The sequence below is a fragment of the Halichoerus grypus genome, chromosome 7 (assembly GCF_964656455.1).
Source record: "Halichoerus grypus chromosome 7, mHalGry1.hap1.1, whole genome shotgun sequence".
In the NCBI taxonomy this organism is placed as follows: Eukaryota; Metazoa; Chordata; class Mammalia; order Carnivora; family Phocidae; genus Halichoerus; species Halichoerus grypus.
The window spans coordinates 43,696,363-43,838,072 of NC_135718.1; the positions used below are offsets into that span (position 1 = coordinate 43,696,363).

At 46.1% G+C, this 141,710-nt stretch overlaps 5 protein-coding genes, 3 long non-coding RNA genes and 1 pseudogene across 11 annotated transcripts in view; 5 read left to right on the forward strand and 4 right to left on the reverse strand.

Moving 5' to 3' along the window:
* The window catches only part of RGR (retinal G protein coupled receptor), an 11,656-nt gene extending 11,182 nt beyond the window's left edge, over positions 1-474 (reverse strand). For both annotated transcript variants that reach the window (XM_036103960.2, XM_078077496.1), the window contains exon 1: positions 344-474. In XM_036103960.2, coding sequence (XP_035959853.1) covers positions 344-422 — 79 coding nt within the window. In that variant the 5' untranslated portion in view covers positions 423-474. The remainder of the gene's footprint in view (positions 1-343) is intronic.
* Positions 475-5,408: 4,934 nt separating this feature from the next.
* LRIT1 (leucine rich repeat, Ig-like and transmembrane domains 1) lies at positions 5,409-12,589 on the forward strand. Its single transcript, XM_036103973.2, has 3 exons — positions 5,409-5,850; positions 8,514-8,819; positions 9,899-12,589. The coding sequence occupies exons 1-3, from the start codon at positions 5,409-5,411 to the stop codon at positions 10,870-10,872; spliced, it is 1,722 nt and encodes a 573-aa protein (XP_035959866.2). The 3' UTR covers positions 10,873-12,589.
* A 4,517-nt stretch (positions 12,590-17,106) lies between these two features.
* On the forward strand, positions 17,107-21,205 carry LRIT2 (leucine rich repeat, Ig-like and transmembrane domains 2). The gene is made up of 3 exons (XM_036103955.1): positions 17,107-17,216; positions 17,719-18,500; positions 20,445-21,205. Exons 1-3 carry the CDS (start codon positions 17,107-17,109, stop codon positions 21,203-21,205), a joined length of 1,653 nt encoding a protein of 550 aa, XP_035959848.1.
* Positions 21,206-24,046: 2,841 nt separating this feature from the next.
* CDHR1 (cadherin related family member 1) lies at positions 24,047-45,372 on the reverse strand. 2 transcript variants are annotated; one of them, XM_036103958.2, is made up of 17 exons: positions 45,282-45,372; positions 44,568-44,663; positions 43,461-43,606; positions 42,406-42,456; positions 41,550-41,639; positions 40,253-40,339; positions 38,956-39,072; positions 37,772-37,915; positions 35,946-36,024; positions 34,337-34,437; positions 31,590-31,793; positions 30,934-31,086; positions 29,247-29,411; positions 28,685-28,752; positions 27,970-28,198; positions 27,075-27,332; positions 24,047-26,433 (listed from the first exon to the last, which is right to left on the reverse strand). In XM_036103958.2, exons 1-17 carry the CDS (start codon positions 45,334-45,336, stop codon positions 25,897-25,899), a joined length of 2,580 nt encoding a protein of 859 aa, XP_035959851.1. In that variant the 5' UTR covers positions 45,337-45,372; the 3' UTR covers positions 24,047-25,896. The 2 variants fall into 2 exon arrangements, with proteins under 2 accessions (XP_035959851.1, XP_035959852.1); XM_036103959.2 differs by lacking the exon at positions 31,590-31,793.
* Positions 45,373-52,634: 7,262 nt separating this feature from the next.
* On the forward strand, positions 52,635-55,319 carry LOC118543182 (uncharacterized). The gene is made up of 3 exons (XR_004920959.2): positions 52,635-52,821; positions 54,060-54,331; positions 55,204-55,319. It is a non-coding gene; the product is annotated as an uncharacterized LOC118543182 (long non-coding RNA).
* Positions 54,260-61,810, reverse strand: LOC144382460 (uncharacterized). Its single transcript, XR_013449444.1, has 3 exons — positions 61,695-61,810; positions 59,919-60,008; positions 54,260-54,394 (listed from the first exon to the last, which is right to left on the reverse strand). It is a non-coding gene; the product is annotated as an uncharacterized LOC144382460 (long non-coding RNA).
* Positions 61,811-70,557: 8,747 nt separating this feature from the next.
* On the reverse strand, positions 70,558-93,628 carry GHITM (growth hormone inducible transmembrane protein). Of its 2 annotated transcripts, none has more exons than XM_036103957.2 (9): positions 93,532-93,628; positions 91,868-92,032; positions 90,747-90,846; positions 89,389-89,500; positions 88,836-88,977; positions 79,547-79,655; positions 73,887-74,075; positions 73,264-73,435; positions 70,558-71,983 (listed from the first exon to the last, which is right to left on the reverse strand). In XM_036103957.2, the coding sequence occupies exons 2-9, from the start codon at positions 91,994-91,996 to the stop codon at positions 71,899-71,901; spliced, it is 1,038 nt and encodes a 345-aa protein (XP_035959850.1). In that variant the 5' UTR covers positions 91,997-92,032; positions 93,532-93,628; the 3' UTR covers positions 70,558-71,898. The 2 variants fall into 2 exon arrangements, with proteins under 2 accessions (XP_035959850.1, XP_035959849.1); XM_036103956.2 differs by having other exon boundaries at positions 93,439-93,596.
* Positions 93,629-109,402: 15,774 nt separating this feature from the next.
* LOC118543191 (U4 spliceosomal RNA) lies at positions 109,403-109,475 on the forward strand (annotated as a pseudogene).
* A 1,270-nt stretch (positions 109,476-110,745) lies between these two features.
* On the forward strand, positions 110,746-115,576 carry LOC118543181 (uncharacterized). Its single transcript, XR_004920958.2, has 3 exons — positions 110,746-110,848; positions 113,826-113,891; positions 115,357-115,576. It is a non-coding gene; the product is annotated as an uncharacterized LOC118543181 (long non-coding RNA).
* Positions 115,577-141,710: the final 26,134 nt, after the last annotated feature.

A 141,710-nucleotide genomic window follows, 5' to 3' on the forward strand; every position in this document is an offset into this window, starting at 1 on the left:
GTCTCCAGAACCTACCAGAGGCCTGAGCTTATATGAGATTCTTAGCAGGATTTCCAGGGAGTGGGTTAAACTTTCTCCCAGCTGGAGGGACAAGAAAAGGCCTGAACCTTGTTCTTGTTCATGTTCTGGGCAGATGTCCCTCACTCCCTGGGCCTTGCCTGGCTTCTCTCTCTCTCGGCTCCCAGCCTGCAGCCTGCATCCCACAGGTGCACCCATCAGAAGCCCCATGGGTGTAGGCACAGAGGAGTAGGGTTTGGGGGCCTCTTCTTGTCAACTCCATAGCTGTGGCCTGGATCAGGGAGCCCACTGGGTCCCCACTCCACCCAGGCCCTTTCTGGCTCACCTTCTACCAGCAGCACCGTCCCCACAGCCAACACTTCCAGCTCGCTGAAGCCGGTGGGCAGGGACCCCGATTCTGCCATGCTGGGCCCTTCTCCCTGCCAGCCCAGCTCTTCTTTGGCTCTTTAAGCCAGGCCCCACCTTTTAAAGGGCCATTCCACGTGCTGGCACATGCAGGTGATTATGCTAGGCCTTGGGCTCCTTCTTGCTGCCCCCTTCCCTAAACTGTGCTTTTGGCCCAAGTAGAAGGAACGCATTCACCAGTTGGACAGTGCAGCCTTTGTGAAGCTGGAATGGAACGCTTTCTCATTCATTTCAGCCCAGTCGGGCAGGATTAAGGTCCCAGAATCCAAACCGTGTGTGGCTGAGAGCCAAATTAGAAAAGACTTGCATAACCAAGGGAGGGGTGGGGAACAGAAAGAGGGATTTAGGCGGCAGCTGTGCCTGAGAATTGGTTCGGAGCCAGGCCCTTCCATGTGTGTCCTCACAAGCGAAGGGGAAAGGATGATAATCGGCAAGCCAGCCGTTGTCACAGAAAGAATCCCAGCCGGGACCAGAGATGGAGTTTGTGGTTCTGAACCTGCAATTAACCAGCTACGGGCACTGGGGTGGAACCACTGGGGTCTTCTCAGTTTCCTCCTTTGCAAGGTAAACAAACATCTTTTCCCACGGCCTGCGTAAGTCTTGGTTAGAAGAATATGTCATGGATATGGCCTCCAGGGCTGTAGCTCCCAACTCCCACAGGGCATTTACGCTACACAAACATAAAAGTCTCCCAAGGCATGAGCTTGGCACAGAGGGGCTGATGTCTTAGTGGCCCCTCAACCCGCTAAGAGCCTTGCTCCTACAAATGAGAAGTTACGCATTGGCTGACAGTGAAATTTACATCTGGAAACACTGATCTAGAGTGATTTCACTCGTTTTCAGATAAAGAAACCAAAGGCCCGGAGCTCTATCAGCAACATAAGCTAATGTTTAGGCCCCGCTAGGAGCCAGGCACTGTGCTAACTGATCTGAGGATGATTCCTACAGCAACTCCATGAATTAGAGACCATCATTCTTTGCATTTCATGTGAGGAAGCAGGCTCAAAGCAGTTAGGAATTGACCTGAGGTCACAGAGTGATTTGTGAATGAAGCTGAAACAAAAGCCCGACCTCCTGTCCCTGGACTCCAGGTCAAGCAGCTCCTTCTATTCCACAAATGTTTACTTCCCGTGCTTTTCCTGCTGTTTGTCCCCACTTAATCAAGCCTAACCACCCTGCAAGGCTGAGCTGACGGCCCACATCCTCCTGGAAACCTTTCTTGATAACCCAGTTACCCCTTTTTCCTAATTTCTATCTTGCATTACCATGTGTCATTACTATATGTCAGGTTTTTTTCATGCCTACAAGATCGCAGAAGACTTCAAGGGACAAGGGAAAGCAGGACAGGGCCAGGAATCAAGGGTAGAGCTCCGTTAGGCTAGAGAGAGATAGGAAGACATCCCCAACAGAAGGCGGAAAAGGCAGGTGTGGGAATAATAAGGGCTGCCCTTTTTGGTTTGGGGAGGAGGAGGGACAGGTGGGAAACATTGAGAAAATCATATTGGCTGGATTGGAAGAGAGGAAGAGAGGGAAACCAACATTTCCTGGAAGCCAAGATTGTCAAAACAGGCCTGGCACAGAGCTAGGCATTTTATGTGTGCGCTGGGGCCCTAGGTATCTGCTTGGTCACACTTCACTGGTCTAGGCCTGCCTAAGCCTATAGGTTCGAGGGCCTGGGGAACCTTCTGGAAAAGCTGAAGGAACAAGGAAGGGCATGCCTGACCAGAGAGCAGAACCTTGAGGTCAAACGTGAAGAATGAATGAGTGAAGGGCGATGTCTATGATGGTACAGGGTGGGAGGCAGGCAACAATCAGCAAAAACTGAAAGTGCTTTTTCTAAGAACTCGTGAGATCCTGCTCTGGGACTTTTCTCAGAGTATGATAACCAGAGGAGAGGGATGCTCTCTGCCCTCACACAGAGACACCTCACGCCTTTGGCATTGATGATGATGCCCACGAGGGCTTGGCTTGGACAGTGTGTTCTGAGACCGGATGTCCAGGGGACATTCAGGGAGGCAGCTGCTTGCTTGGCAGAGTGGGAAAGTTCATGAGTCCATGGAACACACCTCTGTGGTCTCCCCCAGATCTCTGAATTTGAACCCTGGGATTTGAACCCTGACCCTTGAGCTTGGCTGTTTCTAATGTCTTTATCACCTTCATCTCATTTCTTTCTCCCAATAAAACTGTCACAGGAGAGAATTTCCAATGGCCCTTATCATAGGCCAGGTCTGTCTTCATCTTGTGAGCCCAGGCACCTGGCACGGTCTGTGTAGCCCACAGCCTCTCTGACATGGGGCGACTTTGCAGGTGGACAGCCAAGCTGGCCAGTCCATGAGCCACTTGCCCCTGGGTGGCTGCCCACCTGCCCCACCTTGCCACTCCCTGGCCTCTCTGGGCCGGGGGCCGTTGCCACCAGAGAGGATCCCCCACCCTCCAGGACTGGGTGATTCCAGGAGCAATAAGCCGCTGAGTGCTGTGCCCAGGGCTCCCCTCCCTAATCCCCAGCCTGTCCCTGTTTATCTGATGGCCCCGGGAGGGGTTGTGTGTGGGGGGGCTGATGAGCCAGTGGGCAGCTGTTGGGCTTCCTGGGCTGGGACGACAGAGCAGTCCAGGGACAGGCCCCTGTCCGGGCTACAGAGGAGCCAGGAGCCATGAGGGCGGCAGTGGGCATGCTCTGGCTCCTGGCCCTCTGGGGGCACCCCCAAGCCCAGGGCTCCTGCCCCTCTCAATGCAGCTGCAGCCTCCACATCCTGGGTGACGGCAACAAGGCCAGGTACGGCACCAGGTGTGTGGGATCGGTAGCCCCCCCCCCCACCCGTCTCTGTAGCAGCTAGGCTGGGTTGGGAGGGCTGGATGCTGGGCCCCCAGAACATGGCTGGGTGAGACCTCCATCTTCTGGGCCCTTGAGACCCGGTGCCCGAGGGGGCTGGTCTGCTCTGCATTGTCCTGCAGCCAGCAGGGCGTGGGAAGTACCAAGTCCCTTTACACATGGGGGCGGGGGTGGGGCACAAGAGTGCCCACTCCAAGAAATCCGTCCTGAGTTCTCTTCCACGATCCTGGTGGCGAGGAACCCTCTGAAGGGCAGGGGAGGTCTCCCCCTTCCCTCTTTCTTTTCCTCTCCTTCCTTTCTTCCTCCCATTCCACCATCCTCCCTATGTCTCCCCAGCCCCTTTTCTCCCAGGCCTCTTCCATTCTCTTGCCTCAGCTCCTGGGGGGTACACAATCACGTCCCAGGTATTTCTTACCACCCCACCCATAATGCGACCACCGGCCTCCTCATGCTTTCCCCACTTTGGGGCTCCTCTGGCCCAGCCCCCAGGAGCCTTGGCCTCAACCCATTTCTATGGGCTCTCTGAAAGCCCAGGAGTGCCCATTCCATGCAAGCAAGCACCCCTCCATCCTCAGCCTTTTCTTTCACTTCTCCAAGCCCCACCTGAGCCCCGAGGGCATCTCCATCCTCTCCTCCTCCCCTTCCGTGGGATGTTCCAAAGTCACTGTGATTTGTGGACCCTCGCTCTTCCCCCATGGCTCACTCTCCCTTTTCTCTCTGGCAGTCTTTACACCATCTTTTCCCTGACATCTTCAACTTATCCACTAATGACCATTACATTTCCTGACTTGCTCAGGGATTTTAGCTCCCGGCGCAGGGCCTTTCCTACCATCTTTTCAACATTTTGGCATTGCATTCTCCCTTTCTCCCCTCGTCTTCTGATCAGGGCAGCAAGTTCTCAGTGTGACTCTTACAATGATCCTGGCAATGGGTGTTGTGTTGACTGGGTGTGAGGGGATGGAGAGAATGGAGAGGCACCCCCAAGAAAGGATACCCCATGTGGTCTGAAAAACAAGAAGAACTCCATTCTTGACCTAAGTCTCTGATGCTGTAACTCATATGGATCAGCAGACGTAAGGATCCTCTCCCCAAGGAAAGCCAGGGCTGAGCCCTGAGCGGGCCAGGAGATAGCCCATGGTGAGGGCAGTGTGACCAGGATGATGAAGAGCCTCTCCTGCCCCTACCTCCAACAGAAAGCACAGGGCTTGAAGTCACACAGCATCGGTGACAGACCTGGTCTTAGAACCCAGCGCTTAATAGAACAAGGTTTAGGAAGTTACTGTCTGGGCTGAGGGATCATTGCAAGGAGCTTGCAGTGCTGGAATACCAAAATTTGTGATAATGGTCAGTAAATAGCATTGCACTCCTACCAGTGACAGGCAGAGCGGGTACACAACATGACCTCATTTAACCCCCAAAACCACCCTGTGAGGTGGAGTCTATTACTGGAAACTGAGGAAATAGAAGTTATATAATATACTGAAGGACACATAGCCAGCAAACAGAGAGCCCAGATGTGAATCCAACTGCGGGGCGCGAAGTCCTAGCTCTTAAACGCTTTAATCATCTCTGGTCCCTGAGTCAGGGGAGTCCTGAGGTACCCAGTGTTTGGCTTCCATTTCTGACGCCCGCTGAGATAAATATATATATATTTATATTTATATTTATATATTTTTAATGAAGATAAGCCAAAGCAGTCACCAAAACTGAGGTATAATTTAACAAAGGAACACTTTTAACACCTCTGTGCCGTGCTGCAATGCACAAAATGATCTCAGGCTTTATGAACACTATTCATTCTTAGTGCACAGCAGGCGCTGTGCGCTGTAATGGGAGACAACAGTTTAAGCTTGAGTCCTTCAGGCCAGTGACGAGACCAAAGGGCCCTCTGGGACCCCCGTGCAAGGGTCTGAAAGCAAGAACCGTCCCCCACCGGCCCGCGAAGGGAAATCAGGAGGCTGCTTGTTCCTGGCCCATGTCCAGAGCCCACCGCAGCTCGGAGCCTGGGTTCCGGGGTTCGGTGTTCCGTGCAGACCAGGAGGCCTCGTGAAGGGAAGTCCGGGAGGGAGCGGGGGAGGATCTCGGACCCGACGGGACCGTGGCTCCAATGTCCCCCATTTCTGTGACCAGGACGGTGGTGTGCAGCGACCCGGACATGACCCTGCCCCCCGCGTCCGTCCCTCCGGACACCTCCAGACTGCGCCTGGAGCGGACGGCCATTCGCAGGGTGCCCGGGGAGGCCTTCAGGCCGCTCGGCCGCCTGGAGCAGCTGTGGCTGCCCTACAACGCGCTCAGCGAGCTCAGCGCCCTGATGCTGCGGGGCCTGCGCCGCCTGCGCGAGCTGCGCCTGCCCGGGAACCGCCTGGCCGCCTTCCCCTGGGCGGCGCTCAAGGACGCCCCCCAGCTGCGGCTGCTGGACCTGCAGGCCAACCGGCTCTCTGCCGTGCCGCCCGAGGCCGCGCGCTTCCTGGGGAACCTCACCTTCCTCGACCTCTCCAACAACCAGCTGATGAGGCTCCCGGAGGAGCTGCTGGCCACCTGGGCTCACCTGCAGACCGGGCCCTTCCTTCCCGGCCACCGCACCAGGCTGGTGCTAGGTAAGGGGCGGCATCCTTCACTTGGAGCCACCTTGGGGAGCTTCGGGGCAGGGAGGCGGGTGGGGAGTCTTAGGCAAATTATTAAGCCTCTCTGAGTCTCTGTTCCTTACCTGAAAAATAGAAATCACGCCTGCCTTGGGGGTTCGAGTGAAGATTGGGTGAGAGGCACACACTGGCCGCTTTGGAGCTCAAGCTGCTGCCAGTTCAAATCCCGACGCTGCCTCTTACTAGCTGTGTGTCCCTGGGGAAATTGTTTGGCTTCTCTGTGCCTTGGTTCCCTTCTGTAAAGAGAGAATGATAATGATATCTATCTCAAAAGGTTGGAGTTGTGGGTAAAAAGACAGCCCTTAGCTCACGGTAGGTACATGTGGCAGGCACAGTCTAGGGGTTAGTAAGTAGTGGTTTGGGCCTAAGGCTCATGTCAGATAGACTGGTTCTCTTTCCTCTGTCCTATGAGGGGATGGTGGCAGAGGGTGGGTGGTAGGGAGTGGATGGGTAGTAGCAGAAGAGAGACCTCCTAGCAGGATGTGCCTGGAGCCTTGGCTCATAGGGGGTTCAGTACCAGGGGCTGGAGCAATCTTAGAATGGTTTGGGGCAGCTCCTGCCCTAAGGCCCAGGAGAATCTCAGGAGGAGGGAATATTTAGAGGTCTTACTGCCTGGAAGCAGGGCAGGGAACAGCAAGCCCCATTTCAGCTCCATCCACCCTGCAGACTTTCTCACCTGATAAAGGATAGTGTATAGGATACTATTTACATGGAAAAAATTGGTTATTTGAAAATAAAATTTAACTAAATGCCCTTTAAAATATATATATATATGCTTTACAGAAAAAGCTAAAGACTCTTTTGCTCCTTCTTCTGATTCTAATTCCTACTCCCCCTTCTAACAGGTAGCTACTGTTATGTTTATTTGCATGTTCCCTATCTTTTAGAATGCATTTACATGCATATATATATGCACATAGAAATTCTGTCTGTGTTTTGCATAAAATTTCATATTGTATAGAGCATATTGTGTATATTAACCAGCACTAACTTTTTCACTCAAAAATATGTCTTGGACATCTAAGTTACTGCAAATGGATCAATTTCATTTTTTGTAAACTGCATAATTTTCCATAGTAGAGTTATACTACAGTTAATTTAGCCATTCTCCCTTCAATGGACCTTTAGATTGTTTCCATTATTTTACTAACACTTATGATGACACAGAGAACATTCTTGAAAATGCATCCTTGTGCACGCAGACCAATGTTTCTCTAGGGTAGGAACTGAAAAGGGGAATCCTAGGTAATGGAGTGTGCACATTAGACATTTTGATATCAGTCTGATAGTCTCCAAGTGGCTGGGCCAGTTCTCATCCCCCACCAGTAGTGCATGAGACCACCCATGCAGGTGTTCTCACTCTGAAAGTACATTGCCTATCAATGTGGGGTCTTAGTTCTAGGTGCTGGGGATAGAGCAGAAAAGAAGATAGATGAAAATCTCTTCCCTCATGAGGCTAATAATGAAAAGGGTTGGAACGTTTAACTTTTGCCAGTTTAAGGGGTAAACCTTTCCCTGTCATTTCACTTTGCTGTTTGCATTAATTCTTTGGGGACTCTGTTACAACAGGTGAAAGCCAGCTAGCTCACCGCCACAATGGGGCAGTGATGATTCTTGGGGTGCAGATGTATCATTAAATGCATTTAATCAGTGACACAGGGTAGCAGCTACCAGAGGGATGGGTTGAGGATGGGTGGGGAAAGGAGCTGGCATCCTCCCAGCTAGTGTTCAGAAGGACCTGAGAGTCACGGATGTACAAGCAGATGAATCTAACCCCCCAACCCCAACTCTTGACATTTCCCCTTCCAACTGTATCAAATATATGTATGTAAATAAATCATAAGCCATTGATTCTCAGACATACTATTGAATTTAATAACAGTCTTTGGAGGATAAAAAGACACCACATTAAATGCATTCATTTCATATTTCAGAAATGGAAACATATAAAAAGGAATTGTGTCGTAGAAGTGAAGACACATGATAGCCCTCTATCTGTAGAAGGTTCTTGGGCAGGGTGGGTACAGTGACCTACTTTCATCTCTATAAAGAAGTTCAATTTTAAAGTAAAGAGGGCTGGATATGGCATAGGATTTGATTTCCTGGCCTCCTCACTCCTCCCCTTTTGAGCTTGTGCCAAAGGGACCATGGCCCAGAACAGTCACCCTCATTGCTGGGGTGATGCTGAAAGTGTCACATAAGCTGGGAGGACAGAGGTCAAGGGTCAGGGGTCATGAAACAGTTTGAGAAATGGATTTTGGCATATGGCAGGTATTGCTGAAACTCACTGCCTGACCAGTAGCCTGAAAGGATCAGTCCAAGAATGGCAGCAGGAATTGCCAATTTTGTCAGCATGCTGCATGGCTGACCCAAATGCTTAATGTGATTTATCTTTACTGATGCTTATAGCAGCTCTGAAAGGGAAGTACTACTATCATTCAAGATTAAGAACCAGCCTAAAGTTCCACAACTAGCGAGGCAAGGAACTTGAACTGGAGGGCAGTTCTTCTGACTCTGAGCTCAGGACATGCCTTGTCCTCCCTGAGGGGGAAGAGGAGCTGGCCATGGGGAGCTGAATATCGCGTGCTCACCGCTTGCCTCCCTTTTCTCCCCTGCAGGGCTGCAGGACAACCCCTGGGCCTGCGACTGCCGCCTCTATGACCTGGCCCTTTTCCTGGAAGGCTGGGCCCCACATCTGGCCTTCATAGAGGCCAGGCTGAAGTGCGCCAGCCCACGCAGCCTGGCCGGAGTGGCCTTCAGCCAGCTGGAACTGAGGAAGTGCCAGAGTCCCGAGCTCCGCCCGGGGGTGACCAGCGTCAGGTCCCCGCTGGGCAGTGCGGTATTGCTACGTTGTGGGGCCACCGGCATCCCTGGGCCAGAGATGAGCTGGAGGAGAGCCAACGGGCACCCACTCAACGGCACAGGTGTGTGAGCTACAGGGACTGTGCAGGCTGAGTCGGGGGAGGTCGGGGCACAGTGGCTCTCAACCTGTCCTACATGTTCCAGGAGCCACTCTATCCGGGCCCACCCTGGGAGGAACAAGATGCTGCCATTTTGGTGGAAGATACTCTTAGTATATTTAGTATTTAGAGTAAGTGTCCAAGTTGTAATTGTTAAGCCAGTATCACGAGGAGTAATTAACCATATGAGTTACCATCTCTTGAGTTCCTGTGTTAAGTATATTAGGCACACAGTTAAGTATATTAGGCACACAGTGTCATTGAACTTTAAAGAACAACCTGATTATCCTTCTTGTTTTGTAAGTAAACAGACTTTGAGAGGCTAAATGCTTGGCTTACGGTGCAGAGCCTGTGGTCTTTTTGCTGTGTAGACAGAGATGGTTCATCTCTGGCCCGGGTTGGTGGGATTTGCAGGAGTCACGGCCCACCTATGGGCAGAAAGGGGGTCGAGGAGCAAACATTTCTTAGCGCCTGACCAGAAAACCTCATGTCTCTCGCTACTTTCTTCGGCGTCTCCTTCAATTAGGTTGGCAAGTGTTGCTCTAAGACTGAGTTTGAAATCAATTCACAAACAAAACTGGATCAGGATCTCCATTATGTAAAACAGAGTTGAAAATGCTGGGATTGAGGTGGCAGTGGGTCTGGACAGGGTGGTCATGAACTTCCTTCTGGGCCTCTGCCTCATGTTCACCTGATGCACCTAACCCCATACCCCACCCCCCAAGCGCTGTCTGCTGCCCCGAGGAGTCCATTCTGTAGGACTCCAGGGTCCTGAAGAATATTGCTTGACCACCTCAGATTTAGAAGGCAGATCATCTTTAGACTTGGCCTGAACCTAGGTCTCCCCACTTTGAGCCCCGGTGATCTCGATCCCCTTGGCTAGTCTAAGAACAGTTGAATGACTCTCAGTGTTTTCTTGGGATGACAAGGTCTGCTGCGTATACAAGAGTATGCACAGTCCAAGGGCTGTGAACTTGGCCCTGGCAAGAAGCTGGGGGCTGATGAGCCCGTTCATTTTCCCACTTACGCCTCTTTCCCTGCAGTGCACCAGGAAGTCTCCAGTGACGGCACGAGCTGGACGCTGCTGGGCCTGCCTGCTCTGTCCCCCCCTGACTCTGGAGACTACATCTGCCAGGCCAAGAACTTCCTGGGAGTCTCTGAGACTGTCATCTCCCTGGCCATCACTGAACCTCAGGCTTCCACGGAACGGAGTGGGAGCCCAGGGGCACTGTGGACAAGTACCGGCGAGGGGCCAGAAGCTGCTGCGTACAACAAGATGGTGGCCAGGCATGTCCCTGACATCCCCAGACCTGCTGTCCTGGCCACCAGGTCCCCTGTGCCCAACATGAAGGGGGAGCTGACCCTCCAGCACTTACAGATGGGGATCCCAGGAGGGCGCTCAAGTGGGCAGGCAGGACGCCAGGAGGCCCGAATGGTGAGGTCTCTCAAGGTGGTGGGAGACACTTACGAGAGCGTGACCTTGGTGTGGAAGACCCCCCAGGCTGGCAACACGACCACCTTCAGTGTCCTCTACGCGGTCTTTGGGCAGCGCAGCATGCGGCGGGTGGTTGTGCCGCCTGGGAAGACCAGCGTCACCATCCGTGGGCTAGTGCCCAAGACCAAGTACGTGGCATGTGTCTGTGTGCGGGACCTGGTGCCCCAGAAGGAGCAGTGTGTCATTTTCTCCACGGACGAGGTGGTAGACGCCGAGGCCACCCAGCGGCTCATCAACGTGGTGGTGATCAGCGTGGCTGTCGTCATCGCCCTGCCCCTCACCCTGCTCGTGTGCTGCGGGGCTCTGCAGCGGCGCTGCACCAAGTGCCCCACGGGGGGCTCTGCCGAGGCCGCGGGTGCCTACGTCAACCTGGAGAGGCTGGGCCACAGTGAGGACGGCTCCGAGGAGCTGTCCCAGCACAGCCTCAGTGAGGCCGACAGGCTCCTCTCGGCCTGGTCCAGCACGGACTCTCAGGTCCTGGGCGCCAGGGGGGGCCGGCGGATCAATGAGTACTTCTGCTGAGGGGGGCGCTCCCTCCAGATGCCCGCACACCTGCTGCCGTCCCCTCTCCCTCTGCTCCTCCCACCTGCTTACCCGGACACCCGAGTCCACACTCACCCACTCTTGCCGGCTCGGGTACCTGATTCCTCATACATTTACACGCAGCGACGACTGCTAACTTACTAAGCACTTACGGTGTGCCAGGAAGTGTTCCAAGTGCTTTATGTACATTAGCTTAATCCATTCTCATCACAGCCCTTCGCAGCAGGCCCTACGTGTTCTCCCCATTTTCCTGGAGAAGAAACGGGGGGATTAACCAACTTGCCTGTATCTGTCAGTTTTTTCTGTGTAACAAATAACAGCAAGATCTCAGTGGTATACAGCAACTAGCCCTTATTTTCACACAATGACAAGTCTGCGGGTTGACCGGGGTGGCTCTGCTCCATGAGTTCTATTTGGGGCCCAGGATGGAGGGTCAGTGGTTACTTGGGACAGACTTCTTTCTTGGAGGGGTCGGATGATACCAGAGGAATGAGCAAAAATAAGCGACGTCTCTTAAGTTCTCGGCTTTAGAACTGGCACACTGCCATTGCCGCCCCTATCTTATCTGCCAAAGCAAGTCCCATGGCCAAAGCCAACTTGCACAGAGCAGACAAGGACAGCTCTCCCAGGGAGGTGATGGCGGGGCAGGAAATAGTGTGCCGAGCAGTGGTCTGATCCTACTACATTGTCCACAGCAGCTCTGGAATCTGGACCAGGAATTGGTTCCAGAGTTGACAGTCCTTACCCCTCTCTGGCATCTGGGTTACATTTATGCTAGCTTGTAGACACTCACACACGCAACCTCTTTATGTTTTAGCCACATCTCTACAGTCATACACACGCAGAAACACACGCTGTGCTCTCACTGTATACGCTTAGGGATTCTAACGTTTTTTTCTCTGAGTGCCATTCTGCCTACATAATCATCTGATTTTCAATAAATTCTAGAGTTTTGGATGATGCTGAAGAGACTCCTGCTCATTTACTCTCAGAATGTCAGGCTGGAGGAATCTGAGTCTGAGAGATCCTTCATGGTGGGTGGCACAGGACATTCAATGCTGTGGGGCATACAGCTCACCTCTGTCCCCATGTAGCAGCCTTTGTCATTTGACTGAAACTTACCTGGGTTCCTGAGGGTGTCTCAGGGCCTTCCCAGTTATTCGAGAAGCCATTTCAAAGTGGGATTCCTGTTCAGTTTGCTTAAAACTGGGAAAGCGCTGAGATATTGTCTCTGCGCACAAGTGAAGGTGAATGTTCCCAGCAAAAGGGTCAATGTTGTGTCTTGTCTGCAGGACTGAGCTCTAACAAGGGGAGCATCCAGGGTGTTTGGTGCCAAGGCCTTTAGATAAAACTGCAGAAATTTGGGGACAGCAAGTGATCCAAGGCAACTATTTTGCTGGTATCAACTAAGAGGCCCCATATTGTGTTTAACCTTTTCCAGATATGAAACAGTGTGATGGAGTGATTTTTTTTCTTGAAGATTTTATTTATTTATGAGAGAGAGAGAAGAGGGAGAGAGAGAGAGAGAAAGCGAGCAGGGGGAGGAGCAGAGAGAAAGGGACAAGCAGACTCCGTTCTGAGTGCAGAGCCCGACTTGGGGCTCAATCCCAGGACCCTGAGATCATGACCTGAACCGAAACCAAGAGTCAGACACTCAACCGACTGAGCCACCCAGGTGCCCCAATGCAGTGATTTCTAAAGCTACTGTACTCCCTCTCATATTTACAAAAGACCTTGCAACATATGACCTTACAACATATTTTCCTGTTTTCTCTCATTTGATCTTGACAACAACCCATCATGGAGGCTGAGCCACTTGATTTTACAGATGAAAAAACTGAAGCCCGATGAGTTGAATAATTTATAGAAAGTACTGATTGATTTTCCTTGGAGGGTCTAAGTCTATGATAACTTTCTGCCAGGCTGAGGTTCTTTATTCAGTGTTGTCTCTGCAGTGTAATCTACAGCAGGTTCACTATGGAAATGGATTTTTCCAAGTCATTGAAAACCATAAGAACTCTAAGTCCACCAGTACAGATGAGCATGGAATTTCCATATATGGATATTTTCTGCCCTTCACCTGGAGGGTACATCTGACTATAACTTATGGGCCATAGCCATTGGTAAGAGAAATTATTTGGTTGGAAGATGACAAAACCACTGTCTACATCATGGGTCAACAAACATATATTTTGTAGAGAAAATCAGTAAATAGTTTAGGCTCTGTGACTACTACTCAACTCCTCTGATGGAATGTGAAAGCCGCTGTAGACAATATGTAATTTAATGGGCATGGCTGTATTCCAATAAAATGTGATCTACAAAAACAGGTGGCAGGCCAGGTTTGGCTCCCAGGCTGTAGTTTTCCAACCCATGATGCAGATTTATCAAGGTATTTCTGCTGTTGAGACCCAAGACTCAAGTCTGATTGTTTGATATTTGAGACTGATAGGCACTCCCTAAATTAGAACAAATATAAGTGCAATAGGTGAAATCAACCACCTATTGAAATGGTGAGAATGTTTCCTCTAAGTGATTGGCTGAGCCATTCAAGATTGAGAAATTATTGGCCCAAAGACAACTAACATCCAGTTTTATTAAACCTTGTTCGAGGAAAATTCAGGAACTTGAAAGTAAGAATTTGTTAGTATTTATCCAATATCACTTGAATGTGTGTGTGTGAGAGAGAGAGAGGGAGAGAGAGAAAGAGAGAGAGAGGAAGAGAGAGAATTCAAACTTTTCAATGATTCATTAAGACCTACTTTGGTGGTCTGGATAGAATGACCCCCAAGATGGTCAGCCTCCTAATATCCATCTGTCAGTCTTCCTTTGTGTGTTCTGTTTTCCTTGGTTTGCTCTTGTAGAGAAGAACCATCCTGGTTTATGCTCATGAATACTCATGTAACTGGAAAAAATCAATTCCCATTGTAAAAAAATAAAATGATGTCTGGTTTATATATTGGTCTTTTGGTATATGAGTCTGGTTAGTATAAGTTGGTCCCTGAAAACCTGCTTAGAGTCCAGGGAAAATAATTTCTGGTCTCCCAGTGATGAAGTCCAGCCTCTACCATGGTGATCTTACAGCGTGCTGTCCTTGGAAGCCTTGTTTGGAGGTTGATTGGAATTGTGGCATCTCCATCATGTCTTTTTCTTACTGCAACACGGTTATATTCCTTTTGACCTAGGCAGGGGGTATGTCTGATGTCACTTAACTCAAATTACACATGTAGGTTGCAGGGTACAAAAGGCAAGTAACAGAAATTGCATCCTGGAAAGTGGACTTAGGCTACTGAAATTAGGCTATCATTCAAGGGACTCAGTGAACAGTGTGTTTAGAGGTCTTAGAGCTGGAAATTTTTGTTTTAACTATCATGTAATCCAGTAGAGACAAAAATAAACTTAAAAGTACTTGAACATGTTATTTAATTGCAAAGGCATTGTAGTCAGGATAGGTTAGGCTTATGCTATACTAACAATTACCACATTTTGATGGCTTAGCATAGAAAGATTTATCCCTGTTTTTACAGAGTCTCTTGAGTCTGTGGGAAATGTGGATGGAGGGAGGGCTCTGCTCCATTTATTCACTCAGGGACCCAGGTTGGTGAAGACTCCACCACCTGGAATGTCAACAATTGCTGTAACAAGGGGAAAGAGAAACTAGAGAATCATGTAGGGGCTTTTAAAACATTATTTCCTCTAACATTTCATTAGCCAGAATATCAGTCACATAGCCTGCCTATTTCAAGAGAGCTTGGGAATGTAGTCATCTGTGTGTCTATCACAGGCATGTCACAGAGCATGGGTAGCCAGGAAGACATCTCATATGTGGTTGACAGCAGAGGGAGGAGTGAGGGAAGAACACCAGCTTGAGAAAGAGGAAAGATAGCGTGTCTGCTTCCTGATATGTCACCTAGTTCTCTAAGCCATCCCGAAGCTCTATTAATGTTGGGGTAGCATTTTCCAAATGAATAGATAGAAAACCATCTTATTAAGGTTCTATTAAGACTAGCCAGGGAACCACCACCAAAAAGCTATTTATATCCATTTGTTTCATAAACAGAGTGACCCCCTCTCCCACGACTATCTCTACCAATAACTCTAAGAGCCAAGTTCCTGAAAACATCCTGCAGGGAGTTGAGGGTGTCATATTCTCAAACTTCTTCCCCTTGTTGTTAAATCTCTTGAGTTTAGGGACACCACTTAACCACTAGTTATTCAAGGTAAATGACATAACCCAGATTTAATTGTCCCAGTCTCTTGCCTTAATTGGCAACACAGCTACACCCCTGTGCCCATATGCCAAATAAGGAAACCAGAAGATGAGGGGGCCAGGAGAGGAGAAGGAGCAGTGCAGAAGTGGCCTGCATAATTCCATAGATGACATGCCAGTGGATGTTCTTCTCAAGCTTTCAGCAAACTGATGGAAGGTTAGGTTCAGCTGGATTCATTGGAAGAAGATAACACAGGATGAACAGAGAAGAAATTGTGGGAATGGAGATCACTTTAGGTCCTTATATTTTGAGGTGAGAAAAATTTACTAGTGGGTTGTGATGCAATGAATTGAATCACATTTTTTCCCAAAAAGCTAGCTTGACAAAAATCTTGGCCAACCTAGATTTGGCAGGAATCACATTTTTTTTTTCCATAAAGCTAGCTTGAAAAAATCTTGGTGCAAGTCTCTGGAGTAAGATCAGAGTTGCCCCCCATCAGGCCAAACTAGCTAGGCCCTTGGGTCCTCTTCACCCTCAGTTTTTGTATATGGGTTGCTTTGGGAAGGGCATGATCTCATGCAAGCAATCTTTGCAGCTGAGCATCAACCCATTCCTTGAAGGGGGGCTAGGCTGCACATCATGTCTAGCACAAGCTTTGTGCTCATTGCACTCTCTTTGTTTTGATTTTTACCTTGAGAAGAATTCCAGAGATCTAGTCAGATTGTAGAGCTAGACAAGAAACTTGAACAAATATATCTGGCTTGGATGGAAAGCCTGGAGTGTAATCAGCTTAGTTGGTGACCCATTTCCCCATCACTGGCTAACTACTAAGCGGATTTTCTTCCTTGAGGCCTTTTGTAGGATATAATGTATATCATGAGCCTTAGGGGAGCTCATGGAATGTCAATATTCACCAAGAAGTACCCCAAGTAATAGGGAAGTAGACTTTGCTGCTCTTCAAGAGTCTGTTGGTGTAGGAAGGGAATTAACCTAACTACTGTATGTTAGGTACTTTATTTTATATAGCCTCAAAGTTTCCTACAAACACTATAAAGTATTTATTAATTTCCTCACTTTGCAGAGGAGAAACTGAGACTTGTGGAGGTTAAGTGACCTTCCAAAGATCTCAAGACAAGGAAGCATAAGCTAGAAAGAAGACCCCATGGCACAGGATCTATAAAGTTTTGCCCACCCGTGAAGTCCTTGCACCTAGAAAGTGTGTGAAGATGGTCAATAAATATTTGTTGAATGATTAAGAAGTGACAGAGCAAGTATCCAAAATCACATACATCTCACCTTAAAACACAAGTCTCTAATTTTTATCATGTGAAATACACAGCATTCAGGGAAAGTTGTGAGATCCAGGATAAGAAACACACTTTTGCTTAATCAGAAAATGCAATCTTGTGGTTTAACTTCTGCACCATGATGCTTCTCTGACTCTGCTCATCCATGTGGCAGAGGCAGCTGTCTTAATGCAGTATAGGAATGAATCCATCACATGAGGTGTGGGGAGAAAGCCAGTGATGGGAGTGGTCACATCTTTGTCACCCACCAACTATATTCACTTCTAGAGAGTGGTTGAAAATTTGAGCTTTCAGAAGCCAATTGTGATGGATGAAGTATTAGATGAATTCTGGCCAAATAACCTGAACCACAGTGCTCAGGATAGTATTACCTGCTGGTTTTTCAGATCATTTTGTAAGAAAATGAGGGAAGGCAGTATCAATGCTAAATAGGACAACTGGCTTAGAGTTTGCTTTCCAGACTTAAGAACCAGACAAAGGGTGAATTTTGTGATCTTAGTTAAGAGACATAGCTCCCTTTTCATGGGTTCTTATTGAGCTTGTGATTTGGGCCATAACAGACTTCAGAGCATCCAGGGGCTTTGCCACTGTTGTGCTGACCTACATCACTATGGATTACCAATAATAGGATTTGCCACTCGGAAGCTTGGACTATACTTATTCAAAACTTGCAAGGTAGTTTCTAACAGAGGAATATGGCTTCAGTTTCTCATTATTTCCTGCTAGTTCTGTTCTTTCTGGATTCACATGAAGCTCAGCCATCCTGTCTGCCAGGATGTATCTGCTCAGAGGACAGTTTCGGCAGGTGCGCTGTGCTACCAAGATGCCAGGAGGTCGTAGGGGATGGGCTTTCTTTGGGGATGATGTGGAGTGGGAACAGGTCTAGATTTGGCAGGAAATCAGCAAAATCTCTAGTTGGTGCTGAACTTTGGAGAACTGTGCACTTTTACCAAAATGGGTCTCTTTTATTTCAAGTGAATAACATCTATTTTTTCTTTTAATTCATACATCTAATGCCAGAATAAACCTGATCTCATTTCCCTGTTGTTCACCTTTTTAAAAGATATATTTATTTATTTTAGAAAGAGAGAGAGTGAGAGAGAGCGCATGAGTGGGGGGAGGGGCAGAGGGAAACAGAGAGATGAAGCAGACTCCCCGCTGAGTGGGAGCTCAGTTCGGGGCTTGATCTCAGGACCCTGAGATCATGACTTGCATGCAACCAAGAGTCAGTCGCTTAACTGACTGAGCCACCCAGGCACCCCCTCCCCCCCAGTATTCACCTTAAAGCTTTTGTGGTTTTTGTACAGGGCTCTGCAGTGCATATCTATCTCTTTGGGAAAGATCCCCAGGAACCATCCTGAAGAGTTAAAGCTGTTGAGAATTGAAAATTCACCCTTATTTGAACTGCCCCAAGGGTCCTTCATCAACATGAGCACGTTGGAATACCTTTGGCTTAATTTTAACAATGTCACTGTGATACATCTAAGAGCCCTGGAGCACCTGTCTGAACTGAAAGAGCTGAGACTGGAGGGGAACAAACTCCGTTCAGTACCATGGACAGCATTCCAAGCCACTCCTGTCCTGAGGGTCTTGGATCTCAAACACAACAGGATCGATGCGCTCCCTGAGCTAGCTCTTCAGTTCTTGGTCAACCTGACCTACCTTGACCTATCCTCCAATAGGCTTACAGTTGTATCCAAGAGTGTCTTCTTGAACTGGCTGGCCTACCAGAAACACCTGCAGCCTGGCTGTGGAGCCAAGATTCTCTCCAGCATGGTGCTGGCACTACACAACAACCCCTGGCTATGTGACTGTCGCCTGAGGGGACTTGTCCAATTTGTAAAGTCCATCAGCATCCCGGTCATCCTGGTGAATTCCTACCTGATGTGCCAACGCCCTCTCTCCAAGGTGGGGCAGCTCTTTCATGAAACTGAGCTCAGTGCTTGCATGAAGCCACAGATCTCAACCCCTACTGCCAGCGTCACCATCCAGATGGGACAGAATGTGACCCTGAGATGCCTGGCACGAGCCAGTCCTTCACCAACCATTGCATGGACTTATCCCCTGAGCATGTGGAGGGAATTCGATGGTAAGCCACAGGCGCCCTCTCAATGTATCTGGGGGAATAGTAAGGTCTTACAGCAACAGCAACCTTATCCTCAGTAGGAAGGTTCTGAACTGGGCCAATCGTGAAGTCAGGATGCGGGTAAGATTGGGATGGGCCTGAATTATACCAACTGCAACAGGGAAGTTTCCAAGATAGTGTTCCACTATTGGCATGATTTTAAATGGTTGCTTGCAGATCTCTATGGAATATATATGCATATGCAAATGTATATATTGGAGTTGACTTGACATATTGTATAAATATTATAAATTATATATGAACAAATATGTTCTTTGAGAGTCTCCTAGATGCAAAACACTATTCTGTGTGTTTTTAAATCATAGGATTTCTGACTAGGACTGATTCTAGAGATTATCTATCATTTATTTCCTAAAATTGCTGGAGCAGACTCATCTTGTTTGAAATAAGATTTCCAGGCCTCTGCCCTGTAGATTCAGTTTCCCTGTGTCCAAGGGAGGGCCTGAGAATAATGTATATTAACAAGTGTTCCCTCTTCTCCCCTCCTCCTTTCCCAAGTAATTATTACCAGTGGGCAAGATTGGGAATTCCTAGATATTGACTGAATTTTACACTTCCCACCACTGTGTTGTTCAGACCTTATTGGCTTGAAGTTGTAATGCTGGGACCCTGGGTGAGGAAGCGACCTCCATGGGCCCCACCACAGGGATTCAAACCTGCCTCTCATGTCCTGAAACTCTATGCTCTGTTTTCATACCTCAGCTGGAATCACCTTTAATGCTACCCTGTAGGGTTGGGACACATCACAAGGCCAGGGATAGCCTCCCTTGAGATATCTTTAAAGTTGTCTAGAAGTCAACTAGAAATACCTGGATAAAATATAGTAAAATACAGTGAGTTACTCATATATTTGTTTAGCATAGTGACAAGCCGCTGGAAGATGAAAAAATACCTAAGAAACTGAACTGTTGACTTTTTCCTATCATTTTGATCACATCTTATTGGGTTGAGATTAAATACCAGTGAAGGAGAAACGTAGGATTTATTGTTGTAGCATCTTGAAGAACAGTGAGATGCATGCAGATGTCTTTTTTAATGCTCTGTAGTCAGTTTCTTTGGTACCATGTTATATGTGTTCTTTCAGTAATAACAACAGCTCACACTGAGCACTCACTATCAAACTTAGGGAATGAGTACTATTATCATCCCATTTTATTAATGAGGAAATTGAGGCCAAGAGAATCTAAGCAACTGGTCCCAAACCATATACTTAGTAAGGGATAGAATCCAGGCATTTGGCTCCAGGCTCTGAGCCTCTCTATATCTGGGAGGTAAAAAGGCAGTTCTTTTAAATATTTTTTTAAGATTTATTTATTTATTTTAGAAAGAAAGCAGAAGTGGGGGGAGGGACAGAGGGAGAGGGAGAGAAGCAGACTCCCTGCTGAGCATGGAACCCAACACGGGGCTGGACCTCATGACCCTGAGATCATGGCTTGAGTCAAAACCAAGAGTTGGATGCTTAACAAATGGAGCCACCCAGGCACCCCTAAAAGGTAATTCTTGAAGCTCACAATAGCACACAGTTGCAAGAGATCTCCTCAAAACCATGCTGTTAGCACAGCAAGGCTTCCGGTGGTTTGGTGGGAGCAGCTAGTGAATTTGGAAGTAGAGTCTTCATAGGCAGAAGAACGAGGTTCCAGATCAGTCACTGTCTCTGAACATCTCTCTTTATGGGCAAGCTGCTTAATCACTCCAATCTTCAACCTCTTATGTGTAAAACTGGGGTACTTACCTTACAGGGTTGCTGAGAGGCAACTACTGGGCACCAAACATATGCTTAATAAATGGTCACTTCCAGCTTAAAAAAGATAACTGGCATTGCTGAACACTGTCCAGCTTGCTATCAGAGACATGTCTATCAGACCTGTTTTGCTCTCTCTTCCCCAGTGTTGACTTCATCTACTGCAGAAGATACTGCTCTGTCGGAACTCGTCATACCTGCCGCCCACCTGGTAGACAGAGGCAATTACACCTGTGTGGCCTCGAACTCCATCGGCAGGAGCACCCTTGTCATCTCCCTCCATGTCCAGCCCACCCTGGCCCTGACGGCAACCCATACTCCCTCTTTCCCTTCAGATGGCAATGCCTATGTTGACCTGCGGGTCGTCAGGCAGACAGTGCATGGGATTTTGCTGGAGTGGTTTGCAGCGGCGGATGCCCCTGAGGAGAAATGGTTCACCCTCTACCTTGCATCGGATGAAACGCTCAGGAAGGAGGTGGTGCACATCGGCCCCGGAATCAACACATACACTGTGGAGGACCTCCTGCCTGGCACGAAATATGAGGCGTGCCTCAGCCTGGAGGGCCAGCCCGCACGCAGGGGCCGGTGTGTGGTCTTTGTGACGGGCAGAGACCACGGCGAGCTGGAGGGACGGGAGCGCCTGCTGCATGTCGCAGTGGTCCTGTGTGTTGTGTTGCTTGCGGTGCCCGTGGGCACCTATGTCTGCGCAGCCCAGGCCCCTTGCAGCTGCAGGGCATGGGGGCTGCACTGCTGTCCTCAGCGCAGGAAGGCCCCCAGGTGTCCCCGTGCTGCACCGCAGCCCCGGGACCGCTACTACAGAGAGCACATAGCTGTCTGCGAGGATGGCCTGGGCCACAGAGAGGCTGAAGGGGATGAGGAGCAAGACAGAGAGGAAGACTGGGGCTGAACAGCTCAGGCTGGGCATGGCGGGGGCGGGGGGGGGAGTGTGGGCCTTTAGTCCCTAACTCAACTTGGCTTGACCCATTTATTCAACACTCTTTATTGAGCACTTACTCTGTTCTGGGCACTGAACTTGACACAATAATCAGGAAGACACAATTCTTCATGGAAGGGATGCCAGTGGAGCTTTGGCCCGTCTGATTAATTATCTTATTATACATGGTGGCTGGCAATCAACAAATGTTACTCTTTCCCTATATATAGCCCTGTAACAATTACATAGAAAATGCCACATGTGCTATCCTGTTGGAGAAAGGTAGAATTCTACGCTTTCTACAGGTGAGGGAGCTGAAACCCACAAGGTATGGTGACTTGTGCAGCGTCACCCATCTAGCTGCTGGTGGAGGCACCGCTCGAGAGAGGCTCTCATTCCACTGTTTCCTCTAAATGTCTGCTCTGCAGTGTTCTTGTGTCTCCTTCAGAAAGTATTCTTCTTCCTCTTACTGGAAACCCCCAATGAGATCACCTAAGTTTGAGGCTCCAAAGAGCTGCCTGGTGGGGCAATGAGAGCCTGGTGGGTGATGTGACCCTTTATTTGTGGGTGTCTCTGTCCCCATGAGCAGTCCTTGGTGCTCCTCAGAGCCTGGTGCCATCAGCACTGAGGAACAGGAGATTGGCTACATCCCAGGGCTTGTGCTCCAATGATTGTTAGAAAGTAGAGTTGCAAGGGCCATACCCAGAAGGAATAGAATCTATATAAAATCATATGACCCTATAATCATTATTATTATCATCTACAAAGGGAGGCTACAGAATCCTGATTCCCACCTAGTCTCATGTGATTCTGAGCTTCAGGCTTATTTTTCCAGCCCTGTGTCCCTAGCGTCTCAGCACTGAGCACAAGTGTTTATTACATGAATGAGGCTATAATCCCCACTCCCTTCCCCTATTAAATGTTTCAAGCTCTCTTATTAAATCCCTGAGAGGTGATTGTCTCCTTTTATCTGGGTGCAGATGGAGTGGAGGTTTCCCCGTGAACCCCAGAGAACCTCATTGTCCCTCCAGGCAGCTCTGCTGCTGGTGATCCTTCTCAGGATTTGAACTCACATCTGTCTTTTTGCAGCTTCTCCATGGGCCTGTGGCAGCCTCAGTCCTCACATGGCATCCTCCCCATTCTCCCTGTCCTTCCCCCTGTGGCCAGGGCCCTTGAGGACTGTCAGAGAGGCATCACTGCCTGCCAACAGATGCCAACATCCATACTAGGTGGGCTGACCCTGGCTTCTCTCGAAGCTTCCTGTCCTCAGAGTAGCAGCATTGCACAAGGCCTCAGAGAAGTGGGAGGCTCCGGCTGTGCACCAGCTTTTGTCACATTTTGCCAGCTGGACTCTGAGGGACAGCTGCTCTGTCCCGAGTCCCACAGGTTCTCTTAGGGATAGTCTCCTCGGTTCCTGACTCCTTTGGGATGCAGATGCTCCAGCACAGGGTCCCCAGCTGCACAGATCCAGAGCTGTGGCATCTGCCCTGCCGTCCTCCACCTCTCCTCTCTTCGTACAAAGGAGAGGCTCCAGGGCCTATCAGTGGGTGGAAACATCCTGGAGGTCAGCACGAGCAGGAGTCCTCGCCTCCAGGATATGGTGCTCCAGCATGTGGACATCCTCAAATGTCCTCTCATACCTCTAAGAATAGCAACTGTCTCCTGAGCCTGAATCAGCAGATACAAAGCTGCTGCTGGATGCTTTACATAGATTAGCTCTCATCACCTTCACGGCACTGATTTTTTACACCACGTATTGATGTGGGAAGTGAGGCCCAGGGAGGCTTAGTCTCTTGCCCAAAGTCACACACATAAGCAGCAGAACCAGGATTCAGACCCAGGGCTGTCAGACTGGAAAGTACCATGTTATTTCATATAGTTAGAAAGTCTGACCTCAACCACAGGAAAAAACACACACTGTCCTGCAGGTTTCTTGGAGACACGTCTGTTGATTATCCATTCCTTTTTTAGGGCCCAGAAGTGGGAGAGTCCTCCTAACCTGAAACCCCTGCCTCCCAGCTCTTTAGCTGGAGGCTTAAAATTATGCCAGCTTAGAGGCCAGGCCTGTCCCAGCATGGCTGGGCAGCAGTCCCTCGGCCCCCGCCATTCCCTCATGCAGTAGAACTTGGCCAAGCCTTACTCCCACTGGATGGGGGTCACTTCCAGTACCTCCACATTTGCTGGAACCCTAGGTTTGACCATACCTTCCTATTCTTTCTCAGTATGGCTCTTGCCAGCAGCTAGGTACTTTCCCCATACTTCCCAGTGCAGGAGGTTGCCCCAAAGGCCCTGTTTTCCAAGACTGCCTCTACCTTGGTTCAAGTTCTGGATTTGTCCCAGAGCCCATGCTCCACCCAGGGCCTGGATGCTGGCCTGAGCTTCTAGCCCAGAGGCTCTCATGACCACCGTCCCAGAGACTGCACTTCTGCCCAGGCTTTCGTGTCCATGCCAGGTCTCCCAATCCCTGCCTCTGCTGGATTGGGCTGGGGGATAATTGGTTCTAGCTCCAGAGTCCATTCCTTCCCAAGCAACCCGGCTGGGGCTTGTCCTGCTCAGGAGAAAAGCCCAGTCCAGGCCCCTAATGAGTCAGGATCGGATAGACAAGCCCCGCAAATATTACCATTAGAGGTATACGCGTGGCCATTTGCACAAAATTTTGCAGCCTCCCACGGAGTCAGATCTAGGGGTTAGGGGATGAATCCACCCACCGAAGGAGCCAGGAGGCAGGCTGAGCATGGCTGTCAGGGAGATTGGTCCCTATGAGTCAGCTAATGCACATGGAAGCAGGGGGCAGGAGGTCAGCTTGGCCCTTGCTTAACAGATTTTATTGACCATTTACAAAAGAGGTTGATCACATGCAAATTGGAAGGATGCCGTATTCCCCATGCAGGGCAAACATGGTCCAGCACAGTCCTCTCCTGAAATATACGCTGCAAAATGCCTCTTTGATCAGGCTGGGCTCCCAGCTTGTTAGATTTCATCTCTTAATACATTCTGGGGTGGGGATTGCAGAAACCCCAGCAAGGAGCTTACACACTGGCACATCTGAGTAACACCTCAAAACACAGACTCAGAAATCAAGAAAACCGCATGTGCATCTAATCGGTTTAAATAAAATCACTGATGATACTCTAGAGCGATTATTAGTGAGGGGAGCAAGATGCAAAGAACCCTCTCCCTGCACACGTCTAGATTCCTTATAAAGCAGTTTTCCTGAAAGTCGGGCAGAACTTCTTTGCATTAAACATAGAGGCCTGTGTGTCTTTTTCCTGGGGCAGGTTGTCACAAGCTGACGAGGTGTGGTTGGCCAGGGGCAAACGTCGAGAAGCCAGGAGCCCTCAGACCAGGTCTCTGCTACCAACCTGCTGTGTGGCCTCTACCAATCACTCCTCCTTTGGAAACCCATCTGTCACCTTGGCAAAACGGAGGCTTGGGCTGGATGTGCTGCCCGGCTTTGGTCCTCTCTGACGGTGGCTGGCCAGGGCTGCGTGGGGCATGTGGTGGGGGAGAACAGGACGGGAGGAGCCTCAGTCAAGGGCAGTGACATCGTCCAGCTCTGACTGCCACGGATCAGGGGTGGCACTCAGACGCAGCACAGGCCCTCCTGGGGGTGCTTGCAGAATAGCCTGAAAGGCTCCTAATACTTTCTGGAAGAGTTGCACCCCAGAGGATTGACCTGCAGAAAAATACTCTGCATTTGTGCTGCTTTGCACTTGGCTAAAGCCCTTGTTACCACATATTTATTTCAGTCTTCACCTTGGACCTGTGAGTGAGGCAGTGAAGACTGACTTACTTCATTTTACAGATGAGGAAGTGAGTGATCAGGGAATTTAAACAGCTTTCCCAAGGTTATACCATGTGAGCAGGATAAAAACAGATCTCTTCAAAATTCAGCCCTGCACTGTCTCTTCAAGGACTCCTGGAAGGGCAGCACCTTAGGGTGGGGCTTGTGGCTCTTCGGGATGTCTCTAGGACTCCTGCGTGGCTCCAGCTTGGACATTTCTGGGCCCGCCTGGGACAGCCCTGGCTGGGGCCATTTCATACCTCTGTGCCCCTGGTCCCGTACGGATATAGCAGGGACCCATGGTCTCTGCCCAGACACCATCCTCCATCTTTCCAATGGCTTTGAGGAACAGCCCCACAGTTGGCGTGAGTTTTCAGGGCATCACTGCCCAGTCCTGATGCATTTGCTCTCCTACAGCCTGCAAGGGTCACTGACCACAACCTTAGCCAGGGCTGAACTTCCTTTTCCTGTTCCTGCTCTTAGTGGGAGGCTTCAGGATCCAGGTTCTGGTTGGCCTTGCCACATGCAGCCAGGGCCCTGATCCTCCACTGAGGATGCTGAGGCCGCAGGAGGACCTGAGGGACTCGGCGAGGTCTGAGGTTCGTGAGTAGAAGACACCCAGAGCTGGCTCTTTGTTGATTCCCAGCCTCTGGGGAATGGGGAGCATCATAACTGTGCCAATAATCTGGGTGATGAGGAAGTATTTGCAGTTGCAGCCCATAAACAGAGAAATCCCTCATCCAAGGCATGCCCAGAGCCGTGGATATGGGGCTTACATCATGGTACAAAACAGAGGTGACCCTAAGGAGCAGGTGGTGGGGAGCATGGTCCAAGTAGTAGGACAGTTTGGCTGGGGAAATGAGGGTCCACAGGACACATGCTAAAAGTAAGCCTTATTACCTACACCCTTCTTCTCAAACTTCTGCCTGAGCTCAGAGACCAGAGCTGATTGGATGGGGCTTCCCACCTTGGGTTTTGGTGACTGTTGGGGTTGCTTAGGGGTGAGTGAGCCAGAGACTGTAGGCACAGTCCAGGGGGCCATGCCCATCTTGGGCGCCATTGTGGGTGGTGGAGGGGGAGCTGGGGCTTTGGGGGGCAGTGTGCTTCCTAGGCTGTTGTTGTTGCAGTTCTCATTGGAAGGATCCTCTCTGAGCACAAACTTGGCGGCAGCCTTGGTCCTTCTGAACTTGAGCCATTCGATGTGGACGGCATGGGGCGCAGGGTTGGGCCGCTTGCGGAGTACTCTCCGCACAGGCAGGACCTTGTTGGACTTCTTATTACGCCAGAAGGTGGCGGTGGAGATGAGGACGGTTATGGCCACAATGATGGCCATGATGCCAGCCAGGACACCCACAGCCTTCATGGGGTTGTCTTTGGTCTGCATCAGGAAGGCGGCCATGGGGCTTCGGGACAGCATCTGGAAGAGAGAGCCACCCCTTTGCATTCTGTGGCTCCTGCCCAGTCCTTGGAGGAGCTCCCTGAAGCCTGATGGTTTAAAAACCATCTTTCTGGGGTCAGGCATCCCTGGAGAATCCGACTAGCACTATGGGCTTCAGTCCAGAAAAAATGCACACAGAGAAAACGTGATGCATGCAGCTCTCCAGAAAAATGCACACTGAGAGAGGATAATGCAAGCAACCTCTTTCAGATTAAGAACTCCTGCACTAGCTGGACTCTTTTCTTGGGAGATTAGGGTATTGCTTACCTTTGGTTAGGGAAGGCCTCGTCTGCCCAAATGTATCAGAAACCCCTTAAGTCATGATTTTCTGCCAGATACTGAGCTGAGAACTACACATCATGATTTTACTTCTGCCTTTTAACACCATGTGAAGGAACCTTCACTATTCCCAATTTATAGGAAAGGAAGTGTTAAAAGGTATTGAAACAAGGATTTCTGCTTGATTCTAAAGCCTGTGTGTCTGATGGCACAGGCAGGCTTTGCTAGCACTGAGTGTCTTTTGGAGGAAGACTGGAGATGGTCTTTCTTCCTCTGATCACATTGCAGCAAGGCCTCAGCTGGCCCTCCGACCCTCTTCCCAACGCAGACTTGGTACCCACCTCAGTGTCTGTGATGTCAATCTTGAGTAAGGCCGTGGTGCTGAAGGATGGGGAGCCACGGTCCTTGGCCTGCACCTCTAGGGACCACCTGAAGTCCCCACTAGGTGTAATGTTGTACAGGGCATCGAGGGAGCGGATGGAGTTCTTGAGCCGGATCTCCCCCGTGTGCGCATCGATGTCAAACACGTTGGCTGGCTCTGCGTGGGTGATGGAATAGTCCACCAGGTTGTTGGGCTCCTCTGCGTCCTGGTCCATGGCCTGTGTGTGGGGAGGGTCAGACAGAGCTGGGCTTCGAGGATGACACTTGTATACCCTGGCTAAACCAATAAGTCATATGTGGCTTGCTGGGTTGATGGGAAAATGGCCCTAGCCCTACTTGGAGTGAACTGGAGTTGGGAGAAGTATTGAATGAGCCAGGGTCTGTGCCAGGCCCCCTACGCGTGTTACACCATTCCATCCTCAGAACAAGTCTGGGCAGTAGGTATTGTTAAAAAAACAAAAGCTAAGTGACCTGTCTAAGGATGGATACAGAGAAGGAGGGGAGCTGGGATCCAAAGTCCAGTCTGTTGGGTTTCAGGGCTCATGCTTCTTCCACGTGGGGAAGACAGTGTCTCATAGCACCGCTTTGAAAGCCGGCCAACCAGCTGTGTGGACAAAGACAAACCACTTAAACTACCTGAGCCTCGTTTCTTTTGTGAAGTGGCAATAATATCTTCTCTCTTAGAGGTTATTTCTGGGTTGAGGTGAGGATGGGGCTATATAACGTACCTTAAAAACCCCTGCTCATTGTGGGAAGCCAATAAATTTTATTTTGAAATAAATTCTTACGCCACAGTGCCTCTTGCAGCAGCTAGAACAAGGCTTTCAGGGAAGCTTCATTGTTTTCAAAGCTCACCTCAATTTTCACTGGGGTCCCCAGCACCATTGTCTTCTCCTGGATACTCTTTCCAAACTGAGGGTAGTGGTCATTGACATCCAGGAGAGTGACAAACACCTCAGCCAGGCTGTATTTGCCCTCCATGTCCTCTGCCTTCACGTAGAAGTTGTACCTGGCCGTGGCCTCAGCGTCCAGGCTGGCCCAGGGCTGAGTGTAGATGATCCCGGTGGATGGGTGGATCAGGAAGCTGCCAGGCATAGGGAGCTCAGGCTTGGGGGTGCACAAGCACAGGAGTGTGCATGGAGGCACGAGTGTGCGTGCACACACACACACACACCTGCAGGAGTGACCTACCTCCAAAGCGTTATGCAGCTTCTCCAAAGTAGCCCACCTGACCCTCTCTCCGGCCCTGCAGTCTGACTGGGGGAGGCAGGCCCACCCATCTACTCATCCATGTATTAACCCTGAACTTAGCTGGACTCAGACTCACCCTCTCCACCCAGGGCCTGCCCTTCCCTAGCTCCAGGCCATGACGGTGACCCTTCTTCTCTCAGATCCCAGAACCTTTGCCTCGGGCTCTCTGCTTCCCTTTCCCTCCTTGGGCTTGTGCTCATTTTTCCAACCAAGGTTCTATCCTTTCCAGGTCCCTCCTGCCTTCCGCCCAGATCCCCTCTGCCCCCTGCCTCCCAAATCCCTTGTCCGAGGCCCTGTCCAGGATTCTGGATCTACTTACGGGTCTGCCCCGGACCCATAGATGGAGTATTTGACTTCGCCCCACGGACCTGTGTCTGGATCTACAGCCTGGAAGAGAGAAAGGTCCTAGAGGTCCCTGCCCTTTGTCGGGGCATGTTGGCAGCTCATGTGTCTGAGGGCTGCTTTCCATGGCAATACAAGGGGCTTTGGGGTTACCCAACTGGGGAGAAACTTATCTAAAGGACTGCTCTAGAGCCGTAGTTTTCTATCCGGGAGGTCTCAACTGTTGGAGGAACCAAAAGGTTTAGATCTGGAAGGCATGTATCCCTCCTTTGTAAATGAGGAAGGAAAAGATGGGTCCTGTGCCCTGACTTTAGGGTTTATGCCTATGTCCTCCTTAGAGTCCTGAGAGGTATTGTTACCCCATTGTACAGAAGAAGAAACTGAGCCTCAGAGAGGTCAGGTAGCTTGTCTAAGGACACAGTTAATGAGTTTGGGCTTTGCGATTCAAACTGGAACCCAGGTTTGTCTGATTTCATCAGACCCCCTTCAGTGGGGGCTCCTAACCCCAGACCCAGTCCCCATGCTAGTTCCCAACACACTGTGACAGCCACCACGTTGGAGCCCCCTGGCGCATTCTCAGGGATCCTGGCAATGTAGTAGTGGGAGGTAAACTTGGGGACATTGTCGTTGGTGTCCAGGAGCTGGATCACAACATCTGCTGTGGAGCTGAACTTCTCTGGAGTGTTCACTTCAATGGCCAGTAGCTGGGGAAGGAAAGAAAATAAGGACTTGTCTGGGCGGGGGTCACCAAGCAGAAAGCCTTCCCACTTCTGTCTCAGCAGGGTCCAGCACCAGCCTGCCTTGCTCCGCCTTACTCTCAGTCTCCAGCCTGAGATGCCTGCCACCACCTGCAGGGGGCACCTCTAAGGCCCACTGCCTTGAAAGGCCTGCTTTCTTACAGTTCTTAGAGTTGTATTTGGGCCAATTTCTTTTGTCCCATTGATTTGCATATTCCTTTTTAGTTTCAATTTCAAAAATTATTTTGTTATATAATATAATTTAATATTTGTTAGGGAAGTTCCTGCCTCATATTCTTTCTTTCTGTTTTCCTGACTATTCTTACAGGTTTATTTCTCCAGATACAAAAACCAGTGTAATTACGTTAAATTCCCTCCACCTCACCAAAGGAAATTCCAGGTAAGACTTAGTTGAAATGATATTGGATTCTTTATTCACTTGATAAGAATTTGCAATTTTTAAACAAGATGCGCCTTTACATTTCTTGCTTTCTTTATATCTCTTTGTTAAATTCTTGTGCTTTTTGTTATTTAGACGCTGCATATTTCTTATTATCCTCATTCCTAGGAATTTTATCTTTTAGTTATTATAAAAGAGGATCTTTTATTCCATTATTCTCTTTGCTATTTTTCATATGTAGGAACACTCTCAAATTTTGTGTATTAAGTTTGTAATCAATCATGTTAGCAACTTGCTGTGTTTGTTTTTCCAACATTTCTTAGATTTGTCTAAGCAAACAATAACACCACCTACAAATAATGATAATTTTGTCTCTTCCTTTCTAATGTTCGTACCTCTTATTTCCTTTCTTTATCCAAGGAATAACGTTACTCCAGGAATAGTGCTAAATAATGTGATAGCAGGCAACCACAATTTGTTCCTGACTTCATAGGAAGCTTTTAGAATTGCACTTTTAAGCATGATGTTCGCTGTAGTGGTATGTATGTATAATTATAAATAGTTATAACCATTTAAATAATATCAATGAGGTATGTTTTTCCTTTTTATTAATATATAGTATTTATGTTTATATATAATAGTCATTATTTACATATGTTCATAATTTTAAACAATCACAGATACAAAGGAGTATTTTTTTCATCTTCTGCTAAAGTTTTTACCAGAATTGATGACAGATGTCAAATGCATGTGAGAAATACGTTTATCTTGATAATCAAATAGTATTTCTGTCTCAATCTATTAACATGGCACCTTGAATGCTTTGCTTTCCTGGGACAGTCATAATTTAGGAGCGGGGCTCAGTGAGGCTATGTGAGCAGTGACAGCAGGCTCTTGTACCCTCCGCTCTTCCCACCTCCCACTCATGCTCCCCAGTCAGCAGGAGGGGCAGAGGAACTGAGAGGAAAAAAGGAGGGTCAGGAGGGGCAGGGGGTGACAGGGACCCCTCAGTAATGAATCCAGGAGCTGCTATGAGCTCCTAGGACCCCCCTTCTCCCCCCATTCAGGGCGGTGCAGAGCATCACCTACCTTAAAGGTTAGCACTTTGAACTTTTCAAAGTCAATGGCAGCTGAGTTCTCCACAATGATGGTGACTTGGGCTTCATTCATGACTGTCAGTGGGACCACTCGGAAGATGCCCCCAGGTCCCACCAGCCGCAGGTTGAATTTGGCATTGGCTCCCTGGGCGACAGAGTTTGGAGGGAGGCAACGGGGAAGATGAATGAGAATAGAAACTCATTAGATAGTCATGCTAAGCGAGGAGACTTCCTATGCCCTTAACCCTGGCAGGTGAGTATTATTCTTTCTTTCTGTCGGCCAGGCCATCGAGGATCAGAAAGATTTAGCAGGCTATGGAGACTAAGCCAGGTAACAAAAAAACACAGCCTAGCCCTCTGCTGGGCAGAGGAGGTGATGGGAAGTTGTCACAATACCTCTTTGGAAGATTAAATACAGAGGGGCTTTTGTTTGGCTGGCTTTACTTTTTAATTGATTGTGAATGTCATTAGGCTAAGCAGAGAGTCTTTGGTTAGCTACCCCATCTCTCCCCATCTCTCTCTCTTGGTTACACTCTCCTGTTTCATTCATTTTGTGACCCGCCAGGCCCCTGGCACATAAGCAGTGAAGGCTGATAAGCTCTCAGTTCAGGCCCCTTGGAAGACAGGGTGGAGGGCAGGACCACACACCTGGTCTGAGTCGTTGACGGTGATCTTAAGGCCCCGCAGGATCTCTCCCTGAGGTGGGTGCTCATACATGGACAGCTCAAATCTGTTCTGGGGTCCACTCTCTCCATAGAACGTAGGCGGATGGTTGTTGAGGTCCACGACCCTGATGGTGACTGGGACCATGGCCTGGGCAGCTGGGATCCCTGCAGAGCTGACCTCAGTCACCTGGGGTGGGGACAGGTGGCTATTGCTGTGTGGCTGGAGACTCCAAGATGGCCCCACAGATCCCTGCCTCCAGGTATTCATCCTCTTGTATAATTCCCTCTCTTTAAGTGCGGCCTGCCCTAGCAACTTACTTTTGATAGCACATGGCAAAGGTGATGAGATATACTTAGTGATTAGACCACGTAGACTGTAACTTCTGTTTTCTAGCAGACTCTTCCCCTTGCTGGCTCTGATGAGATGAGTAGCTGTGTTGGAGAGGCTCATGTCTCAAGGAGCTAATGGTGACCTCTAGCCAACAGCACACTAGGAACTAAATCCTGCCCATAATCATGTGAGCCTGGAAGCTGATCCTTCCCCAGTCGAGTCTTCAGATGAAACCCAGTCCCAGCCAACAATTTGATAGCAGCTACATGAGAGACCTTGAATCTGAGGACCCAGCTAAGCTGAGGCTGGAATCCTGGCCCACGGCCACTGTGAGATATAAATGTGTGCTGTCTTAAGTCACTAAGTTTATGGGAATGTTACAACAGCCACAGGCAACAATACAGTGCTAGTACTGACCCCATTTCACGGATGAGGCACAGAGGGGTGAAGTAGTCACCTGGGGTCACACAGCTAGTGAGTGGCAGAGCTGGAGCAGGAAGAACTCAGGTGTGTCTGATTCCTTAATCAGTGCTCTCTCCATCTCCCCACACTGGCCCCTCTTTGCAGCCAGACAGATATGGCTTCAAATCCCAGCTCTGCCACATTCTGTCCGGTGTCCATTTAGCCGGGGGAAGGCTGCAGGGAAGGGGGGCTGCAAAGCCGGGGCCGAGAATCCACAGGCTCTGTGTGAACCACTCCCTGTGACAGATACCATCAAGGACCTCCCTCCCCTTGTTCCATAAGCACGCTCTGGCCTTACCTATTCTAAAACTCCCACTCCCCAGACACCACTCCGTCACAGCCTAGCTGCTCTCCTGAAGCCCTTCTCAGAAGCTTACACCTCCATTTTTCCTAATTCCTACTCAGTTCTCAGCGCATCCCCAACTGAGATACTTCACACTAATTTCCATGCTGCATGCAGCACTGTCACCTCCTTTGCCTTCCTGAGTGTCCTCTGCTAATGTGACTTTGCTCTGTGCAGGCTCCTCTCTACCTCTCTGATCTCTCCTGGGTCTCCTTCACCTGCTCCCACCGCCCCCTCCTCATTCAGCCTCAATGTGCCCACAGCTGTGTCCTCAGCCAGTGCTCCTGTGTCCCCACAGCCATCCTCGGGGTGATCCCATTACCCAAACCCACCCTTCCACAGCTGCCTGTATGCTGACACTGTCTCCCCAGGCTCCAAACCTGTATTCCCAAACTCTCCAGGCCTGTCCTACCTAGCCTGCCTCCTCTCCTGTGCTCCTGATGTCATGGTACCGCCCCAGGCGCCCCATCCCTGTCCCTTCCCTCACCCCGCACAGCCACATTGTGTGGAGTCGGCCTCCTTCATATTTTGCAATTTGTCTGTTTCTACTGTTCCACCTCCCCTCGTCCCCAAGGGCCTTCTCGATTTATCACCTTGACTAATGGCTCTGCCTCCCTGCTTCTTGTCCAGTTCTCTCCAAACTCAAGTTGGGACCAGTGTTATCAAACCCTAGGCTGGGACTGGTGCACAGAATCACTTGGGAGCTCAGAAGGTGCAGAGTCCTGGGTTTCTCCCAGACACACTAACTTCCTGTCGCCAGGACCGGGTCCTGGAAATCTTTGTTTGCCAAACTCTTTAAATCTGAGAACCCCTCCCCCTCCCTGGTCTAAAGCAGACAGAATGAGCTTTTTAACAAGACTCTAATCATGCTCAAAACCCTTCAATGGCTCTTTACTGCTCTTGGGCAGGACCAGCTACATAATTTGCAGACCCAGTGAAAAATGAAAATATTTTTTAACAAAAATTTTTGTTAAAAATTGTTTTAAAATCTTGTTAAAAAATTATCAAGAATTTCAAGACAACAAGAGCAGAGCATTACGCCCAGCATGGGACCCTTCTAATGGTGATGCCTGTGTAATTACATAGACCACATGTCCACAAAACTGGCCCTGTTCCAGGAAAAAAATTATATCTCGTATTCAGAGCCCAGCCTGGATCCAACCATTTCTCTGTCTACATGCTGCCTGTGGACCCTTTGTTCTAGCCCCATGACTCCTTGCTGCTTCCCTAGTACATCATGTGCTCTCCCCTCCAGCCTTGGCTCATGGGGCTTTCCTAGCCCACACTGCCTCCAGTCCGTCCTCACCCCCACTAGTGACGCCCTTCACCACCGATCTCCACCTGTTGGGTCCTACCCATGTTCAAGACCTTGCTGCTTCAGTCCTCCCTCCTTGTGAATTCACGTCTCCCCTTGCCAGGGGCTTTGTGTGCGTCTGCTGCAGGATTCGCACAGGCTATGTGATGTAGGTGCTCTTTGGAGCGACATCTAGCTCCCTCCCTGGGTAGAAGGTGGGTGGTGGGAGTGGGCTGGGTCTCATCACCTTTGGAATCTCCCAGGGCCGGAGGGTAGGAGGGAAGGCCAAGCTAGAGGTACCTGTACGTGCAGCTCATACACCTCTCTCCTGAGCTGGGCAGGGCTCTGCATGACAGAGATGACTCCAGACGTCTCATTAATTTCGAAGTCTCCGTTACTCCCTGGCAAGGGGGAAAGATGCGCCCTGCAGTTGCACACACGGCCATGGGAGGCGCAGGGGAGCCAGGCCAGGCAGGCGGCCTCGTGCTCCTCAGCCATTCCCTCACTGAAGTCTCTATAGAATGTAATTCTATCATCCGGATCTTGCCAGTGAGGAAACTGAGTTTCAGAGGGGCTAAGTTATTTGTCGAAGATTACACAGCGCGTGTACAGCCGGGACTTAAACTCACTTCTGCGTCTGGCTTTCAGGTTTCATAGAACTGGCTTCTCTTATGTGCCCTGTGTGTGCATGTGTGTGTGCACACGTGTGTGTGTGATGGCCAAGAGAGAGGGACAAACAGCCACACAGGTAGGGAGATAAGGAGGGGGAGAGAGAGGAGAGAAAGGGAGGGAGGGAAGAGGCAGAGGCTGCAGGAGGAGGAGCAGAAGAGGGAGAGGAGAGAAGAGATGGGGATGGTGGGTGCTGGGTAATTGTGGGAAGGCTGCAGAGGTGGAGGGGTGGGGACGAGGAGCAGCCAAGGGGGGTCTGTGTGCCTGGGGAAAGGAGCCTGCTTGTGATGGTGCCACATTCATGCATGCGTGAGCTGCTGGAGAGAGAGAATGCACAAGGCATATCCTAGGGATAGGGCCGGAGAGGTGATGGGGTCTGAGTGAGAGCACACAGACGTGCGCATGACTGTGATCAGGCACCCACGCTGTGGGGACTGGCTACTGGGGGCCACAGAACCCACCCGGGGCCACCGTGACCTGCTCAGTTGCTGCTCAGTTGTGCAAAGAACAGAGTCTGGGAGCCAGAAGACTTAGGTTCAAATCCAATGGGAATGTGGGATGGCCCTTTAGCTTCTCTGAGTCTCAGTTCTCTCATCTGTATATAGGGCTAATAGTAGGAAATGCCGTATCATCGTTGCATTTAATTCTTTTAATTCAACCATATGCTCTAGGCCAGAAATGTAAAAGGATGAGAGGGGTGTCTACGTGGCTCAGTCAGTTAAGCGTCCGACTCCTGGTTTCTGCTCAGGTCATGATCTCAGGGTCACAGGATCGAGCCCCATGTCGGGCTCTGGGCTGGGTGTGGAGCCTGCTTAGGATTCTCTCTCTCTCTCTCCCTCTGCCCTTACCCACCCCTAAAAAAAAGAATGAGGGGAAAAAAACCCAGTAACTTTAAAAAGTGTAAGACACATTGCCACCCCCTCTTGTTAACTGGTGTGTGCCCAGGGTGAAGGGACATGAGTTGGTGCCACCCACGTTGCTCTCGGTGCCCCCACTCCATGCCTGTCTCCCTGTTGCTAGACATAGTGACAAGCAGGAGCCAGAGCACATGCCCAAGAAGACTTGTCACCTCCTGGAGGGGCCCAACACCACCCGCCCCCCCACAACACGTCTTGTACTTCTGGCTTTACAAATGAGGAAACTGGGACCCAGAGAGGTCTGGGCAGGTCACTCTGGTCACCCAGCAAGGAGGAGCTTTAGCCCAGCGATGGGCCTGTCCCCAGAGTTGCCCCAGACTCACCATTCAAGAGGCTGTAGAGAATCTGGTTGGGTTTGCCTCGATCTCCGTCCATGGCAACCACCATCAGCACCTCCGAGCCCTTGGGGGGACAGAAGCAGCTGCCTGAGGCCAGTGGGTGATGCTGGGGCTCTCCCTTCCCCAGATACTTTCCCCCATCCGGGGGGAGGCGCCACTGCCACCCAAGACAAGGGCCAGGCCTCTGTGTGGCCCCACCCCTGCTCTACAGGGAGACGGGAGCACCCGCTGGCTCCCAGCGCTGGAGGGACAGCCTGAGCCCTGCTTCTCCCCACCACGTCGGGTCACACATGGCCGCCCAGGGCCACTCAGGCCCCCCCAAGTGGGCCTCCCCCTCACACCCCTCCTTTCCCACACACCACACTCAGCTCTGTCCAGCCCTCAAGGCTCACCCTTGCTGCCTCATCCACCTTTTGCCTTCAGAGGTACAAGGAGGGAGTCAGAGACAGGTGAGAGAGGGGCTGGGCACAGAGGGGTCCAGTGCAAAGTCCAGGAACGAGGACGCTCTCCTGGGGCCCCCAGCTGGGGTGCCGTTCGAAGGGTTTGGGCAGGGATTGCACAACTAACAAGCCTGCTCCGCCTCAGCCTGCCACGCCCTCCTAAGCCCCCTACTCCGGCGCTTCTCCTCGGCCGACCCACACTCGTGGCTGCTTCCTGTCTGTCCAAGTGCTGCCTGCTCCCCTTCAGCAACGCTTTCCGCCCTTAGCTCCTGGCAGGACAGCTGGCCTCCCCCGGCCCTGCCTTCGGCCCCCACCAGAAGAGCCCGCCATTTCTCCCTCACTCTGCTCATCTCTACCTCGCAGCTACCAGCTTCTGGAGAAGCAGTATCATAGCTTGGGCCCAGCATGTAAGCGGTCCTCAGTAAGTGCTTTCGTTATCTCATCAAGTCTAGAATCATCAGACCCAGGGAAAGGAAAATTGATAACGCAGTTCAGTCCCACAGAGTCCTTGAGCCGTGGCTGTGTGAAGTCTGGTTCCAGCCTGGTCTCGGCCTCCAGGGAGCTCACGGTCTGCCCGAGGTGAGGGGGCCTGTAAATGCATGGGTGTACCCCGAGGAGGGGTGTGCCTAGCATGGGAGCAGAGAAGAGGAGCTCCCATCTCAACCAAAGATGTCAAGGAAAACAGTGCCTGGGCTGGCCTGACAAGGGCATGGAGCGTCTGGCCCGTGGGCCGGTCTCAGGCAGAGGCTAAGGACACAGTGGGGACATGGGCTGGGTGCTGGGAGGCTGGTGAGGACTCAGGGGTGGAGGGGAGGCCGGGCCTTAGATGCCAGGCCTGGGGATAGGACCTTCCCTGAGAGGCCTGAAGACAAGCATAGTCACCACAACACCAGGGGCAAAGACTGCACTGAGGGGGAGGAAGCTGAGGCCATCCTTGGAACTGGGCCTGCGGGACAACTACTGGTCTGAGCAACCCCAGGCTACGGGCTTGGAGCTGGGGAGGCATAAAGGAATCTCACCCTCCTCGTCCACACAAGGTGTAGAAAGAGCCCCACCCAAACCAAGGCAATGGACCACCTTCCAGCCTCTCTTCCCAGCCCTTTTGAGGGGCTGAACACTGGCAGCTGGATGAGAGTAAGTCTGAATGAGTGAAGAAATGCCTGTCACAGTCTTGGCACCCAGCAGGTGCTCCACACACCAGCACCTGCTTCTTCCCCCTTACACTCCCACTGGCAAAAAGACAAGCTCATGCGCTGAGCCCGAGCCAGTCCAGAGCCAGCCATGTGACGAGGGTGACCCAGGGCCAAGCCACAGGGGATCTTGGGGCCATGGTGTCTGGAGGGGACACTGGGCTAGGGGCCAGCCACCCACCGGAAGGGTGTCCTCATACACATAGCCGTAGTAGGGTATGCCCACGAAGACAGGGGCCATGTCCTGCACATCCTCCACATTGACCGTGACCGTGGTGGTGGCGGAGAACACCACGTCAGCCCCTCGCAGCTTCCCTCCGCCATCCTGGGGAAGAATCAGAGAGTGAAGGGGGGTCGGGCTCTGGGGGGCCCCCCGTGCAATCTGGCTTCTGCCACTTCCTGGCCTCGAGACCAGCTGCCGTCTCTGATTTCTGTTTGGCCCTGTGTCACCTGGAGATCATTTCCACCTCATAGGGGTTATTTAAATGAGAGGATGCGTGGAGGTTTTAGTCAGCTCACTCAAAAGTGTTCCTTGGAAAAGAAGAATGAATTCTCTCTCCAGAGGAGGAGGGGTCAGAATATTCTCCCACCTGCCAGGAGCCAAGCCTCAAACACCTCCTGGGAACCTACTAAGAGCACGACTTGGGCCCGCGCCTGAGCCTGAGTGATGCAGGTGTGTGCCCAGCGAGCCCAGCCCTCGCGGCGTATCGGGGAGGGGCTACGGGCTCCAGGGGGCTGGCCTGTGGCCAATATGTGACCAGCGAGGGCCTTTCTTTTCCTGGAAAAGAAAATGTTGGTCCCCGAGGGACAGCTGGGGTTTCCCGCCCTCGGGCGACAGAGCGGCCACCTTGGCTGAGCACCTGCTGACTTGCAGATCCCACGCCACGCACTTTAGAAGTCTGAGGAACTCAGCTAAGCCTCATGGGTGGGCAGATAAGGAAGCCGAGGATCACAGAGAGGAACAGGTGAGGTGAGCAAGCCCAGGCAGAGACAGGGAGGTGCCTGGAGGCCAGGCTGTGGGGGATGTGAGGGAGCATGGGTCTCCCGGCCATGGCCACCTGGTCCTCTGGAGGGGAACCTGGCCTGTCAGTCCTCATGGGGCGTACACCCTCTTCCAGGAGGGAATATGCCCTCTCCAGCCCACGCACTCCAGGCTCACTGGAGACTATGTCCATGTCCGGGCAGGGTCCACATCAACAGAGGTTCTGATCAGCCGCACCCCCACCCCCACCGCCATCATATCTTCAGCCCTCCAAAGCGCCCCCACTCCCTTATAGAACCTAACTCTGTTCCAACCCCAGGGCAGCTTCCCTTGACAAAGGCTGAAGAAAGACCAGATGCTCCGCCTTCCTCCCTCTCTGTTACCTTGGCAACCACGGTGACAAAATGCACCCGGGCCTTCTCGTAGTCCAGCGTGGCCCCAGCCCGGAGGCGCAGCACGCCACTGTGGCGGTCCAGGGCGAATTTGGTGGTGTGCACATTCTGTAAGAGTGAGGGGCAGGCTGGTCCTCGGAGGGGGACCCAGGCCGGCCCAGGAATGGCCGCTTTGCTTACTGACAGAGGGTCTTCACTGTCCTTTGTCACAGGAACTCTGGCCTTTTGGTCCCCTCCCATCCCTCAGAGTGCTCCCGGCAGGGCCCCGGCCTTCTTGCTGCCCAGCTTCCAGCTCAGCTCTGGCCTGGACTTTCTAGCAGGTAGACTTGGCAGCAGAGAGCTCTAACCTACAGGCAGTGGGGGCTCAGAAGCCACAGTGGTGGAGACAGCCTTCAGGATCTTCCCACCCCAGCAAGTAGGGGACTACGGGCCATTCGCAGGCAGCTTGGGGGATGGTGGAGGGTGGGTGAGGACAGGAGGTGATCCTCAAGCTGGAAACCCTTTTTACTGTGTGTCACGAGTTGTTGTGGAGTTTTACGTGTATTTAATCCCCACAAGAACCCGTGAGGATGGGCTTGTGCCGTTCCCGTTCGGCACGTGAGGAAGGAGAGCTGGGAGAGCTAGATGAGGGGTTGAAGGCCCCCGAGGAGGTGGCGGGATCTTTCCAGTACAGGTGGAGCCCAGGGATTCCTCCAGGACCCCTGTTGTCAGCCACCGGGTGGTACTGCCTTGACAGTTGTGAGAGCCCGGGACTGACCTCTGAGGGCCGAGGAGCAGCCACGGGGGTGCAGCTGTGAGAGGCGTGGCTGGTTCCTGAGGAGCCCAGGGAGGAGGACGAGGTGCGAGAAGGGGGTCTCTGCCTTTGATGGGGTTGGGGGGATGGAGAGGGGTGGGGCGAGGCTGTCACTGCTCTGTTCCTCCTGACAGATCCCCCTCTGCCCTTTTCCTCGCCACAAGTCTAGGCCCAGGCAAGTTTTTCTACCCTGTGTGGGTGCAATGCGCCCGGTCTTCTCCTGGGGAAGGGGTTTCGGTGGGAGAGCTGAGGGTCCTGGAGACCCAGGGAGAAGGTGGCAGGGAACCGAGAGGGAGCCAGGGTGGGCCGGTCAGGGGAAGACGGCTTCCACCCACGCTCCTCTCATGTCCCCACCAGCCCAGCCCAGCCCGGTGGAGCTGAAGTGATGTCTTTGACAATCTTTGGGAATAGTGCAGGCTGACTCAGGGCCTTGGTGATGGAGGTGGTGGCCCTCCAGGTGTCCCCTCTAGCCCAGGCCTCTGGTAAGGACCTTACCTGCAAGAAGTAGGTGACAGCCCCTCCAGAGCCTGTGTCCTTGTCCACCGCATGCACCTTAATGATGCTGCTCCCAGCAGGTATGTCCTGAGAGGTCACAGCGATAGTGGGGGGGGGTCAGTCCTGAGACAGTGACACAATGCTCAGGGGACTGGGGGTAAGGGAGCCATAGAAAGGTGGAGCCAGGGAGTGAAGGGCTAAAAAGAGGTGAAAAGGTGATGATTAACCAGGGAGCACCCCACTGGGGGAGAGGCAGCCGTGGAGGAGACGTGCCAAAGTCACAGTGGGTGCAGGGAAGAAGGAAAGGGGAAAGAAAGGAGCAAACAGACATCCTCCAAAACTAAGACTCCAAATAGACAAACGGTTTAAATATGAAATGGAGAAATGGTTAATAGACACATTCCACATAACCAGGGATCACGTACATACCATTCAGAGCCAAAATGAAGTATCTTTCTCCTACTGAATTAGCAAACATTAAAAAATTCGAGAATCCCCAATGTTGGTGAGGGATGGGGAGACAAAGCCCCTCCCACATCCTAGGGGAGAGAGCCAGCAAGGGCTACTCAGGCAGCTCATGCTCTCAGCCTCGTCATTTCAGTCTTAGACCAGATCTTAAGGAAATCATTCTAATTAGCTATATGGAGGTTTTATGTTAATGTTCAGAATTTTACGTTTCTTATGACAGCAAAAATGTAAAGCATCTTAAATATCCAAATGTAAAGGGCTAGTTCAGTCAATGATGGAATATGCACTAAATGGAAGCTATTAAAATGACAGTTACCTAAACTTTACAATTACTGAGGAAATGCTTATGTTGTAAATTAAGTGAAAAACAGCATACAGAAAGTGTATGTTTAGTATCATCACAGTTACGGAAATAAAACAAAATAAATCCAGTAATCCCAAAATAACTCGAAAGAATAGCACCAAAATTTGACAATGTTGTCTCAAGCTGGAGGGATTGAGGGTGATTTTTGAAACTCATTTTTTTCTACTCTTCTATATATTTCACATTTCCACAATAAACATACATTATGGTTTTAACGGAAAATGGTAAACGAACACTCCTGTGGATAAAAATGGATGTGTGACAAAAAAAAAAAAAAATGGATGTGTGAGGGGATGGCAACAGAGGTGAGGGGAGGCCATGAAGGGGAGGGCTCTCCGGAGGGCAGTGAGGAGGTGCTCTTCACACTGGGGCCGGTCTCCTGGGGCAGGTCACAGGGCAGCCCAGAGGGTCGGGAGAGCATCAGGGTGGGAATGCATGGGCTCCACCTAGGGGCCTCTTGCTTACCTCAGGAACCTGGACAACGTAGGGCTCCTGGATGAAACTGGGGGCCTCATCATTAGCATCCGTCACCAGGATCGTGACTTTTTCTGCCACCTGAGAAGGGGCAAAGGGGACAGGAGTTGAGGCTGTCTCCAGAGGCCCCGAGAAGAGGCATCTAGCCCAGCCAGTGGTTGGGACAGCAGGGAGGCTTCACAGAGGAGTGAGATTTAAGCTCTGCAGGAGTTTGTCAGGAGAGAGGGAAAGAGGTGGAAAGGTATGCCAGGAAGAAGGAACAGCACATGCAAAGGCAAAGAGGAGTGATATGTATGGCGAGTTCAGAGGACATAAGCAGATTTGGGGCTAGATGGTTGGGAGAGTGAATACGGGAGAGAAGGTGGGCGAGGCAGATAGTGCTGAATGGGGAGGCCCTGAGTGCCAGACTAGGGCTTAGACTGCATCCTGAGGGCAGTGGGGCCTGCTGTGAGTGCTTTCACAGCCGGCTCTGGCCAGGTCTAACGTTTCACGGTGATGGCTCTGGCTGAACTTTAGAGATGGATTGGGGTCAGGTAGCCTGGAAGCTGGGGAACCCCTGAGATCACCCTGGCAAGCAATGATGAGGGCCGGGCGGAAGTGGTGTCTGTGGGGAAGGAGGTGAAGGGGCAGCTAGGTCTGGGTGACTGGGAGGAGCTGGTCGGAGGAGGCAGATGGGAAAGCATCCCCACTGGCCTCCCCTGGTGCAGCCCTGTCCTGGGGGCACATTGGAGCAGATCTTGCTGGGCCTCGGCTTGGATTTGCCAGAGAGCCCCTAGGAGGGAGAAGGAACTGTGGGCAAGCCCAGGGAGCGAGTACTGCCAGGGGGCTGGCTCAGGGGTGCACTTACCAGATTCACGCCGTCTGAAATGCTGATGATGGCCTCGATCTCATCCTCCCTCTGTAAAACATAAGGATTGAGTGAGTGCCTGGGAGTCTGATGTACCTGGGGACCCTGAGGCTGGCGGGGGGAGGCTCTCCCTGCCCCCATGGAGCCCACCAGAGCAGACCTGGGCATTTCAAGGGAGCCCTGGTGCAAGGCAGGGTGACCAAAAGCTGCCTCTGGCCGTGCTTGAGACCTTGTCTCAGCCCATCAGAGGGTCTCAGCTCATCAGAGGTTCTCATAAACCCCCAGTAGTATTAAGGCACAGAGAGAGAATGTTCCGCTGCTAGAATGAGGACAGATGCTAACCTAGTGTGCTGGACGTCCCATGGAGCTGGGGTTTCCTTTTTTTCTTCCTTCCCCTCATCTCTCCCACCCCTCTCTGTATTCCACGGTCCAGGTCTGCAGTATCTGAAGCACTCCCTAGCCCATGGTGGGACCTCAGTGAAGAAGGGTATTGAGGTCAGCAGGCCCCCAGGAGTGCTGGGGAGGGGTACACGATGACATTTTCACCTTGGGGTCCCTACAGCAGCCTCTGAGACCCACTTTTCCTTTCTCTACCCTGGCCTGCAGCGGGTGGAGTCAGTCATCGGACCAGAGCTGGAGGTAAGCCCATGGTGGAGGTCCAGTTAAGTGGTCCGCGAGGCCCACCAGCCTGGTGTGGGGTCTCAAAAGAGAAATGTAGCTCAGGCCCTGGCACCCACAGGTTCAGAAAGGTGCAGAGGGATGGAGGAGTGGAGGTTTACCAAACTCAGACCCCCTCTCTAAACCACTCTTTCCTGGGCTGGTTCAGTTAGTAGAACATGCGACTCTTTATCCTGGGGTCATGAGTTCGAGCCCCGTGTTGGATGTAGAGCTTACATTAAAAAAAAAAAAAAAAAAAAAAGACTCTTTCTAGCCCTGATCTGCTGTCAGTTTTCTGTGGCTTACAGGACCTCTCCAGGGATGACCTCTAGGGAAACTTCCAGCCCTCAGAGGTTTGTCTGCACACCTGGAAGAGCACTACTCACACCTCTCCATACCTCTCTGTCCAGCTCTTCAACCAAGGTGATGTTTCCGAAATTGGGGTCAACAGAAAAGACACTTCTAGCGCTGGGGTCAAAGCTGATGTGGTAGGAGACAGGGTCTCCCTCGGGGTCTGTCCCGTTTAGAGTATATACATGAGAACCTGGAAGGAGACACAGAAGGGGACACTAGAATCTGGGACCCAACCTTTCCTAAAAGTGGCATCTGTTCAGGACCAAGGATTCAGCTGTTTATAAGGTGGGTATTCAATCCAGTGCTAAAAGTCCCGCCCTGAAGTGAGCACTGGCTGCAGGCCTCAGCCCGCTGGGCTGCTTCCCACCCTCCATCATTACTCTTCATAACTGTCAGTGAGATGTGAGTGTCAGCCACTGTACGATTGTAATCCGTAATACAGATTACAGAGGAGCTTCAGGTCTGCTGTGCCTAACTCCAGGGCCTCTGTTCCAGGAGCCAAGACTGGGGTTCCTTGGGTATGGGGGATGGGAGAAAAGGGAGGCAGCATTAAGACAGGAGGGGTGACCCATGGTGCAGCATCGTGCCCCCGTGTCTGGATCAGTTCTTCAGGGACTTCTGAGTAGGTGCATCTTTTACACTGCTATCCTTCTGCTCAGGGTTCCCAAACAAGACAGAGAGAGAGAGGGAAGCAGGGAGAATCTCCTCTTTCCCCTTCACCCTTTCTCATGTATATCGCAGCAAGCTGGATGTTCTTAGGCCTGTTTAAAGCCTCCCAGCTCCGAAGCTCCAGGAGGTAAGTATATTTGCTCAAGGTCACAACAGTGAGTAAGGGGCGGTGCTGTGGCCAAGCCTAGGGGTTATCATCACGCTGCCAACTGCTGCCTGCTGTCTGGGTGTGGCCCTGTCTCTGGGCCCGCAGCCGGGTCTCCAGGACTGGCCGGGCTTAGGTCTCCATGATAGCCGTGACCTCCTTTCCTGCAACTGCCCTGGGGAATCCAGAGCGCAAACAGGGCGCCCTGGGAGGGCCCACAGCCTGGCACTGGGTGTCTCCATAGGCTCAGAGGAGTCACGGGTTCAGTCCTTGTGTCCAGGGGAATGTGGGCCACCCTCCGGGAAACCAATAGGGGGCCGGGGCCAGGGCTACTCACCTACAGGGGTGTCCTCTGGGAGGCTGAACAGGGCCATGTTTCCGTTGGTGCTGCCCACCCCGTTGTCGAAGAAGTGCGGGGCAAAATTGGCCTGGGCTAGGAAGAGAACAGGCAGAAGCACAGACACAGGGTGGGACAGCTTCACACATGCATGGTCACACGTCTGGTCCTAGTCTGCCCAGGCTGGCCGTCCCCTCCCCAACCCCAGCACACCGACAGACTGGGCTGGGAGCTGCAGAGAGGGTCTCTCCACCACCACCTCCTCCGGCTCAGGCTTGGCTGGGACTTGTCAGGGGCTCGCACCATCTGGGGCACTTAGAACCCAGGCAGTGGCCAATCTCAACCCACCAATGGACAGACTGGGAACCCCGCGCCCAGAGAGGGGCCGTGCCCTGGCCAAGGTCACACTGGGAGCTGGGACACCCTCCTCTGCCCCAGCGGCCTTCAGAGCAGCCACCAAACTTCCCACCCCGCTTCTGAAGAAGCCGAGGGCAGCGGGGGTCCTGGCGCCAAATCGGGGGTCTCCAGGGTACCTGCCAAACCCGGCAGCTGGAAGGATCACCCCATCCCGCCCGTCCGGTCCCCCCGCCCCTCCCCGCCCGAGTCCCACCGTGGAAGTGAGCGGCCCAGAGCTCTCCCTCGGGCGCCCACCCGGGCAGTGCCGGCACCCGCGCCTCGCCCCGACCCGGCGCTCGGGGGCCCGCGGCCACTCACCCAGGCAGAGGCGCAGCAGCCCCAGGGCCAGGGCGGGCCCCGGGCCGCGCCTCATGTCTCCGCGGGCGGAGAGTGTCGCTCGCCGCAGCCAGGCCGGGCGCAGGAGCGCGGAGCATGCCCCGGGCCGCGCGGAGGGCAGAGACGACCGACGGCGGCGGCGGCGGCGGCGGCGGCGGCGGGAGGGGCAGGGGCGGGGGCGGGGGCGCTGGGTGGCGCGAGGGCGCTAAGCGGATGACACCGCTCGGATCCGCGCCTCTGGAGCGCTCCCGCCGGTCGCCAGATGAGACCAATTAGTGCGCGCGGAGGTGAGGGGACCGGCTCCCAGCCGCGGGCGGTGCCGGGAGGGGTGGCGGCGAACCCCTCTCCCTACCACGCCCCCTCTGCCCAGGTCTGGAGCGCAGGCGCCGAGGGGTCCCCAGCTCCGCAGCCCGGAGGAGCACGGGGGAGGGGGCCAGGTGTCTTCCCCCAGATGGCCCTGAGCAGGGCACTGGAAAATTGGGGCTTCTCGGGGTCTCCAAGTTCTGGTGGGCCTGGGCTCCGCTGGGGGTTTCCCTTTTTATGATCTTCCACTGTGACTTTGAGGGAGTTTGGCAGGGAACAGCCCAGCCTGAGACTAGAAGGGTCCCTCCCTAGAGGAGGAATGTGCAGAAGGGGGTGGATCGACTGGGGGGGGTGGGGTTCCAGGGATAGTGCCTCTGAAGGCTTGGGGTGGGGGTGAGACAAAGAGGAGGGTTGTTGTAGGGTGAGGAGCAGATGGGGAGGGGTTTTCAGGCCCACCTCACTGGGATCCCAACTCTTTCCTGTCCTGACCCTCAGGCCAAGCCAGCTGTCCCAGTGGGTGGGATAGTTAGCTAGTGTGATCACTAGTGGGGGTCCACATATGTGGTAGGCAGCGGGGGTGGAGGGGGGTGGCAGGTAGCAGGTTGGCCTCACTCCCTATGTCGCTCCCAGTGTCCAGTGGGTGCCAATGGAGAAGTAGCAGACCCACTCAAGCCTTGTAAGGAAGGATGAATGGCCTGAAGGCAGAATCAAGCCCCTCCCTGGGACAGACTTGCCAACAGAGCTGGCCAGCACACATATGGACTGCCCCCCCAGAGGGGTGAGCTCCCTATCCCCAAAGGATATTTAGTTAAAGCAAGGCGCTGTTATGGGGGCCCTGGATGCTAAAAAGTAGGAGAAGCAGGTAAGCTCAGAAACCTTCTTGGTTGTTGGTAGATTTCCCTGGACTGGACCCTCATTCTCTTGCTCTGATATTGAAGTTTGGTTGGATGGAGAAGCAGCCTGGTCCCTTCTACTCACAGGGGGCACAAAGAGGTCACTTCAGGCCCAAGCTTGATCACGTCCCAGGATGGTCTTGGAAGGGTGTGTCCACAGACCGAGGAGACCTTTTGTGTGCCTCCTGGAGAGGCCTCCCTGGCTGGGGTCTCGATATTCCTCCCCAGAGGCCTTCATCAGAGCAGAACATCACCCATCCCCCTTGGCCAGCCCTCCTTGATCTACTGTTAGCAAGAGTTAGAGATTCAGGACAAGGAGATGAATCAGTAGTCCCAGAGTGTTGGGCAATTTTCAGGCCCATTTAACCAGAACCCTTCTTCTTGAATCCCCATGGGTTTGGCCCTTTGGCTGGAAAATGCACTTTATTTTTTTAAAAAAAGATTTATTTATTTATTTGAGAGAGAGCATGCATGTGTGAGCAAGCTGGGGAGAGGCGGACTGAGAGGAGCAGACTCCCCGCTGAGCATGGAGCCAACTACTACCTGGGGCTCCATCTCAGGACCCTGAGATCAGGACCCTGAAATCACAGCCTGAGCCAAAACCAAGTCAGATGCTTAACTAACTGAGCCACCCAGGTGACCCTGGAAAATGCACATTAAATTGCACAGACATTTCTGTATCTTTCTGTCACAAAAGGCTGGGACAAGGCCAAAGCAAGCTTCCACAGGTCTCCATAGAGATGAGGAGACTGGGGCTTTCTGTCGATCACCCAGTGTGCTGGAGGCAACCGTGTCCTGGGGCAAGCAGGCTGCCAGTGGGCTGAGCTTTCCCTGTGTCCTGTCTGCCTACTTCCTTATCACTTGACTTCTCTGGCCTCAGTTCACTCAGTCAACAGACTTGCACTGGAGAGGGATGCTGAAGAAGTAACCCCACATGCCGTGTGTGTGTGTGTGTGTGTGTGTGTGTGTGTTGTCACCCCTATTATCTCGTGTAACCAGTATGATCTCTTCTGATGCGATTGTCTCTGCTTTAGAAAGGAAGAAGTAAAGCACAGAGAGGGTAAGTCACTTGTCCAGCTTCACACAGCCAGTGAGGGACAGAGCCTAGAGTCACACCCAGTTTGGGCCGGCTCCATAAAAGGTTGAAATTTTTGGTGGCAGAGGGAGATGACCGTGAAGCTACTGAAGCTTCAGGGCCTGGGCCCCTGGCTCACACATCTCTTCGGTAGCCTTAATTGTGATTTGCAGTTTATATATATTTTTTTTTCCTTAAAGGGGCCACCTGCCTTCAATTGTACAGGCTCAGATCTGCTAGAATGACTAGCTGTCCTGGTTTGCCTGGGACTGAGGGGATTTCCAGGGGTGTGGGACATTCAGTGCTAAAACTAGGAAGGTCTGGGGTAAACTGGGACAAGCGGGTCACTGTAGATCTATCCCTGTCCACAAAGCATTTGAGAACCTGGGAGAACAGCAGTTCTTCATGGAGATTCTCACCATGGTCTTAACCTTTAGTGTGGAGGAATGAGAGGCTCTGTGGAGGGCTCAGTGTATCATAAGCTGGGAAGGGCTCACCTGCTGTGAGACACAGGGCTTGGCCCTCACCTGCAGACCCTGGGCAGCCTCAGACACATGTCACCTTGTCCTCCACATCTATCACCCCTGCAGGGTGACGAGCTCCCTCTTCTAAGGCCTCCTATAGCCATGGCACCTGCAATGAAACACTAAATCAGTTTCACCTCTCGGTCAGGTCTGACAGCGTTTCCTCAGGTAGATTGACAACAGCTGGTCCAGCTGTCAGTACATGGGAATTCAAGTGTCAGCCTCCAGCCTGGCATGCGAGTGTGTTCTTCCTCCAGCTCACCAACCCCACACCAACCCAGCCTCTTAGAACCTCTTTGCCCCTGTCTGATCTACCTGAATGTGCTAACCCACGGTGCCTTGCTTTCTCATTCACACACTTAGACAGCTGCACACACACACACAAGTTCTGGTCCCATTTGCACACTCATGCATGTAGACCATCTATGTGTGAATCCATTCCCATCTCCTCGTGTAAACATGTATGCCCAGCACATGCATACCTGCACCAAGAGAAGTAGGGCGAGGAGCTCTCCAGGCCCCTAGTGCTGAGGATGTGGGGAACAGCAGGTGCCTGCTGTTCAGACTCATCTTCCTAAGGACCCTGACCCGGGAGGAGGAAAGGACAGGTCTCCAGGACTCTGATTCTGCCCTAGCTGTCTGAGATAAGACCATCTTGCAGACTGACCTCTGCCTCAGTACTGGGCATCCTGAACTGTTCTGTCCAGTTGCTGAGTTCCAGAACAACTGTTCGTGAGAGGGCAGCCCTTGTCTAGGGCGGGATTTGGTACGGAGCATGAAGGCATAGGGTCAGGGGATCCCAGTAGGGCTGGATGTACACTCTCTGGACGTGACTGTGAGGCCCATTTATCCCAGCCCAGGTAAGGTCTGGACGACTGTCCTCTGTGGTTGTGGGCCGCAGGGTGTACCCACCTGGCTGGAAGTTGGGAATCCCTTGCCACAGCAGTGGGCTCTGGGGTTAGTAGCTGAGGAGCCTGGGAGCCCGGGACAACATCTACTCTGAAATGTGGCCTTCCCTGTCCCCTTGCTCTGTCCAGGCCAGGTGTAAGGTGGCTGTCTCCGTTTCCTCTGACATGTAGATGGGATTCCTCCCCTATCTGTCTATGGCGCTGCCTGTCCCCCTAACCGAGGTACTAGGCAGGAGTCTGGGGCTGACACCTGTTTTCCAGTACCCATCTAGTTGGTACTAGTACCCACTTGTTCAGACTCCTGGGTTGTGATGCTGGCTCTTGGTCAGTGACACTCACTCACACAGGTGGGCAGAAGCTCCATCCCGATGTTGCCTGTCTTCACCCCATAGTACTCTCCTTTGCCATCCAGCCTGCCTCCTGGCTGAGTCTAGGTAGGGGACACAGCAAAGAATGTCTTCTCCTCCAGAAGAGTTTTTTCCTCTGTCATCTTCTGTCCCCAAGTGAAATTGGTCCCTGATTGGGTCTTTAAATTGGTCCCATTGACTGGGTCTTTAAAAGACTTTAGTGCTGTAATCTGTCTGCTTTGGTATCTGCTGCCGAGTGAACAATTTAGGGCAGAGACCATGTCATGCATAGGTTTCTTCAGTATCTACACAGGGCTTGTCACATAGTAGGTCCTCAGTGGGTAGTTGTTGACCAGCTGAAGGTGTAACGGAATAAATGAATGCATGAAGAGGTCCCTGATGACGTCATGAGTCTTGCTTCCTGGTCCTAGTCAGCAACTAATCCTCTGCATGCCTTTGACATGCTTCCTCCCCACTCCATCCTTCCTTAAGTTGAGAGACTGGAGTAGCCAAGGGCCATCCACTGAAATGCCTGCTGAGCCAGGCAGGAGGCTAGTGTGTGTGAAGAGGCTGAGTGACAGGCAGCAGGGAGTGATGGAGACTGCCCCACATGGATACATGTTCATATCCACAGTGTCTCTAAACACTGAATACAACAAGCAAAATGGCTGCCTTTTGATGTGGAAAAGAACCTATTTTTCTGTTCTGCTCTCTTGTAACTTGACACCTCCCATCTTCTGGTTCACACTTTGCAAATCCTGAGGGGCAGTGCGGTTTGACAGACTAAACAACCGATAAGCCAAAGATCTTTTCTAGAGATGGAGCTGTTGATAACAAGTCTGCCAGATGCCTCTGGACCTGTCCACATGGTACGAGGTTGCTAGTAAACAGGCAAGGTCCAGCCACTGCTTGGGGCAGCAGACTAGAACGCTGGACACATTCCTACCCTAGAAATTTTATGATGTTTCCAAGGCGGGGAAAAGGGCTGTGGAGTCAGTCAGGGGAGTCATGTGGGGGGGTCCTGTGTGACCATTATCCAGCCGGAGCATGGCCTCTGCAGTGTACCAGAAGGTGGTCTATTCTTTTTTTTTTTAATTTTTTATTGTTATGTTAATCACCATGTATTACATCATTAGTTTTTGATGTAGTGTTCCATGATTCATTGTTTGTGCATAACACCCAGTGCTCCATGCAGAACGTGCCCTCTTTAATACCCATCACCAGGCTAACCCATCCTCCCACCCCCCTCCCCTCTAGAACCCTCAGTTTGTTTTTCAGAGTCCATCATCTCTCATGGTTCGTCTCCCCCTCCGATTTCCCCCCCTTCATTCTTCCCTTCCTGCTATCTTCTTCTTCTTTTTTTTCTTAACATATATTGCATTATTTGCTTCAGAGGTACAGATCTGTGATTCAACAGTCCTGCACAATTCACAGTGCTCACCATAGCACATACCCTCCCCAATGTCTATCACCCAGCCACCCCATCCCTCCCACCCCCCCCCCACTCCAGCAACCCTCAGTTTGTTTCCTGAGATTAAGAATGCCTCATATCAGTGAGGTCATATGATACATGTCTTTCTCTGATTGACTTATTTCGCTCAGCATAACACCCTCCAGTTCCATCCACGTCATTGCAAATGGCAAGATCTCATAGAAGGTGGTCTGTTCTGCCCAGTTTGCCCAGAAATCAGCTTGGAGCTGTCAGCAGAACGGGTGAGCACGCAGGGCTGTAGAGTGCATGTGGATAGCCAGGGATGAGATCAGTCCAGGAGGACCCAATCCTGAATGGCGGTGGGGACGGGGGAGAGACCTGGATCCGTCTAGTTTGGTAGAAGCAGATCTGTGACCACCATTCGGCTTCTATTTCAGAGCCAGGCACTTCTCGTTTTATTAGTCTCCCCAGTAGCCCACTGGCCGTCAGGCAGTGAGGCTCATTTTACAGGTGGGGAATCTGGGGCTCCAGGAGGTCACCTGACCTCCCCGATGTCACCCAGTAGGCACCTGACAGGCCCCTCATTTGAACCCACATCTGTGAAGCCTGTGCTCTGTCACCTACGCCACGTGTCCCACGCAGCCAGGGTGTTGCCATGGGGACCGCACACTTTCCCTAGTGACACCAGAGCCAGCTGCCACCTGGTCTAGGTTCTTCAGGGAGTCAATTAAGGGCAAACTAAGAGTTCAAGTTTTATAAATTCAAGTCACTTCTGGATGTATGGAATCCTCATGGGATCCCCAGTAGCCTTGAATAAACTTATTCATCAGACGTTCCCTGTAGACCCAATCTACCCTTCGAGGGTAAAGTTCTTCCACCAAATTTAAAAGCTCATGTTGCAACTTCTGGAGGTGACATTCCACAGGGGAGAGAGTGGGAAGGAAAGGTTTTGGCCTTTGGCCAGCCTCCAGCTCTGCATGGGAATCTCTGCTTGGGAGTGGGTCTCACGCTTTCCCTCACTTCCCAGAGGGAAGAGAGATGGGGCGGGCTGGGAGGGGGGGCAGGCAGGAGTAGGGTCCTCAGCTCCCTTTTGTGCCTCCCACTTTTGGCCTGGGCTGCTCTGAGGGGCTGGTGTCGCTGGAAGGTCCCTTTGGGTCATTGCCCATCCTACCTGAGGCTGGTCCCCCGTAGCCAGGGGCTCAGAGCTGCAGGGGCTGCATTCCTGCCCCACAGACAGCCTCCTCCTTTTCTCAATGGCTGGCTGTGTCCTCCTTTTATTTGTGTATATTAAGTGACTGGTCTTTCCTGCCCACAAAGAAGCTGAGGCTCCTGCTTTCCTGAGCATAAGGCTAGACTTGGTTCAGTGGCTGGACACACAGCCTCTGAATTGTTCTTCCTGGTTGACTCTCAAGCATGCACGTTTAGTTAGGTGTGAAGTTTTCTTTGCCTTTTCTGTCTGTGTGTTGCAGGGTGGGGTGGAAGGGGAAGGACTGGGGACAAGGATGTGGAATAGTCAGCTGTCCCACTGCTGGTCGTGGTGCCCCTTGCCGAGGGAGTTCCTGGTGAGGGTCTGACCCGGCACGGGAATGTTCACCATGGACCCGTCTCCATAGCCCACCCAGCCACCGAGTCTCTAAGGTCACTCCACTGCTGCTCAGAACCCCTCTAATTCCTCTCCTCAGTGCCTTGCCCACGGCCCTGCCTTAGTTCTAGCTCATTTCATCTCCTCCCAGTGGCCCTTCCTATCTGCATTCCCTCCTGCTTGCAAATACGTCTTCTCCAGCTGGAACTCTCCCCTAATTCAGCTCAAGCGTCAGCTCATCTTTTCCCTCCCTCTCTTGTGCCCAGCCCTCTGTTTCTGCCCCGGTGCTCACACCCCGGTGCTTCTCAGCCCTCAAGGACCGCATTTGTTCATGTCTGAGCCTCAGAACCTAGCACTGTCTGACCATTGTCCTCCCCCCGGGAGTGGGTGAGTGAGTGAATGAGCCAGCCCATGAACGCAGCCTCTGAATGGAAGTGAAAGATTTGGCCGACGACAAGGTAAGGGCTCTGGCTGGCTCTGGGACTGCTGTCCCCAGAGCCCCCTGCCAGAGAACCTCTGCCCACCAGCCTTGCTCCTGGTTGGCCTGGCACTCGCAGACACAGTGCTGGGGGCGGCGTGGGGGAGGGGCTTCTCACCTTGCTGGGAGAATCAGCTAAGAAGGTAGCTTTACAGAGAGATAAGCCTCTTAGACCTGGGCCATCTGTTCCCTCTGAGCCACAGCCCCGCAGCCCTGGCTCATCGTGGGCAGAAGTTCAGCCCTGGGGGGAGGGCAGGGAAGGCAGGGACTTCCTGAACCGAGCCCCTCTGTGTGCCCTTTGTGGGCCCTATACATCCATTTGTGTGCGGGAGCCTCATGTCAGCCCTCTGAATGGGTCCTGGGCTCTGCATTTTATAGAAAAGGGAACTGACTTGCCCAGGTCACACAGAAAATCCTGGGCAGGACTGGGACTTGAGTCCTGGTGTGTCGGACCAGGACCTTTGCTATTATTGTTAGTAGTGCCCACATCCCCTTCTCAGAGTTAGATTTTGCTGTGATGAAGGGCAGCCTGCAGCAGAGGCTTCGGGGCACAGGTCTCCTCTAGCAGAAAGTTGTGGCTCAGGCCCCCATTGCTGACTTTCTCAAACTGGGATGTGCCACGCATTTTGTGTATTTATTTATGTATTATTTGTGTGCTTGAGTGTTCTTTCCAGCAGACCCACATCAGGAAGTTAGGAAGGGGTTCCTTCATGGGCCATCAGACATGGGACGGTTAGAGGTTCTGTGTATCTCAGGACGACTGAGCCTCTACAGACTTGGTCGCTGCTCTTGGGGGCCTGTTACCCTGCACCCTAGTAGGCTCGAAAGTGTCTGGACTTGCAGCTGCCACATGTTACAGTGGAATTTTGACCGTCAGCACTGTAGGGGCCAGGTGGGGACTGAGACCAGGTGGGCTGAGCCTGAATAATTCTGAAAGTTGGTGGCACGATTGGGACTGGCATCTGGAATTCCAGAACTTTCTCAGGGCCCTTCCTGCCCAAGGTGAAGCCCTCCAACCTCCCAGTTCACTGCCATGAAGGTTGAAAAGGGTAGTGAAACCCACTGATGCCAGGGTCTTCCCTGGAGGGTTTTTTCTCTCTGAACTTTACATCTCTGAAGCCAGCATGAACCCAGAGAAGCTAATTTACTTGTTCAAGGTCCCACAGCAAGACAGGCATTCCAGAGTTTTGACTTTTGTATTCATGTTGTGGTTTTCAGAAAATTCTGGTTCAGGCTTTTCTAAAAGGCAGAATGAGCACAGTCCAACACGGCAGGCAAGAAATGTGTCTTCAAGAGAAGAGGCTCGTGGTTCATGGGCAGAAGCTTCCATGGGCCAAAGCTCTTCACATCTTTGCCATCACCCCCAGCTTCAAGAGGAGCATCCTAGGAGAACCTGAGACTTCTGGATGCCTCGGGTACTGGGCATGACGGTCTCAGCTGTGTGCATGCAGCCTTGTCTGGAGAGTATTACACTTGCGGGAGAGCCCCAGGTACCACCCAAATGCGGGACTCTGGCTTGAACTTACACAGTCTGCAGATCCTCACAAGGCGCCCTGGGAAGGGGCAGATAAGACAAGAGCCAGAGGGGAAGGCAGAGTGGGGGTTGAGAATGGAGAGAACACAATTAAGGTTCATTTCTAGGCACAAAGAGTTTTTAAAAATCAAGGTGAGAATCAGAGCTTATCTCCTTCCTGGAGACCCAGAAGGACACCTTTCATGGCAAACATGATTGGCTCAGTTTATTTTAGTCCCATCAGGAAGAAATCTGATTTACCGGCAGAAGATGGAGAGAAGGTGGCTTATGGGCTAAACTAGCTCCGTCAAGAGCACAGTCCACTAAAGTTGAGGGGTCTGGGAGGCCTGTTTGATGGCTACGGTAGGAGGGTCCGCCCACATGTCCTCGCAGGCCCTCAGACCCCTCGGGCTGTCTCCTCCCGAGAGCATGTTTCAGACAATGTGTGTCTCAGAGCTATGTTTGCATCTTGACAGACCAGTCCCACTTATGGGAGGAATAATCCACAAGAAAAAACCCTGCATGCATCAAACTGTTCTTTATAGTTTGGTTTTGGATACCAGAAACAAATTTCTGAAAACAAGCTGAATATTCTATGGTGGAGAAATAGTAAGTTAATAATGGTATCTTATGATGGAAAATGGTTAGCAGTGATAAAACCTGTGATTATGAAGACGAGGTAGCAACAGGTAGAAAAATGCTCATGGTGTAATGTTAATTTTAACATAAAAAAATGAGATACCATAAAATTAAACATGGCTGCATACAAAAAAAAGAAACACAAATGAATGGGAAGAGTTACTAAATTGCTGTGATGAGATTATTCTTTTTTTCTCCTTCTGTTTCCAGATTATTACTATGTGCAAGGTGGTGTGAGAGTTGACAACATAGAATCTGGAACCAGAGTGTTTGGATTCAAAGCCCCAGCTCTACCACTTACCAGCTGGGTGACCTTCAACCAGTGAAGGTCTCTGTGCTTTGGCTCTCATCTGTAAAACCTCTCTGTGCTTTGGCTCCTCATCTGTAAAAATGGAGGCAGTAATAGTACCTAACTCTTAAGATTATTGTGAGTTAGCAGATATAAGTGCTATACAATAATTGCTGTATAACAACTGGCTATAAAAAATAAATTTAATTATCATAACTTATTAATGGCCTCATATCTTAATCATAAATCAGTGCTAGTATTGGTGTGGTTTTTTAATTTTTTCTTCCTATTTGAAAGTGCTTTCATCTTCCAAATGTAATTGTCTCAGTTATATACAGTATAAAGTACTCTTTTCTATTAATATCATGTTGCAAGCATTTTTCATCAGCATTTCTGATGAAGGACCACGATTTCCTCAACACTGCTTCCACCTCCTGTCTGTGCCCCTCAGATCCCTAAGACTCTCTTCTCTGGCTCCTACAACAAATACAGCGGTTGACTTATTGCAAATATAGTTGCAATTCTCCACCCTGTTTTTGCAATGCAACTTTGTAGCTGCTTCCACCAAGATATGGGGTCTGTTTCTCTGCTCCTTCAATCTGGGCTGCCCTGGTGACTTGCTTTGGCCAAGTGAATGCAGTGGAGATAAAGGTGGGCCAGTTCTGAGGCCTCGAGAGGCCTTGGGTGCTCTCACTCACATAGGTGGAACCCTGCAGCTTCTGTGAACAAGTTTGGGGTAGCCTGTTGGAGGACGAGAGACCATGTGGAAGAGGGTCCAGGTGCCTGACTGAGACCATCCCAGCCTTGCAGATCACTGACCCCCAAACATGTGGGAGAGCCCAGCCAAGATCAGCAGAATGGTGTATCCGACCCTCAGAAGAATGAATGAGCCCAGCTAATAGTTGAAGAACTGCTCAGCTGACCTGTCGATTCATGGCAAATAAGAAATACATGTTGCTTTGGGTCACTGAAGTTGGGAGTGGTTTTTTTTTTGTTGTTGTTGTTTTGTTTTGTTTTTAAGATTTTATTTATTTGAGGGAGAGAGAGTGAGAGAGAGCATGAGCAAGGGGTGGGGGCATTGGGAGAGGGAGAAGCCGGCTCCCCACTGAGCGGGGAGCCCGACGTGGGGCTTGATACCAAGACTCGGAAATCATGACCCGAGCCGAAGGCAGACGCTTAACCCACTGAGCCACCCAGGCGCCCTGGGAGTGTTTTGTTATGCAGCTTTGGCTAATGAATATAATCTCAAGGAGCGAGGCTACTGATATGAGAGCCTCTGACTGATTGACCCACTGGACAGGATGGACAGGGCACCCTCTTCACCTCCTCCCTTCCAGGGTCCATGATACTGGCTCTGTATCCACCCAGGTGTCACCCAAAGGTGCCAAAACACTCAAGTCATCACACTGGTGATCCTCAATGGGTAATCTTTGTCTCTGTGGTTTGGGCCCCTTCCGGAAGACGAGGACAACCCCATGGTAGGGGAGGAATCTCTCTGGGCCCCTTCCACCCCGTCTCCCACTGTGGGTCAAGTAATTTTGTTTGTCTTCAAAACAGGGAGGGTGGCATGCAGCTCTGGGGTCCCAGGCAGTCTGTGGGAGGGGCAGGTACACGCTCAGGCTCCAGGGGTCTTCTAAAAAGACCTCCCCAGCCTTCCCCAGAGCTTCCTTACCAACAACCTCAGGACACTTGGATGGAAGGTGACCTGACAAAGGCCCCAGGTGGGTCCTAAACAGCTGTCATTCTGGCCCCCACCTCACCTTGATGCCCCTCGGGTGCTAACAGAGTTCACAAATTGAACACTCCATTATAAAAAAAATGCTGCTATAAAAAGAAAACAAAAATGCTGCTATGACATGCTGCTCTACAGATTTATACACACTTTTCAGATACTTTGGAAAAGCTTTTTTTTTTTTTTATTTAGCAAATTGGTAAATGTGGTAAATTCAGCAAATTGGCCATTCATTCAGCCCATTGATTTTGGATGTTGGTTTTGTGGAACTGACCCAGAGCCCTGTGCCTGCCACTTTCCGTCATGCCCACGGGCCTAGCACTGCACTTGCATATGAAGCTAGGCTCCGGAAAGACATGTGAGATTGAAGAGTCATCATGCTGGTGTATGTGTGTCGTAGCTGAGGCTGTCAGCTCGGGGACATCCTCTAGGCACACTCGGTTATTTTCTCTTTGGACAGACAGGTGCACAGACACTCTTATATGTCAGGGAACCCGAGTACAGAGGCCAAATTCCCCGAGCTTGGCACCTCCAGCCCCTCTGCTGTTGATTACGTGGCATTGAGTAAGCCCCAAGGTCAGGCCGGGGAAAATGGCGGGTGGAACCACCAAGCTTGGGCTTAGGCTTTGGTTTTCAGTGTGGAAATCGCTGGCCTCCTGCTTCAGGTGCCCTGGCAGGGCTCTGACTTCCTCCATAGCAAGAGCAGGATGTGTTTATGGGGTACTTGGTGCCAGGCTAACACCTGGCTTTATAGTCACGACCTCGCTGACTCCTTACCAGAGCCTGGCATGGTAGATTCTAGTATCATACCCTTTCACAGGTGAGGAGACTGAGGCTTAGCAGAGCTGGGTGACCTGCTCAAGAGCACGCAGCTAGCAGGTGGTGGAGTTGGGATTCCAACTCAGAAGTTGCTCTGCTTTGGGGAAATCTGAGGTCTTGGGCATGCACGCCTCTTCCTAAGCTCGCCAAACCTGCTCTCTATGCAGGAGGCAGTGTGTTGCAGTGGAAAGAGGTGGACAGATCTGAGCTCCTGGCTCTGCCTCAGAGTCTTTCTGAGCCTCAGTTTCCCAATCTGTAAAATGGGGACAATGTTTCCCTGGAGGTGGTTCCAAGGATTTAAATGAGATTATATACTAAGGACCCAATAAAAAGGTTTGTTTTGCTCTTTTTATTCAGAGTTGTTTGCAAATTTCTGTAATAGAATTAAAATAGATATATATATAATAAAATTTAAAAAATATATATGTGTGTATATATATATATATATATACACACACACACACTAAAGGAAATCCAGGGTCAACATGGAAGTCATGCACCTAGATTATTTTAAAGTGTTGAGTGACTAACAAAACAGCTGCCCTTGTACTGTGCACAAGGAGTTAACCTGGCTGTGTTTCCTAGGAACTGTGTGTGTATGTGTGTGCGTGCACATGTATGCATGTGTGTGTGTGTGTATGTGTGCACATCCTTAACTTCTTTTTACTGCCTGTGAGTGAGTCCATCCTGGGGAGGGGTTTGGGGATAAACTCACTCAGCAGGGAGGGACTCTACCTCTCTCTGCCTATGGTTTTGCCTTATTTATTTCATGGAAACACTGCCCCTCCTGCACGGGGCTGGGGCCTCAGTGGGGAGCAGAGCTCCAGTCAGACAGTCAGTGACTTACGCTCACCTGTCCTGGGCAGGTGCTTCGCACCTGCGTCCAATGTGTGAGAACTGGTTATTTTTATCCCGCCCCAGCTGGATGTGATGCCAGTTTGGAAGGAAGGGCTGTCAGCTTCTCCAAAGAAGTGGCCTGAGGCTAAGCGGTGCTGTCTCCCTCCCTCCCTCTCCTTCACACCCAAGCTCCCCTGGCACAGCAGTCCAGTAGTTGGCTGGGCGGCAGCTTGGAGGCTCTGACTCCGGTCATGGGCTCCCTGCACCATGGTCCCAGAGAAGCCAGCATGGCTGGGGCCTTCTCAGACCCCTGGGAGGGGCCTTAGGCTGCAGAGAGTGGGGGGCAGGGGCCCTGGATTAGTATCAGGCCTGCTGGCTCAAGGCTCGGCAGCTTTCCCCTGGGGACTCTGCCTGCCCCAGGCTGTGGGGCCCTCCTACCAAAGGCGAGCGGAAGTGTAGGAGTGCTAACTTCACACCCGGGCCTGGCAATTCCCATGCTCCAGCAGGCCCCCAGCCTAGGCCAGTGCTGGGAACTGCGGGCGTGCAGCCCCCCATGGGCCTGTCTCCTTCAGCATCCAGTGCCCCCACTCCGCCCAGGCCTTGTAGGAGAGGGCAGTCTTGTTCCTCCAGGCCTCACCCTGGCATGGAGCCCAGCTTTCCTCTCCAGCCGGGCTCCTGGGACTCGTGCTGCCTGCCTGCATCCTGGGACTCTCTGAACCTGTGAGTTCCATCCCCCTATTGGTCACTTTTCCTCATGTGCCAACTCACGAGGCCAGTCCTGCCTTGGTTAGTAGCTTCCATGAACACCTCCCGAAGACTCACCAGCCTCTCTGTCTTCCACGGCCCCCTCTTGCCCATCTCAGGCCCCTACGCCTGCTGCTTCCCTGCCCGAACCCTCTCCCCTCCACATTCCTCCTTCCGGCTCCTTGCCTTTCTTCAGGTCTCAAATGTGGCCTCCTCTGACGCCTCCCACCCAGGGTAGGGATGTTCCCAGTACCATTTTCAAATCGCATTCTGTTCTTTCTCTTGACAGAAGGTATTTGGTTCAAAATGATTACTTCTTTGACTTTTTTTTGGTGGGGGGAGGGGTCGGCTCCCCCCATTAGACTGGAAGTTCCACGAGGCCAAAGTCACATCTGTTGTGGCCCCTCTGTGCCAGGCACGGCTGGGGGCTGATCCACATATACCACCTGTCTCACAGCCTCCCCAGAACCTCTTCTTACCATCTGGACAGGGTGCGGTGCTTACCTTTCTGGGTTGTCAGGGCAGGGCTAGGAACTCGGGAACAGCAGAGCCTGCGTTTCCAGGGCTTGCTAAGATGACTAGAATTCTTTCTCCCTGAGGGTGGACACAGAGGGGCAGAGACCCTTCCTTAGCATGCTTAGGGACACCATGGGGTTGGATCTGTGAAGGAATGACTTGAATGAGCCTCTGCTCCCAGGGTGCTGGGGTCAGGAGTATTTATTCAAGGAAACTCAGGATGGGCCAGGCTATGGGAGGGCTGGGTGGGGGGGGCAGGGTGGGCCTGGAGGTGATTTTTTTTTTTTTTCCAGAAATAACAAAGTCAGTGTGGGCAGATACTGTCTTTCTCACGTTCCTGTCCAAAAAACAGGACCATCACTCAAAGTGTCTATGCCTGTTGACCTAGTAGTCTCCCTTTGGCAATCTAGCCTAAGGAAATAATCTTAAATACAAGACGTGTTTTATATACACATATGCTTTTTACCACATGCTTAAAATAGCACAACGTTGTGAACCATCTAAATGTCTAAGCATGAAATTCATCATAGCACATTCACTTGATGGCAAGTTATACCTCAAAATATTACTTAAAATATTACTAAAATAACACTACGTTGAAGCCTATGCCAGGGATGCTCCTAAATGGATTGGAAACTTTATGGGGAAAAGTATTTATCTTCAATGAGTTGTCATTAAGGTAATAGTGGCAACCTCTCACAATGTCCCCAAATTAGAGGTCTGACAGATTGCATTGCTTTGGACTGTGTTGATGAGGAATTCTAATCACTGTTTTCCATATTACATATGCAGCAAACGTTCATGACAGAAACTTTAGAAAACAAATACTTCCTATAATCCTACTGCTCAGAGATGATTGCTGTTGACATTCTGGTGTAAATGCTTCCAGAATAATTTCAATCATAAGGATTTTTGGTGATTATAATAATACAGTGATAAACAAAGAGATACAACATTGAACATATAGAGATACATTAATTTCAAAAAAATGCTTGCCTGCAATATTAAAAAGAAATAAAATGTTGAACATGGTTATTCTTGAGTCATGAAAGTACGGGTGTTTTTTGCCCCACCTATATGTCCATATCCCCAACTCCAATAAATGTTAAAATCTCTGTAATTGCTAAAAATAATAATAGTAATAATAATAATAAATGGGCAATGTCTAGAGGGGTAGGCAAGAGAAAAAGCTCAAAATAGCTACTTGAAACAATAAAGGCAGGAGAGCTAAATACTCATATCCACAGAGGTGCAAGGAACATCTCCCCCACTTGCAAACACACACAAGCATGTCTACCCACCCAGCACACACATGCTCACCCGGTCTGCTGCGTCTGCTACACGTGGTTGCCGTGCATAAGATCTGGGGATGTTCAGACTCAGTCTGCTAATTCATTCATTCATTTACTCAGCGCAAATGTACTGTCCTGCAAGCATGATACACCTACACGAGAGTGGCTCCAGCATTTCTAGCTTGGTAGGATTCAGGTGCATGAATCAATCTTGCCGGGAGGTTGTGTGCTTGCGGTAAACACATCACTTTCTACATAGCTTGTGTGTGTGTTTAGGGGAGCTGGGGCTGCAGATGTAGATTGGGGGGGTGCTGCCACTGTGGATAGAGGTGCTACAGATTTAGGAGTGACAGCTTGTCTTCCCGGGCCCAGGACTGCCTCCTGGGGGGCCTGCCCTCCCACATTTCCTGATTCCAACCTTCCCAGGCCCTGCATTCTGCTCGGGAGCCAGCACCCCGGGAGATGGCCCTACCTTCCACGAAGAAGATGCAGAAGCAGAGGAGCAAGATGCAGAGCAGCCTGGAGATGACTAGAAACCTCATGGTGGGGTGGCCGAAACCTCACGTCGTGGGGAGACAGCTGTGCCGGAAAGGTCCTCCTAGGGCCACCTCAGATGTTTATAGGGTGATACAGTAAGGTGTTTCCCAATGGGCAGGGCACCAGCAGCCTTGGAATTCTCATAAAAGGTAGAGTCAGCCGCTCCCAAGAGGAAAAAACTAGCTTTCCGAGAAGGTGAGAGTATTTAGTGAACTGTAGCACACAGAGCTATAAATGCCCAGCCCTGGGAACTCCCGGCACTAGCCTCGGTGGTCAGAGCAGGAAACTCCCATCAGGGAAGGGCCACTTCCCGGTGTTGAACGTTAACTTTTAGTGTCAGTAATCATGCCACCAAACAGATCTTCCTGTGCATTCCTAAGATGGGGCAGGGAGGGCCATAAAACCCTTCGAAAAGCCTCAGGGAAGAGTCTCAAGCAATCCATGAAATGTAGGGAGCAGAGAGCCTGGAATCAGATGACCTGGGTTTGAGCTCTTGCTTTGCCATCTAAGGGCAGTGTGACCTTGCACTTGCCATTAAATGTCTCTGAGTCTGCTTCCCATCTGTGAGATGGACACAAGCCTGAATGAGCACACATGTGTGAGGGGCCATGGGTGACACGGTGGATACTGATAGAGCTGTGAAGGAGGTGGGGCTGCAGCTGGACCTTGACAGATGTTTAGGATGAAATGAAAAGGCGCTTCAGGTATAGGATCAGCCTGAGCAAGTGTATGGAGGAAGGAAACATTTTACAAGGGCGGGCATAGGGCAGAGTCCACCATCGTCACCTACTCGCTGGACATATTCTGTGGGCTAGGTTGTGCACAGGGGACGCAGAAGGCACTGTGCCTGGCCCCAGGGAGCCTCTGTGGGTGGAGGCAGCCGTGCAGATACACAGAATTTGTGTTTGCCCTCGTGGTATCATGTCCATCTGTCCTGTGCCCTAATGAGTGTGCCCTTCTAACCAACCAACTGGCTATCTGGTTTCCAGTTTCCAAGGGCACAGGGGAAGATGCCAGTATCTGGTTCCACTGCCCGGGGTCTTGCTGGTTCCTGGCAGCCAATGCAGACATTCCCTGCTGCCCGAGACTGGCCAATGGGGCGCTTCACTGGCCCTCCTCTCTGGCCAGAGATTAGAGACACAATTTAAACCACATGCTCAGATAGCTTGGTGAGCAAATCGGTAGTTGGGGATGTTTTCTGAAAGTCAGCTTTTATGCATTTACAAAAACTGTAAAGCAATCCACCCAAAGAAACAGGTTGGGCCACTGGCCTTAAGGACCATATATCATGTCATGTGAGTCACCTGCCCAGCCCCTGCCTGATTCCCTTTCTAAGGGGTGTTCTGAGCAGGCGGTGGCCGTGCCGGAGGGTGTGGTCGGGAAGACCCTGGGGGCCGACCAGGGACAACTCAGGGGCTGGAGCCTAGGAGAGACTTCTGAGCAGCCAGTGTGGGAAAGAGGGCTGGGAAGAGGCTGGGACTGGTCCTGAGGCTGCACTTGCCAGCCAGCACCCTGTTCTTACTTAGATTGCACGTTACAGGTCCATAAACTCCGCACAGTTTCCTAAAGACGTTTCCTGAAATTGGAACTGCATCTGTGGTCCACATCAAGGACTATTACCACTACTTTATTTATTTTTATGTGAGGTCATTTGGGGTGCCACCATCAAGTTCTCTGCACAACAGCATACCTTTGGCTACCACCCACCCATTACCTGTTGTTGTTCTAACAGGTAATTTTTGCTCTTGGCAAACTATCAGCAGAGGAGAAAAGAGCAACCTCCTGCCCAAGGGGGCAGGGATTCAGCCAAATCTTAAAGCTGAACTCTAACTGCTGAGCAATGGTGCAGACATTAGACTCTCAGGCTAGTAGAGAGGGAGATTTGTCTGGATCCACTGGACTTGGGTAATTTTTCCCGGCCTCTCAGCCCCGCAACTGTGGAGTCAGAAACAGATGTTAGGTTCTCAACACAGCTTTTTTCTCACCACAGATCACAGATCAGGGCCAGAAGAACTGGCTATCTCCAGGCCTCTGTTCCTTATCCTCTCACACATAGAATTCAGATTTGCAAGTGTTACTGGGACCAATATGTTTAAATGGGAAGAATAGATTCAGATGTCAGAATTCCACCCTGCTTTGTAAATTCTTATGAAAACTTACTGAAGCAATTTTGGCCCCCCACTAAGTTAAATAACACAGGGCATAAAGTTCCACCCAATCCCAGAGATTATCCAGAGACAATCACTGTTCACAAGTTTTCACCTGCTTTTTTAACATTTCAAACATAGCTATCAACTTCCTACTTTAAAAAAGGAAGAAACACCTTTGGCTCTTTAGAATATTTGAAATCTCATGTTGAGTTGAGAGAGGTGAAAATGAGAAGCATTTTAACAGGAACACTTACCTGTTAGTTTTAAGCATATGCAGTTTGGGTACAAAAATAGTAAGATTTAAGGCTTTGAATAATTTCTAAAGATGATTTTCGACACTTGGAAGCCTTCCTGAGAAGGCTCCAGAGACACATCTAACATGCAGGGGAATTTACAAGGAAGAAAAACTTTTCAAGTCAGATTTATGATTTCTATAGTCAATTAGGAAAATGCCTGAAGCGTCTCCACCCTTTACAGGTAGAACATTTTTGGCCGGAGTCCCCATACTTCACTCTTCACCTGTGTGACACTTTTCTTTCAAAGATGTTTTATGAACCCTCTAGTTGATCAGAAATGACTCTCCTTCCTTTATTTGCTTAGCAAACTGCAGATCAGTTTATAATGGAGAAGCCAGACACTGCAGTGATCCTTCAGTTGTCTTATTTAATCCTCCCACCCCCCAAGCTCAGGGAGGCAGGCACTGAATTTCCAGCTTGCAACAAGGGAAAGTGAGGTTTTCTTTCATCTCACAAAAAGACTTGTGGTAACTTCTCATCTGGAACCAGGTCTGCCTGACTCCAAAGCTGAGGTTCTTTTCTAACGCTGCTTCCATGAGAGCTCACAAGTAGCTGAAAATAACCCACGTTGATATTTAGCTTACATGCCACCCCCAAATTGTACAATAAACCAATAGCTTCCTCTATGTTTTACGGTTGATCCAAACTTCCTCGTAAGCCTCCAGCTCCCTGGGTTTTGCCTGCCTCCTGCTACTGGAATAAGGCTGGCAAATCCAGGGTCTGCCCCTTCCACCCCTGCCGTCCCTGGTCCCCTGGGTTCTCACGGATGCCGTGCATCCTCCAACTGTCCCCTCCCCTTGGGTGTGGGCTGCCTACCCGTAGCCATGGCTGGTGGGCTACCCTGCCTCACCATGGTGGCCAACAGCGGGCCCGGGCTCCTCCACGGAAGTCATGCTGGAAGGTCACCTTTTCCACCCACCAAGGCACCTGGGGAGACTTGCAGGCACCGTCTTCTTTTATCCTGTGGCCACTCATGTTGGTACTGGCATCCTTGGGAAGCCACCATCTGATGGGAATAGTCCCTTGGCTGCCTTCCTGTCCCTGTCTCTCTGTGTCTCTGTAGCTCCTGGCCCTTTGCCCCCATCACCTCACCCCTACCCTGTGATTTCAGCCTGGAGTGGGGGACCCAGGACTCCCGTCTGCGATTTCCATCTTCCTCCCTCCCCTACACTCTAGCACTGCAGGTTCCAGGCTCTAACCAGAGCTCTGCCACGTTTTAGCTTGTGTGACCCTGGACAAATTGCTCAACTTTTCTGTTTCTCAGTTTTTCTCTTTCTCAGGAAAGGAGTAGCTGAAGCTGGAGAGAAACGTCCTTTTGATGAGAGGGTAATGTGAAAGTGTGCTATATGAAAACAATTGTTCGATTGGGTGGCCCATTGCCAGGAGAGGGGTGCATCGCTTTCCTTCCCTTTGTCAACAGCATCCTGTTTCCAAAAAATACCTTCCTCCTGTGTTCAAGGATGTAGGATGCTTCTTTAACGCGGAACAATGGTTGCCTTTTGTTGTAGTTCACGGCAAATTTAAAAAAAGCACACTGAAATTCAGGTCTAAATGACTAACAGCGGGCCTGTGTATAAATGTGAAGTTTGACCAAGAGGGTTGAGGGCCGGGAGAGCAATCGCCAGAGACTTGGGCAGCGGGGGCGAAGACGAATGCCAGGTTGGCCACTTCTGCCAGCGCTTAGAGTTGGGGAACCGCAGGCAGAGCTGCGTGGGCCCTGCTTGCTGGCGTCTGTTCTGTGCTTTGCAGGTTTGGCGGCAGGCTTCCCAGAAGAGAGGTGTCTCCTTTCTAGATCCTCACCCCCACGTCCAGCACCACCAGGACAGGGTGGATGAGCAAGGTGCAGCTGGAGCTCTGCCGTCCTGGGGTAAACTTCAATCCCGTTGTTGCAGACACAGCATGGGCAGGGCTACGGGGACCTTGAAGGCTCTGGGTCCGGTTTGTCTGAGAAGAGATGTGCCAAAGGTCACAGGGTGGAGAGATGTTCTGCTTTCTGGGTCTTTCCACTAAGTTCCTAAAACCTGAAAATCTTCTTTTAAAGTGTTCCGTTGCACTTTCTCTTCATATGTACTTTCCGTTTTAAAAAAATTACTAGGGGCAGCTGTAATATACTGACAACAGTTTCCTACCAAATGCCCGTTTTTTCTGCTGCTCGGAATTAACAGTGAAAATCTTGTCATAATTTCCAACTTCTTTGTAAATGACTCCTCTACTGAAATGCAGTAGTGAGCGGATCTCCATCTTTTCCGAGGCACCCAGTACGGTAAGGGAGACAATTTGTGAGCACGCAGAGTCACAAACACATTTGGTTTGCAAGCAGAGAAGGATTCCCAGCAAAGTAGGGCAGGACACCTCCCATGATGCTGCATGTGGGGGCTGCCCAAGCATCCCCCTTCCCACAGAAGCGAGGAGTCCCCTCCGGCCATCAGCCCTCTGTGCTGGGGGTGTGGACACCTACATTCTTGTGGGCACTCACACAACTGCCCCCTTTCCTCTGAATCCCATAGCAATCCGTATCCATCTGGATAATGCTTTCGTAGTTTCTAGAAAATGACCTCACAATTACCTTGGGTCATTAGTTGCTATTTCTCACATTTTAACTACATGGTACCTAATAGAGGGTTCAATAAACATTTGTTGACTTGATCTCTTAAAAAGAGTGACTTGTGTTTGGGCCCTAAATTCCCCACCAGCAGTTAAGGGCTTCTGCCTTCAGCATTCACTACTCAAAGGTCAGCAGGGCTAAGAGCCTTTGCTATCAGATCCCTCCTGGCTACCACACGCTGCCTCTATCCAGCAGATGCTGTTTTATAGACTTTCAAGCCCGGCTGTGATGCCAGGGAAGAAAGTTTCTCATTCATCCTTGTTTCTCCCCACAGTTGGTGCTGAGTTAATTCGTTCAGAGTAGCAAACCGAACAAACCTATCAAATCCCTTACTCTCCTTATGAACAGTCAGATCACATCAAACTACAAATGCTTTCTCTCTCAACTTCCACTGATCCTCCTGTTTGGAATCTTTCTGCATTGCTGGGAAGTCAGTCCGTTCAACCTGCATGATGCACGTAACTGGGTGGGGCTAGGTTTGTATTGTCTTGTAGAAGATTCCTTATGAATCATCAGTAAAAGTGGCTACAATTAGGGCACCTGGCTGGCTCAGTCCATTGGGCGTCTGCCTTTGGAACAGGTCATGATCCCAGGGTCCTGAATTGAGTCCCACATGGGCTCCCTGCTCCATGGGGAGTCTGCTGCTCCCTCTGCCCCTCTTGCCACTCGTTCTCTCAAATAAATTTTTTTTTTTTAAAAGTTGCTACAATTATGGAAAGATAATCCTTCAGATACCTGTTCTTACAGGACAATGAACTATTGGAAATGGAAAAACTAACCACTGGAAAATAACATATTTTTTTAAATTCTAAAATGTCACTGATTTTAGGATAACCTTAGTTTTGCAAAAAAAACCCTAGTTTTAGCATCTGAAGAATAAATGATAATCATGAAATTAAACACACATTAAAATTAAACACCCATGAAATTAAACACACATTTCAGAAATGAAGTGTGAAAAATATAGCCTCTTGGAATTGAGGTAACATGACTAATGAGCAAATAAAATTAAGAAATAGAACACCCTTCCTATGAAATCATATGAACCTTGTTTCACCAAGCTCTGTGATGCTATGTAAAACCACTCTGGGGCATATAGGTGAGCAGCCCAGGTGGTCCAAGTGCAAGGAAAGCTAGCATGATGGTGGCTAGCTGCCGCATACAAGTAATCAGGCAATTTTTACAAAGTGCTCACGGAAAGGTCTTATTTTCAAAAACTGTTCAACTTGTATGCTCATCTGTGAGCATGAATGTCAGTTTGGCCCTGCTAGAAAATCTCAATTCTCTATTTCTAGGATCCAGTGAGGTTGCACTATCCCCCACCAACTATGAGACTCTGGCCCCTTAGGATAGCAAGCCATGAGTGAGGCAGAATCAAACACTAAGGCAGACAGGAAGAGACTGTGCAGGACCTGCCCTCATGCTAACTGGCCAGAATGGCCCATATAATCCCTCCTCCCCCATTATTTAATTTCATCTTTGCTTCTGGCACAATATGCTCCTTTTGCAGTTTTCAAGTGTCAATACTGGGGGAACTTTCTCCAGCTTCCTGAACGGCTTCTTTACAAAAGGCCAAGTCTTCAAGACCATAGCTTTATCTTTTCCTGAAAAACGGCTTCCATTTTGACTGCTAGCTAAATTGAGTACATTTAGGGAGGACTCCATCTTAGTGATTAACACTGACCTTCAAAACATCCTTTGATTCGTGGCTAGAGGTGATCTCAGCAACTGAGAAAAGGAGTTTCTGGTACTATATATAAGAAATAGGATCTGGGGAAGTCAAACATGATTACCATTTATTCTTCAGATACTAAGGTCAATCCCCCCCCCCTTTTTAAAGATTTTGAGATAGTGAGAGCACAAGAGTGGGGTGAGGGGCAGGGGCAGAAGCAGACTTCCCACTGAGCAGGGAGTCGGATGCAGGGCTCAATCCCGGGATCCGGGATCATGACCTGAGCCGAAGGCAGATGATTAACTGATTGAGCCTCGCAGGCGCCCCTTTTGATAAACACTAAAATTTTAATGCTCTAAGTATTTTTAGCAAAATCTCAACCTATTTAATTTGTACAGTGCTTTTGATCCTCAAAGAGGATTTCAGCCCTGTGGCATCCGTCGAACTTTCTAAGCGTAACTGGCTAAGACATTCAACTCTACCACTTCTTCCCAGCCATATGACCTTGTGCAAATAAATATCAAACTTGGGGGCTTCAGCTTAGTCCTTGGGAAAATGGGGATTACAAGTACCTAGCTCAAAGTAATGTTACGACTTATGCAAAGGACTTAGCACACAATATGCAAATAATTGAATCATTAGCAATAGCAATAACAATTAGCAACAGGGTATCTGGACCCTCCTACCGTACTGGAATGACACAAATCTCAGGTGTCTTTCAGTTTCAAGAACTTTAACACGGAAACACACCCTCTATCCAGATGAACAATTTTAAGGGAAACGTGCCTTTCTTTCCACATCCTAACATTTTAAAGTGCACAGAACACATTCAAGGGTTCAGGGTCCTAGCACAGAACACATAACGTGTTGCGAGCAGGAAATTGGGCTTCAAGGGAACTGGCATTTCTTGCCATCCTTCCCTGCTCTCCGACCCTTCCTCCATCATACTCCGGCCGTGGGAAACACCCTCACCGCCCTTACTCTGTGCTGTAACTCTTGTTTAGTCTTGGAAGGCTTCCTGCTGGCACACCTTGGAAACTCACTGCTGTGCTCTTACGACACTTGCCCTAAAGGACCCTGGTTGTCTCCCCTGGGTTTAGGTAGTAGCATGATGCCTGCCACACTCGTTTTCTGAATGTTCACGACAGCGTTCTAAGCAAACCAAAAGGGCCTTTATTTTTTGTGTGATCATTTTTAAATACATATCTCAGTTATCCTGTAAAGCTTCAGGTGATGTTTTAGAAAATGAGAAGTAGGTATTTTTCTTTTTTGCCTAAAGCCTATCCATGTGCAGGTCTTCACTCTTCCCTGTGAATGATACGAAGAAAAACCCTCGGTGGCATGGCATGTTAACGGAGCCTGGGAACCAGGGATTTTTTTCATTATGACTTTATATCTGTTTTATTATTTTATAAGTATTCACATTTTATATAACTCACTTTTTATACCAAAGTCTTCATTGTCTTAGCAAAGTCAGAAAAAGTGATGTAATAAAGTACCAAGTCATTTAAATTAAAAAGAAAAAAAAACCACCTTGTTTTTCTAAATAAGCTTTTGCCTGATACCCACTGTCGAAATTCTATCATTTTGTTTTGTGTGATACCATCCAAACATAGGGACATAAATTTTGGGTTCTAAAATGACTGAAGACAACAGGACCTTCAAGATCACATTGACACTGTAGAGTAACTAAAGTGGAGAAGGGAGAAAATACAAGTCTGGCACTGAGATTTTTCTTAGGACAACTCCCCGCACTGCCCACCCCCCAAAACCAGCAACAGCAGCTAAAACTTACATATTACTAAATGCCCACACATTTCACTCCAACCCTATGAGGTTGGTTCTGTTACCATCTTCATTTTATAGATAAGAAAATGGGCACAGAGAGGTTAATTTGCCCAAGATCACATAAATAAGTGGAAGAGGCGGGGCTCAAATAAAGGCAGTCTGGCTGTAAGTACCATGGTCATAATCACACTGTATTCTACCTACTAGGTCAGGAAGAGAAAATAAATCAAACAAATCCTCTATTCAAATAGTATGCATATGGTTCAGCTGGAAAAATTACAGACCGATCACCATCTGGCTGGAACCTTTATTATTTCAGAAATAAGCATCCCATATGTAATCTGAGGTGGTTAGAATAATTACTTCTGGATACTGTAATAAATATTTGTCAAAAATACCAATCATTTCAATAATCATACACACTTCATTCATTAAGAACCTCCAAAAATAACTCTTCTGTATCAAAACACTTACAAATGTCACAAGAGAGTCAAGTAATAGTCTATGCAGGAGAGAAGAAAAAGTCTTCTGGGGGAAACTCTAATGAAGCATTTTGCCTATTACAGTTTTGACTGACATAGTTCATGAAGAAAGACTAGCTATGTCCTCCTTTTTTGTTTAGTGCTTAGCCTGAGAGAACACAAGAAACCAAGTCTTGGGAGAAAAACTGCTTTCATAATCTTAAGTGTGAGCCACAAACAGGCTTTTCTGATAAAAGCTTCAAAGCCTGAAGTGATGGGAAAGGCAAGCATGTATTCTATTCAATATTTCAATAAATATGCACAAAAATTCAGCAATTAGGAACACAGTGTTTGTGTATTTGAAAATGCAAGAGTTTTCATGCTTTGAATGTTTTATCCTGAGAAGAGTTTTAAGGATATTTTGTTCTATAAGGTTCAAAAATAAAACTTAAACATATATAACACATATCAGGAATTCTCCATACGATTAACATTCTGGACCATCCTAGCAATGTCAAACAATGAGAAGCCTAACAAAATAACACGTATGTTGTAAAGATAGCAATGAGAAAGAAAGGAACATCAGGAGAATGAATCACCTATATCTTTGTTTCATGCTCAGTGCTTTTAAGTTCAACAGACAAATGTAAAAACAGCAATTATTTATTTGTTTTCAAATAGCCAGACCCCTCTCACTGGCTCACCACCAATTACACAAGTGCTAAGTAGTCAAAGAAAGACTGCAGGTGACCCTTTGCTTCTCTCTGGTCCCTTTACCAAACCTCTACATCACTTATGACATTACTTGTTGATATGATATACAGCAAAACAGAGTTTGCTAATTTTCACTCAATCAAATACATTTTAAAATAGAATAAATTCTCACAACACAAACTTTAGTTTTCACATTCATTGCAACATTTATGAATTACTCAAACACGAGAACTGGAAATGTGTGTGCTTATTTGGAAGAGAACAACTGAATTTATTCTGCAGAAGATAAAGGAGACCTGAAGCATCACATCACCGGAACAACTGAAACATGATGACAAGTCTTCTCTTCTAAACTTCAATGAAAGCTGCTTGTACAAACTATTTAATGAATACCTGTCCCTATTAAACAAGCAAGATATCTGATGTATTAAAGAAGTCAGAAGCTGAGGCTCTTCATTTCTTTCTGTTGCTTCCAGTTGCTAGAATACTGGCAACTCGCATAAATATATTTAAGGTATCCACGTAGATTCCCAGCATCCTGGAAAAGAAAATTATGGCCTGTTATAGATGATGTAATTCTAATAACAATGATAAAAACTATTTCTTAATCTAGAAAAGAGAAAGCAATACTGATTTATTTGTCATAGGTATATGAAATGGAAATTAAAAAAACAAAAGATGCCAACACTAAGGAAGCCCTAGACTAGACAACAGTCAAGATTTTCTTCTGGCAGATTCATCTTCGAAATGTTAAAGGGCAATTTAAAAAATCATTATTCTATTCTCTGACACGCTCTTAGAGTGTAGCATCTTGCAAAAAAAAACAAACCCTGGGTGATAGACAATGAAATAATCAGGAAAAAACCAAAGAAACACCTTCACAAAAATGTGTTAGACACAAGTCTGGCATTTTTAAATATAATACATCTCCTCAAGGCAACCCCCCCTCCACCGCCAACCAACGAAAACTGTCACAAATCTGTGTTACGGCAGCATTTTAAAAAGACCATTACACTGAATTTCAGTTTCAAGGAAAAAAAAGATTACTTTACAAAATGTGACAGACAACGTGAAACTCAAAAAAGTTGTTTAAATAAAACAAGCCACTTTGGTGGAGAGTCCAAGAAAAGGGAAAAGCATCATTATATAACAGTTGCACCATAAAGCTAATCAACAAAAATAGGCAAATACTGATTTAATTGAATACCTAAATACTACACTTAGTTACGATCTAATCAAATGTTCTGTGGACACATAGCTTACTAAAGAGATAAAACAGATCAAACAGTAACAGAAATAAAATAGTACAATTCGACAAACCCATTGTGGTTATGTGATATGCTGACATCCTAATCCCTGTACCTGTAAATGTGACCTTATTTCAAAATAGCGTCTCTGCAAATGTAATCAAGATGTGAGTTAAGATGAGGTTAATACTGGAGTAGCGTCGGCCTCAATCCAAAATGACTGGAGACAGAGACAGACACATAGGACGAATGCTGTGAAGACAGAGGTAGAGATTGGGGTAATGTGTCTACAAGCCAAGGAATGCCAAGGACTGCTGGCCAAAACAAGCAGCTAGAAGAGAAGCATGGAGCAGATTCTCTTAGAGCCCTCGGAAGGTATCAACCCTGATGACACCTTGATTTCAGACTTCTGGACTCCAGAACTTCAAGAGTATAAATTTCCATTGTTTTAACCATTCAGTCTGCAGTCTGTTACAGTAGCCCTAGGAAACTAATACAGCCATAAAATAAAATAGACCATAATAACACAAATGTCCTATGTAACAAAGGGAAGACATTAAAGACTACTTACGAATTGATGGGATCATATTTTTGAACTCCATACGCTGGTATTATTTCTGCACGCTTGATTACTTTCTGCGTATCATACAGAAGAAACATGCTGAAAACAACTAATCCACCATAAATTGCCACTGAGTACAAAGTGGCACCAGCCACAGTGGTAGGTGGAAGAAACATAGATCCTGGAAGGAAAAAAGACGAACTCCTCTATAATTGGATTTATGATTAACATTACTCAAAAAACAAAACAAAACAAAACAAAACAACCCTTCTTTTGGTGTACTGCACAGGTAAGAAAAGGACTGACTATATGCACTGTGTAATTTTATGCACATTCAGTTGCAAACCCATTATACTCATTCCTGCAATGGGTCACTTGCTCACATTACAGAAAGGCTCTTGCATCAAGAGCAATTTTCATGTTCTCCAGACCAACTTTTCCATTTTAGATGTATTTGGTAAAACCAAAAATCATAGTTTACCATGATGCCAAATAAGAAAATACACTCTAATTAGTGTTTCCTTTTTAAACTTTCAAAAGTGACTCTTAATTAAGTTCCCTCCTTTAGGATAACTAAGCACATCAATGATTTTAGGAAACCAAGAAGCAAGTATCAAAACCCAGCTGCTTACCCAGTGAGGATACAAAGACGAGACCCAGGCCCACTCCCAGGGGTGCCCCCATGTTCAGGAACTTCTCACTGGGCGCGCACATGGCCACGGCGGAGAGGCCGCCCACGATGCCCGCTGTGTACCACGCGGCTCTGATGAGAAGAGGCCCCCCTAGCATCGTCAGCGGAGCCACCACTGCGCCCAGCACACCTGGAGAAAGAGCAAGCAGGGAAGTAGTTACTAAATGACAACCAAAAAGAAAACGCCACTTCTAATAACAGGCCATCTGAACATCGTATACCTGACTGTTCAACGACAGGAATACCAAGTCTCTCCCGTATGTAGGTAATACTACCCCTGAATTCCACAACCCAAACTTGCGGCTAGCCAAACTCGAAATCACAACAACACTATTCTTAAACTGTCTCAACTCAGAGTACAAACACTAATCTAGATGTTTGAGTAACTTTATCAAATTTTATGTACTTCATTATCTGGATATGAGCCTACTGGTATATTCTTTGCAACAACAATGCTATATATAAGAATTGAGATTAAAAGGCTTGAAATGAGTAACTCAAGGTCAAACCTGTTGCTGCCAAGAGGGAACAAGGTAAAACGAGAGAATGCTATAGGATGCTAATCCTAAGGAACTTCAAGGACAGGCACTGCTGTTTCCTTGTGGATAGGGAATGTCATCTCAGCTTGTGAACCGTAATTTTAGTTGTCAGGTATTCATAAACAAGTTCAGAAAAATTACTGTGAAAGGTATTAATAATTTAATTAGCAAACAGAACTCCTTAATTCAAAAAATAAATCTTAGATAATTATTTCAGTGGTCATTATTTCAGTGGTGAGTAGAGTTAAGTTATCCTCTTATTAAAACAGTAAGTGTCCGTAGTTTAACTCGTGGAATAGGCACAGCTATGGCCATACTATAATTTCAACACCAGTGTCTCTTTCGTGAAGAGTAACATTTCTAGATCAAGGAGAAAGATGTATCTCATGATAATGAACAATTAAAAATATCTTTTGCTGTAAGAAAGACACTGGATAAAAATTCCTCTAGGAATCTTTACGTTTCTATTAGGATTCCCATCAGTTTTACAACTGACAGCAAAATTTTTAGCAAAAAAAAAAAATCTATTTTTTTTTTTGCAGAAGCCAAGAAAAACCTGTATTCTCCAGCAGCCTCCCAACTTTACTCACCCCAGGTAACTCCTTGTCCTGAAATTTGCATTAAGCCACAGACAGAGGATGAAAGAGTGTCCTTCTTCCTCCCTTCCCTATACTGATGTGCCAGCTCATTGCTCCAGGTTCTCCTGACCCCGTGAGCCACCAATGGCCAGGGACAGGATGTAGAGCTGGTACCAGGGAGGAAGGATGAGCGAGCCCTTGCCTCCCTCATGGCCTTTTCATAGCATCTCTGCCACCCCCACCCCGTGGCACCTGGGCCTCCCCTGGCTCTCCAGGGTCTGGCCTGGTGGTCCTGTTTTCCATGACCTGTCCCTCCAGTGGTCCTCTCCTGTGTAAGCTGACCCTGTCAAAGACAGTTTCCCAGGTGGCCTTGACAGTCATGGTACAATCCTCTGGTTTTTCCGTTCTTCATGGCTAGGTTTATTGGAGATTCTATCTCTGGAGCTTTTATCACTGGGGGTCTGGCCCTTGGGTGGCTTAGTCTTCCAAAGATCCTGGCTACCATGCTCTGCCCAGGTCTCATCCCAGATGCCACAGTCCTCTGAGAGGTCCAACACTCGTGGACTAGCTCGTTGGCAATCAGGCTCTGTGTGTTCTGGCCCTCTGAGAGACTTGTCCTCACAGAATGTGGGCACCTGAGTCCTGGCCTTTTCACAACAGTAGCCCCTAAGTTTGAGGCCTCTGGCGGGGGTGGGGAGGGTGGGGGTGGGGGTCTGGTCCTCCAGGACTTTCTCATCAGCTTCGGGCAGATCCCTCCAAAGGTCTGTTCTCCAATATCTGGCTCTTTGGTGAGCCTGTTTGTTCTCTAAGGCCAGGTTTTCTGATGGTGTGGGAAGCTGCAGTCCAGCCTTCCTGTAGCTTTAGCAAAACTTTTAAGGAGATTGTCTGAGATTTTTCAATGATATTTTCTCATAAAAATCTTAAATGGTAATAGATGTTTGCTGCTTAAGGACATACCAATTACAAAACTAACAAGGATAGCTCAACATTATATTGTGAATCAAACTGGCATTCATCCAACTGGTACAGCTCCTATGGAAAAGTATGGAGGTTCCTCAAAAAATTAAAACTATAACTACCATATGATTCAACAATCCCACTTCTGGGTTTATAATCAAAAGAATTGAAATCAGGATCTCATAGAGATGACTGTGCTCCCAGCAGCATTGCTCACAATCTCCAAGATACAAAAACCAAATTGTCCTTCAATGGATGAATGGATAAAGATGATGTGGTGTATAAACAAAATGGAGTAATACTCAGCTATAAAAAAGAATGAAATCTTGCCATTTTTGACAACATGAATGGACCCTGAGGGCATTATGCTAAGTGAAATATGAGAAAGACAAATATCATATGATCTCAATTATATTAGGAATCTACAAAAGTCAAACTCAGAGAAACAGTAGAGTGGGGGTCACCAGGGGTAGAGGTGTGGGGGAAATGAGGAGATATTGGTCAAAGTGTATAAATTTCCAGTTATAAGATGAATAAATTTGAAGACCTAATGTACAGCATGGTGATTACAGCTAATCCTGCATCATATACTTGAATGTTGCTAACAGATTTTAAATGTTCTCACCACAAAAAAATGGTAAATATGGAAGTGTTAGCTAATGCTATGGTGGTAATCATTTTGCAATATATAAATGTATCAAATCAACCAGTTACACATCTTGAAATTTATATGATGTTATGTGTCAATTATATCCTAATAAAGCTGGGGGGAAAACACAATTAGAATAGTTTTCCAACGATCATTTCAGTAATTCCTGCACACTTAGTCCTAAGACCACAGCTGTGTCGACACAGTGCTAAACATTTGGATGAAAAATGAAAATGGAATGCACTGGGATGTTAATACTGGTCAAAAGCTAACTCTGATGTCCCTTTAATACTGTGAGGGAATGCCCTTGGGTCATCCAAACCCCCTTCAGGTCTCATCTCAATCATACCAGTGAAAGAAAGAGTGGACAGAGGGCTGGACTTGAAGAAATAAGGGTGTTCAGTTTTGACTGTGGCACCTGCCAGTGTGACCTCACACAGCCTCCACTTCCTCATCCATGAAATGGAAATGCTAATGCCTGCCTGCACAGCTTCTCAAGATATGGATGAAATGTAAAGCAAAAACTGGCATTCATGCTGTACAGGGAAGGGTTACCAGAGCAGGCCTAAGGTCATCTTTACAAAGACTTGCTTGCAGGGCTGGTCCTTGGCTACTTAAGAACTTGGCAGATGAAGCATTCTGTAACTGGGAGGGTTAGACTGCTTGTGAAAACAATGTGAGTTATGCTGAAAGCCTGCTTTCCTTCTGGAAATCCGTATTTTGGTAGTTGCTATGAAGGTGCTTACATGATCAGTCCTTAATAAAAACCCTCAGGCACCAAGTCTCTAATGGGCTTCTATCTCACTGCTCTTTTCACTTCCTTGATAAGTCCCCTCAAAAAAAGGAGGGAGCACTGAAGGCCCATGGATGAATTTCTCCAGACTCTGCCTATATTTTTTCCCCTTGCAGATGCTATCATGTGTCCTTTTATTGTAATAAACCTTAGCTCTGAGTACAACTATATGCTGAGTCCTAGAACTCCTAAAAAAACACTAAATGAATGAATGGTTGGTCTTGGGGACCCCCTCCAACACATAAAATACTTTGACCCAAGTAATTTATATACTGTAATAATACCAGATTAAAAGTTTTCTAAGCAACCCAGATAGCCCTTATTCTAAACTCAAACTACATAGCTATTTTAATTTAATTCAGTAAGTCACTAAGTATCTACTATTTATCAGAGATAAAAACACTGAACCTGTTTTCTCAAGGAACTCAGTGTCTAAAATGGGAAACAGGTGCAGAACTCCATTCTCTGGGTAAGATACTAATGCTAAACTCAGATGGTGAGGTTTTTGGTGTTTTAATGCAAGGGTTCATACTCAAGAGAAAAAAAAGTTCTGTATACTACTATGGTATGTACTTGTTCTAAAGCAGAATAATCCTTAAATAGATGGCACTCAGAGATATTACATTTTATAGAAGTACACGTTGTATCTTGAATAATTTTTTTCTTAAAAGCAGGTTATTGGTACTGGAAGATAATGGACCACCTCCCTCAATCACAAGGATTTTATCCTGTAAATCCCCACGGAGGATATCTATGGTTGAATAACCTCACACCTAACAGAAGAGACTTGAAAACCGAGGTTGTCAAGTCATGCTGTCTCATATTGACCAAAACAAAGATAGCACATAAAGAATGTAAATGACATAGTTCATACCAGAAATTTGTCATACTGGATGCCAAATACCTAATTTCCATTTACTAACCTATGTTAGAAACACTTCACAGTCTGTTTCCCTAGAAGTTTCAGGGAAATGCTTACAAAATTTGTCTTGTTTTATTTAAGTAAATAAACGAATAAAAAGCAGAAACAGACCCGTAAAGACAGAGAACAAACTGATGGTTGCCAGAGGGGAGGTAGCGGGGTGTGCAAAATGGGTGAAGGGGACTGGGAGATACAGGCTTCCAGTTACGGAATGAAGTCACAAGAGTAAAAGGCACAACACAGGGCACACAGTCAGTGATACTGTAATAGTGCTTGTATGGTGACAGATGGTAGCTACACTTGCGGGGAGTATAGCAAAACGTATAGGGAAGCTGAATCACTATGTTGTACACCGGCAACTATTATAACATTGTGTCAACTATACTCAAAAAACAAATTAGAAAAAATAAAATGTCTTGTTTTGTGGTAGAGAACATGTATCTAAGTACTTTTGTTTCTGGGTCTAGCTGGCTCTTTGTTCAACCCACAGACAGAGACTATCCCGGGATACCTGAGATGGAAAACACTTTATCTAAAATATTTGTGTCTCCAAAATTAAGGGGTGGTATCACAACATGTACCTATAAAAGGATATTAAAACTGTCCTACAATACCACAGGTGGACAGCCTCTGCCCTGCCCACTGTCACTTCGTGCTAAACCTATCTAAATAATGACCCAGCTAACTATATCAGACACAAATGTACATTTCCAAAGATCTTTTTTACTGTATTCTTTCTTCCAATGCTCTACTGCAAAATCCTCTACTCCTATTTTCTTACTGCATCCTTTTCTTCTCCACCCTCATTTTTAAATTTTTCTAAAAATACACAACAAAAACAATTCTTAAGTAATGTGTATCAGGTTTGAAACCCTCCCAGGAGGAGACAAAATACATAAAGGAAATCTCTACATATACTAGACTGTCACAGGAGGCCAAATGTAATACTGGGGATGTCCATGGTCTTAGTATCAGAATCATTTTTCAGAGTAGAGATCTGGTAATAAACAACCACATGAGTATGAAAAACTGTAAGTGTTTTCTAAACACAAGGTTTTATTAAATTATGCACAAGTCATTTACAATTGTGAAGAGCCACCAAAAAAAAAAAAAAAAAATTAGTAATGAAGGTTGTTAAATAAAAATTTAAAATTAGAACATACCAGAATGTAGTAACCAAGCAACATGCTTTGGGACTGGGCTCTGGTCATATGGTATTGATCGTACCATCATTCCAGCTCCAATCATGGCTGCAAAGGTTGCACCAATTGTCTGAAAGACACATATTACTGAGAAAAATCAATCCTTATACAACAACAAAGTAGAAGCCCACAAGTTCCAAGTTCAGTTAGTCCCTCCAAAAAAACCTTGAATGAACTGATCCTAGTAGGGGGCAAGAGTGCCCCCTACTGTCACACAAAGTTTTGCAGACACCTTCAAGTGACTTAAGTTGAGCTTTGACTGATACCACCATCTTTTAAAGTTTATTCTTGCTAGACAGAGAATAAACCTCTTTAAGAATCCCAAAACAGGGACGCCTAGGTGGCTCAGTTGGTTAAGCGTCTGACTCTTAGTTTCGGCTAAGTTCATGATCTTAGGGTCATGAGATTGAGCCCCACGTCCGGCTCTGAGCTCAGCACGGAGTCTGCTTGGGATTCTCTCTCCCCCTCTGTCCCCCCCGCCCCCCCAGCTCATGCACACATGCTCCATCACTCTCACACTCTCTCTCTCAAATCAATCAATCAATCTTGGGGTGCCTGTGTGGCTCAGTTGGTTAAGCATCAGGGCAGGATTTCAGGTCCTGGGATTGAGTCCCACCTCTGGCTCCCTCCCCCACTCGTTCTCTCTCAAATAAATAAAATCTTTAAATATATAAATCTTAAAAAAATAAGAATTCCAAAATAATTTTTATTTATTTTGTATAGCACAGACAGTATTTTAAAAAATTAATCATGATATACCAATTAGAATATATATGTATTACATTGCCTTGAACTCCATCATTTGCTAAATAAAAATCTAAAAAACAGAAGCACATGGAAAAGAGAGTAAGATTCTACTTCTCTATCCTCTTAGTTTTCTGGCTGACTTGGTCCTCCATCCCTTTTCTTTGCCTTAGATTGCCATATTAGTTTTAACACTTAAATATTCCTTGTGTGTATAAGAAAGAAATGCACATAATAGAAAAAGATGATAATGAATCTTTAGGAAACTTGAAGTAGAAAGTGCAAAGTTGCAGCTCTTGTACGAAACAGCAGATATTTTGTAGCCCAACTACTCAAAGATCAATTGAATGTGAATGCTTTTTTAACGCCTTTGCTTAGTCACTAATGTGTGTGTGTGACATACCAGGCCTGCCTAACTCCTCTGCATTATCTGTCTGACCCATGACATGTGAATGTTCAACCTCTGACGTAAAGCACAGATAGAGACAGAACAGCTGTTTTTGCTGAGAATGGGAAACCCTTTGCTCCTATTAATATAAATAAGCACAGTGAGTTCTACTCTATCATTTTCTAATGGAAAAATAATTACTAAAAACCACTTCATACATTTCTTCATACTTCATACAGATGCAAGGCATTTGCAGGATATTTATCACAATTGTGTTTTTTTTCTTTTAAGGTCCTTCATGTTCATGACCCAGCTGTATTTTCTGCCTTTTACCTTTCCATACTCTACACACTCCAGCTACACTGAAATGGTGGGGATGCAAACACACCCCCATCTCATGTCTCTTTACTTCTGGTTCATTTTGCCTAAGAATACCTTTTTTCTATCTGGTTGACTTATTCAAGGATTACCTCCTCACCTGGGAAGTTTTTCTGGGAGGGACACTGACTGCCATGAGCAGTGTCAGAAGCCTCTTCTCTGTTCCAACTTTGTACCAACTTTGACATAATTTCTATGTCTGTCACCCCCAAAAAGCTTCATCTTCATCTCTGTAGCACTTGCCTGGGGCTTTCCAAACTATTTCAGTAGCCCTAACAGCAGGTGAGAGTGATCTTATGCCCACAGGAAGTTGAGAATATGGCCCAAGCACAAAACTTCTTTGACGTCTTATTTTAGGGGCTAAACTCTTTTGTATATTTTAATTTTTCTCTTGTAGCCATGGTGTTTTGTTAAAAGGCCTTGTTTTATATTCTCTACCTGATAAAAACTTACATTCCTGGTGAGAATGCATCATGCTTATTCTGTGCCCTCTTGGACTTCTAGGTTAGGAGATTTATAACACACATCTGAAGTATATTGAAGTGTCCAAACGGCCATGCTATTCTAAATGGTCCTCCTTTGGAAAGTACAGTGGAAATATGACGGTTTTGGAAGTTGGATGGAAGTTGGTTAGATCTGGTTACCGAAGGGAAATCTGTAGGATATAAACTCTCCCATACCCCTTCCCTTCCATTCTCAAACTCAGTACACGTTCTTACAATCCTTCGTTTCAGATTTTGCAAAGCCACGGCTGGCATACTTGCTTCTTGTCTCTCCCATTTGAGTTCTTAGAACTGAGCAGGGAGCCTGATGTGGGACTCGATCCCAGGACCCTGGGATCATGACCTGAGCCGAAGGCAGACGCTTAACCACTGAACCACCCAGGCGCCCCTCGATCTCCACTCTTGACACTATTGCAAAGCCAGTTTTATCTCAAAGTCTTTTTTTTTTTTAAAGATTTTATTTGAGAGTGAGCAAGTGAGAGACACCATGAGCAGGACAGCGAGAGGCAGACTCCCCACTGAGCAGTTCTTAGAACTCAAATACAAAAAATATTTTTGCTGTTTCAGTATCTGCAATGGCCTCTGCCTACTTAGGCACTTTCCTCAGTGTGGCAATCAAACATTCTTTTTCTAAATGTGTCTTCTTCACACTTTAGACCTCAAATCCTCGAACTCCACTCTTTTTTTCTTTTTTTTAAGATTTTTATTTATTTGAGAGAGAGATAGCTACAGAAATAGCGAGAGTGAGTACGAGCAGGGAGGAGAGGGAGAAGCAGGCTCCCCTCTGAGCAGGGAGCCTGATGTGGGACTTGATCCCAGGACCCCGGGATCATGACCTGAGCCGAAGGCAGACGCTTAACCACTGAGCCACCCAGGCACCCCTCGATCTCCACTCTTGACACTATTGCAAAGCCAGTTTTATCTCAAAGTTTTGTTTTTTTTTTTTTTAAAGATTTTATTTATTTGAGAGAGAGCAAGTGAGAGAAAGACAGCACGAGCAGAGGGAGAGTGAGAGGCAGACTCCCCACTGAGCAGGGAGCCCAACGCTGGGCTCAATCCCAGGACCCTGGGATCATATGTGAAGCCAGTTTTAATGACTACCTCTTCTCCTTTGCTCAAGCTGTTCTGCAAACCTAGACTACCCTATTCCTCTCCTACAATAAAAAAAATGCTAGCCTCCAACATTTCTGATGAAATAAATGTCTCTTGCATAGACCTTCACTACTAGTCCAAGACAAAAACAGTCTTTAATTTTTATTTTATAATTTTAATTTTTTAAAATTTTATTATGTCAGTCACCATACATCATTGGTTTTTGATGTGGTGATCCACGATCCATTGTTTTTGCATAACACCCAGTGCTCCATGGAGTACGTGCCTCCTTAATACCCATCACCGGGCTAACCAATGCCCCCTCCCCCCTCCCCTCTAAAACCCTGTTTGTTCTCAGAGTCCATGGTCTCTCATGGTTCATCTCTCCCTCCAATTCCCTCCCCCCATTTTTCCCTTCCTTCTCCTAATGTCCTCCATACTATTCCTTATGTTCCACAAATAAGTGAAACCATATGATAATTGACTTTCTCTGCTTGACTTATTTCACTTAGCATAATCTCCTCCAGTCCCATCCATGTTGATGTAAAAGTTGGGTATTCATCCTTTCTGATGGCTGAGTAATATTCCATTGTATATATGGACCACATCTTTATCCATTCATCTGTTGGAAGGGCATCTCGGCTCTTTCCACAGTTTGGCTATTGCGGACCTTGCTGCTATGAACATTGGGGAGCATATGGCCCTTCTTTTCACTACATCTGTGTCTTTGGGGTAAATACCCAGGAGTGCAATGCTGTCATAGGGAAGCTCTATTTTTAAATTTTTGAGGAACCTCCACACTACTTTCCAAAGTGGCTGTACCAACTTGAATTCCCATCAACAGTGTAAGAGGGTTCCCCTTTCTCCACAACTTCTCCAACATTTCTTGTTTCTTTCCCTGTCCATTTTTGCCATTCTAACTGGTGTAAGGTGGTATCTCAATGTGGTTTTGATTTGGATTTCCCTGATGGCTAATGATATGAACATTTTTTCATGTGTCTGTTAGCCATTTGTATGTCTTCTTCAGAGAAGTGTCTTTTCATATCTTCTGCCCACTTTTTGACTTGTTTTTTGGGTGTTGAGTTTGAGAAATTCTCTATAGATCTTGGATACCAGCCCTTTATCTGTAGTGTCATTTGCAAATATCTTCTCCCATTCTGTGGGTTGCCTCTTTGTTGACTGTTTCCTTTGCTGTGCAGAAGCTTTTTATCTTGATGAAGTCCCAAAAGTTCATTTTTGCTTTTGTTTCACTAGCTTTTGGAGATGTATCTTGAAAGAAGTTGCTGTGGCCAATGTCAAAGAGGTTACTGCCTATGTTCTCCTCTAGGATTTGGATGGATTCCTGTCTCACATTGAGGTCTTTCATCCACTTTGAGTTTATCTTTGTGAATGGTGTTAGAGAATGGTCGAGTTTCATTCTTCTGCATGTGGCTGTCCAATTTTCCCAGCACCATTTATTGAAGAGACTGTCTTTTTTCCATTGCATGCTTTTTCCTGCTTTGTCAAAGATTATTTGACCATAGAGTTGAGGGTCCATATCTGGGTTCTCTATTCTGTTCCATTGGTCTACATGTCTGTTTTTGTGCCAGTACCATGCTGTCTTGGTGATCACAGCTTTGTAATATAGCTTGAAATCAGGCAACGTGATGCCCCCAGCTTTTTCTTTTTCAACATTTCCTTGGCGATTTGGGGTCTTTTCTGATGCCATACAAATTTTAGGATTGTTTGTTCCAGCACTTTGAAAAATGTCATTGGAATTTTGATCGGGATGGCATTGAAGGTATAGATTGCTCTGGGTAGCATAGACATTTTAACAATGTTTATTCTTCCGATCCATGAGCATGGAATACTTTTCCATCTTTTTGTGTCTTCTTCAATTTCTTTCATGAGCGTTTTGTAGTTCCTAGAGTATAGATCCTTTACCTCTTTGGTTAGGTTTATTCCGAGGTATCTTATGCTTTTTGGTGCTATTGTAAATGGAATCATTTCTCTAATTTCTCTTTCTACAGTTGCGTTGTTAGTGTATAAGAAAGCAACTGATTTCTGTGCATTGATTTTGTATCCTGCCACATTACTGAATTGCTGTATGAGTTCTAGTAATTTGGGGGGTGGAGTCTTTTGGGTTTTCCACATAAAGTTATCATGTCACCTGCGAAAAGAAAGAGTTTGACTTCTTCTTTGCCAATTTGAATACCTTTTATTTCTTTTTGTTGTCTGATTGCTGTTGCTAGGACTTCTAGTACTATTTGAACAATAGTGGCGAGAGTGGGCATCCTTGATGTGTTCCTGATCTTAAGGGAAAGGCTCTCAGCTTTTCCCCACTGAGGATGATATTCGCTGTGGGTTTTTCATAGATGGGATTTTATGAACTTGAGGAATATTCCCTCTATCCCTATACTCTGAAGAGTTTTAATCAGGAAAGGATCTACTGTTTTTCTGGTTTCTAATTCATTGATTTCTGCTCTAATTTTAATTATTTCTCTTCTAGTGCATGGCCTAGGCGTTGTTTGTTGCTTTTTCTCTAGTTCTTTAAGGTGTAGAGTTAGTTGGTGAATTCGGGATTTTTCTATTTTTTTGAGTGAGGCTTGGATGGCTATGTATTTCTCCCTTAGGACCGCCTTTGCAGTATCCCATAGGTTTTGGACTGATGTGTTTTTGTTCTCATTGATTTCCATGAATTGTTTAAGTTCTTCTTTGATTTCCTGGTTGACCCAAACATTCTTGAGCAGAATAGTCTTTAGCTTCCAAGTGTTTGAATTTCTGCCAAATTTTTTCTTGTGATTGAGTTCCAGTTTTAGAGCATTGTGGTCTGAGAATATGCAGGGAATAACCTCAATCTTTTGCTATTGGTTGAGACCTAATTTGTGACCCAGTATGTGGTCTAGTCTGGAGAAAGTTCCATGTGCGCTCAAGAAGAATGTGTATTCTGTTGTTTTAGGGTGGAATGTTCTGTAAATATCTATGAGGTCCATCTGGTCCAATGTATCATTCAAAGCTCTTGTTTCCTTGTTGATTTTCTGCTTAGATGATCTGTCCATTGCTGAGTGGAGTATTGAGGTCTCCTACAATTAACGTTTTGTTATCAATAGGACTCTGTATTTTGGTTAACAGTTGGCTTATATAGATGGCTGCTCCCATGTTGGGGGGCATAGATATTTACAATTATTAGATCTTCTTGTTGGATACACCCTTTAAGAATGATATAGTGTCCTGTGTCTCTAATTACAGACTTTAGTTTAAAATCTAACTTGTCTGATATAAAAATTGCTACCCCGGTTTCTTTTGAGGTCTGCTGGCATGGAAGATGGATCTCCATCCCTTCACTTTCAGTCTGGATCTATCTTTAGCTTCAAAATGAGTCTCTTGTAGACAGCATATGGATGGGTCCTGTCTTTTTATCCAATCTGCAACCCTGTGCCGTTTTATGGGAGTGTTTAGGCCATTCACGTTGAGAGTGATTATTGAAAGATATGAATTAATTGTCATCATGTTGCCTGTGAAGACGTTGTTTTTATAGATTGTCCCCGTAAATTTCTGTTGTATATCACTCTTGGGGTCTTTCTCCTTTTATAGAACCCCCCCTTAATATTTCTTGCAGGGCCAGCTTAGTGGTCACATATTCTTTCAGTTTCTGCCAGTCGTGGAAGCTCTGCATCTCTCCATCCATTCTAAATGAAAGCCTTGCCGGATAAAGTATTCTTGGCTTCATGTTCTTCTCATTTAATACCCTGAAAATGTCTTGCCATTTAATACCCTGAAAATGTCTTGCCAGGCCTTTCTGGCTTGCCAGGTCTCACGTTATTCTGATGTTCCTCCCTCTGTATGTAAGGAATCTCTTCCCCGTAACTGCCTTTAAGATGGTTTCCTTGCTTCTAAGATTTGCAAGTTTTACTATTACATGCCGGGGTGTTGGCCTGTTTTCCTTGATCTTGGGAGTGGTCCTCTCTGACTCTAGGACGCGAATGTTTGGTTCATTCCCTAGATTAGGGAATTTCTCAGCTACGATTTGCTCAAATACATCTTCTAGCCCTCTCTCTCTCTCCCCTCCCTCCGGGATTCCAATTATTCTGACATTGGAACACTTCATGGTGTCACTTATTTCTCTGATTCTATTTTCATGGATTCTGAGTTGTTTTTCCCTGGCCTCCTCTTTTCCCTTTTTATCTATTATCTTGTCTTCCAGGTCGCTTATTCGCTCTTCTGCCTCAGTTACCCTAGCTTATGTAAGATTATCTAGATTGGATTGGATCTCATTGATAGCATTTTTAAGTTCTGCCAATTCACCTTTCATCTCTGCCCTTAGAGACTCTATGTTGCCATTAATTGATTTCTCCATTCTAGCCATTGTCTTCACAACTGCTAGCCTGAATTCCATCTCCGACATCTTGGTTATATCTGCATCCATTTGTAAATCTGCAGCATAAGTCATAATCTCTGAGTCTTTTCTATTTTGGGGGCTCCTCCTCCTAGTCATTCTGTTGATGGGTGTTTGAGGGAATGTAGAGAGTCCAAATTATTGACCAGAACCCAAGCAAGATGCACCTGTTTTCTTGGGACCTTAGGGTTGCTGGCCTCTTGTTTTCCCAGCCTGTCTTCTGGGGGAGGGGCCTGCCACGCTGTTACTCAGGCAACCCTGTTTGGGTGGAGTTGCCCTGCCCCCCTGTGGCAGGGGATGGGCTCAGCAGGAATCAGTCTTTGGGGCTTTTGTTCGCTGGTGGCTTTCCCCGGCAGCTTTCCGCGTCTCTTCCGCAAGTCAGAGCAGAAGAGACCGTTTCCAACCCTTTGTCTCAGAGCAGAGACACTGCAGTCTGTTCTTCAGTGAGCTCTCTGGGCCACACCGTCTCCGTTTCTATCCGTGCTGCTATAAACTGCAGCGTCCTGGGTTGTGCACCCCTACGCAGCGCCCCCAGTCCTGCCTCCAGGTCGGGGCATGTCTCTGCCCTTTGTGCTTCTAAAACCGCCAGCAGCTCCCAGTTCACCTGGGCAACCGTGCCGCTCCGGGTTTCCGCCCCAGGGGCTGCCCTAAAGTCCTTTCCCCCACCGCTACCGGTCTGCGAGTCTGTGCCCGCACAGCGTGCAGGCTGTCGCTCCCAACAGTGTAGGATCCCCACGGCCAGGCACCCTCCTGCTGCCGTTTATCCTCCGATATCTGCCCACAGAATCACGGCTCCCTGCTTCGTACCTCAAAACCAACCACCTGCGATATTCTGTTTGTAGAAATCCCGATCTTCTTACCTTTCAGGCTGGTTTTGTGGGTGCTCAGAGTGGTCTGGTAGATATCCAGCTCAATTCCGGGGACCAGTTGAAATAGGGTCCCCTACTCCTCTGCCATCTTTCCCCCCTCCTTCCAAAAACAGTCTTTCAACTGATTTTACACTTTCTACTTCTTATTGTACACATTCTTTACCACTTACTCAAGCTCATTTCTTCAACCAGACAGCAAAAAATAGCTACTACTTTTAAAATCATTTTTTTTTTGTATCTAGCAAAATAACAAATGCTCAAGAAACACAGAATATAGGGCGCCTGGGTGGCTCAGTTGGTTAAGCGACTGCCTTCGGCTCAGGTCATGATCCTGGAGTCCCTGGATCGAGTCCCACATCGGGCTCCCTGCTCGGCAGGGAGTCTGCTTCTCCCTCTGACCCTCCCTCCTCTCATGTGCTTGCTCTCTCTCATTCTCTCTCTCTCAAATAAATAATCTTAAAAAAAAAAAAAAAAAAAAAAGAAAGAAACACAGAATATAAAACCTTACACAGGGTTAAGAAAATTCAAAGTGTTAGCAACAAATATTTTCCACTGACTTCTAAGATGGTTTTGCATTTGCTGCCTCCCCCACCCTTTATTAACTAAATTGCTATAAAACACAGGCTACTGGATCTCTGCTGTTAGGTAAGTAGGATATTCCTGTAAGTTTGGTTTTCAACCCCTCTGCCACTATTTAAATACATACTCAACAAAGAATAATTCCCGATTTACCTCAGAATGTAATTCCTACTTTGTCTCACTTGCACTATTACTTCATAGATTTGAACAACTTGTTCAATATAGTAAGGGATTCACTTCCATTTAATACCCCTCTCCCAATATTTTTTGTCTAATCTTTTGATATTTAGTGAAAAAGGAAAACAAAAACAAGCTGACTTACCACCCAAGAGCCTCTCATCATGAAGTTCATGAGAACAGGAGTTCTGCTCACTGCCAGGGCGGACAAAGCTGTTAAGCCAATACTCCCTGCTAAGTACATATAGGTAGAATGAATTCTATCCTTCACATACTGAGGCCAAATTCTGTAAGAAGCACAACATGGTTAATTTATGGAAATATGGATATAAATTTTGGTTAAATCATTCATAGCTGGGAAACTTTGGGAAATACCAATTTATTGCTCTAATCTTATCTCATTTATTATGGAAATAATGATGCATACATTGGAATTATCATAAAAATTAAATGATATAAAACATAAGCACTTGGCACATATACAAAGCAACACATTTTCTCCTTGCTTAAACACATATAACCTTAGTAAAAGATTTTTATTTAAGTTTGAATAGATGCCAAGAGATTTTATTTTTATTCAAGTATATTTCTACAGTTAGAAGATTAGATGTAAAACATTCCAAAAGTGGCAAAAGAGAAAGATGAAAACAAAATTGGAACCTTGAAGACTGGGAAATGTTTGGGAATGATTTACTTACACAGCCTTTTCAATAGCTCCAATCTCATTAGACATTCCCAAGCCATAGTAGCACAATGCTCCAAGACCAACAGCAGCCCCTCCAGCAATAAACCATCTTCCCATCTGATCAACTGGAGAACACAGGAGGAAATGCACATTAATAGTCATGTCTTGACTAAATTAAAACGCTGACGGTAAGCCCTTTCTAATATTTGTATGAGGAAAATCAAACTATATACCATAGTCCTTTGTAACAACCATAATTAGAACATATGGGGATATAAGCAGCTTCAACATTAGGGGACCAGTAAAAAAGGACACTGCTAAAACATAGGTGTAATAATACAAAAAGGATCAGACTTGATTAGCCTCTAGTTTCACTCCAAAGAAATTTAAGGAGGCAGTGTATCTGTAGATGTGGGGATACTTCTGTAATACATATTATTTTATTCATAAGAATCTGGGTAATGTTCTCATGATGCTCTTAGAAAGAAAAAGATGAAAAAGAAATGTTAATAGTCATACCACAGTGTATAAAGTGCCATTAAACGAAGATGATGCTTGATGTAGACAAAGAAAAAAAGGAACCAAAAATGTAATCAGTGTTAATGTAGCAGAATCAAGGGAGAGGGTACCCTAAAGTAAGAGCAAGAGAAAGAAACAACTTACTCTTAATTGGATGCATCTTACTCCTTTTAGTTTGAGTTTGTCACTAAGACTATTACTATGCTATAGCTGTATGTTTCATGTAATTTATTTTTTTAGGGCAAAATTACTAATCAGAAATGCCTGGAGGGATACGGATTACAGCTCTTTCCCATTATAATATATTGACACTTTGTAAGGTCATTAACCAGCAATAGTGTTCTATGAATAGATCTGGGTAGATTAACAATCTTGTTAAACTTGCAAAGCTGAAATCCAAATGAACTTCATTAAGGTACTGTTTCCAGGGAGCCCATATATAAACAACCAATTAAGAAGAACAGGTAGGCTTTCATTAGTACCGGTTTTAGTGATTTTTCTCTTGACCTAAAACATACATAAATATTATATGCTTGAATGAAGATTCTGTGCAACTTCAATTGAAGTCCCTTAACAGATTATATCTTTAATACCATGGCATATTAACTACCAATCCTTTCTTTAAAAAAATGGTAAAAGTAAAATTTTCTCTGGAAGAAATATGATTGGGAACCAATGAACCCAGTGTGAAGTATCAATCTTTTCTGCGTCATGAGATCCTGAAGAATGATTGCCTTTCTTCCCAGAAAATGCTCACATATATAAGTTTGCACATATTTTTAGAAGGCTGTTCATGGACTTCTTAAAACATATTCACATACTCCAGTTCAAAAACTAAAGACTGCTGCCTACTTTTAAATATTTTTTCCACTGATGGTTCCATTGCTGCCTCCTTAAGTTCTTGGCCAGTTTTCCCACGCCGGATTCCAACTCTTGTCTTGGTGGCATATTGCTGACATACACAAAAACAAAGACACACGATACATACAGCAAAACAGAATGTTATTAATAAACTATAATTAAATCTCATCACACTAGAAAACTGTATATAACTTGGTACTTTCTATGTATGTAGTTTCACTATAAAGGTCTGTTAGCCAATCTAAAAAATTAAATGTAAACCCTACCTACCTGTGGTCTATCTTTGAAGTGATTCACTTAAATTCTTAGTTTACAACCTAACTTCTTAAAGTTTCAGAATAATTATTTCATAAACTACAGATTTATATCTCTAGAATCATATTTTAAACACTAACTTTAAAAAAACCATGCATTCATTAAGTACTAGCTACATTTTTTTTTTCCATCTGGGAAATGGGCTCAAGAAAGTTACCTTTCCTTAACATAAAGTCAAAGGGAAGGATGATTACTACCTCTTTTTTTTAGCTCTTTTTCAAAAGCAGAACAGTTAATTCATGAGGAAAACAGCTGTCTCTTCCAGCTTATATATATTTCCTTATCTACCTCACATTTCAAAATTTATACTTCTAATTTGAATGCTGGAGAAATCTATTATAAAAATAATGGGTGTCTCTCTAACCTGATGGATTTTACCACTCTTTACTCTTTAATCAAGAGCTGAAATGACATTTTTAGTAACTTATTAATAAGCTACTGACCAAATGTTAATATTCCTGGGTTCTTAAGCTTTTGACTACAGGCTCCACATCTCTTTGTTGTACCATATAATTCTCAATCTCACACAAATCACTGTAAGTTCTCTGAATGAAACTCCAAAAGCTGTAAGTAAAGAGAAAGTTATAGGAGCTCTGTCTTTCATATGTGATAAGGAGGAACAAAATGGCACAAAACTAACAGGGAGAAAGAGCTGATTTGGGACATTATCAGGGATAACTGTTTCAGTAAATCACTAATGATAGAACAGGGAGCCTCATACAGTCAAAAAAAAAAAAAAAAAAAGGTTCCAGTGCACAAAGAGAGGGACACAATGTAAGATATCAGATTATCTTTACCCGGCTGGGTGTTAAGAGCCATTGATTCTTCGTGATGGAATTCTTCACAACTGGGGAGGCCTTGGTGAAAGCTGGTTGGAAAACCCTGGAAGGGAGTGTCCGGAGACACACAAGTCTTGCGGCCAGCATGGTGGTGCACCAGGTTTACCAAGCAGATCTGAAATGCTATTTGAGACACAGACAAAAAATAACCCATTAACCAACTGAGGGAATAACACAGAAAAGATCCGGAGACACAGAAGGGCCCAGCAATCATATTTCAGTAGAAAAATGGAGTTTTTTTTAAATGTTAATGATGAATTGTCAGCTTATTCCTTGTTAGTCCAAGAAATCCACCCCACAGAATCCAATATGGGATGATCACCAAAATAGAACTGAATCCCAGTTTGAACAATATGATGTATGACTCCATATAAGTTATGCGTCTAATACAAAGTAGGTGTTAATATCTTAAGACAATTGCAGTGTGTGTGATGGCTTTTATAAATGTGGTTTTAAGCATTCAATAGGACAATTTAAAACAAGACTCTGTATAACTTTTGAGCAGAAGAAAAATGTCATCCAAGGAAGAGATGAGTAACTCTTCAAGGTCATGCTACACTGTAAGGTTTCACGACATCAACAGTAATAAAATATTTAAATTTCTGCTAAACATGCCAAATATTACTTCCCTTCAAAATGTGATAAAAATACTCAAGGTACTGAAACCACCTGGGATGCATCTCTGGTCCTTAATGATTTAACCTCTAGGAACGGGACCCAGGAATGTTTTACCTAGCACCCCCAAAGCTAAGAATCCTTGCTAAAAAAATACCTATCAAACTGTACTTCCAGCTCTCCCACTGAATCTATAAGGGTTGTACAACACTGAGAAAATACCGAGACCTTCTACTACTTTCACGCCATTACATCATCTCAGCCTGTTGGCGGTTTATATTCCCCGGTACTCAACACATCGACTGGGAACGAGGCCCCGCTGAGTGGCCTCCATGTCGCGCAACAGAACAAAGTGGAAATCTTGTTTCTGCCACATTCCAGAAGTGGCCTCGTGACTGTCTGCCCTCTGAGACTCAGATGTGTTAGCTATAAAATGGATAGTATGACGACCCCGTAAGCTTCCGCAAGCACTGATGCGCTCAAGCTCCTGGTCCCCCGAGAAAGTCCACCCAGCTCTCCAGACTCGGTTGAGAACTCGGCAGGAAGCCTCCAGTCTCCCAATGTCAACGCATAACCCCACCACACCCCCGCTCCAGCACCCCCTTATCTGAGAGGGCGGCGGCCGTGCGGCCCAGCCGCTGGGTGATTCAGCACCTCTGCCCGAGGGAGAAGAGGACAGCGGGGGCGAGCGCCCGCCCGCCCGCCTGCCCCAGGCCCCGCCGCCGCCGCTCTCTTTCACCCGGTCACCCGCAAGACGATGACCCTAACGCTCCACCAAACTGTGGCACCGCCAGGCTGTGACGCAGCAAGCAGCGCCGCCGCCTTCAGCCCTCCTCGGATGCACCCAGCGGCCCCGCGAAGCCGGCCGCCAGGACAGTGGATATCCGTTGCCAGAAGGCCTGGAGTAGCCATACCTCAGTCCCTGGTCACCTCAACCACACAGTTACCCTTCCGGGCCGGCGAAACGCAAACGCGTACACCTAGCTAGACCTCCGCCCGCTACTTACTGTCTCTGCGCGCGCAGTTTCCCTTAACCCCTGAGTGACGCAACATCCGGAGAATCGCCAAACACTAGGGTCACCCAATCATGAGCAGATCTCTGACGGAAGGGCTGGCGCGGTAGGGAGGAGGGGTTCCGGGCTGGAGGGGCGGGGCCAGTAGTGAATTGTCGGAAGCGTCATAGTCAGCGTCCATTTTGGGTATGGGCAGCGAAGGTACTTCTGCCATGTTAGCTATGGGTGGCGGAGCTGGTTTTCGTTTTTGTCTCAAAAACTTCACTAGCGGCCGTTACAAAAATCACGTAAAAATTGAAAAAGAATATTAAATGTGTGAGAGCTAAAAATTATTCCGTCGCCCCTTTCTTTTCTCACGTTGCTTTTTTTTTCCTTCTCAAGAATGTTTTGCGAGATGAAGAGTGTACCAAACGTGGTAGTTTCAGAGTGGAGCCAATGGGTTCTGACGCCTAAGGTTGGCTCATGAAATCTAGGAAAGGGTCTAAATCACACAAGGTCACTCGCCAGATTTTAGCAGGTTTTACCCCCATTGCTCTGACCTCCCACGACACATTTTCAGGCTTCAGTTTATACATGTGTAACAGGCATGATACAACAGCCTCTGCCTCTTACCTGGAAGACTGTGAAAATGTTTTCATTACACATAATTTGTAAAGTGAAAAGCCATTTCTCGTCTACACGACAGAGGTTTTGTTTTGTTTTTCTTTCACTCTTTTATCCATTACACAAATATTTGCTGAGTCTCACTTTGTACCAAGCACTGAACTAGGAATGTATACAAATGAATAAAACACAACCAGTACTGTTGTTTGGACAAAATAAAGTCCTTGCCCTTACGGTATTGACTTTCTGGTGGAGACAAAAAACAGACAAAATGTTTGGTGGTGATAAGTACTATGGAGAAAAATAAAGCTGCATAAAGCCTTAGATGGGTGCTATTTTAGATAAGATGATTAACATGTAAAATTCATGAGCCTTATCTCCTCAGCTATTGTTAATTGTGATTTATGATGATCCTCTAACCATGTAAATCTTGACAAACATAAAGGTTTACATTTTATGTAGGTAATAAAACAGTTCGGCAGCACACAATTTTAGTTTCTTTACTCTGAAAATGTAGAGAAATCTGTCACTTAAGATAGTGAAGAGGTCAAGCAAGATCAATTTAATCTTTAGATCTTCACCCAATTTGATTAGCTAGCAAATGGGTTCTTTGTTTAGCTACCTTAGTGTTTTTTTTCTCCCCACAGCTTCTGTTATCAGCAAAGAGAAGAGATTCACAACACAGTACCTGAATAAACAATATACCTTTTTAAGTGATTTGTAAGATTTTTTTTTTAAGATTTTATTTATTTGAGAGAGAGGGAGAGAGAGCCAGCACGAGCAGGAGGAGGGGCAGAGGGAGAGGGAGAAGCAGGCTCCCTGCTGAGCAGGGAACCTGACCTGCTCTATCCCAGGACCCCGATTAAGAACTGAGCTGAAGGCAGACACTTAACTAAGTGAGCCACCCAGGCGATTTATAAGATTCTTATTAATTAAAGCTTATTCTCTTTATAAAGGAAAATAAATTTCTGACTGCATATTTTCTTAAGTATGGGGTTTGTATTGTTCCACAGATGTCAAATATTTTGAAAAAGGAGTGTTACCTGGTCATATCATTGGGAAGATACACTCAGTGTGGGGTGGGGAGAGATTTCATTGACTGGAAACTAATTAGGAATTTATTGCAATTGTTCAAGCAAAAGGTGTTGAAGGCTGGAATTAAGTGAGTAGAGGGACAGAGAGGGGGTTTATGACAGAGATATATGACCAAGGAGGAATTTACAGGATTTATTGGCTGATTGAATATAGCTGGTAAGGATGAGGGAGGCACCCAGGATAATCCATGTGTTCTGAATTGAGTGAAATTGGGTGGATAATTACACCATTAATTTAAAGATCGGATACAGAAAGAGATATAGATGTAGGGGAAGTAGGTAAGTAAAAATATTGAGACGGAAACTGAAGGACTGAAGGACTCCATGAGAATATGTTTTTGCTTCTTTTCCTGCTTCTATTCTTGCTAGGACCTGCACCCTCACCCCACTTTACACATGCCTCATAATATCCTCCTTGTAAGGGACAAGGAGTTAATGACTTCTTTAGAATAGATAACATCTAAGGAAGGACAAGGTGAGAATAGCTGGACAAAGCTATCATATGGATATTCCAGACCACCAGCGCTAGACATCTAGATGCCAAGGCCCCCTGGCTCCAATGAATAACACCTGGGCCCTCATCTTTGTTCTAACCAGTTCCTGAGGGGACACGTATACCAGACCACCCTCCTCAATAAAAACCCCCAGATCCTGAACAAAGACAAGACTCATGATCCTTTCCTTTCTGAGTCTGCCAGACACTCCCTCTGTATCTGCTTTCTCTGTATCTTCCATAAGCTCTCTCTCACTTCCTGCTGGCTCACATTTGATTTCCATCCGAAGAGAAGCCAAGGACCCTCTTGGCTGGTCCTGCAGGCCCCCTCTAGATCCCTGGACCCTGCCTGCCAGTATCAGTATGAAGTGTTAAATTGTAAGTTCTCTGCTTCTAAGGCCTTGGAGCATAGGACAGAAAACAGAAAAAGACATGAATCATGCATCCTAATGCTGTATATCCACCACTGTTTTTACTGAAGCCTGCTGACTGGTTCCTTATCCTCCACCTGCTGGCTAAGTGGAAAGTGCTGGGTTATAGATGAGAAAAATCAGAAGCAAGGACTGAAGAAAAAAATATTTATTTCTTTTTAGTTAAAATAAATGCCCCACCCCGCCCCACTAAACTTTTCCATCAGGAGATGTGGGGTGCGTGAAAGAGAGTTGAAAGGGGAGTTTTTGAAGGTTTTTACCATTGCCCTCTCCAGTGTGCTCACTGTATCTCCCAACAAAGGGAAGATGCTTCTCCCTGAAAGGTTGGTAATGTTTGTGAACATGGGGGGCCAACTGGTAGCTTGTTAAGTGGCAGAAAACAAAGCGGGTGGGAAGGAATCAAGATCTTCCCCTCCTCTTTTTCCTTGGATTTAAAATTTGCCATGTCAGATTCCTAGAATCCCTGAGACCTGGATAAACCCAAGAATGTACCTGTGAGTGTGGGCTAGGTTGTTTGCACCCTTTAAGACACTGCTCAGTAGTGAGGCAGTCACTTTCCAGAAATATGTTCAGATGGGCACCAACAGACTATGGTGTGTGCTAAACAACAGAGCCAGCATCTCTCTGAGTAAGAGATCAAACTGTGCCAACCTCAACCGAAGAAAAATGAAGCCATAGCTAAGAAGGAACTGCTTCCTCTGGGTTCTGCTGAAAGCATTACCAGGGAGCTTGTACATTGACCAGAAAGTAGAATGGAGAAATAGAAAGCAGTCCACACCTGTTTCCTCTTGTTTAATGTAATGTTTCTCAGCCATAAGGGACCCAGGAGAGGAGAAAGGCCTTTGAACTAGAAGGTGACTGATAGTGAGATGTCCTAAATCTGACTGATAAATTGTCAGACTGTCCTGAGCTTAACAGAATGGAATAGACTAAGCTCTGGGCTTTACGCTGACTGGGGGCTCAAAAGCAACATTGATTCCAGATTAAGGAAAAATGTGGTTCATTTTCGTACTCATTTAACTGGCAGTTTTTCAGTGTATACCCCTCACAGAGGTGCAACCAAATGCTGTGTGTGGATCAAAAGAGTAAGTTCATTAATGGGTTAGTATCTGTTAAGGGGCAGAACATTGGAGGAATCTTGAGAATAATCTCACACTTTCTGGTCAGGTTGCAAAGAGGACACTAAAACTCATAAATGATAATAGCTTAAGAAAATGTAGCAAGGTAATGAATGGTAGATCTGGGTCTAGAAGGAGCATTCTCAATGGGGATTAAAAACTGGTTCTTGAAGGGTGAAAAAATCTTTATATATATGACAAATATAACATTATACAATAAATAGTTTATAAAGATACATATATAGTATAGCAGATAGACATTACACACAGTACATAGGTAAGTATATCTGTGGCATTAAAATTTCATGGGGGAGGGAAATTAGGGGAAAAATGTTTAAAAATGCTTCCTAGAGAAGCAATAATAAAATAATGGTTGAAAAATACTTTTCTAGAATCTAGGACTTCTGTGACAATGGTGGTCCACTCTGATGGCAGACCTGCTCAGCAGAAAAGTTTTTGGTATTTCCCTCTGTGATTCTGTCAGTGAAATGTTATTTTCAGTAATTTTATGATCTCTTGATTCAAAATTCCATCATTATATCCTTTGTTTCTAACTGCTTTAGGACATCTCCATCTAACATGTCTCAAACCAACTTATAGCCAGAATTATAAAATGGATTAGAAATGTTTTATTCCTGGGAAATCTCACAGAATCCAAGGGTAGGAAGTATAGCTGTGTGTCACAATGACTCAAGTCAAACACTGAAAAGTCACAAAACATGTAAACTGGAGGTTCCCAGAACCCCCTCCTCAGGTTTGATTAATTTGCTAGAGTGGCTTATAGAACTCAGGAAAACAGTTTACTATATTACTGACATATTATAAAAGGATACAACTTAGGAACAGCAAGATGGAAGAGGTGCATAGGGCAAGGTATGTGACAAGGAGCATGGAACGTCCATGCTTTCTCTACGTCTTACTACCCTTTTAGCATCTACACCTGTTCACCAAACGGGACGCTCCCTAAACTCTGTCCTTTTGGTTTTCATGGAGGTTTCATTACGTAAGCATGGTTGATTAAATCATTGGCCATTGAAGATAGATTCAACCTCCAGCCTCCTAGGGGACAGGGGTGGGAGGGTTAGGCTGAAAATTTCAGCCCTTTAATCCCCTGGTTGGTTTTCCTGGCAACCAGTCCCCATCATGTCTTTATCTAGAGGCTCTCCAAAAACCACCTTATTAACATGAACACAGGTGTGGTTGGAAGGGGCTTGTGATGAATAACAAAAAACACCCCTGTCACCTTTATTATTATTATTTTTAAAGATTTTATTTATTTATTTGAGAGAGAGAGCATGAGCAAGGGCGGGGAGGGACAGGGAAGGAGGGAGAAGCAGACTCCCAGCTTGGCAGGCAGCCCTATGTGGGGCTTGATTCCAAGACCCTGGGATCATGACCTGAGCTGAAGGCAGACGCTTAACCGACTGAGCCACCCAGATGCCCCACCTTTATTATTCTTATCACTTAGGAAATTCTAAGGGTTTTAGGAACTCTGTGCCAGGAATCATGGCCACTAATATATATATTTATTATAAATCACAATTCACAACAATCCTAACATAAAGGGAGGATATCAAGACTTGGTGGCAAGTCTTGTTAATTTTGCTTGAAGTGGTAAATATTCGAGTCAATTGTGAAAGTTCAGTATGTATATATTGTAAATCCTAGAGCAACCACACCAAAACAAAAATGAAAACAAAACCAAAACAACAGCAAATCATACAAGGATATATAGCCACAGAGTCAAGAAATAAATTAAAATGGAATGCTAAAATATAGTCAAATATTCCAAAAGAAGGCAGGGAAGGGGGAACAAAGGAACAAAAAAAAGAGGGGACAAACATATCAATATTAACATATCAATACAACAATTACAACCATATCAATATTAAGTGGGATATAAATGGTCTAAATACCCTAATTAAAGATATTGGTTTTCAGATTGGATTTTAAAGAAAGAAGACCCAGCTACATGCCACCTGGAAGGAACATACTTTAAATAAAATAATGTAGATTAAACATAAAATAATGGGAAAAGAAATACCTTGCAAACACTAAACAAAAGAAAGCTGAAGCAACTATTTTAATTTTAGACAAAGTAGACTTCAGAATAAAGAAAATTACCAGGGGTAAAGAAGGATGTTACGTAATGATGAAAGGCTGAATTCATCAAAAAGGCATAACAGTCCTGAATATGTGTGCCCCTATTACAAAACAGAGATTCAAAATACATGAAGAAAAAGGGATGTGACTGAAAGATGAAGTAGACAAATCCCCAATTACACTAGGAAACATCAATACTTTCCTTTCAGTAAATGATAGAACACACAGACAGAAAATCAGAGAAGTTATGAGAGACCTGAACAACACTAAAAACCATTTAATCTAATTGATACTTACAGAAGACTCTACCCAAGAATAGCAGAATACACATTCTTCTCAAGTACACATGATAGATTCACCAAGATATAGACCATGTTCTGGGCCATAAAACAAACTGTAAAGAAGTTAAATGAGTTAAAATCATATAGAGTATATTCTATGACCATAATGGAACTCAGTGAGGAACCAATAACAGAAAGGTATATGGAAAATATTCAAATATTTGAAAATTAAACAATACATCTCTAAGTAACGTATGAATCAAAGAAGAATTCTCAAAGGATTATAGAAGATATTTTTAATTGAATTAAAATAAAAATTGAACATAGAAAATGTGTGTGATGCAACTAAAACAATGCTTCAGAGAGATGGACTGATCACCTTAACACATAAAGGCAAATTTTGTCTGTCAATCTTTATTGATGGGAATAGAAAAGGAAAAATTTCCTGTGTTAACTGTTACATACCAGCTGCCAGGGTGTTTGGTGGTTGCTCTAGTAAAGATACTATATTTGGTGGAGCTAGACAGCATAATGCTAAGAGAAATAAGGCAGTCAGAGAAAGACAAATACCATATGATTTCACTCATATGTGGAATTTAAGAAACAAAACAAATGAGTAAAGAAAAAAGAGAGAGAGATAAACCAAGAAACAGACACTTTTTTTTTTTTTAAAGATTTTTATTTATTTGTCAGAGAGAGAGAGAACAAGCAGGGGGAGCAGCAGAGGGAGAGGGAGAAGCAGGCTCCTCACTGAGCAAGGAGCCCAATGTGGGACTCGATCCCAGGACCCTGGGATCATGACCTGAGCTGACGGCAGACGCTTAACGACTGAGCCACCCAGGCGTCCCAAGAAACAGACTCTTAACTATAGAGAAAAACCAATGGTTACCAGAGGGGAGATCCGTGGGGGGATGGGTGAAATAGAAGACGGGGATTAAGGAGTGCACTTGTAATGAGCACCGGTGATATATGGAATTGTTGAATCACTATATCACACACTTGAAACTAATATAGCACTATACTGGGATTAAAAAAAGATACTGTATTTGGGGGGCGCCTGGGTGGCTCAGTCGTTAAGCGTCGCCTTCGGCTCAGGTCATGATCCCAGGGTCCTGGGATCAAGCCCCGCATCGGGCTCCCTGCTCAGCAGGAAGCCTGCTTCTCTCTCTCCCACACCCCTGCTTGTGTTCCTGCTCTCGCTATCTCTCTCTCTGTCAAATAAATTAAAAAAAAAAAAAAAAAGATACTGTGTTTGGAACTGCAGGCACACTTGACATCTCCACCCGATTAAATTTATGATAATTAAGAGTCACCTCCAAGACATAGAAGACTTTTGTGTCAGCCATTTTGGCAGGTTAAATGGAGATGTGAAGAAATTACCACACTTGCATCTTTCAAGTCTTTGGGAGTGACATTATTCCTTGCATCTCTTTGGGAATGCATATTGCTTTTTGTTTACTATGTTGGCAAGGAGTATTCCAGGGGCTTCCACTTGACCCTTCCTTCCATAATTTGCATGATCAGGAAAGCAATTTGGAGATTCTTCCAGTTATAAGTAATCTCTTCACTGTATGTTTCAGTTCTTGGGAAATAACCACAGGATGTGTCTATAGACCCATTGGACTCACTGTAAGACACACTCAGGCTAAGATTCCACATATCTCCTGACCTCCATAAGTCCTCATGCTTAACAGTGGATCACAACAATGTTTTGATTCTTCATGGATTAGTGACCCTTCAGAGGCAGTATCTAATAACCTCCAGAAGGGCTGGGTATTTTTTTTTTTTTTTTCTAGTAAATGGTCATAGATCTTTCCAGAGACGACTTGGAAGGAGAGTCATAGTCCATGCTTATGGCTGTATTTCAAGATGCTTCTTCAGAGGGACATAGTCTCCCCCTTCAAACAAAGATTTCTGAGTCTATTTACTGGTTTTGGTCCAGGAACTAGGTAAGAAGCAATGAATCTCCACTATGACAACTTAAATCTGGTGTCTGCTTATCAGACCAAGACATTTTCTGTTTATATATTATGAAACAGCGCTTCATTAGGCTACTTACTTATTTCATTTCCAGGGACCAAATGGTCCATTTAGTTAGTCACATTTGCCCATGGGGCAAAATACTCTGAATACTACTCTGTCTTTGGGGTTTATTATGGTAATTATTCCCATTGTTATCTAATCATTAAGGATCAAAATCTGGGATCTCATCATTGCCACTGAGATCAGGGAGCACAATTCCATGTTGACATCTCAAAATTGTCATCTCCAACCTACAGAGGCCAGCCACCATGGAAATGTCAAAGCACTTTCAGTGAGTATGGCTAAGGAGTTGTCCAGCAGTGGCACATAATGGATATACTCCAATGTTCTTTATTTCCCTGGGTCTTCAGATTCCTTTATAGCAGTGCTTCTCAAAGTGTAGTCCCAGGTCCCAGTGCTGGCAGCAGTGGCATCATCCCTGAGCTTGTTAGAAAGGCAAATTCAAGGACACCCTCAACTTACTGGATCAGAATTTCTGGGTCTGAGGCCCAGGAAACTATTTAAGCACATCTCCATGGGGTATTGATGCATGTAAAAATGTAAAAATCACTGTTCTACAGCATGCCAGAGAAATTTTGGCATCTCATACTCATAGACTATAGGCTGTTGTTGAGTCTAAGCTTCAGGCGACCAACTAGAAAACTATAAAGGCACTTTCATAAGCTTACATTAACACATTTAAATCCCAAATTCTGGTGGCACCTGGCTGTCTCAGTCGTGAAGTGTACAACTCTTGATCTCATGGTTGTAAGTTCAAGCCCCATGTTGTGTGTAGAGATCACTTAAAAATAAAGTCTTTAAAAAAAAAAAATCCCAAATTCCAGCAAGTGCATCCATATTGAAAATCAAACCATATATTTAATTTTCTTTAGTGTAATACCCTTAGCGTCCACCTCCACACATGCTAACTGAACTCCTGATGATACCAATTGGTGAGATCCCATCACTCCTTTTGGTATGTGATATGTCTCTCCAGGAGCAGGATTTATACTGCTCTGTCTGGACTATGCTGAAATCTAACTCTTATTTTAGGTCCAGAGCCAATGAGCGGTAGCATGGGTGATGAGATTCCATGACTCTAGTGAGTGAAGTGCTTTAGGAGTAGTTGCTGAATCTTATTATTATTACTTTTTAATGGCACAAATGCTGCTTTCCTTCGATGAGTGCCAGGTGTGTGTGTGTGTGTGTGTGTGTGTGTGTGTGTGTGTGTGTGTGTGGCTACTGCTGCCGGTAAAAAAGATATAGGGGTACTTGGGGGTTCAAAATTCTCAGACTCGTTAGTATCAGCCCCAATGTTGCCACACCATTCTCTCTGCACCAATGCCCTTACCTTAGTGTGAGGGACTTGGCAGATTTCCCCAGTCAACTCATGCTGCAACTTCATAATCCTTCCAATCAGGCCCTGAGTTTGATCCTCAACCATATTTGTTCTGCGGTCACAGGAGAGAAGAGATTCCTTTCATAGTAGTATTTTGATTTTACACCCATACTTGAGTTTGGATTTCAGTTTCAATGTCCTCTTCTCTGTGCAGGATAGTCAGAAATGGCCAGCTGGCCCCACATTCTTTGTAATGACTTCACTTACTTTGACACACAAATGCCACATTTTTGTCTTAGCAACCAAATGCCATAGCTATCTCTCAACTCCTGTCCCTGGACTCATACCCCATCCCTTGCTACTACCAATAATGATTTGAGTAATTGTGATGCCACCTCATGTCTGGGAAGGAGGTTATGTGGGCTTTCATCAAATATGTGAGCCATTTCAGAATCATGTTTTGAGAGTCTGTCTCTTGGGTACCACTTACTGTATTAGCATCCAGTAGGAAACAGATGGCATATCAAAGAGACAATTGAAGAGAGTCTAATGAAGTCACTATTTGCAAATGTGTATCCTGGGATAACACACACATGGGGATAGTAAAGCACCTGGAATTAGCAATAGTGGGAGGTGTTATCACCCTGGGCTTGGAAGGATAAGGGGGAGGAGATGGTCATAGTGGATCATGGCAAGAATTGCAGGTATAGGAGAGGGATCACCAAACAGGAGTTGTGACTACCATTAAACCCATGGCATGGCAGGTTGGGAGCCAGGGGGATAAACACTCCAACTTCGCACCCTCTGATCATCGGCCGGTGCCTCCCAATGGCTGAACCCAGCTCTAAGCCAGAGGCACCTGGGACAATACAGTCCCCAGAGGTTAGTTTTCCAGGGCCCATGTGGGGGTGTGTGTGTGGAGAAGTGTGGAGAAGGGGTCCTGATTTTCTCATTTGTTATAGGCTGACTTTTGTCCCCTCAGAATCATAGGTTGAAGCTCTAACCCGTGAATGTGACTGTATTTGGAGATGAGGCCTCTAAGGAGGTAAGTTAAATGAGGTTATAAGTGTGTGGCATTAATCTGATAGGACTAATGTCTTTATAAGAAGAGGAATATACACTCTTATTCTCAACTGAGAGTGCACTGGGAAGGCAGCTTTAAGCCAGGAAGAGAGGTCTCACCTGACACCAATCCTGCTGGCCCCTTGTCTTGGACTTCTAGCTTCCAGAACTGTGGGAAAATAAATTTCTGTTGTTCCTGCCACCCAATCTGTGGTAGTTTGTAATGGCAGCCCGAGCAGACTACTGCATCACCTACACGATGAAGATTGTAACATGTGTCTCATGGGGTTCCCATGAGGATTAAGTGATGTAACGTGTGAAGTTTCTAAGTTGAGTAGATGCACAATAAGTCTTTATTATTTTCATTATTGGTATTAAGAGTTAAATACTGAGAGCCTCACTTTATGATTTTTAGATACCACTCTGTATTTTTTTTTTTTTTTTGAGCTTCAATTATCTTTCTTGAGGGGAACCAAATAGGTCTTCATACATTATACATAATATGTGGTTTATGATACCTTTTTACATTCTATTTATAATCTGCTTTCTAAAATGTCTTAGTTCCCCACCCCCCCACCTCTGTAGCACATTGGATTATTGTCTCATTTTAGCAGTTTCTAATGTCTTCTTTACTGGGTGATAACAGATGGTTCTGAGCTCATTACTTTATAAATATAGATTATATATATATTTTTTCTGAGTGAATTACTTTGTATTAGTCCCTGATGAAGCTCACCTGCCATGTTTCAAAATGTTCTTGTCAAACAGCAGACCCAACACTATTTTCATTTTTATCTTCTGTGTTTTACATTTTGCCTTGCTTTTCTTTTTAGTACATAAATGCTTATGGGCTGAAAGCATTCATTTTATGTCATTTCATATGTCAGTTTCAAGCATCAAACACACTGATAGTTTTGAAAAAAGTAATGAAAATCCTTTCAGGTAAAAAAAAAATCATATTTTAAGATTTATTTAGATTTACTGAAATGGTGGTGTGCTTGTAGTAAAGCACTGTCATCCAAATATTTCAGTACTGGGTTACATGATTAGAAACCCACAAGTGTGGTGCCCACACGGATCTTTTAAAAAAGGAATAATGATGGCAAAATGGTTTGCTAGCTATTAAGATTATACTGTTATATCAATAATACAGAAAGTAGATCACAAGAATAGTTTAATAATAGCTACAGCTTATTGAATTCTACTATGGACAGACATTACTAGTTGCTGGCCCTTTTATATTTATTATATTGTGTACTCTTCTAAGATGGTCTCAGAGGCTTGACCCTACCCTTTCCCCTGTTATCCCACCACTAGAAGTATTAAATCACTTAATTGGATTTAACCAGGGAATGGGGCGTGAGTGTGTAGGAGGGTGAAAATGGCAAACAAATGAAAGGTTTTTCAAAGGAGGGATTATAATGATCGGCCATAGGATCTAGGCTGGGTCAGAGTAGATGTGAGAAAGATGAGAGAAACTAAGAAATGGGTATGGTTAATGGCTTGGAAGTTTTTGAATTTGAATACTTGTTAGAGTTGGTGATTTCAATGAAATGAGGTGGTGGTAAAAAAAGATTGGATATTCTGAAATTCAGATTTTGGAAGCACTGTGGTTATTGGTAACGTCGAGGTCATAAATATGAGCATGGAATAGGTGACTGAGGTATGGTAGAAGATGATTAAAGTGACGAAGAGCTGAGAGGTCTAAGTGTTGGACGGATCTTCCAATAGATGCAGATGCCCCAAGGATGGCGCTAGGATAAGGGTTGGAAGGGGAGGTGGTGTGGTAGGCACAGTAATGGTGCCCTAAAACGCCCCTGTTCTAATCTCTGGAACTGGGAACACATTACCATACACAGCAAAAGGGACTTTGCCTTTATGAGTAAGTGAAAGATCTTCAGATGTGGAGTTTATCCTGGATTACCGGGGGAGGGGCTATTTAATCACAGGTGTCCTTACAATAGGATCAGAGTCCGAGAAGGAGATGTGATGATGTAGGCAGGGGTTGCAGTAATGTGGGATGATGGGCAAGGATGTGGGCAGCTTCTGGAAGCTAGAAAAAGGCATGGAAATAGATTTTCCCCTCCAGAAGGTAGTGCCTCTAGAAGGAACATAGCCCTGATGAAATTATTTTAGACTCCAGAACTGTAAGATAAGACATTTCTGATGTTTTAAGCCAATGAGTTTGTGGTAATTTGTTATTTAGCAATAGGAAGCTAAAACAGCAGATATTAGAGTCATCAGTGAATTAGGGAGAGTGATGGTAATGGGAAGGAGGTAGGACAGTAAATGAGAACTAAGGAGGGTGATGCCGGATGCAGGCATTTAAATGTTGCTGGGGTTTCAGAAGGAGGAAGGAATTTTTATGGGCTATGCATCATGAATTCCAGGGGTCATGATGGAAGGTTTGGGTATGGTAGGAAATAGGATCAGATTTGGGTGGGCCCAGATCATTATAGGGATATGTTGATGGAGAACCTGGAGAGTTTGGGTTTCTGATGGCACCTGGATAAACAAGGAAGAGAAGTGAGTGTCTTCAGGGTCTCTTATCTCCAGATAGTTTCATTTATTTATTCAACACCTATGAGGAGGCTCTGACACGGTCATGTGTGGTTTGGTGGACTATGGGCAAGTGAGTGCATCCTCCTGGGGAATCCTGGGGACTGTCCTCTCAAACGCCAGGGATTTGAATTGCTCAAAAAGCTTTCTTTCTTTGTTCTGGAGGTAAAGTATTATGATAGGCTGAAAGGTTGAGGGGAGAATGGAAATGAAAAGATGTGGATGGGAATGTCTTCAAATAGGAAGCTTGGGACTTCCACTTTCTCTGGTGGCTTGATGGGCAGGAGAAAAGACAAGCCACATAGAAAGGAAGAAGAATCAGACAGGCCCCAGATTTCTTATCCACAATATTGGACACTGGATGCCAGTGAAGTAATGCCTTCAGAGCTCTGAAGGAATAGGACTGAGGACCTAGAATTTTATACCAAGGAAGAAAACAAATCAAGTGTGAGTGAGGGCAGGAGTTTGCTCTGGGAGGGATTCCTTGCCTTCCCCTCTCTGGTCTGAATTGCAGGGGACTGGCTCTGTAGGCTGGATTTCTCAGGCTCCTATTTTATTGGCTTCTGATTGGGTTCAAGCAGTGAGTTCATGGAGTCAGAAAGCTTATCAACAGCATAATCCTTATGATATAGGCAGGCTGGGTCCCAGGACCCAGAGGGGGTTCCTGCAGGACCAGCCAAGAGGGTCCTAGGCTTTGCACAGGATAGAAATCAAATGTGAGTCAGGAGGAAGTGAGAGCAGAGTTTACTGAAGGTAGAGAGAGAGTGCAGACACAGAGCATCTAGGAGACTTGGAAAGGAAAGAAGAGAGAGTCTTGTCTTTGCTTGGGGTCTTAGGTTTTTGTTAAGGATTGTGGTCTCATGTATGTGTCCTCTCAGGCATCTAGGAAATGGTCAGAACAAGGACAAGGGTCCAGGTGTCTTCTATAACTTTCTTTCTTTCTTTCTTTTCTTTCTTTCTTTTCTTTTCTTTCTTTCTTTCTTTCTTTCTTTCTTTCTTTCTTTCTTTCTTTCTTTCTTTCTTTCTTTCTTCTTTCTTTTCTTTCTTTCTTTCTTTCTTTCTTTCTTTCTTTCTTTCTTTCTTTCTTTCTTTCTTTCTTTCTTTCTTTTCTTCCTTCCTTTCTTTCTTTCTTTGATTTTATTTGTTTATTTGAGAGAGACAGACAGAGATAGCGAGAGAGAGCATGAGCGGGGAGGAGAGGGAGAAGCAGGCTCCCGGCTGAGCAGAGAGCCCTATGCAGTACTCAATCCCAGGACCCTGAGATCATGACCTGAGCCAAAGGCAGACGCTTAACCAACTGAGCCACTCAGCGTCCCTAACTCGCTTATTTCTTAAAGCCAGGGGGTCTTGACATCAAGATGTCTAGCACTGGTGGTCTGGAATACACACAAGATGGCTTCCCCTGGTCATCTTTGCCTGGTCATTTCCTAGATATTATCTATTGTGCTGGAAGACTCCAAAGAAATCTTTAACGCCTTGTCCTTTACAAGGAGGACATACATTATTTGTACGTATAAAGTGGGGGTGCCTGTCCTAGCAAGAAGAGAAGCAGGAAAGGGAGGAAAAAAAGCAGATTTTAGTGGAGTCCTTCAGTTTCCCTATCTCACTTCTTAGGAAGTTTCACGATGATATACTCTAGAAAAACAAGGGAGAAACTCAAGAGAGAGGCTGGATCCACTTGAGACGGCAAGAGGGAGCAGTGGATCCAGTCCAAGAAGGCGGTGAAGGCAAATCCAAGATAAGAGCTATGCCACAGGCCTGGAGACAAACATTCCAGCTTGAAACAGAAGTATAGAAGGCTCCAAAAAAGGCAGTTTAAAACCCATCCCCCCACACAAAATCACAATAGGATCACAAGCTGTTGTGATCCAAATTTGAAGAAAAATACAATATGCAACGATTTTAAACATAATTGATAGAGCGTAAGAGAACCCATTTCACCTTCATGCAAGATCATTCTCCTCTCCATGGCCCAAGTGTTGTGACATTGGGCTTGTAAAAAAGAAAATATAATCCTAGCATTATACTTGGCCCTGCAGTAAAAAATTATTTAGAGTCATATTAATGTAAATGCTGTTTATTGGTTTTTTTAGCTCTTGAAGTCAACCTAAATACAAAGAATAAAAGACTTGATTGTAGTTGCAGCAGAGAATATAAATGTTAACAGCCTTGTACTGTAAAGGGAAAAGTGCAGTTGCAGAAGGTCAAGGGAGGCCAGTTGAAGGGATGAATAAGGTATTAATATTCTCATTTTGCGAAGGAAAGAATGAACCATCTCAAGCTGATAGAATAAGCAGACGACTACTATATTATTTAAAATGATTAAGATAACTAATAGTAGATATAAAAGCAATATTGTAATTTTCAAACATTAAGAGAAAAGGTATAGCATAGATTTTGAATTCCATAGATTTTGCCTCCAATTGTTAGATCTAGAAAAAGGCTGCCTGAGGGGGTGGGGACTAGGGAGCAGGGGTGGTGAGGTAGGCTGTTTCTTTCCAGCCTAAACTCTCTTTTCTTTTCTTTTTTTTATTAAAAATTTTTTTTTTAAGATTTTATTTATTTGAGAGAGAGAGTATGAGCAGGGAGGAGGGGCAGAGGGAGAGGGAGCAGGGAGCAGGGAGCCTGACTTGGGGCTTGATCTCAGGACCCCGGGATCATGACCTGAGCCAAAGGCAGATGCTTAACCAACTGAGCCACCCAGGCGCCCCTCTTTTATTTTTTACTTTGTTATCATGAGGTTTTAAAACACATTGGAATAGCTTTGCGCAGTGGCAGTATCGTAGCCAATGAGGTTTATCCGAAGCGCGATTATTGCTAATTAAAACACATTGGAATAAAGCAGAATAAAATGTGAACAATGTTTGTCTCTGGGACAATGTTTGTCTCTCCCCTTCTTTTTGCTCCATCTTTTGAGTTCTCTATAATGAGCATTTATTTACTTAAAAACCACACACACACACACACACACACACACACAGGAACTGTTCCATTTTTCTTCATCTTGGACAGAATTGAGTCCAAACTCCTTCTGAGCAAGAGTAATAGTTATTGTAGTGGTGGGGGTGGTGATGAACATGGTTCCAACCTTCCTAGCTATGTAATCTCTGTCAAGTTAGGTAGCCTCACTGTATTTCAGTTTCTTATCTGTAAAACTGAGATATTAAATATGGTACTGACCTGTTCATGACCGTTCCGAGGATGACATGAGTTAATCTATAGGAAGCTTGTGGACTGGTACATGACACATGCAGACACTATGCAAGTCTTCACTATTCAGGATTCCTTATGATCTGGCTCCCGGGTACCCTCCCAAATGCGTCTCTCTCTGCTTTCTTTCATATACAAATTGTATCTTGCCACTTTTCCCTTCTGTCCCAATCAAATTCTTTCTTCAAAGTCCAGCTCACATACCATTTCCCATGCAGCTTTCTCAGATATTCCAGCTGGAAGTACCTTCTCTAGGTACTACAGGTTTTATCTGAGCCATGAGTCTTTGATACTTACTACTTCCTATTCTGTATTCCATTATTTATATACATATGTGTATATTATTCCAATTAGGTTGAATGCACCTTGAGGACAGAGTATTTTATTTTCAAGTACTTGGCAGAAAGCAGATGTCCCCAAAATATTTTTAAATGAGTCAGAAAAGAAAAGGACAAGCAGTGTGGTATCTTAATTACAATAAAAGGCTCAATACTCTTTTCCTTTCCAGTAGAATTGTTATGCTTGTCTCACTTGTGTTTTTCTCTTATAATAGGCTGAGATAAGACTTAGAAGCAACCTTGATAATATGCCACGTTTTCCATTTCCAATAAATCTTTAGTAGCTCAGCACTGAGGCTCATTAGAGAAGTGCTCTTTGTTTACTGAACAAAGACCACAGTTTTTCACTAAAATGCTGACTCATTCCGTTGTGATGTTTGATCCAGTTCAATTGTTGCAGAAACAGCCTAGTGGCTGTCAGGACAGTTTTTCATTGTTTTTCTATAGGTGGCGCTAGCCGCACGTGTTAAAGCCACAAATTGGGTACAAATTAACCTTGCTTAGATGTCATTGAATGTCCATTTGCTTTTCATTCTTTCTCTGAGGCATTTTGCTTTTGTATTTATTTATTCGTAGAGAATTTCCCTAAGCAATGTTCTGGAGATACTCCTCATTAAAACCAGGCCCAGCAACATGGGATCGTTGGCAACATCTTTGGGTAATTTAGGTTTTAAAGAAAATATCAATAATTAAAAATCTTACGTCATTTATAGATTCTGAATCTATTATGCTGTAGCATTAATTTAAACAATTCAATTACTAATCATACCCTGTTAAATTCAGAATGGTAATTGTTAATATTAATGAAAGTACTCCTAGCATTTCATATTTTATAATATTTCATGCCTAACCTCCCTGTATTTTTATTATACCTTTAAGTAAAAATGCTAACATTTCTCCTTTCAATATTCTTTTTGTATTATGAATGTAAGCATTTGATATTATTATGTTTAAGGCAATATTTTATGTTTGAAAAATAATCTACAGTAAGCATTTAAAGGTGAGCCTCTCATGCTTTGGCTCAGGAGTCCAAGGCCTCAGGAAATCCAGCAGTGAGCTCAATGAGACTGAGTAAATGAGAGTCAGTGTTCTCCGCTTCTTTTTTCAAAATGCATTTCCTGGGTTCTTCACACACACGCGCGTGCACACACACACACACACACACATGCGTGAGCATACATTGTCTCTATGCAAGAAGTTGAGAGGGGACTAAAATCAGAGAAATCACAATGGATTCTTGGGGTGAAGTATAGGCAGAGTTGTCTTCACAAGTGTGTGACCTGTGTGGTCACATAGGGCCCTCTGCTTAGAAGGATCCAGGGCTTGGTTTAATGCTCTGCATTTGCTGTTTTTAAAAAATGTTCAAAAGTTATTAAGAATTTCCATTTTGCATTGGACCTGGCAAATCATGTATGCCTTCCTCTCTGTATGCTTCATCTCTTTAAGAGCCATTGCAGGGCTAGAATGCAAAAATTTGTAATAGATGCCATACCCTATGTGACTATCTTGAAGGCTTTGAGACCCTGAAAACGGTACCAGCACAGGGTCATTGTCAACAGGCCACAGAGGAGACTTCTTTGTAGAGCCTCAGTAGGCACCAGCCGAAAACTCTGCTGCCAGCCCTCCTCACTCAGCCAGATTTCAAAACACATACTCAGCATCCTCTTTTTTTGTTAAGGATTTTTGACACTTCTCCAGAAATTCTCATATCACCTCGCATTGCATTCATTTCCCGAATGGATGTATCAAACATTTTTTTTTTTTTTCTGGTCGGCAGAGCACGTTTCCTTGCCATTCCTGCTAAGTAAGACAAAAAAAGATAGAACAGAGTCACTTATATATTTAGCCGCGTGCAATGGCAACAAACCTACAATTGCATTAGCAAATAGGGTGGTTTTGAAATTTGGAACTGAAACTCATAACTACATTGCTGACACCCTTTTGCAGAGAGAGATGACTTGATCAGCTGTTCACATGGCTGTGCTCATCAGCAGAAAATAAATGAGTCTGTGCTTCATACAGTTTCTCCTTGGAGTGAATTTGCACTGAAATTTTCAAAGTTCGATCTGGGGTAATAACCAGAACATGCCATGGCTTTGCTTCCTGCCCTGCATTCTAGATACCTCTCCTGGTATGGTTTACAGGGTTTGGGGGCTTACCTATTACAGCTAAGTATATTTACATTATTGTATTTATTTAATAAGAGAGCCTTCTCTGTTCCAGCCTTTATAATAAATATCTTAACAGGGACATATGGAGACAGCACTCATATCAACATGGACTTGGGAGCACAGATGCTGAGAACACTCTCGAATATTTAGCATGTTGGAGTTCCTGAGCCTTGTTCTCGAGAGAAACCAGAATAATATTTAGATCCAAATCCTTCTTATGTAGAAGCATTTATGTTCATCATTCATTCATACATTTATCTCTATTTACTATTTTATTTTTAGTTCTTGCTTTAGAAATGAATAGAAATTTGTAGCTTGCAGGTTTACACTGGGCAAAGACTCTAATGTTGAGGCCCCGACAGTTGGGAGGTTAAGAGATCTTAACATTCTGTAGTGTGACCTTTCCAGGAAAAGGAAGGAATTTGTTCAAAGCTATCGGTTTGTTAGTATCCAGTTGAAATATGTAACCTCCTTTGAGGCTAATTTCAAGGAAAGAAGTCATTATGTATTTCAGAACTGTCAAGTTCCCTATAGCAGATGGGAGCCAGACACTTTGCACATTTGCCACAAAATCTGAGTTATTAAGATAGTGGGAATGTAGCATTTGCTTCCTATTGCCAGGCTGTGGGTACTCGTGAGCCTGTGAGTCTGAGTGGTAGGCATGGGCTTTTGGTTCAGAAGTCCTAATGACACACACTATTTGTGAGGAATCAGATCTCTGAATAAATTTACCATAAAGCAATGCTTTATCTTACCATTTATGCAAGAGATCATGGTACTCAACTATACATTTTTTAGAGGTTGAGGTTAGTAAAGGCAACTTGGAACAACAGTTGGTTTCACCGAATTTCAGATGTAAGTTAACAAATATCTCTAAAATAAAACTAGGGTTAATATTTTCTTCCTTATTTAGAGTTCCATTAATGTAAGGTATAATGCTGTTCTTACAGTAAAGCAATTTATTTGTAATTTTTATAGTCTCATTTAAAAGAGTGATTAAAATAATAAAGGAAGGTCGTATGTAAATATTTGGAAGGTAATGGTCAAATAAAATCAGTATTTCTACAGAAATATGTGCTAAAATCTCATTCTTCTTTTTATTTTATTTTTTTATTTTTTTTTTTTATTTTTTAAGATTTTATTTATTTATTTGAGACAGAGAGAATGAGAGAGAGAGAGCACATGAGAGGGGGGAGGGTCAGAGGGAGAAGCAGGCCCCCTGCTGATCAGGGAGTCCGATGCGGGACTGGATCCAGGGACTCCAGGATCATGACCTGAGCCGAAGGCAGTCGCTTAACCAACTGAGCCACCCAGGCGCCCTCATTCTTCTTTTTAATAAAAGTACTTCGCAAGGTACCCAGATCCCTGTTTGATTTTTTTTTTTTTGTTCCCTCTTTAGTGTTCTGTAACAAAATCCTAGATCCAGGAGGAACATTTCATCATTTGGTTTAATCTTTTTCCTAGGAAAGATGCTGCCTAGAGCTTGAGCTTCCAATGACTGTCCAACGTTACCTGAGAGACATATAAAAAGTAAGTGCTCAACAGAATCAAAAATAATTAAAATGAAGCAACCCACAATCCCAGTGGTCAGAGATAAGCACTGTTAATACAATGGTTATATAAGTCTAGAACCTTTTCTATAAATGTAGACTAGTCACTGTTGGTCTATCCACCTGTCTCTTTCATTAATTTATTTTCACATTCCCCCAATATATATGTTTCCATAACCTCATTTTACTACTTTAAGGACAGTTGCTGTTTTCATGTACTCTGCTGACCTCTCCATCAGAGAAGGGATTTGTTGGGGGAGGGCAGTCCCCAAATCTTCCCCGCATACCTTCTCTGATGTTTTTGCCCATGAATGTGAGCCTGTCTGGCAACTGCCAGCCCCTTGCATCCAGATCTACAAATCTACCTCAGGACTTTGGGAGACAGAAAAATAGCTCCTACTTCAAAAGTTTGGAATCCTTAGACATGGCACTGTCAGGGAAAGGGTTGTTTACCCGATTGTGAGAAAATTCTAGGAAAGAGTCCATCATGAGCTTTGTGTGTATTTGCTGTAATTCTTTCTGGCCAGGCAATGTGGTGTCATGGTCTTGCACCATGGTGCTCTCCAGCACCCCATGAAGACAAGCTTTTGACAGGATTGCAGTCCTTTCTGTCCTGCTGTTTGCTTGCCTGCTTCCATGGCTTTAGTAGCTCTTCTCCTCACTCGATTAAGAAATTTCCCCTTCTGCAACATCAAGTTGCTAGTCTTAAAAAAAAAAATAGAGGTTGTTGGTCACTCTTTATCTCCACAACCAAGAGAGAAAGGAAAAAGAGAGATTGGAAACCCAGAATTTCTTCCTTTTTTTTTTAAAGATCTATTTATTTAGGGGTGCCTGGGTGGCTCACTCAGTCAAGCGACTGACTCTTGGTTTCAGCTCAGGTCATGATCTCAGGGTCATGGGATTGCGCCCGGGGTGGGCTCTGTGTTCAGGGGGAGTCTGCTTGGACACTCTCTCTCTCCCTCTCCCTCTGTCCCTCCCTGCCGCACTCCCTCTCTCAGATAAATGAAGATTAAATAAGTGGTACACTTTATTATTAATAAAGATTAATTCATTTATTTGAGAGAGAGCACACACATGAATGGGGGGATGGGCAGAGGGAGAGAATCTCAAACAGACTCCCTGCTAAGCATGGAGCCTGCCTGAGATTGATCACACGACCCTGAGATTACGACCTGAGCGGAAACCAAGAGTCAGTTGCTTAACCAACTGAGCCACCCAGGCACTCCAAAGGTGCTTTTATTTATTTATTTATTCACTTATTTATTTATTTTATTTTTTTAGGTAGGCTCCATGCACAGCGTGGAGCCCAATATGGGGCTTGAACTCATGACCCTGAGATCATGACTTGTGCTGAAATCAAGAGTCAGATGCATAACCGACTGAGCCCCTTAGGCGCTCTTGGAAACCCAGGATTTCATTTAGCGTCTTCATTTCTTTTATTTCAGAGCTCTTCAGTTTCCTCAGGCCTATCTGCCTGTACTGTCTGCTCTTTCTACTAAGGCGTCACCTTTGAAAGATTTCAAGAAAGGATTTTGGGACCCTAAAAGTGAATAGGACCCCCAAAATTAATACACACTTATGTACAGATGCTAACCAATCTTGATCAACTTCAACGAGCAGGGCTAACACTTGTCTATAAAGGAAGAGTTATTTCAACTGTTTGCCAAAGCCTAAATCTACGAGCCATTTTATTTGCCATCTTTACAGACACTGTGTTATTAAAGTCATTTTACCTACTGGGAATATTTTCCAAAAAATTTATTCCCCCATGGGAAATTATGAAAAATTTAGAACGGCACATTTTAACTACTGAATATTAATGCAACCTTTCCTAACTACTAATAAAAGAATGAAATCCCTGTTTGTGAATATATTAAAAAGTTAGGCCAGGCTGTTTTATATGCACCAGTAATTTTTTCCCTGTGACATTCATTTTCACTTTAGGATTTAGACAGGATTGTAATGGGACTGATAAAAGCAGAACTATGCACTTTGTAAATGTGCATAAGTGTGCCCATTTTTGGCTTCATGAGAATTGATTGCAGTGTTTGCATTTGAAATGAATGAGTTCAAAGTCCTTAATTCCATGTGTGACATACACCATTATAGGGTATTACTCCCCATCAAAGGGTTCAATTAAGCTGATGGAAAAATTAAGTTGACTATCTTGACTTAGCTATGACATGTCATATGTCATAACTTGGGTGTCCCAGTGAGCAGACTGGAATTATATTGATTCAATAAAGACAATGGTTTAGGAATCAGGGAACCCAAAATTTAGCCCTATGTCTATTAATGACAAAATTAGACAATTGTCTGTGGGCCTCATGTGTGTTGAGTGAGTGTATATGAGTGTGTGTGTGTGTGTATGCTTATAAAAAGTGGTACAAGGTAAGAAGTGTAGTATAGCTGAAACCTTGGGTGTGTTATGAGCAGTGATGGGAGACAGACGTGACAAGTAGGTCAGACCACAAGGGATGTTAAATGTCATGCTAAAGAAGTTGGAGTTATTTTATAAGTACTTGGGAAACACTCTGTGTGGTTTTTTTTAGCTTTCTAATTAGAAAGAATTTTAGACTTACATAAGAGTTGCAAAAATAGTATAAAGTCCAACATGCTATTCACCAAGCTTCCTCTAATGTCAACAGTTTATATATTTATCAAAACCAAGAAATTCACATTGGTATAATACAAATGATTATAGACTCTATTCAGATTTTTACCAGTTTCCCCACTGCATTAAAAAAAAAAATCTCTTCCACGATCCCACCCAAGATACTACACTGCATGCATTTTGTTGTCATGTCTCTAGTATTTTCTAATCTGTGACAGTTTTTCAGCCTTTCTTTGTCTCTCCTGACCTTCACATGTTTCAAAAGTATAGGTCAGTTATTTTGTAGAATGTCTCTCGATTTGGGTTTGTCTGAAGTTTCCTCATGATTAGATTGAGGTTATGGTTTTTTTGGCAAGAATACTATGGAAGTGATTTGCCCTTCTCGGCGTGTTATATCAGGTGGTACTTGGTGTTGATAGCTTATTATTGGTGATGCTAACCTCTTTCACATGGCCAAGCTGGTGTATGTCAGGTTTATCCACTGGGAAGTTATTATTTTTCCTTTGTGATTATTAAATATTTTGGAGGGACATTCTTTGTCACCATACAAATGTCTAGCTTCTCAATTTTTTGCCCACTAATTTTAGCATTTACCCATGGATCTTGCCTGGATCTACTATTACTATGGTGTTCAAATGGTGCTTTTCTATTTCCATCGTTTCTTCTACATGTATTAATTGCAGTTCTTCTGTAAGGAAGAGTCACTGAATTATTTTGAGTAATGACAGGATTACCATGCTTTTAATATATGGGTGAGAGATTGAAAGAAGCAAGACTGGAGGCAGAGAGACTACAGGTTAGGGGACTGTTGAAATACTTTAGGAGAGATGACAAGGGCCCAAACTTAGGTAAGCAATTAATATGCAGGTAAGCAATTAGAGGCATATTTAAGAGGTAGAATCAAGAGAACATGGTGACATTTTAGATGTGAACCAGAAAAGAAGGCGTCAAGCATTGTATCAGGTTTCTGTCTTGGAGATGAGGAATATTGGAGGAATAAATGGCTTTGGAAGAAGAGAGCCAAGACAAATTCAGCGGTGGACAAGCAGAGTTGAAGTACCCCCAGGGAACATCTATGGAGGATTGTCTAAGAAGTTAGTCATACAAAAGTCTGGAGCTTAGAAGAGAGGGCTGCCATAGAAGCACAGACCTCTAAGCCATCAGTAGGTAGGTGAGTGTTGCAATCATAGAAATGCTTGAAGTTTGTCCAGGAAAAGTATGTGAAGACAGAGAAGTCACAGCTAGCTAAGGAACACCAACATAAAGGCAGAAAGAAGAAACGGAACTCACACAGAGAGAATGAAAATGTGCACCTGGAACAGTAGGAGACCAACACAGTGGGAGAATGCAGATAGAGGAAAGGTCTCATGGAGGAGGGAATGTTCACTGGCAGGCAGGTTATGGAAAAGTCAAGTAAGACAAAGGCTGAAACAGTATGGCGACTAGGAGTTAATGTGTAACCTTAATCAGAATCATTTCAGCATAGTGGTGAGGGCAGACCCTACAGATTCCTGTGTGAAGAAGGAGAGACTGTGTATAGTTCACCCTTCCAGTGGGTTTGAAGGAGCTGGGAAAGAGGCAGGATGGTAGCCGGAGATGGGGAACCAATTTAGATTATTATTAGACATGCTCCCCTTTTCACACTCATAGACCATGGTTTTCAGTATAAGATTTATTTTTTTTGTACATTAGCATGAGTAAGGCCCCTTATTTCTCCAGGTGCTTTATATTAAAACACACACACACACACACACACACACACACACCCCACAATGTTATCTGGTGGTATCCAAGATAATTCATCATTCCATTGTCAAAGAACGTGCTTCACCTGCCTGGCACAGAATCACCTAGACACATTTCATTATTTTATCTCAGTTCAGCTCGTTTGAATTGAGTATTTGGCCAAGGTCTCAATGTGCTCACTGGACAGGTCAATTTGCTTTGCTTGGCCAGGTTCCTAAGTGCCCCCAGTCGCCAGCCTTACAAATGCTTCATCATCAGCTGAATGGAGAGCAAGGTGAAAGGAGATAGAATAGTTCAGCTCAAATCTATCCCCATGAGGGGAAAAACAATTCAAAACACATGCCCTGCTCACAGAGGAGTAAGAGCATTATCTTTGTATAGCATTAATTCAACATAGAGGTCAAATTTTCCTCAGTAAACTAAATTACTTCCTTTATTCTATCTGGGAAGAAAAATATTTGCTTCTAGCACATCCTTTGAACATGAGAAATTAAGCCTAGAATATGAGTCATTTGAGCTAAAAGTACAAGATATTCAGGACGCTGAGTTTGGCCTTGTAACTATTTACATTTTATAAGGAACTTTTTACTTTTTTTTTAAATAGAAAGCTTCACCTTTTTTAAAAAAAGATTTTATTTATTTATTTTGACAGAGAGAGAGAGACAGCAAGAGAGGGAACACAAGCAGGGGGAGTGGGAGAGGGAGAAGCAGGCTTCCCGCCAAGCAGGGAGCCTGACGCAGGGCTCGATCCCAGGACTCTGGGATCATGACCTGAGCCGAAGGCAGACACTTAACGACTGAGCCACTCAGGCGCCCTATTTTATAAGGAACTTCTTTTCATTTTAAAAACAATGTAATAATACTCTGGAAAGTTAAAAAACAGAAAAGAGAACCATTACTAATCTCATTAACATAGTTAATATCCTTTTTGAGTATTTCCTTATTTCTTTCTATAGGAACCCATATTTTTATATAATTGCAATCACACAGAGTATGTAGTTTTATCCCTGGCTATTTCACTTAACTCATAAGCATTACTCTGAGTTGCTATGTACTCTTTCTCATTATTCTTTTCAATGACTGCATAATATTCCGTGGAGTGTTTGTGCTATAAGTTAATTAAGCATTCTTCTACTGTAGGACTTTTAGTTTGTTTCTAATTTATCACTTTAATAAATAAGGCTGTATTGAAAAATGTTGTGTGCCATGGTTTTATCCCTATTTTCTTGGGATATACTTTCAAAAGTGAGATTACTAAACCAGAGGGATGAATATTTAAGCTCTCCATATATACTTTTGTACTGCTTTTTGAAAGAGCTTACAGATTACGATGTCACCAACTGAGGTTTGCCACGTGGGTGGGAGATCCAAAGGCCAGGGCTGGGTCAGGTGGGGTGGGTCTCCCCATGGGAAAAGAGGTTGAAAGGCAACACAAATTCTGTTTAGGGATTTGCTGGTCATAAACATTAGTGAAGCTGAAATTCTTCTGTGAAGTTCAAACTGGAGGTGGAATTCTAAATAGGAGAAACAAAAGGAAATAGGAAGTCAAAAAAAAGGTCAAAACTCTGACCAGTAACTTAAAGGCTTAAAGAAACAATGGGGCGGGAAAAGCCAAAAGGGGCATAAAGTACAAGGCAATTTGAGATCTTAGGTTCGAAGCCTGTATTGGTTATAGGCTGAATAGGTGCAGAACTGATATATTTCGAATGTTTCAGGCATGCACAATGACACTGGACTTGGCAATAAGGAAAACTTATTTAGTTTTCACTGTCTGTTGGATACTGCCTTGAATTTTTCATGGGTTCCCTCATTCAATCTTCATTACAATAGGTGAATTTTCATTAACAGGTGCTATCATTGTTCCCATTTTCTGGCAAGGATGCCAAAACTTCGAGAGGAGCCAATGAGGGACTTTTCTAAGAGGACACAGTGACAGCTGTGTCAGGTGATCAAATGCCTATGCTTTGCACCTCCATGCTCTCCACTCCACTGGTTTCTAATTTTGTGAACATAGTGTGAGTACAAATATACCTCGTTCTTTATTTAGTTTATATTTCTAGTTTCTAATCATGTTTCATATTTGAATCAGATACTTAATCTAAGAACTGGGAATTGGACAATAGGTTTATTTATTTTTAGTAATCTCTATACCCAATGTGGGGCTTGAATTCATGACCCTGAGATCAAGAATTGCAAGCTTTTCTGACAGAGCCAGCCAGGCTTCCCCCTTACCAGGTTCTTGTGGTGGATATCCGAGGAAGATCCTCTGTAGCTCTGGCAGGGGGAAAGTTGCCATTGTGAAACATGCCCACAGTCTTCTTCAATATGCCTACTCTCTAGAGGTAAAGATTTTGTCAGGGCCTTCTCACACCTGGGACAAACATATTCCTTCCACTCCATTCTCCTCTAGCTTTCCTGTCTCCCTAAGAGGGTAAAACACAGTCAACAGAGGTCAAGGCATCAAGGAAATAGACTAGAAATGCTACAGCCAGGGAAGGCAGTGGGAGAACGCTACACTTTGGAGAAACACTTGTGAAGTTCACAGCCCTTGGCCCTAGGCCCACTAAAGTGCTGAGATTTGATCATAAGGTTATAGAACATTTCTCCTCCCACACTTTGCCACCACACAAAGGCTCCAGTGTAGTAACAGTAGATTACAGCTGAGAGACCTGAAAGATACAGACTTTCTCTGAGGAGGAGGAGTACTTAGGGAAGCCTAAAGTCAAGAGGGGAGACAACACTAAGGATGTGAGGTGAGTTTGAAACCTCTAGCACCTACAGCGAAGCAAACATTAAACATAACCTGACTCCTACCCAGTGACCATAAATCTTCACACTAAGGACCTATTTACCTCAGTTCCTATGACCTGATATAGCATGTCTAGCTTTTTACAAGGCATACTGAAAGGCAAAACAAAACAAAATACACATATTGAAGAGAAAATGCCATCCTTGGATCCAGGCCCAAATATGACACAAATTTTGGAATTATCAGACATGGAATTTAAAATAGCTATGACTACTATGCTAAGGGCTCTAATATAAAAAGTGGACAACATGCAAGAACAGAGGACTAATGTAAGCAGGGAAAAATTCTAAGAATGAATCAAAAGGAAATGCTAGAAAACAAAAAGCAGTGTAACAGAGAGGAGGACTGCCTCTGGTAGGCTCATCAGCAGACTAGAAACAGCCAAAGGAGGAATTACTGGGCTTAAACATGGGTCAATAGAGACTTTCCAAACTGAAATGCACAGAGAAAAAAAGTATGAAAACAAACAAAAAACCCAAGACAGAACTGAACATTGAAGAACTAAGGGACAATATCAAAAAATCTAACACATGCATTATTGGACTATCAGAAGGAGAAGAAAGGGAATGAAACAGAAGAAATATCTGATGTAATAACAGCTGATAACATTCCATTTACTGTTCCAGAATAAATGACAGACTCCAAGCCACAGATCCAGGAACAGAGAACATCATGCAGGTTAAATGAGCACCCTACTCTTGACCCCAAACAAAACAAACCTCCCATAAACAAACAAACAAACAAAAAACACCTCTCATCTAGGCATATCATATTTAAATTGCAGACAATAAAAGACAAAGAGAAAATCTTGAAAGAAGCTAGTGGGTGGGTAGTGGTTGTGGGAAATCACATACCTACAGAGAAACAAGGATAAGAATTATGCTAGATTCCTAATCCAGAAACCATGCAAGTAAGGAAAGAATGGAATGAAATAAAATTTTTAAAAGATTTATTTACTTATTTTAGAGAGAGAGGGAGCAAGCACAAGTGGGAGGGGCAGAGGGAGAGGCAGAGAGAGAATCTCAAGCAGACTCTGCACTGAGTGAGGAGCCCAACGTGGGGCTCGATCTCATGACCCTGAGATTATGACCTGAGTTGAAACTAAGAGCCGGATGCTCAACTGACTGTGCCACCCAGGTGCCCCTGAAATATTTAAGGTGTTACTCAAAACACTCTCCAACCTAGAATTCTAAATCCAGTAAAATGTTAACTTCATAAGTGAAGAAGTAAAGACTTTTTCAGAATAGCAAAAATTGAAGAAATTTATCACCACCAGGCCTGTCCTGTGAGAAAAGTTAAAAGAAATTCTTTAGGCAGAAGAAAAATGATATGTCAGAAACCTGGATCTACATAAAGAAAGGGAGAGCATTGGCAAAGGAATAAAGTCATTTATTTTCTTATTCTTTTTTTTTAAAGATTTATTTATTTATTTGAGAGAGAGAGAGAGCCTGTGCACACATGTGAGCGGGGCATGGGGCAAAGGGAAAGAATCTCAAGCAGACTCCCCACTGAGTGTGGAGCCCAACCTGGGGCTTGATCCCACAACCCTGAGACCATGACCCGAGGGGAAATCAAGAGTTGGACATTTAACCGACTGAACCACTCAGGTGCCCCTTGTTTTCTTATTCTTACACTTGATCTTAGCCAAAAGGCCTAGAAGCGGTTGTTCTCTTATTCTTAATTGATCTAAAAGATAACTGTTTGAAAATAATAATAACAATTGGGTGATCATTAGCATATGGATAATTGAAAATAAGGACAGCAATGTCACAAGGGACAGAGGAGAGGAACTGGGAATACTTTGTTATCAGGAGCTATATTACATACACATGAAGAGGTATGGTGTTATTTCAGAGTAGATTTAGATAAGTTAAATATGTATATTGTATGCTCTAGGGCAACCACTAATATTTTTTTAAAAGAAGTATAAAAAAAAGAAATACAACTGATACACTGATTAGATAAAATTGAATCACATGAAATGCCAATTAGAACCCGAGAAGGAAGGGAAAGAGGGACCAAAAAAAAAAAAAAAGAACAAATGCAACAATAGATAACAGTTACAAACATGGTGGAAGTTAATCCAAATATACCATTTGTCACTTTAAATTTAGATGGTCTCAGTATGCCAATCAAAAGACAGAAATTGTCAGAGTGGAGAGTGTATTCAAGAAACAAAAAACCCAACAGTATGTTTTCTACAAGTAATCCACACACACAAAAAATCTTTAAACACAAAGACTCAGCTTAAAGATAAAAGGATGGAGATTAACATTGAAAGGTTCTCGTGAATGAGTTTGTCAGGGGAGCATGTGTTCGGAGGTCTGGACTCTATTTAAAAGTCTTGTCGGGGCTAGGGGTGGGCAGGCATCCAGGAGTAATTTATCCTCACTCACACCGATGACTAGAAGGCATCTGTCCCTTCAGCAGGAGGCTTTCTGGTCCTGGGGTTGCTAGAGGAGAGGCTCTCAAGGTGTGGGCCCTAAGCCAGCAGCATCAGCATCACCTGGAAATTTGTCAGAGATACAGATTCTTGAGCTCCAACCCAGACCTATTAAGACAGAGCTCTGAGGGTGGGGCCCAGTAATCTGTGTTCAACAAGCCCTCCAGGTGCTTCCGATGGTCACTCAAGTTTGAGAACCCCTGCTCTTGTGCATATTTATATGAGTTTGGTCATGGGCCATAATCTGGGCATTATTGAGAACAGGTACTTTATTCTCAGACATATGCTTTCTTGTACTACTGACCATATAGGGATACATTTATTTTTCTAGCCATACTGTAACCTCCTGGAAGGCCAGGGTGTGTCACATTTACATAGTAAATACTGGGTGCCTTGCTTTGCAAGGGTTGGTCCAAGATCAGGAGCATAAGCATCACAGTATCACCTGGTGGCTTGTTAAGACGGTAGCATCTTGAGCCCCATCCCAGATCTACTGAATCTGCATTTTAACATGATCCCCTGAGAATGGTACATGAACGTTGAGCAATTGGGTAGAGAAAGTGCCTATTAAGGAAAACATGCATTAAAAATTGAGTAAAGAAAATAAAAACAATTTTTTTTTTTTAATCAAGGGGGCCCTAGACAGAGATTCAGGACTACCTGGTTATATCTGGAGGGAATATGGTGCCTCCTGGAAAGAAAGCTACCTGAAGGGAGAAGGGAGAAGGAGGCACTAAGTCTTGAACCATCCAGAGCCACAGAGATGTGGTTGAGATGATTTAGAAGGGTTTGTCATTTTGGTTCTTGTCCAAGTCCTTACTCCTTAGGTTTCACAGAAGATGGCAGTCCCTTGGAGGACAGGTGTGCTATACATAAAATCTGACAAGACTGTTTCTCTAAGACATTAGGGCACGAGCCACACAGCTTTGACACTCCTACAACAGAGCAAAAGAGAAAGGGCGGGGACCACTGTGCAGCATTGGTGTCTAGGGGGTCCCAGGAGTTCAGCTGTAATAGGAAGGGGGACATCTGGTAGGAGGCAGAGGGACAATAACAGCACTCACATGGGCTGGACATGTCCATATGATATCTGAGATCTCACCTGAGATATCCCTGGGAACTCTAAAAAACACTTAAAGTGCCCTACAGGTGCATGACCCAAGAAAAATGAGTTATTTCTGCTGATGTCACCCCATTAGCTCCCACAGGCTGTGCAGGGCTGGTTGAAGTCCCACTAACTTTCAAGAAAAGTCTTCTGTTAGCTCTCATTCTGATTGTTCCTTCAACTCGCGTTTTGGTTAGCCTACAGGAACATCCAGAACTCATATAAGAAAAAGCCTAGGGAGCAATGCTATGTGGGATAAGTTTTCTTTGTCCTGTGATTTGATCTGTTTCTCTGCTTGATTTTCTTTATTTTGAGAAATATGAATTTCATTAATATCTCCTTGAAATGAATAATGTGGGCCAGCATATTTGTGAAGTTCTTTGTACCGTCTAGGCTTTATCCTCTTTGAATAATAGAGTTTGAAATTGGTTGAACTGCAAACTACCCACGTTTCTCAGCTTTTATCTCGTACGTTAAGAGTTTCCCCCTAGGAACACTGTATTTGCTTTCTAGGACTTCGGTTGTGTGCTTTATTTCCTCCATGGAAAGACCCAGGTAAAGTTTAAATTACAGTTAATTGATAGAGGCCAAGAAGGAAGATAGAAAAATTTAATTAGTTTCCCTGCAAAGTAATGTGTATTAATCTGACTTTCCACACTAGAGACTAACATATCTTAACTTCAGGTTCACATGAAGTGTTCTGTTTAAATATACAGGGTCTGAGTCATTCTCCCAACGTATTTTCTGTCTAGACAGAGAAGAGAATCAAATCCCTTTTAAATTATAAAATTGTTCTGTGATTAGATATCATGGCTGTCTCCTGAGGCACTCACGGAACATCATAAATAGTTAACACCTGTTAGAACTTGATTATTTAGGAGGCACGGAGCAGATGCCGTTGGTGTCCCGTGCTGCGTGCCCTCAGCCTACCTCTGCGCTCAGCTGTGGTGTGATGGAAGCTCTCAGGCAACCACCTCCCACCTGGAGCACTCAGGAGTGTCAGCTTTCTGCCCTAGGTACTTCTCCAAAGTGCAAGGAGCTTGCTCAGCACAAGTGCTCAGGCCTGGAAGTGGGTGGGAGCTGGTGTCCCCCCAGTCACCAACAACCACTGGGGGGCAGGAGTTGGTGGATAGATGCTCCAACCCAACAGGGGCTGTGGAGCTCCTAGGGGCAAATTGAGTGGGGCCGGAAGCTGGGCTTCCTTCTTGAACTTTTGAGGAAGAGTGATTGTTGTTATACTTAAACAAATAAGACTTGTAGATCAATTTGAAAAAGAAATGAGAAATTTTCTGTTCATGGGGGCTTCTTTAAATTTCACGGCGAGGGAGGCAGGGCTAGTCTTCATCCTGTTTACTCTTTTCTGCTCTACAGTAGGAAAGTTCTAGAAGCCAGAATTTGTAGTATGCAATTTGGTACCTCGTCTTGCGCTGGGAAATGCCAAATCTTGAGCCCCGCTGTTCTTGAGAGGGCTTAAAAAGCCCTACCATGAAACATAGTGTGTGCACGCAGGGCTTTGTGGTTGTGGCAAACCACTTAGAAGATACTGTTGTAGGAGGTCACGGAGAGGACATGACCCCGGGTTTGCCTGCGAGCTGGGTGGGGGCAATCAGAGGCTCCTGACCCCTTCCCCTGTGCTTGGAACGTGAGTTCCTCTCACTTTCCCCAGCTGGAACCTGCTTCAGGTGCACAGCCTTGTTGAGCCCACCTGGATGGTACACAGGCCTGAACCCGCGTGAGGCCGCTATAGAAACTGTAGGACGGCAGCTGGTGGGTACAGAGCTGCTCCTCTCGCGGCCGCCTAGGACCAGCCTGGTAGGTAAGTTCTGTTGGAGTTAAACTTCCAAGCGACCGAACTGCCGTGGCCTCTCTCTTTCTTGGCTTTCTCCTTGCTGTTGGTGTACTCGGGCAGTTTCAGGTTTCACCCGGGGAGCCCCTAGGGCTGGTAAGTGGTGAGCTAGCTGGAGACGAAAGAAACTAGGCTTGGAAGAATGGTATCTGTGGGAGGGGGTGAATTCTGGGTAGGTTCTACGTCTCTATGTGGGGGGAGGGGTGGTCTTCCTGGTGCTTGCGGACCGCCACGTGAACAGGGGGGCACCCCGGAACCACCCCCTAGCTTAAGGTGCGCGTTTGACGGCTTGCACAAAGTGCACGACGGAGAAGGGAAGTAGGTGGCGCCTGGAGGGCTAGCATCTCCTGGGGGCGGTTTAGCCACTGATGCCCACCCAGGAGCTGAAACCCAAGTTAGAAAGTTCGAAGAAGAGCTAAGGTGGGAGAGCAAGATAAGTTGGGAAGCTTAGCGTGCCGGTTTGCAAAACTAGGAGGGTGCAGGTTAAGATCTGGAGCGCTTGTAACACAATTTTCTCTGGTCTCTCTTTGCTCTCTATGTTCAGAACCAGTTTCAGATCTTACCGAGGAACTCCCAGGTGCAGAGATGAACTTGAACAGAAGGGATTCTAAAACCCTTCAGGTCTAAAGATCTTGTATTACAGTTGTCTTTTGAATTTGATACTTCTACTAAATGTTTGCCTTTTATACCTTTGCAACTGGGAAAGGGAAGGTGGAGAAAAGCAGGCACAGTAATCAAACTCATTTGTAATCAGTTTAAAATTACGATCATTTTAGGGAAAAGTGGTAGAGTTTTCTCTGCTTGGGAGTGGCAAATACTGAATTCCTCCTTTATGTTAGGTCATGGCTGCCCGGAGCCCATGTTGAGTCTGACGTCATAGACAGGTGTAGCAGGAAAGTAATTAGTAAGACTGATTATCAAAGCCAGTCATGTGTTTGGGAGGGGAGAACAGCTGTGTTTCTATAATTTATTTGCTGTTGTGGGTCCAGTTTCACGTTAACTAGTTGCACTTATCGGGTGAGACGATCTGAAAGTCTTCTGGAGTCCTAAATCTACTAGGTCTTAACATTCAAGTTTTTGGTTGCAAACAATAGGAACGTAAGCAGGGAAGAAATGTGCTGTGGGGCATTGGGTAGTTCACTGAATCTCCAGGAAGACTGGAGAACCCAGCTCAGAAAATGGGCAGCAACCAAGATTAGCCAAGCGTGGCTCCAGGCAGGTGACCCTGGTGTCACCAGGTGTTTGCCTCTGACACATTGACCGGACATTGCCTGCAATACTCTCAGACTTCTAAAATAACTTTTTATGAAAAATTTCAAGCCTACGTCATAAGAGTACAATGAATCTTCATGAATCCGTTCTTGGTTCCCTATTACAATTCTGCCAACCTTACCTATCCTCCACCTAATTTTTTTTTTTTTTTCTCTTGCTGGAGTACTTTGAAGCAATCCTAAACATGCTAATAAGTCACCTGTAAATTTTTTTTAAACTATCGACTTTTTAAAAATTTACCCACAACACTATTATCCTAATTTGAGACGCTACCTATCTTAGAAACTTTTATAGGATTCTCTTTAGTAAATCCCCCTCTGACGCCAAGATTCATCCTTACCTGACTACATTCTTGGAGCCAGGTAACTGGGGGAGGGAATGGCCAGCTCTTTGGCATCCATGATGAAAGATCGGGCCATCCCTCCACCTTCCCCAAAACTGTCTTGGAATTACTTCCTAATAAGGGTGTACACATTCTGGGCAGACAAAATGGTAGATAAAGCATAATAGAGATTGGAACGTGCTCACACGGCCATCAGGTGAGTAGTCACTTATCAAAATTGCAACTATTTCCCAATTGCCTTTTACTTATACCCTAGCATTCTTCTGTAACTCTATAAAAATACTTTGATCGTCATTAAGCTTTGATTTAAAGTGATGGTTTCCACCTGAATGGAGGGCTATTTTCTTGGGAGGTTCATTAGCAATAACATATGTAAATCTATGCACACTTTCTTTTGATATGTTCTCTTGGGGGAAAAATTACACCAAGAAATTGTACATGAAAACAATGGTTAGAATTCCCAGAGGATAATCGAAGCATTGAATATTTTTACATATTTTAAGGTCTCCACCAATATCACTGGAGGGTGGCAGGGTTGAGGAAAGAATGTCAAAATTTTCCCTGTTGATATACGTACAAAGACTTGGTCAATGAATGGGTTTATACCAGAAGAATTAAGGCTGTTTCCAGCAGTAAGTTGGAGAGAACCGTAGGCTCTTGGCTTGATCTGATTGTATCCGTCCTTAATGCAGATTTATAATCTTGTATGTGAATTGTGTTGCTAATATTTCTCATTTTGAATGAAATCTTCACTTTTATTTGCACTTCGTGTGTCTTGTTTTTAACCCTCACCAGAGATCATGACTGATAATTAGAGTCTAATTTCTAACAGCCATCACTGGGGACCAGAATTACCAAAACATCAAATGTCTATTGATTGGCATTGATCTAATCACTATGGAGATGGAGGGCATAGGTAGGTACTCCATCCTCCCAGGAGATCGGGGGGAGCTGAGTAGCACACATAGAAGATGAAAGTATCAGAAAGGTGCTAAAGCAAAAAGCTCTTAGCGTTTAGAGAGGGGAAAATTTTGTCTGAAGGGATCTAGGAAGGCTTTCTGGAGTAGGTGGCCTTTGAGCTGGAGTCTTAATAGTTTAAGGACCACTTATGTGGAGGAAGCACCTTCAGGAAAGTACAGGCAGGCACTAGGAATTGCCCAGTTTAATTGTGCATGTATACGTGTATGTATATGAAGACGTTGTCCCCCCTGGATAGACTGACAAACCAGACCTTTCAGATTCACTTGCAAATAGTATAAGCAAAAGTTTGCAAGTTAGTAATAAACTATACAGAGAAATAGCCCCTGTCACACATGCCCTTCCTAGTGGAGGGGCACAGCTCTGGCTGGCTGCAGCTCCACGGAGTGGGCAGCCACTGTGGGCCCACAGCCTGGGGGAGGGGGGGTGGCCGGCCCTGGGGACCAGTACTCCCAGGCTATCTGAGCTGGCTTCAGCCATGTTTCTTAAATCTATTCCTTTCTGGTGGTGACTTTTTGGCCTGCCGTTCACCCACAGAAGGCATTAAACCAGATGGAGTCCCAGGGCTTTGTGGCTAGATCTTGCTTGTGGTTTTCCATGAAAATCAGCTGAAGCAGGGTCAAGCTAAAGTGGGCTCAGGCACTCAGCGTAGGAGTACCTTTCCAAGCTGTGTGAGGGAGCTGGCCATTTCCCTGGGTTTGGATATTGGCTCCAGTGCTTAGAAATCTGATTTCAGGCAAGTTAATTGTTTCACCATCTGTAAAATGGTGGTAGCTGTCCTGTTTTCTTGCAGGGTTGTTCGTGTGAAATAAGCATAAAGTACAAATGTAAAGTACTGGAAATGGTGGTACTGGGTGTCCGCTCTCACTGGAGCACCAGGGGGTGTGGAGGGAGCCGTGGGTGGGGAAGGGGTGCTGGGCTGCCTTGTGCACAGCCTTGAGTGCGAGGCCAGGAGTCGACGGCAAGAGCCCTGCATGCTGGAACACCTGGGCTTGGTCTGGATAAGGGTCCTCCTTTCTGAGCCCAAGATTATTTCAAGGGGGTAAGGGTTCCCTTCACTCCCATTCTAGCTGCTGCAGGGGAACTGGGTCCCCCTTCCATGATTCCTAAGGGCCAGTCTGGAGAAGGGCTTTGGTGTGGCCCCAATGTGACCGTGTCTGCATAAGCCTGTCCTAAAATGAAATGCCATGCAATTGAATCTGTGGATTGGGCAGCCCCTGCAGATGGCAGGTGGGACATACAAAGGTGACTCCTATGGACGGACTCTTCCCTGTGCCAGGAAACTTCCATTCTGAGGCAGTTAACACAACAGCAACAAGGGCTTACAGGACATGAATGCATGCAGAGGGAGATACACTTGTCAAGCTTAAAAGACCAAGACCATAGTTAAAGGAGTAAGAAGTGAAAACTCAGGCAACTGTAAATCTTTGAGCCATTTTGTGCACCTTGAAGGCCTTGCCTTCGTCAATACAAAGCCTTACATCGCTGTGTTGAACGGGTTTTGTGGAGCAGAAAACCTAAAAAGATTACTTCTGAGGAAATCCGTGCCTGGAACCCAAGGCTGCCAAGCTCACAGGGCCAGACTAAGCTTGACCAGATGAATTAACCTCCCCAGTGCTCCTGCGCGGAGTCTGCGTGTCCCCAGGGGAAGCATGAGCAAGGAAACGAAGGTGTGGCACCATGTTTGAGGTGAGCTTTTAGTGCTCATATATTCAAGGGCAGATTTCTTCTCCCAGGGCAGGAGAAAGGCCCCCTATTCTTTCTGTCCCGGGTGGGTACGATACTTTCCTCGGTTGTTCCTAGCTCCCCCCCCCCCCCTTCCCTGGGGCCTCCTCACTATGGAGCTGCCCCTCTGAAGTGTTCTTCATGGATAGTGGACTCAAAACCATGGAACGAATATCGGTTTCTGAATATACCTTAGAGACCACATGGTCCCGTGGTTGCTATTTTTTTTTTCCTGGAGAATAACCAAATTTAGAAAAATTGAGTAATACTGCTGATTTTGTGTTCTTGTTAGGGTATTACTCCATAATGTCTGTCCAGTGTTAGCCTAAGAGGCTCCAGTCTAATCTAGCCCACTCCTAAAAGAAAAATTGAATTCCGGAGATGGGGAGTGGTTTACCTGCAGGTCCCCAGCTCAGCCTGTAAATGGCAGAGGTGAGACGGGGGACCCAGGTTCTGGTTTTCTATTTTAATATTTCCACAAAATACAGCAATGTGCTTGGATTTTGTTCACATATCGTAATTGCCTTAATCTCTTTAACTTTAGAGCACCAAAAATTATGGATCTCCTTCTGTACCAGCTGACCTCGCTTGGGGGACATGGAGATTCTACAAGGGAAATGGAAGCATCTGCAGCTCTGTTCTTGATATTTCCAAATGTCTCCAGTGATCATTTGTTTGAAGAGAAAAGCTTAAAATAGGGCAGAGTATCTTTCCATTAGGAAAATGCCAACAGTTCAGAATCCTCCTTAGCCTTTCTGACATTTCCCAGAGAACCTGCAAGTCCTTCACTGTGATTTGGAAATAATGAAGGACATTACACATCTTGTAGTAATACATTTCCCCAAATGTGTTACATTTATCAATGGTGTAGAAGAGGACTTTAGCCTAAAGATCAGACCTTTTATTTTAACAGGTATAAATAGGTATTTAAGGTATGCAATAAAATGAGCATGACATACCTGTAACATTTTATTGCTTAGAATGGAGCTAAATATAAAAGCAAGGTGACAAAGAGAAATGTTAAATATAGTAACCAAATTTGAGAATTGGAGCAGTTGTATCCAATGTTACACAACTACAGCTCAGGAAGCACTCAAGGCCACATGTAAGAGGTATAAATTGAACTGTTATAAGGATCTTCAAAATCTGTGAACACAGCAGCAGAACCCACAGTTCATGAAGGAAATTTTCATTCCCATAAGTGGGGGAGAACTTAGTCCTGGGCCTTTCACAAGTAAACATCCAGGGGCTTTTCCCAGGTGGATTCGAGATTTTCTCCATCTCAATGTGGTACCCGGCTGTGGCCCTCGTTCTCCTGGCAGCGCCCCCCCCCAGGGGGCCCCTCTGGTGACTGCTCACAGGTGGGAGGAGAGGAGGGCGGGTTTCTGGGCCTCCCAAATTTCCCTGCCGGGGCCTTCTCCATACTGCTCGTTTAGTCGGTGAGCTGCGGGTGACCTCACTTACTCTGGCCCATGATGTTGATGGTCTGCGCTGCCCAGCCGCACCTCCTAGGTGTGCGGCGGCTTCCCCTCCCGCTGCATGCACATCCCCACCCTCCCCTCTGGGGAGTATTCACGTACAGAATCGGTACACCTTCTTGGCTTTTCTTTTTAAGATTTATTTGAGCGAGCGCGTGCACGCACAAGAGAGGGTAGAGTCAGAGGGAGAAGCAGACTCCCCGTCGAGCAGGGAGTGCGATGTGGGACTCGATCCCAGGAGTCCGGGATCGTGACCTGAGCTGAAGGCAGTTGCTTACCCAACTGAGCCACCCAGGCACCCCCCTTGGCTTTTCTTGAAGGATCCTTACGTGTTAGGATGTTAAGCCAGTTCGATTTGCTGGACCTCCGGTGGGTCTGGGGTTGTCGGCCCCTCTCTTCACCTGTACTTTTCTGCCCTCTCGTCTACCTTCTTGGTACCAGATGCCCTTTGTGGGGATTGCTGCTCTGTAAAACATTCTAGTTCCATAATGCCCATCTCCACTACTGGATGGGAGGTAGGTGCATAGAGGCAGCTTCTCTTGTTTTTCTTGCCGTGCCCCCCCCCCCCCACCTGGTTTTAGATCTTTCCTTTCTTGTACCCTGGCTCCCTAGGTGACCTCATCCAGTCTCGTGGCGGAGGGGGTGTGGTGATGAACAGGGCTGAATGGTACCTGTTCTCATCAACTTCATATCCCATTTGGGTTTAGAAAGGTGAAAGGTGAGGGGCTCCTGGGTTGATCAGATGGTTAAGCATCAGGCTCTTGATTTTTGGCTCAGGTCCTGATCTCAGTGTCATGAGATGGAGCCTTGCTCAGGTCCTGATCTCAGTGTCGTGAGATGGAGCCTTGTGTCAGGCTCCACACAGGACAGGGAGTCTGCTTGAGGATTCTCCCTCCCCCTGCCCCTGTACCTTCCTCCTCTGCAAAATAATAGTAATAAAGTAATACAAGTTATAAACCTTTATAAAAGAGGCTGAGGTAGAAATAATGCTACAATGAACATTGTTTACTCAGTTTTGCTTATTCAGAGAAGCATAGATTCTTAAATGTGGAATTGTTAGGGGAAAGGTCTTTGTTTTCAAGCATCCAGAAACCTATCCAGGTGTTCTAGGTGAAGCTGATAATTCAGAATTTAGGAGGCTTGAGGGCATGTTTCTAGTATTTTGAGCTAGGAATTAAAGGAAATAGTCATTAAAATAGTCTGGGTCCAATTAGACAAACCATACTGTAACTTGAACAGGGAAAATTTAATTAACTGTGTAATTAACTTAGTAGGTATTACCTACTAAGGTGTAAGAACTATAAAGAACACAAGAAGACAAAGGGTAATGGTCCTGGTGTCTAGAGCTGTGACAGAGCCCCAGGGAAGGAACGACCCTTGAAAGGGTTCCACCCCCCCTTCCTGCCCCCATTAGGGCAAAAATCTAGATCTAACTGGAGAGGGCATAGGCTGACGCCAAAAGGTCGGGAAGTATGCGGAGGTGTTGTACCTGTGGCATTCCCTGGGCACCTATCCTCTAGGGTGCCAGGGGAAGTGGCCCCCGGGGGAACATGCCTTGCTGCAAAACTCCCTGGGGAGCGACTTGTGAACCAGGAGGAGCAGCCCCTTCCTCCTCCAGGGTCTTTCCAGAACCTTCTATCAGGGAAGCTTAATGCAATGGCATTTGGCAAGGGGAAGATGCTCTGGCATCCCAGAAGGCCAGTGGAGGGTAGATTTAGAGCAGAGAGGTAAATCTCTCCACCCCTGTTCCTTTATGGTTGGGGGTCACTTCTGGGGTGTTCATTCACCAGCAGTTTTGGCTTTGTCCTGCAAATGCCCATTCTATTCCTGGAGCCCCCAATTCATCAGCCTGTGATGAGAAGCCCTCTGTACCAAATGGTGGCTGCCCTGTGGACGTGGGTGCAGAATCCAAGGTCTCTACAGCAGGGACATTACAGACTATGTATTGACTCCTGTCTCCATGTTAGAAGGTAGACTTCATGAGGACAGGAGTTTTGTCTAGTTCAGACTGCAGCCAGAACAATGCCCAGCACGTAGTATACACTTGGTTCACTTTTTGGCAAATAACGGATTTCCCATGGGTCTCAAGGAAAGTGTGTGAGCATCAGTGGCCTCGGTGTGCCTGGGGTTATTAGTTCATGGGCTCCAGAGGTCTCCCTCCCTGATCTTGAGCTGGTGAGCACAGAGCCCTCCAGAGCAGCTTACATTGTCTCTTTTAAGGTGACTGTGCGTGCCAGCTTTGAAAGAGCAAAACCAAACAGTTTCTAATACTTCTGGACAAACACAAGGCTTGAGATAGCTCCTTTTTCAATTGCGAGCCATAGCCGCTGCCCTGGCCCAGGCGCTCTGGGTATATTTTACTACAGATGGAAGATTCCTGGGACTGTGTAGACTAAGGGAAGCAAACTCAAGGCAGACAGTCTTCCTTGAGGGACTGCAGCTCTTCTCTCTCAGAGATCTCCTTAATCCTCTGCTGTTAATGTCCAGGAATCTTTAGCCATTAACCACTTACAGCACCATCAGCGAATTCAGTTTGTACTTTGGCTTCAGCGTAAGAACATTTTCAGCTCTGGTGTTTTATTTACTAGTACTGTTTTGAGAGAGGTTCTGTATTTCAGGATAACGTATTTTAGGATGAAAGTCTGTATATTTTGTCTAACATCAAATCCTCTTTGGGGCAAATATTTACCTTACTTGATATTTTTACGCATCCAGAGTTTTAAGTGGAATTCAGGAAACAACCTGAATCAGGGTCTGGACTTTGGCATCTTACTAGATAGAGGTCCAGGTAACTCAAGTGGAGACAACTACAAATTCCAAACTAAGTGGGTGATAAATTTTCTGCTGTACTCTAAATTTATCCTGGAGCTGGCAGTCAGGTCTTTTAAATGATGGAGGGTACGAATGCATGATTCAAAACTAATCTTAAGAGCGAACACAAAGTTGAGAAGCTTTATCAATGTTGGATAGATCAATAAGGTTTGGAATGAAATCTAAATCAAGAGTGCGTAGATGTTAATCCAAATCCTTCCGTATTGGGAAGGTTATATGTGAGCTGGGAGGTGGAGTAAGGGCTCACCAGAAGAAAAGACTCCCCCCCCCCCCCCCCCCCCCCCCCCCCCCCCCGCCAAGTGATGGATTTTACGCTTGGAAATCATGTCTGCAAAGGAACATCTCTCGCAGAGGTTTTTCCCTTCACCTTCAGTTTTAGATATGCGAGCATATGGGGAAGCAGGGCCGTGGTGCTCTCCAGTCCTGACTGAGTCCATCATTATGGTGTTTTTGGGAAGGCAGTTGGTGAGGTGGCTGATAGCCTTGGTGTTCCGTTTGTAGTACAGGAATGACCATACCTACTCCTAAGTTTGTTGGAAAGATTAAATGAGATACGGTAGGTCAAGTATATAGCACTGAGCACGTAGTAAACATTAAAACCTGTAGGTAGGATTATTTTCATTGACTATAATGTGGTTTGAGGTGGCAAGTTCTCCCAAGTTGTGCCTTTCATTTTATTTTATTTTATTTTTTTATTTTTTATTTTTTTTAAGATTTTATTTATTTATTTGAGAGAGAGAGAATGAGAGACAGAGAGCATGAGAGGGAGGAGGGTCAGAGGGAGAAGCAGACTCCCTGACGAGCAGGGAGCCCGATGCGGGACTCGATCCCGGGACTCCAGGATCTGAGCTGAAGGCAGTCGCTTAACCAACTGAGCCACCCAGGCGCCCGTGCCTTTCATTTTAAATTTGTTTCAGTCCAGAAGCCGTGGGGATTCTTAGATGACTTTAAAGAGCTTTGAATGACATGGATTCTGCTAACAAGCACACTAGATTGGGGCCAACAGTGTCCTTGCTTGAAGATGAACATTTCAGGCAACAGGACAGACTCCATTTTTAAGGAATTGGGAATAAACACTCTTGGAAAACCTATTCTTGAGCATTGAAAGCAAATTTACCGCCAATCTTGTTAAGTTCCAGTACTGATAAAGCTTAAGTTTAGTTGTGGGTAACAGGAAAAAATAGTGGTAGAAAAGTTTGTTTCTCCCTTACTAAAGGAACCGGGCAGGTTTGGCAACTCGTATCATCAGCCTTTGTTGCTGAACTCTTTGTTGCTCTGTCACCCTTAGGATTCTGTCCCCGTGGTTCAAGATGGCTGCTTAGGCTCCAGTCTCCACACCTACATTCCATTTGGCAGAAATGAGGAAAGAACTAACGGGCTAGGCCTCCTCCTTTAAAGGAGTCTTGAGGTGCCTGGGTGGCCCAGTTAGGTGTTGGACTCTTGATTTCCGCTCAGGTCATGATCTCGGAGTTGTGGGATGGAGCCCTGCACTGGGCTCTGTGCTCAGGGTGGAGTCTGCTGGTCCCTCACCCTCTGCTCCTCCATTTGCACGCACACTCTCAAATCTCTAGAAGAGCCTTTATAAGGGTCCTAGCTGATACTTCCACTTAGATTCTATAGTCCAGAGCTTTGTCATGTGGCCATATGCCTAGCAGCAGTGGTGGCCACGTTTCATGTGCTTTGGTAACTAGTGGATCTGTTCCCTAGGAAGAAGGGAGAATGGATACTGGGGGACAATTAGTGGTCTGTCCTTCCTCCCTTCCCTTTGTTCTATAGCAAATTTGGTTAACCATGTTGGACCAATGTACCCAAGGTGTGTTTCTGCCTTTCTTCGATAGGGGACAATGAGAAAGGATAGGGCTCCTTTTAAAACAACACTTGGGGGTATTGTTTTACAGATGAGCAACTTCAGAGCTGCGAAGTACCTTGTCCAAGATTACACAATAAGTGGTAGAGACAGGATTTGAGCCCAGGTTGGTCTGACAGTAAAGCCTCGTTCTCCCTATTCCACCAGCAAGCTGCTGCCAGGAGTGCGTGGGAAGGCTCACCAGTCATGTCTGTGAGGCCATCCAAATGTACACGTGTGCATCAGGCAAATTGCTTGGAAATAATGATGGTTCATTGGCCTAGCAAATCCTCTGCTATAGTGGCAGGTCAGGTAGATGTTGGTCAAATGATCCAGACTCCAGGGCTGAGGCTTTTGCTCCAGAAGCTTCTCCTGGGATGCTGAAGGTCAAAAGAGGGAGGGCTTTACCAAGTTTTTGTTGAAGGGACAACCTGACTTTCGTCTTGAAAGAGGCACAGTGGTTCATCTTCCAGAGTCTAATTATTCCTCTGTCCCTCTGCTTTCTCTCCTTGCATGCCGCCCCCCCACCACGGATAAATTTATTGCAAAACTATTTTCCCCTCGCGTTTTTTTAAAATTTAAATTCAATTAACATATAGTATATTCGTTTCAGAGCTAGAGTTCAAGGATTCATCAGTTGTGTATAACACCCAGTGCTCCTTATATCAAGTGCCCTCCTTAATGCCCATCACCCAGTTACCCCATCCCCCCATCCCCCCCACCCCCTCCCCTCTAGCAACCCTGTTTCTTATGATTGAGTCTTATGGTTTGTTTTCCCCTTCTGATTTGTCTTTTTTTTTTTTTTTTCCCCTCTCTTCCCCTATGATCCTGTTTTGTTTCTTAAATCCCACATATCAGTAGAATCATATGATTGACTTATTTCGCTCAGCATAATACCCTCTGGTTCCATCCACGTCATTGCAGATGGCAAGATTTTGTTTTTTTTTTTTTTTTGATGGCTGAGTAATATTCCATTGTGTGTGTGTGTGCGCGTGCTCATGCACCCGCGTGTGTGTGTATATATATATATATCACATCTTTATCCATTCATCTGCTGGATATCTGGGCTCTGTGCATAGTTTGACTATTGTGGATATTGCTGTTGCAAAACTTCTATCCCTTTAATTTGCACTACAAAGTGATGGAGCGGGGGTGGGGGGAGATCTTAATTCTGTTGGACGTCACACTGCTTAAAACCCACCATGTGCTCCATTACAATGAAACCAAGAAATCAGAAAATCCAAAGCACTCACATTGCAATAGCTGGTTAAAGATCTGGCTTACATAAATACACCTTACGATTGGCTCTGGATGGGGGCAGTACCCAGGGCACTGGAATGTGCTCTGCAGCAAGAAAGCAAAAGACCCTGATGAGGGCTTCTTGGGATTTGGGGAAACATTTGTTTACTCGACAAATTTTGTCCAGTACTACCTACTTAATTCATATATTAGAAATGTCCTCAGGCTGGTGGGTACCGGAAGAATCACATAATTAAGGGGGGTAGCATGCTGTCTCAGAAGGAATACAGGCCTTGGAATCCGATCTGGCTTGTTTTGTAGCTGGTTCTATTTTCTAGATGTGTGACCCTAGCTTGGTCTTTAAACATCAGTTTCTTCAGCTACAAAATAGGGATAACTACACCTGATTTGAGGACATCTTAGAAGTCCTATATCTCCTGAAACATAAGTTGCTTAAGATCTGAGGTGTCACAGTATTGTGTCACCTAGAATGGAGGCCAATGTGCACATCGATTCTTCAGCTGGGGACTCTCACTAGCCCCAGTAAGCATTTTCTATCTGCTGTCTATTGCTGTGTAACTAAACATCCCCAAACTTCCTTAAAACACAGAATTTTATAACCTGAGCAGGGCTCAGGAGGGCCAGCTCCTTGCTGTCCCAGCTGGTGGGGCTGGGGTCACTCACGTGGCTGCATGTGCTAGGAGATTGGCTGGAGCAGAAACTGAATGGCTTTACTCGTCTGTCTGGCCACTCTGTTGCAATGACTGGCACACCTGGAGGCTGGGTAGGTGACTTTCTCTTTCTGCATGGTGTCTCCAACAGGGTAGCTAACCTTCCATGGTGGCGGAGAGCTCCTGGAGAGCAAAAGACCCTACCAGGCTCTCTAGAGCCTAGGCCTGGAGCTGGCATGGGATGTCCTATATGCTACATTCTACTGGGGCAGAGAAGGTCTCTGGTCCAGATTCTAGGGAAAAGGACATAGACTCCATGTCTTGATGGAGGAAGGCAGAATTTGTGGCCATTTATCCTTGGCAGTTGTGGTATAAAAATACCTTTTCCTCAGCTCTGTCTTGACCACCAGCAGGGAAATGTTGGCAGATCCTAAATGAGGATCTAATTACTGCCACCTGCCAGAACAGAAGCTGGTGCTATTAACAGGCCCAGAAATATGTCTGGGCCTCTGGAAGTGAAGTAGGGGAGTAAATGGTCTCTCTGGAGCCTTCCCCCCCCCCCCCCGGAAAGGGGCATCTTCACAAAAATTTTCATGTAATATATTACCATAATGGTGGTTAAGGCTGTGATGAAGTCAGGAAGCCATTTAAAAGCAGCACCTTGAGATGTGTAGATAATGTACTCCAAAAGTAGAGCTTATATATTTTCCTCCCTTCTGAACAGCAATGCAGATTGTCTTTCCTCAACCCCAGACACATGGACTTCCTTGATATTAATTAGAACCTATTGTGCCTCACAGGACCAGAACATCCTGGAGACAGCCTGTTCCAGATGCTGCGGCCATGAGGTTGTGTTTGTGAATGAGTGTGGCCCCCTGTGTTAGTGTGTGCACAGGGCTGTGAAGACGAATGGGTCTGGGACTGTGTGGATGTGCATGTGGGTGTGCGTATACATGTATGTGGGAGTGTGGAGACAGCATGGGAGTGGGAGCAAATTCAAAGCTGGGCAAAGGAAGGAGACCACATGGAATCCTGATTCACAGTGATGTGATTAGGACCTGCCAGCCACTTGGAGTACTGCCTGACTCCAAAGCTGGCAGCTCCTTCTGCTCATGGCTGGTGGTGACACATCTGAGTCTCTTTAAGTGATGGAAAATAAATGCTCCCTGCCAATCCAGGGGCCAGTCCTGGGGCCAGACACTGAAGGTGCAGGGATCAGGATACTGGGGAGATGAGCAGGGAGCTCTGTGATGTAAGCCAGTCACTGGTTCTGGAGCCCAGCCTGCTTCCCCTTCATCCTGGCAATGGGTGTCCTGGAGTGCAGTGCACTGTGAATAGCCATTTTCCTTCTGCTTTTGAGGGTGGTCCCCTGCAGACCCCTGTCCTATTCATCCCAGGCTCAGACATACATATTGCATCCTCCCATTTTCTTTTAAACCACTGAACCCCCATGGATCTAGGAGCTGGAAGGAGCAAAGGGACAAGCATCTTTACATACCAGTCCTTTTTTTTTTTTTTTCCCCCTTTAGAACCTTTTGACAGCAGGATGAGATTTTCTTTAGCCTCGGAAAATTTTTCCCCCATCTTGTTTTCCCTTTTAAATTCTGTGTATTTCTCTATGGGTTTAAGTTCGGGATTGATTGATGGGTTTGCAATGAAGGAAATAACAACTCTGAGTAAAATAACATGGTGCTTTCCCCCAGTACAATTTCTGTTTGCAGTTTCCATAGAGCAGAGTGCCCCAAGCCTGGTGCCCGAGCAGGAGTCAGGCTGCCGCAGCCCAGAGAAGACCGTGTCGCTTCAAGGGTTTCCATCGCACTGGGCTTTGAGATGGACAGGCTGATAGCCTGAGTAAGATTTGACTTGCAGAGAAGCCAGCATGAATATTTGAAAACGCCAGTCTTGCTGAGTGCCCAGTCGCACGCGAAGATGCAGATCTGCTTTAGTCTTGCATGGAACGATTCTTACACTACTGTTGGTCCCTGGAGACCCACACCAGAAGAAGATGCCATTCAACAATGTTAAATATGAAAAATCTGCTGGTGGGCTAGCGAATGGGACAATGTTTCATTCACTCTCTACTTCAAGACCTTTCTCAACGCCCACACGTTATCCATAAGATCTGAATTGTGATGGTTTTTGTTGTCTCTCAGAAGTCCGTAGTTTTAGTAATTGCGTGAAACATGAAGTTGCTTTTTAATAGGTATCCACTGGTATTCCAAGGATTCTGGCTCTAGTTACCTAGCTTTGAGCTCATCAGATATTCCTATTTTCCAGAAGAGATTCACAAAGTCTGGGGAAGGGACGTCTCACCCGGTCTCACCTGAGCAAGGAATTGTAAAGGAGGTCTAGCAGTTTGGTTTCTGGCTAGAAGACTGGACCCTAACAGTAATTTGAACACAAAAATTTCATATAGTTAACTATTTACAGGAACTTTATGAAGAGGGGATTGGAAAGAACTCTAAAATATACTCTAGGGCTCTGCAAGTACTCATGGAGGGACTAACTGGGAATGGGGTCCTTCCTCATCCCTGGAATTCAGACCACCTTGGAGAGGGTGTGGTTATGGCCCACCACATGGCAGAAAAGTTCACCGGGTTGCTGGGGCCAGAGCTGCTCCGTAGTTGACTCTGGAGCTATGGGCTGGCACTGGGAAGCTGGAAATACCCGCACTGGGTTGCCGCAGTCCTGGACCAGAAACTGCCTGGTGGGGTGCTGCTACTTCCTGGGGCACTCCCTGTGGAGGGGTGCTGCTGAACTTGCCGCTAGGAAACCCAGGTTTGGGTCAGGGCACACATAGAGCTCCCTGGGATTCCATCTGCCCAAGCGTCACTTCAGGCTGCGAGGGGAGA

What these genes read in the sequence shown, in the direction of transcription:
- CDHR1 (XM_036103958.2), bottom strand. Translation starts at nt 45,336, where the DNA reads ATGAGGCGCGGCCCGGGGCCCGCCCTGGCCCTGGGGCTGCTGCGCCTC. An exon ending in CCGTCAACGACTCAGACCAG is followed by an intron (nt 31,087 to 31,589) that starts GTGTGTGGTCCT and finishes TCTGTCGCCCAG; the next exon opens with GGAGCCAATGCCAAATTCAA. An exon ending in TATGGGTCCGGGGCAGACCC is followed by an intron (nt 28,199 to 28,684) that starts GTAAGTAGATCC and finishes TATGCCTGGCAG; the next exon opens with CTTCCTGATCCACCCATCCA.
- GHITM (XM_036103957.2), bottom strand. Translation starts at nt 91,996, where the DNA reads ATGCTGGCCGCAAGACTTGTGTGTCTCCGGACACTCCCTTCCAGGGTT. An exon ending in GGAGCTATTGAAAAGGCTGT is followed by an intron (nt 88,978 to 89,388) that starts GTAAGTAAATCA and finishes TGCTTCTTACAG; the next exon opens with AATTTGGCCTCAGTATGTGA. An exon ending in TGATGAGAGGCTCTTGGGTG is followed by an intron (nt 79,656 to 88,835) that starts GTAAGTCAGCTT and finishes TGTGTCTTTCAG; the next exon opens with ACAATTGGTGCAACCTTTGC.
- LRIT1 (XM_036103973.2), top strand. Translation starts at nt 5,409, where the DNA reads ATGACCCTGCCCCCCGCGTCCGTCCCTCCGGACACCTCCAGACTGCGC. An exon ending in CCGCACCAGGCTGGTGCTAG is followed by an intron (nt 5,851 to 8,513) that starts GTAAGGGGCGGC and finishes TCTCCCCTGCAG; the next exon opens with GGCTGCAGGACAACCCCTGG. An exon ending in GCACCCACTCAACGGCACAG is followed by an intron (nt 8,820 to 9,898) that starts GTGTGTGAGCTA and finishes CTTTCCCTGCAG; the next exon opens with TGCACCAGGAAGTCTCCAGT.
- LRIT2 (XM_036103955.1), top strand. Translation starts at nt 17,107, where the DNA reads ATGGCTTCAGTTTCTCATTATTTCCTGCTAGTTCTGTTCTTTCTGGAT. An exon ending in TCAGAGGACAGTTTCGGCAG is followed by an intron (nt 17,217 to 17,718) that starts GTGCGCTGTGCT and finishes GTTTTTGTACAG; the next exon opens with GGCTCTGCAGTGCATATCTA. An exon ending in CATGTGGAGGGAATTCGATG is followed by an intron (nt 18,501 to 20,444) that starts GTAAGCCACAGG and finishes TCTCTTCCCCAG; the next exon opens with TGTTGACTTCATCTACTGCA.